At 39.3% G+C, this 144179-nt stretch overlaps 1 protein-coding gene and 1 long non-coding RNA gene across 2 annotated transcripts; both read left to right on the forward strand.

Annotated features, from left to right (window-relative positions):
* The first annotated feature begins 32062 nt into the window (after positions 1-32062).
* LOC308056988 (tetraspanin-3-like) lies at positions 32063-33842 on the forward strand. The gene has a single exon (XM_080373007.1). It carries the CDS (start codon positions 33007-33009, stop codon positions 33838-33840), a length of 834 nt encoding a protein of 277 aa, XP_080229133.1. The 5' UTR covers positions 32063-33006; the 3' UTR covers positions 33841-33842.
* Positions 33843-57135: 23293 nt separating this feature from the next.
* LOC308056989 lies at positions 57136-113499 on the forward strand. The gene is made up of 2 exons (XR_013925061.1): positions 57136-57274; positions 58561-113499. It is a non-coding gene; the product is annotated as an uncharacterized lncRNA (long non-coding RNA).
* The last annotated feature ends 30680 nt before the right edge of the window (positions 113500-144179 follow it).

Below are 144179 nucleotides of genomic sequence, written 5' to 3' on the forward strand. Positions count from 1 at the left end.
CCAGGAGACTTCTCCCATGCAGGAAGAAACTACTTGTCATGGCTGATAGATTAGATGTATTTCTTGGTTAGTTATTAAAGTTGCTGGCACTTATTTTGCCTCATCTGCATTTTCAGCATCTAACTCCTGACAAAAATTTATGTTGTTCCTGAATTTCTCATTAAATACAATGTTTGAAAAGAGCACCAGAAGATGTATGTACATCTAGTCAGAAATATTATGATGTGAAAATACTAAAAGTTGTCTGGAAAGAGAAGTAATCTTTTAGGAAGTCAACCCTAGCAGTAATATTAACAATTCTAGCAGTAATAATAATAGTGGAAAGTAGTAATACTAGTGATAACAATATGAACAGCCATGATGACAAGTATTGTTTTGCCTAGGACAGCAAACAGTCATACAGGAGTCTTCATTTTGGTTCTCACTCTGTCAGGTGATCTACAGGATCTTCAGCTTAGGGCTGAAGACTGAGCTGATTGTAGCTAACAAGGATTTTGCCATTGGCTTAGGTGAAGGCAGAGATTACCTCTTGATCTTTTTAGGCAAAATTTTCCAATGCATTTACGTGCTGTACGCTGAGACCCTATTTCAAAGCTGGGGTAGAAACTCAGATCCCCTTCACAGCTTGAAAAGATGTCAGAGTTCCTATGTTACTTCTGCCTGTTGGCTTAGGTTATGGATTATTTAGGGTAAAAATAAAATAAAGTAGTAATTGTTAATTGTGAGGGGTTTTTCAGTCTTTGTCCATGAGATATATGTGAATGCACGTTTTTCTTCCAGTACTTACCAGAATTTTCATCTGTACTTTGCAGCCATCTGTAAGACTGCTGTGATGAGAGCTACGCTTTGTGCTCTCAGAAGTGTTTAAGGCAACTGCTTCCCTAAAGCGTGAAAGAACTGGAAATAACATGGTAGCAACTAATGTGTTAAAGAGTTGCACAGTTTCTAGTATCTTCAGCGTGGTTTTTTCATAGGGCCCCAGGCACTAAGATGGGTATAATTTCATCCTTGCCTTACTTCAGCATAAGCTAATTAGGAAGCTCATTATTTATTTGGCACAAATTTAGCATAACAAATCAATTTAACAGGGCACAAGAGACAAAATAATTTAAAATGAAAGTCAGAACCAAGATGAAATGGCAAGATGGAATCTTTTAATTTCTAATAATGTGCTAACATCCTAGTGGCTCGGTGGGCCTCGGTGGCATTTCCAGTGCAGACGGGTCAGCACAAACCTCCCAGGGAAGGGCACAGTTTGCTGATTAATGTCTTGTGTTTTCTCTTCCAGGCACCACGTGACACCACCTCCCCTCCAGTCTCTCCCATGCAATACCACTGTACAAGGTCCACTACTGTAAACCAGATAATCTGAAAGACAAAATGTCTCTGAAACGTGACAAAACTGTATCAAATAGCTAGAAGTTATAGCTAATGAAGATTTTGGAGTGTGTTACTGGCATTCTAGTGATCCCTTATTCAAACTGGGTTGGAAATATATTTGTTGGGCTGATATGGAACCCTGGTAATCCAGAAAACATCTCTAGGATTAGTTTTCCCATGATCATGAACATTTTAGTTTAAAGATTACCCTGGTAATCCAGAAAACATCTCTAGGATTAGTTTTCCCATGATCATGAACATTTTAGTTTAAAGTTAACAAGGTTGTGATGGTATCTTGCTTTTCATTTTGTATTGCTTTACATAATTAAAAAAATAATTAACAAGATTAGAGTAGGGCAAATTGCTCAGCTAAAGTAAATATTTTTAAAGTCAACATAATTATATTAATTTCTACTGGAGGAAATTGGGCTCCCTGCTTATTTTTAAGTTTCACATAGCTTCTGTCCACCATGGACCTAACTGTTGTCACGTGGTTTGTGAGATCTGGGGGCAGAGGTATCAAGCGTTTTCCAGCCAGTGTGGAAACTGGAGGGCCTTCCTGTCTGTTCATACATTCATAAACATTTACAGTTTCCAGCAAGGCCCTGCTCACTTGTCCAACTGCTTAGATTTGTATTAGAAAAGAGACACTGAGACTTCTTACAATGATGCACTTGAGGGACATGACAAATGTTTGGTCTGTGCTGAAATCCTACGCAATTACAAATAATTTCCTTGCAGCTGGCTGAACAGCTGAAGACTGTTATGTTCTGTGGAGATAAAATTGTCTGTTGCTTTTTACTCCCATGTCCCTGATCATGTCCCAGTACTGATCCCTGGGCCAGACCCAGAGCTCGTGCAAAAGCAGAGCAGAAGATCTACATGAACTTACACCATGGTCACAGTGACAAATCTCAAAACTCTGGGGAGTGGTCAAACAGTAAAAAGGAACATTGCAGATCCTTACTACTCGGTGCTGTAGTGTGGTGATGGTCTTTTTGCACTCCATAGATGGAGACATATCCATTCCTGAGGATTTCATGTGTTTAGGCCAGCGAGGTATTGTGCAGAGACATGCTCGCCTTTCTCACTGGAAAACTCTGATCTTAAGAGTTGGAGGTTCATAATTTCTAAAGCTGCCCATTACCTTTATCTTGTATGTGTGAAGAAATTAATGAAACTGATAGAAATTCTTTGGCATGCATGGCAGTTTGTATTTCACCAGTGTCAGAAATGTGCAGAGAAGCCATATTCTTGCTCAAATACGGGAGATGCTTGCTTTCAAGTCAGTAAGAATATACAAATACAGGTGAGTACAGGATGAGTCTCAGCTGGGATCTTGAGTATTCAGGTGCTTATGTAGCAGGGTTTGAAGCAGATGCCTTTCTCCATTTAGGAGTGTGGAGAGTGAGAAAGATTTTCAAGCAGTCTTTGAAAATGCAATAACCTGGTCCTGACCACTTTCTCCACAGTTTGAGCAGCTTCTTGTCTGTTCTCATGGTATGAGGAACTAGAAAGACATTGTATACTTACTGTCTTCCTGAAGGAGGAAAGAAAGAAGCATTTTGTGACTTATCTGTATTGGAGTGTTGATTTCTAAGGACTGTTTTTACAAACTTGTAGTTTTTTTATACTTTGGTGTTCCAGATTGGAAAGAAATGACCAAGATAGGTAAGAAAAAGCATGATAAAAAGGAAAAATGCAAATATTTTATCCCATTACTCTTTCCTCTGAAAATTACTGTATGTGTTTTGTAACAGTACACATTTCTAGCTGGAGAGTACTTACACTGATTTATAAAAGGGTACTTAAAGAGTAAAAGACATTTCCAGATACAAAAGTGAGCTGTAAATGACAGAGCAGTTTCACCTTCATCTCTCCATTAGCTTTCATGTTTGTGCATTTGAAGAGAAAAGGAGGATCTGGAGACTGCTGTCCTTGTTGCACGCAGTTGAAAGGCTTGTAATTTCTCACTGTGACAGTTGCTGATCTATCCAGGAAATAGAAAGATAAGAATTGATATTGGGTGACCAAGGAGCCACTTCAACAGTTGAGGTGGGAAATGGTCATGATTCTAGGTGAGTTTTGGTTAAAGAATAACATTTGGATATCATTAAAGCCTGTAGATGGAAGATTTAAATAACCTGCAGTGGGTTATGAATTACAGGATCTGGACCCAACTTTCAGATCATTTTCTCTGTGTGTGTGTGCCTGTAGCACTGCAAGGAAAGGGATATGACTTGCGTTCTGCACTGAACCCCTTGTTATCTCTGTTCTATGTGGTATCAGCTTCTGTTGCCAGATTACACAGTGGTTTGTTGAATATTATGAATTATTTTGAAGAAGGAAAGGGTCTTACTACATCAGACGAAATCCAAAGCCATGCCAGAGTTAATGCTGTCCAACCTGTCTAAACCTGGAAAAATTTAGAGAGAAGCTGTATCTATACCAAGGTACCCATTTGAAACAATTTCACCTTGTTCATCAAGGCCACATAAGAAAGCATAATCCCTACTCTGCTCAATAACAGAGTATTTTCAAGCTCATACACTGGTATCAACCAAGGATCTTTCCATTACTCCAAAAGCTGATGGTTAATGACTGATCACTTTTGATCCCGATGCTCTACCAGCAGTCATTGTCCCCGTTCACTGAAATACCTCATTTTGAATGGGGAACTGCTAAACAGTTCGAAAAGATGCTTTTTTGGATCAGAGGTGCATATTTTGGAGAAAGAGAGAAAGAAAGGGAGAGATAACATGTCACTTTTCACAAATGAGGAAACTGACAAGCACAGCAGCGAGTAATAGCCACAGACAGAGCACTGCAGAGAAACCGCATGGCTGGTCTGTGAAATAAGGTTCCCTCTGCATTACTTGTTTCCTAGGACTGCTAGCTCATGTGGCTCCTCAGCCCAAGGCTGTTTTTTACCACAGTGTTGTACCATTTTGAGAGGCCTGGGAGCCATGTGCTGATAGCAGGAGCAGATCCAGGCACACACCCAGCACTTGTGGGCATTCGATCAGCTTTCTTGCTTAAAAATAACTCTTTTTTTGTGTCATTGCACTGAATCCTACCTATAAGCTTACAGGTTTCTTTCTGAGATATATTTAGGCACAGTGGCTAGATAGTCAAGACTTCAGTGCAGCTACATGCATGAAATTTGTCTGGAAGGGTCCAAATTATTCCTGTTTGATAATAAGTGAGAGAAAGAAGCCAAAAATGATGTTCCTTCAGGATTCATCCACCAAAAATATACATGCATTCAAAGAAGCAAGTAACCTTTTGATGTATGAAGACCCACTTCAGAGACTTACATCAGAAACAAACACCATTGATCTAGATAATGAAAGGCCACACAGAAATATAAACCTCCGAAAGTATTTTTTATTTTTCTGCTGATTGAATTTGAGGCAAATTTGTGAGTGGCTTTTGTGGGCTGACACTTTTTCCCTAAAAATCTTTACTAGAAGCTAAGCTCTTAAGCATCAGTAAACTTTAGGAAATTCTCAGGTTCCCATTTAAGATATGTGTGACTTTGTCTGAACTGCCAAATCAGTATCTTATTTAAGCTACTTAGGACTTCAAACTGCTAAATCAGCACCTAGGTAAGGGCACACAAGAACTGTAGCTGAAATAACATGAACTGACACACTTCCATATACTCCTTGGGGCAGAGAAACAGACTGATCAAAGTGTTAAATGTTTCAGCTCCCTTCTAGTAGAAATTCCTGGCAAACCACGATATCAGACTTCTGTGCAGATGTTCATTGGATAAACAAACACAGAGCTACACTCCCAATCCTGTCTTTAGCAAACTGGCTGGAATAGTGGCCCTCCTGCAATATAAGGCCATCACTCTTAATTACACAGATGCCTTGGTATTCTTTCCTTTTCTAAACTCACTAGGATGCTGCCAGACTATCCAAGTAACTATTTATGCTGACAAATGAGGCAGTGGATCCACCATTAAAAAGCTACCAGCAATTATGATGTTTATTGTCGGAAGTGCTTTGAGTATCATCGTGCTAATAATATTGAGCTGAGACAACTATCCATGAACAAAATGTCACTGTAATTTTAGGTTCACTGAGTGCTTTAAGTGCTTAAACACACAATCGAAACCTTCCAGTAAGATTTGTTCTTCCTTTGGCTCCCCAAGGAAAAGAGGACACAATGCAGTAGTCCTGTATGCGTTACAGTGCTTGGCAGGTATGAAATTTGTGTCCACCAGATGTCTGCTGCATGTAGGCATAAAACAAGACACATTTTGGCCATCCATAAATAAATTTCTAAAGTCTGTTATTCTCTTGAAAGACAATGAATGCGTCCAAACTGATCTCTTGTCTAGCTGTCATTACTCCCAATTTTGATGTCTTGATTTTTCTTCCCCCGTCTTAAAATTCTCTATTAACCTAGGCACAATTTAAGAAAATTTTGACAGTACTGAATATTGGCATGAATCTTCTAGACTCAGCAATACTTGACCAATTGTTTCACCAGGAGCTGCTACTCCCTGTGGGCAGGAAGGAAGCCTGTCTTTGCATTCCCTTTAACTGTATACCATGCTTCACCAAATTCATGATCCAGACCGAAGTTTAACTGTCTTTGTGGTAAGGTAAGAAAAGGTAATATAAAGGTACATATATAAGGTACATAGATAAAAGTATATATATGAGGTAACATATAGGTAATGATATAAGGTAATATAATCACTAATAAATAAAGCTCTCTCATTTAACGATTTTTTTTTTGGGTCACTATAATCTTTATTTGCATGGCAAAACAACAGACCACATAAAGATTCCCTGAAATGTTGTGCATTTTTATCTGCACTGTACAGACAGGGATACAAATCTTAGCAATGGTAGCACTTGTGTACATCTAGAGCACATCTAAAGCATTTGTGCTTCTAGAAAGAAAACGCATTTTTTCATTGAAAAATCCTCTAAACTTGCAGTAACCTCACCAAAATATCCCCAAGTAATAACCTGCAAAACATTTCCTCCAAAACAAAAAAAGAAAACCCAAACAAACAAACAAAAGAAGCCTTCAGTCGGGTGACACCACTATTAATGAAGAGTCACAAAGCTGAATTTTTCTGGGATATGTCCTATGACTTGTTTACACAGGGTGGTGTACAGTACTGTCTCCATAGCACAGTGATGGTCACTGTAGCAGAAATGGGAATAAGAGATAATCTGCAATACCGCCAAAGAAAAAAAGTGTGTATTTTCTTCCTTCTTGCCTTGCCTTGTTTTTCTAAACAGCGTCAATGAAGTGGAAAACAATCTTTCTTGCAAACTTCTGTTGACTTTCAGACAACCAAGTTTCTACCCCTGTCTGATGTCAGGGGACCATGAGGGAATTCAGCATCTTGAGTTCATGAAGCTTAATGTTCTGTTATGCAAAAGGGGTGGGGCACATCTCACAACTCAATGAGCCCTTGACGGGGTGTAGCCCAAAATTTAGACATCAATACCTTACACTTCTTCTGTTTGAAATCCTAAGGTTTTCCCCCCAGAACTTAAATTGTTTCTGGGAATCTCTTGGTGTGGTGAAGTCTTGTCAGTGTCAAAACCTCAAGTGGTATCTCTGTTGGGATACCCACCTAAGTATTCCTCTAACCATCTTGACTGATAAAAAGTTAAGAAAACAACCACCCAAACCTCAAGCATTGTAAAAATGAATGGAAATAGTTATTAGGAGAAAAGGGAGCAGAGGGGAAAGTGTTAAGTGTGGGTTTGAAGGACTGTAACAAAGTTGAGTTGAGTAGGGAAGGTCCCTGGGAGCATGGCAGGGGTCATGGAGAGGTGGTAGTGCCTCAGTGGCCCTGGTGAATCGCTGCAAAGCTCTCCTCCCAGTGGTTGAAATGATAGCTGTGGATTAGTTATATGAGAATAGTTACCTACCTCTGTTTATGTGGGTGCTTATATACTTAGGTATCTTGTTAGAAAAAGTGGGTTTGGTTTTAAAACACTTAACCTTAAAAGGAATGAATAGATTATGCAGGTGGGAATGGTGAAACACTTACTAGAAGGAAATAGGAAAGGGTGAATTTATGTGGGTTTTTTTGTGTTTTTTTGTTTTGTTTTGTTTTGTTTTGTTTTGTTTTTAATGTATTGATAGGTCAAATACATGAGTGTTCTTTAACTTTTGGTCCTGGCTTATGTTTCCCTATAAGGTACCACAATATTTTAAGTTTTATAAAATTCTACTGGAGAGCAGAGGACAGCGGGGTATAAACCATACTATTTTTTGTTTGTTTTTGTTCGTTTTTTCCTTCTTTTCTTCTGTGAAGCAATCTTTTGGAATACTCCTGTCAAACCTGCAGAAAGACTCTGTAATTTATGTGACTGGGGGTGAATATTATTAAGTGTAAGTCTTTAAGAATAGAACAAATAGGAAACAGGCTGGGTAAAGGGAAGAAAGAAAATGGGAATGTTCAAAAAGTAAGTGGTTATGCTGTAGGAAACAAATCGGGGTTCAGGCACTTCCCTGTGGAAAAAGCGTCTCTCCAGTTCACAGAGCAATGGGTAGTATATTATAGATGTTCTCAGATTATTGTAGGTGTTATGAAGTGAAACCGAAGGATGGATGTCCCTTATTATTGGGTTTATTGTTGGAGGCTGCGAAAATATTTTGTGTTGATTGTGCCGAACATCAGACAGATCCGTGGTGGGAATCAGAAAACCATGCATTAAGCAAGGGCCATAAGACTGGCCTCGTCATTAGAAAAGCAAAGTCACTTAGCAGCACAGAAAGAAATTTCAGAGAAGCAGCATGACACAGAAAAAGGTGATGACTAGAAAGGAAAAGGACATAAGAACAATGGAAGGTATTTAAAGGTAGAATCCAGTAGAAATTCAAAGGACCAGTGGCAGACCCTAAAGGGGTGAGACAGTAGCAAATATGACGCAAAGATGAAACTCCTGAATAAGATAATCATTATACAACAATTGAATCTATCTGCTCTATCTGCAGGAAGAAATGAAATGTTAGATTGGGCGCCATTGGAGAATGTTGACTTTTTCAATGATATGTATGAATGAGAGAAAAGACAAGCTGGGGGTGGGGTGGGGAGCTTGGATGGCTACCCCAGGGGAAAGGCAGGGCTGAAAAACTGCCTTTGGCACTCAGAAAAAGAAACATCCCCAGGGAATGTGAAACAAATCACTGCAAGTCTCTGGCATTTTAAAAAGAGCACAAATGGGGAGTAGAGTGTTGTGCTGAGCAACTAGAGAGCCAGTCAGTGGTCTCTGAAAGTGCAGCTGGGCTTGACCCTCAGTGCTCTGCCCAAAAGGCAAGAGCAGCAACCATCCTTCAAGCCATGCAGTGTGGTGATGGCCACAGCAGACAAGGGTTTTCTCCCTGGGGCTCTTATTTGGGTTGACCGAGAGCTGGGTAAATTTCCTTCACTACTGGACAAGGTTCAGGCTTGTCTCCCTCCAGATTTTTCTCTCATGCCCAAGTTTGATGAGAGAGAGGACATGCAGGACTGAGATAGCTCTGTCTTCCAGCTTGTTCAAACTATTCAGTCATGTTTGAAATAACCAGTGGTTCACTGAATCAGAACAAAAATGTGTGACTTTTTCTTTGTGTTGGAAGTGTTCATCTGAAGGCAATCATAGCCATTTTTATCATCAAGAACTGGGTGTTGTGTGATGGGAGCCTATCATGCTACATCTTTTCCCTCCCCATATACAATGACATGTTCAGTGAAATCAGTGCTGAACCAGTGAAACTGAAAGGGCTTTATGGAAAAGCCTGTGTTCCCTAGGAACAAGATCCAGGACTAGAAGTTAGAACTTCTGACAACTTTTACCAGCTTCAGATTTAGAAAATATTAACAGCCATTTTGTAATAAGTGCTACCACGTCAGGGCGAGAAATCTCTGGTGGTCTGAAATCTCACAGAAACCTCTGCACAGTACTTCTTTGCCTTGCCTCTCATTGTGTGACTGTCTGTCTGGAAGTCTGACAACTTCTCTACAGTGTGCTCAGACCAGCCATCTTCGCACATGGAACGTGATACTTCTTGGAAGAGTTAGACTCACTGAATGGATGCACTTCAGCTGTGATGCACCTGCAAAGCATATCTGTTATGCTCCAGAAGCATCCTATACTTCATGCTCACTGGGTATTTGTACATGTGGGAAACCTTGGGCAAGAGCAGAACTTAATTACACTGTTAGTGTTACAATGGTGAAGCGCCCCAATAAAAAAAAAAAAATTGACATGTAACCTTCTTGCTAGCGCTGTCTGTGTAAGTTCTCCAAATAAAACCAGACATCCAGGACTTTCTGCTTGCTGCAGATCAATCTATGTATGTTTTTCTGCTCTTACTGGCTTGGTTATCTCTGTCAGAGTACAATTTCCTAATCTAGATTTTCACTGAGTTGGTATAAATGCAACATTTTATAATTACCTCCATCCAAAATCTTAGAAAACAAATATATATCGGCATTTCCTGTTGGTTAGCTGATTTTTAAAGAAGCTTTTAAGGGGGAAATCTGTGAGGAAAGTTGCCTTGACAAGAAGGCCTTTGATTGAGGCTGATTCTTAGAAGAAATTTCATTTAGCTAAATATGGGAATTCAGATTGAACCCTGCCCCCCCCCTCCCCTAACTGGAGGTGATAATGCAACTTTCCCCTTAGTCTAGTTATTTCTCTTGAGAAAATCTGTGAACGATAACTCAGACTCTTGACTTGAGGGAGTGAATGAGTACGTAAATGAACTAAGCTCTTTGGTACCATGCAGCCATGTTCGGTAAGTTTCATCATGTTTTCATGGCAGGAGGGTATTGAATTCAACTGCCACAACCCATCAGAACATTTCTTTTGCCTTTTGTTATCCTAAACTCCAGAGATCACATCAGAATAGTTCACATTTTCTGCAAACTAATCGTATCTCCTTCAGCTGCCATTGGTCTCAAAGCAGAAACACACCCTGCACACACCACCACCTACCCACCACCTTCCCCCCCTGCCTGTTTTCCGTCCCTCTCCCCAACCCCAAATTGATGCATTTCCCTCCTGGTGACTCTGTTTTGATTCCACTGAAACCAATGAGGGCCCAGTGAAGGCCAGGCTGGTATAAAAATTGGATAAATTGATTTTATTCTCTTTATGATGGTGAGCGTTACAGCACTCAGAAGAATAAGAACCTTTTCCATAATGTCTACAACCTGGAACCTTCTCAAAAGCTGCTGGTTGAAAACAAAATCAGCAAGGATTGTAACAGAGCTATCCTTCTGCTTTTTCTGATGCTGACTCCATCTTTGTCTGGTTTATATAACGCCAGAAGGTTTAGTAATCAACAGTCAGAGGGATGGTCATGACGATTAGCAGGTTTTAACAACTTCCTCAAAGACACTACCTACCCTGCAGAAGCTTATGGGCAAATTCTGAAACAAAGTAGACTTGGAGAAAGTCAACCAATTTTTTATAGCTCTTCATGTGTTTCTTGTTTCCTTCTGGTTTACTTGTTCAAATTTTACTTTTGATCCAACCGCTGCTTTGCCATACAATGAATCACAGGCTGGGATGCCAGTTAATTGTCTCACTGCCCATGGGCTCTGGATTCAGGCGACAATGCTGTCTTTGTGACCTCACTTTCATTTCCTCATTGGCCTTCTGAAACTCCTTTCATTTTTTTATTTCACACTTTTAAAGTCTTTCCTTCATGGGCTTTTGTGAGCTTTTGTATATGGTATACAGAGGTACAAATTGAGTCCAACTGTGCAAGCCCCAGCAACAGAAGGAGTGGAAATAATGGTAAAGAATCAAGTTTTCTAGATATATGGCAATTGTGGAAATGGAGCTCAAAAATGGTAGTGCCAGAATGCTCCTAAGCACTGATGAATAGAGAAACTGTAGTGACATGGGTACTGGAATCACATGGGAGCAGCTGTTTTTCTTCTCTGTGAGTTCATGTGATGCTGTACCTTATCACAAATACTTTTTTTTCAGGCTAGGTCAGAGACCTCACTCTTGCATGTGAAACACAGCATTCTTGTTTGCCAATGTGTGGCCAAAGAGGAGCCTTGGAACTGTGGCTTTGTCTGTAGTCACATGTTTTTCACCTGAGAAACAAGGATAATTGCTGGACTGAATTATTTAGAACCAATTTTTAGGTAATAGGCAATCTTTGGGGTCCCTGCTGTGTTAGATTCTATATACACATTGTCGCATGCTGGTCTGAGACTGGAGCGTGGTTCTGTTTATATTATCAGGAACGGAATTAAGACTCAAGATGGATTCAAGAGCCAAGGAACTTTATTTGCCCAACAATAAATCTGCAAATGCAAAGAGAAAGAATGTGAGAGATAAAGTGAGAAAGGAAGGAAAGAAAGGAGGAAAAAAGGAAAGAGTTCAGAGCAATAGCTACCACCTCGGAGCTGTGGCGTCCCGACAGTCTGATTCGCTTCCAAGTCCAGTGGGGGAATGTTCTGTCCGATGTTAGCTGGTTCCATTTTTTATAGAGCTGTTACAAGCTGTTCTGCTCAACCACACCTTCCACCCGACAATGGTGTATGTGCCCAACATTCCTCAGGGGCCTCCAGGCACCCTGATCCCCCTGACCCCAGGTCTGGGCACATGCACAGGGGTTTGGTTGAGTTTTGCAGGATCAGCCTCCCCCGTTGCTCCATGACGTCAGTCGGTCTCCTCCTTTAACAAGGTAGAGATAAACCTCTTCTGTGGCAGCGGTGTTATCTTCCTGCCTTAACAATGTATTCACTGTGGTGATGGCATGAGTTTAGCAATGTTGAGACAACACATCTGCTGTTGGTGGTGGGTCTCACCAGTGCAGTTTTTCACACGCATGTAGCAGGAAGTGATCACAGGTTCCAAACGCATAATAATCTAAGCACAGGAGACCACTGAAGAGATCCTTCTTTTTAATAACAGAGTTCCAATAACAGAAACAGAGTTGAAGTATCTTGCCTGAGTACTTGACACTCTAGGGATAAACTCATCTACCTCACATGCAGGAACCTTATCAACACATAAACCACACAAAAAGGGTTTTCCCCTCTGCGAAGAAGTCTAGGGAAGAGAATTACAGCATTACTATCTTTGCCTGGTTTGGAGGAGGAGGAAGTCTCCTGATAAAGTAATTACAAATCCATAAAAATAATACAGCATTATTCTTGTTCATTCTTATGTAATGAATATTCAACAATGTTAGTTGGGTTAAAACCCCCAAAACTGTAGACCTCTCACTTATCAATACACAGCTGGCTTGAAAACTAGTGAGAGCAGATTTGTAATGACCTGGTCTTTGATCTGTTCAGATTAACACCTCTCTGTTAATGGTGTGGGTTTATTTGCATGAATAATAACATCTAGAAATGTTATTTGTAAATTAGCATATAAACACTTCTATTTTTTATTTCAGTTATTTTTCATACACTGAAGATGGCAAAGTAATGGATGTAAAAAATTCTCAGGGTCCATTCTCATAAATAATGAGACCTTCAGGTGTAGTTAAAGAACATAATGATACTAGAGTATCACTGGGAAAGAAATGCTGAGTTCAAAACACTAACTCAGGACTGCAGTGATTTCTTGATATATTAATGGGACATAATTAACCAGCAACTCAGTGAACTATACATTCAGGATCAATACCAGAAATGCAACAGATAAACTACAATAATAAACACCTATAAAACATTAGGAAACACCTAAGAACTTGTAAAGGAAACACCTATGAACTTGTAAAGACTCTTCTGTAGTAAATCCCGGGAGGGTCTAATCCTACCCAGGCACATGCATGCATGCACAGATGCACACATACCCTGTCTCTGCACAGGCCCTGGGTGTCACAGACCTCTCCTACATAGTCGTGTGGGTCCCCTGAGGTGCTCACCAAGGCTGGGCTGTGGGAGCACCTCTACCTTGCGTGTATGCAAGTTTGGTCTAGAGCTTCAATGTAGACCTCCAGGAATACTTTATGAAGGGATCGACTCCAGGTACATAGCATTACAATAACAGTTCAGGTGCCCCCACTCCCATTGTATGCGATACTGAGCACATGAGATGGTTTTTAAAAACTAGAGGCTGTTTTTAAAAACTGGACCATTGCAACTCTTCTACTTGTGGATGGCCTCTTCCTATGTTTCTGCACTATGTATTGTACAGTGGGGGCAGCTCAGATTAGATCTTCAAAGCTGTGCAGTTTGGTACCAGTATCAGTGAGGTTGGGAAGTCTCTGATTACATTCCCTGTCCCCTTTCTGTGCAAAGATGTGTCCCTCATTGCAAAATTTGTGCTGAGATTACCTAATTTCGATGCTCCCTTCAGGTTTTGCAACCCATGAATCCTTGCTCTATGCTTTTATTGAGCTTTACAAGAACGAAAAATAGAAACACAGACAAACAAACAAAAAGGAGTTTGGTTTTCTCATTTTTTCTCATTGCTTTTTCATTTCAAGAGTGGAATAGCTTCATCAAGGAATTACTGGAGTGTAATTACCCTAATTTCTCTTTGTCATTTAGGAAATCAGAATGTCTGTGTGATTGGAGTGAAGAATGAGTCTGTAACCTACCTGAATTAGTAACAAGTGAGATCTCTTCAATCTCTTTGCATACTCTTCTTTCCATGGTGTCCAGTCTTCTACCTATATCATTTCTCCACCTGCTTTGATTAGCTGCCAAGAAGATCCTAAATGTTGACTCAGCTGTCAGGCTAGCAACTTTAAGTCGGTGCTTGAGGCTGTCTTTTAACATACTGTGCAAGTAACTTAAGTGGCTATATCATATTTCTTAGGCATCCTTCTACATTGTTAATGTGAACTGAATCTTGATTTGTGGAGTACACTTCTAGCGCACTACTTGCTTCAATTGTGAAGAAGTATTTCTTGGTTTAATGTGAAATTTCATTATACAATATATAAGGTTAATCTGCACAGTGAATTCACACACTGAAACCCTTTTTGTGAAAGGGTAAAAGGATCTTAAGAAGATCAAACTAGAAAACAAATTGGTAGAAAAACAGCCCACTTCACAGAATATTGGTTTTTCTCCAGAAGAAATTTTTGAAAACAAATGCACTGTTTCTGGAAAGGAGTGAGAGCGTATTTTTATATTAAAACTGCATTATTATTATATAAGTACACTTTGGTATCGAGTTAAAAGGAGATGCAGTACATCTGCTTTTGTCCTGTCTGAGAATCATTATTCTGTTTTGCAAGGTGACATAAGTAACAAATGATCTACAAACAATAACACATTAATTTGAAAATGCATATTCTGACAGATGCTCCCAGCAGAAGGCAAATGAATGGCTCCACCATTCATGGTACACGCTTTATTCATAATTTGAAGCTGACAACAGTGAGCACTGTGCTGAGCACCCCTCCCTCAGGTTTTCTTCAGAGAGAAAATCTCAGTTTTCTTTTGATATAAAGTACAAATTTCACTAAAGCTTTCAACTGAAAGATTTCAGACAGTTAAAGAGAGAAAATATTATGATTTGACAGAATTGAAAAATACTCAAACAAACCAATGTATTCTAAGTATCAATCACATTACATTACAGAATCATAGTTCATAGAATCATGGAATCCTAGAATTATTTAGGTTGGAAAAGACCTTTGAGACCATCAAGTCCAACCATTAACTGCCAAGTCCATCACTAAACCATGTCCCTAAGCATAGCATCTATGCATTTCTTAAACACCTCCAGGGATGGTGATTCCACTACCTCCCCAGGCAGCCTGTTCTGATGCTTGGCCACACAATCAGTGAAGAAATTATTCTCGATATCAAATCTAAACCTTCTGTGGTGTAACTTAAAGCTGTTTCTTCTTGTTGTGTCACGTTATTGGGCAGAGGACACCGACTCCCACCTGCCTACAGCCTCCTCTCAGGTAGTTGTATAGATCCGTGAGGTCCTCCTGAGTCTGCTTTTCTCCAGAACCAGCCCCAGCCCCCTCAGCGGCTCCCCACAAGACCTGTGCCCCAGCCCCTTCCCCAGCCCCGCTGCCCGTCTCTGGACACGCTGCAGCCCCTCTACGTCCCTCTTGCAGAGAGGGGCCCAGACCTGAACACAGGGTTCGAGGGGCGGCCTCAGCAGTGCCCAGTGCAGGGGGACGGTCACTGCCCTGGTCCTGCTGGCCACCCTGCTGGGGACACCAGCCAGGGTGCTGCTGGCCGCCTGGGCCCCCTGGGCACACTGCTGGCTCCTGCCCAGCCGGCCGTCACCCAGCACCCCCAGGCCCTTTCCCACCAGGCCCTTTCCAGCCGCTCTGCCCCAGCCTGTAGCGCTGCGTGGGGCTGGTGTGACCCAAGGGCAGGACCCGGCACTGAGCCCTGCTGACCCTCACACCACTGGCCTGGGCCCATCGCTCCAGCCTGCCCAGGTCCCTCTGCAGAGCCTCCTGCCCTCAGGCAGGTCAACACCCCTGTCCAACTTGGTGTCATCTGCAAACTGACTGAAGGGGGCACTTGATCCCCTCATCCAGGTTGTCAATAAAGATATTAAACAGGGCTGGCCCCAATACTGAGCCCTGGGGAACACCACCTGTGATCGGCTGCCATGTGGATGTAACTCCCTTCACCACCACTCTTTGGGCTTGGCTGTCCAGCCAGCTTTTTACCCACTGTGGAGTACACCCATCCAAGCCCTTAGCAGACAATCTCTTCAGGAGAATGCTGTGGGAGATGGTGTCAAAGGCTTTACTAAAGTCTAGGCAGACAACACCTACAGTCTTTCCCTTATCCATTAGGTGAGTCATCTTTTCATAGAAGGAGATCAGGTTTGTCAGGCAGGACCTGCCTTCCATAATCCCATGTTGGCTGGGCCTGATCTCCTGATTGTCCTGCATGTGCTGCATGATGGCACTCAGGGTGATCTGCTCCATAACGTTCCCTGGCACCGAGGTCAGGCTGATGTGTGTAGTTTCCTGGATCCTCCTTCCTGCCCTTTTTGCAGATGGGCATCACACTGGCTAACCTCCTGTCTTCTGTGACCTTCCCAGTTAGCCAGGACTGTTGACAAATGATGGAGAGTGGCTTGGCGAGCTCCTCCCCCAGCTCCCTCAGTACCCTCGGGTGGATCCCCATCGGTCCCATAGACTTTTGTGTATCTAAGTGGAGCAGCAGGTCACTAACAATTTACTCCTGAGCTGTGGGGACTTCATGCTGCTCCTCCTCATCCCTGTCTTCCAGCTCAGGGGGCTGAGTACCCTGAGGGTAACTGGTCTTGCTATTCAAGCCTGAGGCAAGGAAAGCATCAAGTACCTCAGCCTTTTCCTCATCCTTTGTGTCAACATTCCCCGCCACATCCAATAAACGATGCAGATTATCCTTGGCCCTCCATTTGTTTCTAATGTATTTATAAAAACATTTTTTGTTATCTTTTACTGCATTGGCCAGTCTGAGCTCAAGCTGGGCTTTCACCTCTCTAATCTTCTCCCTGTACAACCTTGTGACTTTCTTATAGTCCTCCAGAGCTTCCTTACAGTCCTCCAGAGTTGCCTGTTCCTTCTTCCAAAGGTCATAAATAATCCTTTCCCCTCCCCCCGCCCTGAGTCCCAGCCAAAGCTCTCTGTTCAGCCAGGTCAGCCTTCTCCCACACTGCCTCGTCTGTCAGCACAGGGGGACAGACTGATCCTGCACCTTTAAAGACTTCCTTCTTGAGGAATGTCCAGTCTTCCTGGACCCCTTGGCTCTTCAGAACTACCTCCCAAGGGACTCTGTCAAACAGGCTATTAAACAAGCCAAAGTCAGCTCTCCAGGTGTCCAAGGCAGTGGTTCTGCTCACCCATCTCTTATCTGAGAACTGAAAACTCTCAACATCTCATGATTGCTATGCCCAAGACACCCTTGCAACTATCACATCACCCACGAGTCCTTCTTTGTTCACACAGAACAGGTTCAGTGGGGTGCCAAGTCTAGTTGGCTCCCTGACCATCTGTGCCAGTAAGTTGTCTTCCACATACCCCAGGAACCTCCTAGATTGTTTCATCTTCACTGTGTAGTGTTTCCAGCAGACACTAGGCACATTGAAGTCCCCCATGAGAACAAGAGATAGCAATTGTGAGACTCTCCCAGCTGCTTGTAGAATGTTCCATCTGCCTCTTCATCCTGGTTGGGTGGTCTATAACAGACTCCCACCAGGGTATCCGCCTTGTTGGCCCTTACCCTGATTCCTACCCATGAACACTCAACCCTACTGTCACCATCATTCAGCTCTAGGCAGTCAACACACTCCCTGACATACAGGGGTATCCCACCACCTCTCCTTCCTTTACTTATGACTAAGGAAGTCTGCTTAAGGTCTTTGTTCATACCACTTTTGTTATTCTGTAAGTAGAAGAAGCTGTTTGCATTGAAGATTGTAGATGGTATCAGAGAACTTTGTTCTGTGGCTTGTCACATATAAAGAGACCTAGAAATGTGTAGATAACTTTCAAGTCATCTGTAAAACTATAGAGTTTTAATATATTCCCCAAGTAATCTGAGGCACATTTCACAATTTAAGCAAAAATCTCCAAAAGATTTGTGAAGGCACAAAAGCACTTTAGGACATCACAGCTAAATTTGAGATTGTAACAAATATGACATCAATTTTTTCATTGCTGCATAGCATTTATACAGTTTGCTGAGGTCTCGTGACCACAGTTTAATTTTGGAGGCAGCAGATGATATTTTGAGGAGGATATTAAATTTTTTCTAAGACTCAAAATAATACTTTCCTTTACAGAAATTATGACAATATTTTGAATAGAAATGCAAAAAACATATTAGTAACAATTTATTCTGCATTGTTTGTTTACAAAATGCACCAGCATGTGTCTTCGGTGTAATGAGATGTTCTGGTGTGGCATGGTGTCAGAAACCAGTCTGACAGAAGTAGGGAAAAAGGAGTTAAGTGCTCTTTTTCTTTACAAAACTCCTCCAGCAATGACAACTGACTCAGCTGCAGATTCATTCTCTCAGCTGTGTACACCACTCTGCTTAGCTTGCGGTAAGCATCCGTGGCCTTGCTTACATAAAGATCCAGTCCTTAATATTTTCTTGAAGAGGTAATGAATGAGTAAAAGGTGTTGTAAATAAAGCTGGTCAATTTATTATATGCTGTGGTTGAAGTATTTTTCCAAGTCCACTTGTAAATGCTGCAGCTTCAGAGGTCTCTGCTGCAGCTACTGGGCAAATATATGTCCCTTAATTAATATTTGCATGCTGTATCTCAGGCTGCCTGTGAGGACTGAGCAATAGGAAGAAAACAAAGTTATGTCTGATCAGACTTAATGGCTAGTACAGCCTAACTACGTGGCAGATTCATCATAGAAAGAATTATTCTGCTTTATGTTATGTGGAATTGCCATCAATTTATACATATTTATAATAACTCTGAGAATAACAGCACAACATATCTGGCCTGTAACAGTCTGTGTCTTCAGACCACAGACAAATTCCATAAGTTACCCAGTTTTGTTATGTGGCTCCTTTTATTTTATTTGTTCTGAACTTAGAGAGACAATGTATTGATGCTGGTCAGTACATTGTCGTTAGAGGGGATTTTGTACAATACATAACTTATTATTTCTAGGGAAGTCTCTGTGCAAAGGCTGCAGGACTGTATAAGTATTTATTAAAAATAAATACATTCATTACAAATGAAGGGTGGCTGTGGGTGAAAGATGGAGACATGAAGCCAGGAATGATCTCAGATACACCAGCTGGGTCTGTCTCAGTTTCTCCCTTTACAAGATAAAGTTGGAGACACCTCTTCGCTTTCCAGTGGGAATTTAACTTCACTTACATAATTAAATAAGCTAAGCTTGCTACGTCTGGGGTTGGAAGCACTGGTGGTTTCATTTTGTCCCGTACTGGGGCCAGCACCCAGATAGATGGATAGTCTGAGGGGGATGCAGAGCTGGGGCTATTGCTCCAAGGGCTATGCTCTGGTGCCCTAACTGACCAGCCTGTCAAAAATGCAGGAGGCTGGTAAGAGGCAGTGAAAACAAAGTACTGTTTCTCAAACAACTTAAGGAACAGGACTTAGAAGCAGTCACTGAGCACAGATGTACAGAAGAGGAGAATTAAATAGTTCCCAGTTTTACCACTGTGATTTCTGTTTGCGTCTCTGAAATATCCCTGCTGGTCTCAGTGACATACCTAATATTTCATGACCTAGTATCCTTGTGCTTTCTCAATATGCTTCTCATTAAAGACTCTAACCTGAGAGGTAAAAATACTGTCAGGTTTATATGTATTTGACCACGGTCATTAAAATGGTTTCTTTACTCAAAGTGACCTGTATTTATAACTTGCTCAAACCCTAGCGCCAACTTTCATGAGATTTTCTGTTTTTTAAGCCCTTCATCATGGATTTAATTTTGAGAGATGATCTTTACAGTGAAAGAATACTGGCTGATTCTTTTCATGGACAAGTGTGGTGAGAGGTGTGTGACTGGCTCAGTTCTCCCAGAGGGAACTGGAGGGTGTCTGTGGGATATGTGGGCAGGGTAAAAGTGGTCGTAGTAATTCAGAAGATTTAGTGTTAGACCCTTGCAGTAAAATTTACTTCTTGCTTGCAGGGTACCAATGTGTTCCTACAGAAGTTATGGCTAATGATGATGCTTGCAAAGCTCCTTCTCACTGTACAGTTAGAAGAATGAAGTATGTACTCTACAGAAAATAACACTTCTTCCATCTGCCTTCAAAACCCAGGTTGCGGCTGGTGAAGGCAATGCAGTGTTCCCAGTGACAATGAATTGAGCGTCCCAAAAAACTGCATAGCAAGCATATAAAAGAGTGTGAGAACAAGGATATTTGGCTCTGCATTGCCTTTCATCTTATATGTATGGGTGGCTTTTCTAAAAATAAAAAGGCCATTGGGAGTTGTGATACACAGAAAGACACAAACAAAATCAGGTAAAAACACAATGGTGTATCTTAAAGAAAATCTAGTTCATAAAATATTAAACTACCAGATACTCTTGCAAGTGATTAACTAAGTGTAAATTGGGATAAGGTCTCTTCTGAAAGTGGCTTGTTCTTGTGACAGTACTTAGCCACAAATATTCAACAACTACATGTTTCTTTTATTATTGGTGCAGCCATTTCCCAGACAAATGCCTACAATTTTACAAAGAGCTACCTATGGATGAAGAGGACAGGACTCAGCCTAAATCCTGCACAAAATCACAAGTTTCTTGGTGTGAGGCCTGGCATGCAAAGAATATAAACTCCTTGAAAAAAACCCTCTGGTTATTCTATTTTGTTACATAGCTTGTGTCACAGAAGAACTAAAATCCCATGTGGCTGTGACTTGGCTCTGCCTCTCTGCAGCCAATACCCTGGTTATCCCAACCAAAAACTTACTGGTGAGGACAGGAGAGCCATTGTTACTCCCATACTTGACCAGGACCGTGATGTTCACCTGAGAAGTCAAGTGAGCTAAAACCTCATTGATCATAGTGTCATGCACTTTGAGGAGATATACCTGGTGGGAAAATACACAGTCTAAAAGGCACAAAAAATAAAGTTCAGAAGGGGAATATTGCCAAAGGTGGTGGTAAGTGATCATCATTCCTTTGGATGCTTGCCCTAATCTATGTGGCATAATCAACAAAATGACCTAGTTCTTATGATTAGTATTTATGAAAGTCTAAGAGCAGCTCACATGGCAGCAAGGGGTCTTGCTTGTAGTTTACCATTCCTAAAGTTTTGTGCTTGCACTCAAGTTTTGCGGATAATCTTCCCGTAACACGTGCTTGCATTTCTTCAGTATCCATTCTCTTGTTTGGGCTATGAGCTCCATCCCACTTTCCTGTTTCATATTACCCTGCAAAGACATTACAAGGAGTGAGATACTTGACTCTTATCCACAACTTCTTGATCAGCAAATCACTTTGCGCCAGTACTTCACTGTAATTATTACCTAAAGAGTTAGGTACATGTTTAAAAAAAGATCTTCAACTTAAAACCAGTCACGGTTTAAAAGTATCTGGTTTATTATGTGGCAGGTTCTGATGATTTACTACATATTTAAGAGGTCAGAATAACAAAATCTTTCTCTTCTTCTCTTTCTCTCACTTTGGTAACAGTATGCTGGGAGTAGACTATGTGATATCATTTCCTATTCCTCTATATGCAGTTTTTCCTTTTCCTATCACCCCTGAAAAATTTCAAAAAATTTTAGAAAAATTGAATGCAAATTTAGGAATACTGCTAAGGCTGTATACTCCAGGTTACCTATTGTTACTTGAACTACATATTGTTATTTTTGTTGTCTTACTGATATTATATTGTTTTTAGTATGTGCTTAGTGATCTACAAATAACGGAAATTAGAACCCCCATGCCCAAAAGGTGATTTTTAGTCAAACAGCATGCAATAAGCTAAAGTACTGGCCAGAATGACTTTTAATTTATATATTTTTTAAATGGTTAAATTTAATATTAATAGTTCCTTTAATTTAAACCACCCATTTTACAAAGCAAACCTTACTAAAGATGTCAATATTTGCAGCTATTGAAATTCAAGTAGAATCCAGTCTAAGCAGGCTGCATAGTATATTAGTTTACTCTTTCATTTGAGAAAGAGTGAAAATCGAATACAAAAGCGAGCACCTATCTCCACTTGTTAATCTTTTTGCAAAAACATTATGTACTACATGAATAATAAGTTCTTACATCCTTCTTGATAAACTAATGGTTTAACATTGTTCAGGCTTTTAGCCTCTTTCACGCTTTTTCCAGCTCTATCAGCATGGGTCATTTAGTAGTTTATATGTAAAATGGCAATACATATATACTAAAAGCAGATAGTTTAAATTTTTCTGACGTGAGGTGATTTGAATAAACTTGTGCAGGTTAGGTCTTATTTTTATCTCATAGGATTTTATACCATTCCATCTCCAGCAATTAAATGGTATTTCTGGATACTTCACTTTCTTTATAACTGAGCTCAGAACCATCTCTTTTGTGTTATGTAGAAGGGCTCTGGAAAGGTCTTTCCCCTTTCCTTCAGGCTTGATGATGGAGTCATGCAGTCGGCTGCATTGATAAATGTTTTTTTGAGGGTTTTCCCTTTCTTACATAGAAGACCACTGGGAAGATACCTGCTTTTATACTGGTTCACATGGCAGGGTTACTGGGCATGACTCATTAATGTGAGTAACAGCTAGTTCTTTCGTGCAGATAGTCTGCAGGGAAGGTTTATGGATTTGCTTGTACATGTCTGTTTAAGATACATGTTTCTGTCTACAGAGACATCAGAGAGCATTCAAAGCTTTCAGGTGTATTTCCCTTGAAAACAAGGGCAATCCAGCCAAGTGCTGGAACCAGCCTCTTGATTTTTAAAGTGTGTAGGAGGTTTTGCAGAAGTTGAGGCAGGATGAGATAGGTGTCAGAAGAAGGAAACATGCATGGAAATCTTCTTTTTCCTCTTAAAATTATGGAGATTTTTTTTTTTCCCAGTAACAGTTTACTCTCTGTTCTGATTTTTGGAAAGTCTGCTTTCATTTTGGTTCAGGAAAAAAAATTAATCAAGATACCTTGAAATTCTCCAGGGAGACACTGTTGCAGAAAACTGTTCAAGTCCTTTAAAAATGTTTTTCTGAATTATATCATGACACATAAACCACTTTAAAATATACCCTTGAAACCAAGGCTATTCCTAAATGAAAGTCTGCCAGTAAAGTAAGCTCAAAATAAACTTTTTAGATATCTCTGGAGTTTTCCCAAAATGTTTAAAAAATTCTGGCAAAAAAAGAGATATGATAAAGCATTTTGATCTTTTTTTCTGAAATCTGAAAATTCCAGGTTTTCATTTCTAGTCCTAGTTTAAAATCATGAATATATTTACTTTTTAGGCTAGGAAAATTCTTTACATTCATTATGTTTATTGACTAATGGTTTTCAAATTTTATTTTTCTTATGGAAGTTCTTCTATGAGGCTAAGGATCTTATCACAGACACTTTTCTGCCAACTCTGAAGTCTCTGGTAGGATTCCAGTTTACTTTGACTTTTCACCTGCATCTTTTTCTGCAATCTGCCATCCCAGAAGCACTTGTCAGTATGAGGACATGACTGAAAAAAAGAGTAATTCTGCTTTAATGAGCTTGTTTTGGCTGCTTGGTTATCTCTGTGTCATCAGGTGCTAGTTCATGTTTCTCTCTTGGTGCAGCCTTTTTCATTTATCAAAGCTCATTTTATTGCCTTCTGTTCTTGCTGCTTTCATCACTATGGCAGCTGAATGTTTTGTTCAATTGAGTTCTGCTCTTTACTGTTACCTGCAAATTTGTCCAGAGGAGCACTGTGAAACAAAGGCATGGATCACAATATTGGAGATCTACATGTTTGTAAGAACAGTAACTCCTTATAAACAATCTATTAGCCACTGGCAAACACTTCAGAATTCCTTCATTAAAGAATATTGAAACCCAATGCCTTTAAACCCACAATTGCTACTGTTGTGGAGGCAGACGTGCAAAATTGAAAATATTTTTAATTAAACAGAATGCACTGTTGCCTGGGAAGTTGTATAAGTATTTATTACAAATAAAGCAGGTTAGTTGGCTGAGGAAACCAATGCAAACATAAAAAGTGTGTGAATATAGTAGGATTTACATTTATTTCAGGGATTATAAATGTAAAGAAACGCTGTGACTTTCAGCAGTGTTTGTTACCATGCCAGTCAGGGCGATTGCTGCTGTCATCATTCTACTGTGATTTTTCAGTATTTTTAAGGCTTATCAGAAGCATTTGTCAAACTGGCACTTTTTGATAAAGACAAGTTGAGCAATGCTACCTTTTCATGTTAAAATGAATGGGGCTGCCACTTTGCAAACCCCTTGCGAACAGCCAGAGCAGAGAAAACCTTGACTATTTGAATGGGAGGAAGCTTTTTCCTATTAGGGCTGCAGTAGACACGAAGGACTTCAGTTCCCATTTCCCTTGCAGTATATCCTATCTTTCTCCTGGCATTTTGCACAGCCTTTGTCTGTGCACCAGGAAAGGGAAGATGCTGAGAGCACAGTCTGTGCCAAAGCAGATCTAGGAAGGTCTGTGGTCTGAGCTGTTGCCCCTTCCCTCATCCGCATTGCAGAAAAATTTTTGGCTACAAAACCTGCTTGTCAGTCAGCTCCACTCTCTTTGAATCCTGTGTTTTCTGAAAAATGGAGCTCTTATCAGGTGTCTGCAATAGCTGTCTTAGGTATTCCACTCAGTGACAGACCTGTAAATATAAATTTGCTTCTAAAGTGAAAGTAGTGCTGGAGAAATATGTCAGCACGACACATGGAGAAACTTAAGCTGCCTTGGTCACCTCCACTGTTGGTATAGCCCTGATAGGTCGGACAGGGTGTTTGTTTGCTCCAGATGTCCTGTCTCCCTCCACACCTGTGGAGACTGCTGTTAAATGGGGAGTGACTTCCTGACCATTTGCATTTGTGTGTGGGGAGTCCCACCAGGCTTCCAGTGACATAAGATTGCAGCAGCGGCCACCTCATTTTGAACACCCTGGCCCATGCATTCTGGATTTCAGACCAGAGCAGACACCTGTGGAAGGTTCCCTGCCTCAAATTTCACATTAATGCTAAAATTAGCCCAATGGGAATACACAAGAAAGATTTTTTGCTTAACTATTTTGCCTAATTTTCTATTCTACTTGACAAAATATCCAAAATGGCTCTTCAGTTCCCCCAGAGTAAGGGATTTCTAATTCTATTCTTCTTATGCCCCTACCTCTCCAAGATTTCTCTAATGTCCTATCCCTGAATGAATATTGAGGGAAGAGAAATTTGTACGAGCAGTTGCAAGGTTACCCCCCAATCAGCATGAAATATTGGCACTCGTCCTTGTCTGATTCCCATGGGCAGTGCATCACACCGAGTTCAGTGAGTGGGTGGTGGTGGGCAATGGGAGGTTAGATGAAACCTAATTGCTTTTTTGTGGATAAACATTCATGGTAACCCTGGTAGCCCCAAATAATCTGCCATTTTGTTCTCTGCAAAAGCAAGACCACAGTTAATTGCGAGATTATAGAGCTGTTTTCTGTTCAGTCCTGAGTGGTTGTTCTCACAGTGCAGATCAGGAACAGCAGGGTTTTTTTTTTTTTTTTTTTTTTTTTTTTTTTTTTTTTTACAGAGAGCCCCCAAACAAAGTTTGGAAGTAGATTAATGAAGAAAATACCAGGTAATGCTTTTTCTCTTTTGAATATACTTGGTAGGATTTATCCTGATTCAGCAACTGTGCTCTTCATCACTGCCTGCTTCACTGTAGCGACATTTAATGGAATTTGTGTAGACCTACTCACTTTGATCTCCAAATCCTTTTCTCCCTGCTGATCCTCAGCTCCATGTTGAGTCTCCAATTTTTATCTGACTGCTGAAAATGAGGATAATCATGTGCCTCAGTATACATGAACATGGAATCCTCATGCTGGAGCTGGCATTCACTCAGGACCATAATCTGTACCAAGCAAAAGCTGCCCGAAACTGCGCTGTGGGCAAGAAACCGGCATCCTCTGTCATCTGCTTCTTACAGTCTCTCCTGGGCTTTCTCATGTTTTGTGTCCTCCAGAGCCCAGTTCTACTGAGAGGTGCTGAAGAAGGCATTTAGGGTACAATAACCACACCTGTCAAGGTGCTGTGGGAGAAAGCAAAATGCTTCTAGAGTGCTAGGATATTCTCAGTAACCCTAGCTGAATTCAACATTATGGGAAACTAACTGAGGTTTTTTTCGAAAAGGCCTCTGATGCCCAGCACCTGGGCTTGAAAACAGGGATTTGATGAGTACGTTAAACTCTGAAATAAAAGAAAGTAACTCCTACCAAGGGAAAGCCAAGTTGTTCTACTTGTCATTGGGTCTGGAAGTTAGCAGAGACACCTTTCCTGGTAGTGGAATACATTCATGTTTTCTCCCATAAATGGGTTGTTACGTTCCATGTTCAAATAAATTTTCAGTTGTTTACTTTTGTTTTACATTTAGATGCTTCTGTGTGTTTAAACCTAATAGACCTTTTCCATGTCAGCCACAGTTTATATTTAGAAACAAAATACCTCTTGAAGGCAATTTTTTGGTGGAGAGATTGTAAATAGAAATAGAGCACAGAAATAAATTGCAAATATCTTTGGGTTTTATTTTCTTTTTTTCCCCTTCTAAAAAAAATGCATTTCATCTGAATGGAAATGCATAACAATCCTGTTAAAATTGATTCCAATTCTTTGAAATGTGCTGTAAGACTAATTCTGACAAGGTTGACATTTTATATGCTCCTATCATGACTTAGAAAAGATAATAAAAATAAATTCTCTACTGTAGTGACTAGAAAACCTGGTATGCGATTAACATTACGTTTGATATAGATATAGTTAGTACTATTGCAGGAAAATGTTATTGAATACCCCTTGTACTTCCACTTGGCTAAATTTTCAGCTGCCTTGTAGGCTGACAGCATTCTTTGCTATTATCTTTCTTGGTGGAAAAGCTGAACTTTTAATAATTTGTCAGATCAACCCAAAATGAATGTTTTCATTGATTTTTTCCCCCTGCCCATGAGCTAAAAAAGGAATTAGTTATTCACCAGAAGAGCCTACACCCTGCCAGCCTTCATCTTTGCTGATGAGTTCATGAAGCACAAGCTGTACAAATCTCATTCTTTCAGGTGAGCTCCCGTTACACGCCTGGAGAGGTCTGGCAAGATGCTGACACCAAGGTAATCCAAGGCTCTCATCTGAAAGGAAGTGCAGAATCTGTCTCTGGGCAGACCAAACATTTCAGAAGTCCCATGCACATTATTGCTGCTACAATGCTTGGGGTTTGTGTGGTGCTTTCAGTGCTTGGGGTTTTGTGTTGTTGGTTTCTTTTTGTATTTTCTTTCTTCTAAATTACTGTGGAAGTGAAGCTTTAATGAAGACTTTTTTGAATGTGACGTGCTGGATATCTCCCCTTCAGCTTAGTTTTGAGCACCTAATTAGAGGAAATCATAACACTCAGAACAAATACATCTCTGCTGAAGTGGCCTTAAGAACAAACTGATGATGAACCTTGATTTGTGTTGTAAGATCAACAATGAGATCCAAGTTTCCATACTGTGACAAATCCTGATGACATCAGGCTGAAGTTTTTAGAGCTCAAAGAGCATTAAAAGGCCTATGTCCTTAGAAACAGAGTAACTGAAGGTAGCATTTGCAAAAGCATCTCAGTAGTTTAGGACTCTGAGATTGACTAATTTGAAGATTTATCATAAAATTAATTTGAAAGGTTTGTACCAGCTGTTCTATACATATTTTTTAGTATCAATATGAAACAAAGATTTCCAGATTTTTATTCACAAATGGCTGCTTTGTGGCTGTGCAACTAGATTCATTTACATTGTTGAACAAAAGGGTCACAATTAGAAAGTTTATGCATGTCACCTACAGCGTTGTCACGGCCTGTCTGAGATTTCACAGGCAACACTGTGGCGGATGCTGGCTCAGTGGGGGTCCAGCACAGTTTTGCATGAAAGCCTTCTCTTGAGGAAAAAGCTTGCTACAAGGAGGTCTCCATCTCATAATGAAAGCATTTTTATAACTTCAGAAAGTGACCAGAAATCTTGCATACGATTTGAAACACAAATGAGAACACTGGATTCACATGAAAAATGTTCTAGCTAGTAATGGTTGAAAACAATGAAAAAAAAGTCACAAAATATTTTAAAGGTCAAGGTGAACTGAATTGCAGTGTTCTGCCCTTCCTTTTTTGAAATTTTTATAAAGTACTTTTTCCTCCAACCTGTTTTTATTACCAACTACAGTAAAATGAAAGCTATCAAAACCCCTGAATTTTATTTTTCATTTTAATTTCTCTTTTCTTTTGCTATTCTGTATCTTTTAAAATCTTCTCTAACTTCTGAAATTCCGAAGTGATGGAAATACAGAAAGTGGGGTGGGTTTTTTTTTTGTTTGTTTGGGTATTTTTTCTTTTTTTTTTTTTCTTTTTTTCTTTCTTTGATTGCTTCTATTCATCCTAGTCCCAAGATATTTTATAACAATTCCAGACCGGCAAACAAAAACAGGAGAGGAAAAATAAAACTTCACAAAAAATCAATCAAGCAAAAAATATCTTAGTCTTTTTCTGGTGTTTATTTCACAAAAGGAAAAAAAGAGGCAAATACCCCAAATGACCATAATTTTGACATTTGATTTTTAATATTTTCAAAACCAGTAAAACCCTGGAATGTTAAAAGCAAAACTAAATAAAAGCCCTGAAAGCATTTGATGTAGTTCTTCTATTACATAAAAGGCCACTTTTAGTCAGGCAAACAGAGCCAGGGATAAACACCTGATTGGCTTTAGTTGAAACACCTGCACAATGGTCAATCAGTTCTTGTGGAGAGTACATTTTCTCCATGAATAGGAGGTGGTAATCATACCTCCTCTGCTTGAATCAAGCTTTCAATGAGAGGTATTAGTCTTGTGCAAGGCAGCAGCATCTGACCTTGGTTACTAAGGCAACTGGTTGTGCATGGCAGCAACGGTAGGATTTTGGGTCCAAGCAGGCATGTTCATCCTTTATGCATATGGGTTGTCAGAGTGATCTTGTAATATGACATGTCTCATAAGATAATGTTTTTATTCCTAAAGAGCCAATGGACTTAGCAGCTTTCAGATTTTTTAAAAATGGCTTTCTGCTTGGCACCCAGTCTTTCTGCTGTGTGGAGTTTTGGCTACCCACCATAGCTTGAATGATCTGATTGAGAAGAATCAAACTTTGTGGTTTTTTTCCACCAAATATTACTATTTATTTGCTGTCGCTTTACATGCAGCCAGGGCTTTTCTTGGAAACCAGAAAAATGGTGTGTGAAGTCTCTTCAGCTTGAGAAAGATATACTGCCAGGGCCAGCAAACAGTGCCAGGATCAATGAAGGGAGAAGTGACACCAACAATACCCATTTACCACTTTTTCTGGGTCTGCCAGCCCTACTGGATCACATGCCAGCTTCCATCCACTGAAGGGGTCAGGAGGGTGGGTGGGGTTGGGGGAAGGTTAATATAAAAGCTGGGGTCGGTGAAGTTATAAAAACCTTTGTAATTTAGTAAGCTATTAAACTGATATCCTATGCTATGGATGTGCTTTAATCTAACAAATAATATTCTAAACTCTCAAGTCAAACCTCTTCCCGAGTGCTTTAACATTACCTACAAGGTCCGGCTACAGTAGTTTCATGTGTGCATGTGCTACAGGGGAAATGCCAGCTGTTCTGAGGTGGCTTTAGGGCTTTTCTGTGTCACTGTGACAGTGAATACAGTGGCTGAGGGTCTGGCTTTGAGGTCTTGTCTCATTTTATATGAGGTTTACATTAAAGTTAGAAAACAGGTTCCTATAACTGTGCCCTGATCCCATGGTCACCTCTTGGTTTCTTCTTGTTCACACAAGTCTGGATGGACTAGCTGGCCATCTTGATTGGAATTGTTTTCCATTACAGTGAGAGCTTAGATGTGCTCTGTGGTCTGTGTGTCAGCCTGTGTAATTTAAAATGAGTCTAGTCATCTGCCTATGTTGCATTTGCACAATCACAATGTTGACTTAATGGCTTTCCAGTCCCACTCGTGGACCCACATGGAATGAACCTTTTTGACTTTCCTGGTGCATCAGAGCCATTCAACATCCATCATGGATTGATAGAACAATGAATGCAAGAAATACACAGTTGGCATTTTATTAACTTGAAGGATTATACTTTCAGCAACATTCCAGAAAGCAGTTTATCTAAGATATATCATCTGTTACACCCACATTTGAATTTCAATACTCATCAGTTTGTAAGCAGAAACAACTCCAGAGAAAGCAGGGTCGGCATTTATCAAGTTATGCTGTTTACCACTGGAAAGAAAACAGAAGAGTACTCCTATTCTGCCTTACCTATACTCCCATTGTCACGCTACAGTCTCTTGATGGATACTTACTGCTTTTTTCAGGCTTTTGGCTGCACATGCAGGTAAAATTACTTAACACAAGTGCAGTGCTATTGAGGGTGCCAGTTAGGTTTTTTGGGTACTTCAGGGAGCAGTTCTATGTTGTTCTTGTCCTTCTTTGTCTTGTCAGTCATATGAGACAGCAAAGATTTTGAGCTGAAGCTCTCTTTTCCTGAGTACGTATGCATTGCCTTGCACAAGGGAGGTGAGGGGTTTTAGACAGTCCTGCCAATATTGATCTCCACCGCAGCAATTTTCTCTTGCATTGTGCTGCGTTTGCTCCATCCCCCCAGATGGCACTGAGCACTGAGAGCTCCCTCTTTGGGAATGGGCTCCCAGTCAGCGTTTGGTGTTGATGCTTCTGATTGCCACAACAGATAGGCAGGCTTCTTCTGTCTGTTCTTCTGTCTGTTTGTACTGTCGTGAAGGTCCTGACTTCAGGAGGAGGCTGTGTGTGGATGGCTACCTGCTCCCACGGGCTGGCTGGTGGTTCTCTGTGCTGGTCTAAGCCAGCACTAATGTACCAGTGGAAGGGTTAGAACCTGTGGTGGCACAAATCCCTCCACTTAAAAAAGCTGTTTCACTCCCCTCCCTGTCCCACAACTGTATGAAGGCAAGAGAAAAAACCTCTCTCAGATTTATATAAATGGGAAGTTACTGTATTTGGGGAATACTTGAAAAGATAAGAGCCTCTAGGCTTCAATAACCGTTGAAATTCTCTCCTCTGTATTCAGGGAGGTGATGGTGGTTAGCCTGGCTGAAATGAACATAACGTGCAGTAAAATTCTCCTGTAGGCAGTTTGAGCTTTTCTAATGTATTTCAGCGGCTGCAGAAGAAATGAAAAGTAAATAGTGTTGTAACTAATTTCTTAATATCTCATTAAGCTTTATAAGCATGGGGAAAGGCAGAAAGGAAAAGAGGCAGGTTCATGTGTTTTTTTCACAAAGCTTGCAAACAAGCAATAAGCAGCCATTACTCCTTAGAGTATTTTCTGATATGTTTCCTCAAGCTTTTCTGATATGTTTCTTCTGCATTGTGGAAACATTAAATCAGGGTAGTTTTCCTGTGTGTACAGATGTGAGGGGAAATCCTTTCTGCTCCTCCCGTTCTCCTCTCCCTGATGCAGAAGATAGAAGTCAGAGAAAAAAGCATTCAGGAGAATAAGTGAATGGCAGCAAAAACAACACAGCTGGGGGGCTTGGGGGTAGCAGCAAGCTGAACAGGAGAGAGGGCAGACACAGACTTCGGAGAACAGTTGCAGGAAAATACAAATCCTAGAACAGCCTTGAAACAAGCATTTGGTTAAGATTTAACAAGTTAATCACTGCATGTTAATTACTGTTAATGGCAAGATTAAAAATAATAAAAGCAATTTGTCTCATTCCAAAATAATTAGCCTTAATGACATGTTTGTACACACATAGAAAGACATTTTGATGGGAATCAGCCCAACATCTGTGTATGCATAACATATACAACCACAATAGGTCGCTGTAAAACATCTGACAGATGTGGGATCATTGGCTTTGCTGAGACTTTTCCAGGGTTCCAGGGATCTGAGCACCAAATTACTCTGATTTTCTGCAGGTGCTCATGTTTCTGAAAATGAGGAACATTTATCTGTATTCTCCCTTATGTATGCCTGTTGTTTTAGCCCTGCTCTGCATCTTGAGAAACAGAAGAGATGTTATGGGAATTAATCAAGATGATCAGGGAATCACTGTTGGCTTGGGATTTGCCTTCCTGGCACCTATTTGCCTTCCTGGCACCTGTGGCAAGTTTTATGCAGGTTGCTCATACTGCTTGGCTCTTCTGTATCACATGTTTGAGTAATAATGCTCTTTTGCTGGCTGATAAGTGGTGTTAATTCCCTTTGGGACTGTTGTGAAGTCATTTAGCTGGTGTGTAATTCAGTTTCTTTACACTCAAGGAGAAGTTAATACTGATCTTACTGTTCGCAGTCGGTCATTACAGCACTCAGACAAATCACTGGTAATGCAAACTGAGGGGTACAAATGTGAAATGGTAGGTTTTTCTCACCCATGTGTCTTGAGTAATTGTAGCTATCTACACAAAAAATCTTGCTGAGTAAAAAAAGGCAAAATATTATTAACATCATTATGTCCCATATAAAAACTAATGAGTGGTAAACATACTGGGAAGGATAATGAGTCTAGGTGAGTTACCTATGGAGATCCCTGATTGAATAGCCTGAATAGCCCCTGCTTAACTATTCCTTTGTTAATGACTCTAATTTGTGCATTTGTTGCCTCCTTGGCCACTGCTTTGGGATCAGTGGTTGGATTACCTCTTTCCCTTGGGCAGTCTAAGTGATCTGATCTAGCACCACTGGCTACCACCTTGACTATTTCTCTATACTTAGCTCTTTAAAACATGAATGTAGTAAAGCAAGGAGTGCGGCCTTTCTCCAGCTGTCCTCCTTCAAATGCAAATGTCTCAAATGCAAACAAAGTAGATGATCTCTTGATGGCAAGCTTGGCATATACCCTCCTGGTTCCTGCATGTTACACTGAACAAGCAGCAGCTGATGCAGGGCACAGTCTTTATGCTGACAGTTTCATCAGTGCTGCTCCCTTGCTAATTGTTTTGGGGTGTAGATGTCATCTTCTGCACCTGGATAAGTGGGGCGGAGGTCTCTTAAATGCTGGTGGTGAGGGTTTGGGCTGCTAGGACTGAGCAGAATGAGGAGAATCAGGACTGTGGTGGTATTTGTGTTGTCATTGTTATCTCTGTGGTGCTATGAGGACTCCAGGCTCAGGCCTAGGCCTGTTGCTCAATTTCTGCTGAGGGTCCTAGGCTTCATCTTCTGGGGGGCTGCTGTGGCTATGGCCTGTGCTGGAGTTTTTGTGATCCTGATTTACAAGAACTGCAGATATTTATTTCAGGAGTCTTTCTTGCTTCTCCCTGGTTGGCTGGCTGTTGCAGCTGCACTTATCTTGGTACCTACTGGAGTTCTGGCTGTCTCTATTTCTGTTAAGATCTCCCGCTGTCAGCAAGGGATTCTCATGTACTTGCTGGTGATCCTTTTTTGGTTAGAATTGTCTTTGGTAGTTCTGACACAGATGTACTCTGTTCAGATGGCCTCTGAGCTGAAAAGCACTATGGGTTATCTTGTTTATCACTACAATGGGACTCACTCACAGGGTCCTGGCAGCATGGCTGTGGATATGGTACAGAGGGAGCTACAGTGTTGTGGGATCCAAAACTGCACAGACTGGCTAAAGACAGCAGCTGCCTCTGTGCATCTTTCAGGTGTGAAATCTGGTGTCACTGAAAGCTGTTGTAAGGAGAAATATTCTCACTGCATGGGTGACTTAAACCATCTGGAGCAGCTGTTTCAGGAAGGCTGTTTAAAGAAGTTGGAAGGCCAGCTGCATTTTGTGATGCTCCGCATGTTTTGGTGCTGTACTGTGCTAAGCGTCTTGGGCATGTTGGCTGGTGTCAGCAATGGCATCCTCATGAGGCATCAGCTTCTCTACGACCTCCAAATTCTGGACTCTGCTACCTTCTCATAGGACTGCAGACACCACAGCATCGCTGAGCCTGTTGCATGTTTTCTCGGTTCTATATTACTCTGCACTTGTACTAGAAGAAAAATGCTTTATTTAAAAAAAATATATATTTGCACATAAATGAAACTAATCTATCACTGCTGTATTTTTATTTTTAATAATTTACTGTATTAGATTTATTATATTAAATTGCTATATATATTTTCCCTAATTCTTGTTCAATAGGCATCCTGTGTCTGACAAACTCTGGAAGTCACAACATGTGCAAATATGCAGCTGTACGTGAGTGTGAGGGAAGCAGTAGGTAGAGATATGTCTTGCTCTGGGGACCGTGTTGTGATGTCATGACCTGAACTTTTGGTATAAATCTTAACTGTACTAGAATCTTGAAAAGTAATTAGAAAGCAGATTCCTCCACCTTCAAAGTTGTATTTAATGCTTTGGTATTTCTAAGATAAGCCCTTTGGATAAAGTTTAACTTTTTTTTTTCTTTTTCTTCTGTAAACAGTGGTTTAAACTTCAACTTATTCTTCAGTGAAAATATGTCACTTTTTGAAGTGGCATGAGGGTGCAATCTAAATGGAGAAGATACATTTAAGAGCAGCAGAGTAACTAATGAGATGACACATAGCAGGAGCTATAGTTATCTTGGGAGTTGCACAGGAACAATTGCCAAATTAAAGAGGAAGAAGAAGGTCTGTCTGTATTTACTCATTTATTTCTTATCAAAGCAAGGAATGAGTCAATTGTCCTTTCCTGAAAAGTTATGTGGGGTCATACACGTGCCTGAACGCGTGCAATACACTGCTTTTTCTTAAGGTACGTATGCCCTACTCTTGTAAGTTCTTACTCATTTTCTGTGGAGCTCACCCTAGTCTGCATCTGCTGAAAGGCACTAAGTTGGTATATGGGCTATCCATACTCTTAGTGCTGTTGGTGTTTAGGGAGGTGCTGGTAAAGGCTCTGCTCTACCTGTGTTGGACTGCATAGTGTTGGGTTGTGCATGCTTGTATGTATGTGTATTTGGGAAATGCTCTCAGCCTTGTTACTGACCTCTGAATGGGAACTGCAGCTGCTGCATCCTTTGGTAAGCATAAGTAGGGAATATCCAAAGCCTACAAGTGTACCATGTTAGGCTTTACCAGACTGGGAGCAAGGAAACTGCCTGAGTCACAAAAAACACTGGACTGGGCAGCTCCCTTAGCACTTAAAGTATGTCAGCTAAATCATTATTTTTTTACATTTTCTACCAAATGTCAGGTACGTCACGACAAACTGCAGACCCCAAATAATCAGATTTTCATGGGGAGAAGAAGAAAAAAAAAAAAAGGACATTTAGCTCTTGCAGGCTTAATAACTATGTGGACACCAAACATGAAATATACTGCAGGGCTGTTTCATTAAAAAAAAAAACCAACAACCAAACAAACACCCAAAAAACCCCAACAAACTTTGATTTAGATAAAGGAAAAGAATTAATTCATTAGGAATGAGTATTTATTAAAAAAAAAGAGAAACTAATGTTCCAAAACAAAGAATGGAAAATAGATGTGTCTTTGAGTAATATAATAGAAAAAAATATTTCTTCCAGCTTGCTTGACAATGGGATTCATGTGGCAGTGCATAAAATTCATCTAGTTAAACACCAGAACTGGGTCTTTGGGTTTGTGGCACTGGCTCATAAATGCTTTGCAATGCAAAGTTATTGTTATGACATTACAAAGATGCAGTGAAACTCAAGTGACAGCAAGGGGCCCAAGTGAAAAATGAGTTGTTGAAGAAAGAAAGGTGGAAGAAGGAAGTGGTGGTAGTGCCTTTTTACTACCTGCATTTCTTAAAGCAGACATTTTTCTTCTCAGATCAGTTCTTACCCTTTACAACTTCCTTCACAGGTTCTGAGCCAGAATCTTTTAGAAAAGGGGAATGCCCATATTATTCATTGTTAAGTGGAAAGAAGAAATTTCAAGGTGGTCAAAAAGAAGAATGATTAATGTGGTTGTCCGTATCTACTCTACAGTCTGCTAAAAGTCCATATCTCTCTTACTGTACTAAGAAAATTATAGGATAAATATGAAATAAAAAAAAATACCCCGGGAGTTAACTGTAAGAAACGACTTCTAGTAATTATATTTTCCCCCTGCATACTAGATGTACCTCTGGAAGATCGTATCTTGAACTTAACAAAAACAAAGGGGAGAGTGTGAGGATGCAAGAGACAGACCTACTACCCATAGAAATGGTTGTTAAAGAGTTGCTAGACAAAACAATAGATTTGTTACCCCTCTCTGCTTGTGCTGACTTGGACAGTTTGATTCTGAATAGTTGCTTCTGGACAGGAGTAACTTATTTTGAAACAAAATTGGTGTTATTTTTAAGCAACTTCATTGTATTTCTTTGTTATATATAAATCCTTGGGTACTATTGCAATCTACGCATTGCATGTTTCATTCTGAAAGGATCTTCAGATGTTTTTCATAATCTGTAAAAAATGTGCCTATACAGCTGCTCAAACAGAGGATTTACAGTTAACATTTTTGAAGTCTGTGTTGCTTTGGGTTTGAAGGGGAGAAACTGATGGCTGGTACAAATCTGGAAATATATTCTGTGATTATTCTTTTATGGAGTACACTGAAACCCATGTATTCTATGTGTGAATTGGTGATTTCAGTGATGTCTTTCTTCTAAGATGACAACAGTCAGAAAGGCAAAATTAATGCTGAAAGTAGAAGTCATTATTAAAGAAAGGGCTCCAATGATCTCTTTCCTGTATGCCTCTCTTGATCTGAACTAGCAAACTTGGCAGAGAGCGTTGGATGTAGCTTTACAACATGGCCATTTTGAAATTGGTTTGTGCTTTCTAACTCCTTCACCTTTCCAGATGGCGAGCATGTTGAAATCACACTGTCTTTTTCTGTGCTCACTGGTCTTTCTGTCTGTTGTCTTCTGTCTTCCTTTCTCTGTCTCTTGTTGCTAGAAGTAGTTGTCTTTTTTTAAAAAAATTCTTTCTGCTCCTCCTTTTTCCTTTGTCTTCTCCCCTCTTCCCCCCTCGCCCTTGTGAATGATGGCTTGTTTCAACTCTGAATGAGAACATAATCCACATTCTGCATTATGATTTGTCCTCCATCAAGTCTATTGTCTTTTAAGTTTAAAATTAAATTGGTTTACAAATACAGAGTAGAAAGATCTGGGCTTTGCTAGAAGGTGGTGGAAGACTGAGTTCTTGCCTGCCTCCTGTATATATTGTTAAATACCTTAAAGTTGCTCTTCAATTGAAATTATGGCTTTTATAATCTGGTAGGGTTTTTTTTTTGCCTATACAGTGAAGCAGGAGGTTGTAGAGTGATGCTGTGTGTGTTTTTGTAGAAAAGTTCAGCTTGCAGGGCTGGGCAAGGTTCTTTCCTAGAGGGTGGGATTACATTGGGTAATAAGGCAGCTGAGAAATGAGATCCAACTCTTAAATCTTACATTCCCATCCTAGAAGATGACAAGAAAAGCAGCCTATTTTGTGATCTAAGAAGACAGAGCATGAGCTGGACTACTTATTCAATTATGTCAAATGATCAGCATTAATTTATTAAATGATGTAAAGGGAAATTAAATTTTAGCAAGTAAGTTATTGTATTATATAAGGCAATTTAAAAAAAATGGATAATGTGATCACTGTTCATTTATTACATTAAGTTCAGAATATTGGATATTGGTGCTATTATTAAATTAATGGATATGCTTATAATGATGAACTAGTTAAAATACGGTTTGCAAGTGAAGCCACTCCTTCTTATATTTCTTTTCCAGTATTGGCTATTGGTACAATGCTGCTATTACCTTTCAAAGTGAAAGATGAGATTTCAGTATAATTTTTCAGCTTTTTTGTTCTTCTAGGTAAAATCTTGTGAACATTACTTGTAAACATCACTGCAGGGAGCAAACAACCAGCAATTAAACAGCTTGGCAGATGGGGAGGGAAGGGGAGGAAATGAGTACTAAAATTGCAAGTTTATAGGAAACAGACTAATATATTTGAAAAAAAACCAAACACTAACATACCTTTCCACAAGACTAGATTTTCTATTTTGCAGACAGATGGGATGAAACAGTCACATTTGATCGCTACTTTGAGACTGTCTTGGGATGGAAGAAGAAAAAGACAAAAAAAATAGGATCTTCTTGTCCACACACAGGTTGAAATTGCATACTGCTCTGTTGACCTGTTTTCTCATGATTGTGTTGGACTAAGAAAAAAAAATATCTTCATATCTCTTTGGATTTTCCCTGGTGCTACTGAACCATTCATGTTGTGGAATTGGGTCGGGGGTAATGAAAAATACTAGATATAGGATCCATTATTAAATCATGTTATTTCCTCACAGTACTTAGGGAGACAATATTTCTCCAAGGACTCAAAAAACAAATTTCTTGTTGAAATTCAGGTGCTTTTGTTGCCAGAACTTTTTTATGTCTTAAAGAATGTGTTCTTACTCAGTGGGCCAGGTACAAAATTCTTAGGAGTCTATAGAGATTTCTAATTAATCTAATTGTGGAGCTGAAGCCTAAAAAAATCACGTGTGAGATGCTGATTATTTGCAGAGCTGTGTGGGAGAAAACAACACTTCAAACTGTATGTAAGAGTTACTGTGCAAGTGGCACAAAATGTTATGCATATAGAAAAGGTAACAGATTTAAGCATGTTTGGAAGAGTTATTTGAAGTAATTGGAGTATATCCCTCAGCTGACAGAAGAAGAAACTGATTTTGGAGTTTTCTGTTTTGCTTTGTGGTTGGTTCTGTGGGGTTTTTTTGTGTTTTTTTTTCTTTTTTTTTTTTTTTTCTCTCTGTATGTGTGTGTTCCCCTCCCGCCCTGCCCAGGATTTTGATGAAGGAGTAAGCTGGCATGTCTGTGTGAGAGACAGTGCCTCTGTCATATCACTTAAAGAAGAGATTATTTTTCTTTCCAGGGCAGTTTGATTCAGATGAAAAACAATTCAAGGGTTTGCTAGAGATGGAGAGACCTTGCAAAGACAAAATAAGAAATTGAAATGTATTATGGGAGAACCAGTGACTGTTGGGCTCGAACTGAGGAGAAAATGGTGAGAAAAATGTGAAGTGTAATAGTGAGAATACAATCATGACAAATATGCAAAGTAAAAAAAAAATCTGGAAAAGAGGAGAAATATTTTTATCTGTGTCTCAGTAATTATGGTCTTATAGTACTGTTAATAATTCAAGGTTAAAAAAACCCACCAAAATGAAATTTTGAGAATGTAGAATGCTTTCTTTAACCTACTGCCATAGCAACTGCTGAAATATCTAGCCATGGGCTGCTTTTCTGATTTAGCATGGTTTGAGTTTATTATATTCCCTAGAAAATTTTATTTTAAGGCTTTAAAATGATGATTTTCAACATTCCTGTAAGAAAAAAATATGTACATAATCTTTTATATATGGCAAGCTGTATTTTTCTTATCTTGTAGTTTGCAAAATGGATCTGCATGAGGCAGATAATTTGTAAATTGAAGTGTAAAGTGTTTGTAAGCACCTTGTTTAGTTTTGTATTAGGCCAGAGAAATAAAAAAATAGAACAATGTATGCTACACAGGAACAACTATTGAAAAGAAATCTAGGTTTGTATAGTGTATATGAACACTGACAATGAAATATCATGCCTATTAAAGAAATATATTTTAATGGTTGCAATAGTTTTCATGCAAATTTATAGCCATTATTATCTTCTGGCCTAACTAGAGGATCAGAACAGACTTGAGATTGATGACCCTAAATTAATACTATGCAGTCATTTCTATAAATTAATTTCATATAGCATATTTGCAGTGCCTTGTATAAACAGGGGAAAGCCAGGATAATAAAAGCACCACCACTTTCTCTGCTAATAAAGTCTTCAGTGGCAGCACATTCTTCTCAGTGAAGGACTCTGTTATCAGCCTTAGCAAAGGGAAGGAAAAAAAAGAAAAAGGGAGAAGAAAAAGCCTGGAGGACTACTCCAGTGGCAGTGGAAAAGCTTTTAAGATGGGAGTGGATCAAAACAATTCTCATGCTCAGCCCACCTGTCTATCGAGGGCCAGGGCAGCCCAGACCTTGCTGACACTGCTGCTTCTGCCCAGTTTCTCACTTTGCAGCATGTGACGGTGGCTGGCACGTGTCCTCTGTGGATGCTGTGTGGGTATGACAGCCTCTGGTACAAGCAATGCCCCTTCCTTGCCAGTGGCACGTAGTTCTGACTCCTCAGGGCTTTCTGTCCTTGCCTGTGTTAAAAGCTCTTGTGGTTACTGTTTAGATGAAAATTACAGGTTTAGGCAGCCGAGAGGTCTGCTTGGGTGTGCAATAGCTTTAAAATGATCAGGAGCTGTGCAGCTGGGTTTCGGTGGAAGTGAAACCAGACTCATGAATAAGAATAAATTCTTTAAAACTTTTCTGACTTGGCAAGACCAGGCAGCTTTGTGTTTTACCTAGGTGTCTCAAATACCTGGAGAAAACATCTATGGGGAAAATACTCTCAGGCTGATAAAAGACAATGCTGAAAAACTGGTGTGCTTTCATACTGTACCCATTTGGCACTATGTGACTCTGTCCTTTAATCATATTATTAACACAAAATTGGTTTTAACTCTGAGTCCAGATATCAGGGCTCAGCGTCTTGCTGTGCTTGCTGGCAGTGCTGTGTGTCCCTTCAGACCAGCTGCTAGCTTCAGTAAGCAGTTGCATAAACACGACTCCTGATGCCATGTGATATATGACTAGCTGATTAGACAGCAGCAAAGCAAAGGCCGCTGTTCAGTTTTGCTATGTACTTTACTTACTGGGATGAGAAGACAGGGATTTTGTATGTCTCTTCATAAAAGCAGACTTTTCATCGTGCATTAGGCAAAACTCCAGAGAAACAACCTTTCCCCACCCTTAATTAATCCAGAGAGTGAACATGAGGATGACTAGACAGATGGGACATAATTTGAGTATGGAAAAATTGTCATCATCCCTCTTTAATTAGTGTTATAGGATGGCTCTCTTCAGATATAAGTAGATGTGACAAAGATGTGTTTCACATATTCAAGAGGGTAATTAAACTGCCACATGCTCAAACCAATATACATACAGATCTGATTAAAAGGCTGATTCTCCGAAAACAATGATGGATGAGGTTTTAATGCATAGGGGTATTAGAAAAACAGTGCAAAGGGATTACTGTGAAATGAATTGTTTCAGTTCTTGGCTATAAAGGGAAAAAAAAAAAAAAAGAAGGGAAATTCATTAAAGTTAAGAGGGAAAAAGTATAAGAAGTAACTGAGGAAACAGGAGGACGAATCCATGTTATATAGTTTATAGTAATGCTTTAATTACAGAGGAGAGCAGGCAGACTGTACCAGTCAATAAACCAAAACATATCTCTCCGAATAGTTATGTAGTATGCACTGTGCAGACTGCTTTTTCACCTCCAGACCATATGGCTACTCCTTGACATAAGGCAGTAAGTTAGGAGTCTGTATTTCTGGAGATGAGTTTTAACTTTTGCACAGAGACAGGGCCAAGAGAAAGTCTTCAGTTGCTCTAATGGGGGAGAAAATTGGTTTGGACCTTTATTTCTGCCTTGCTGTTAACTGGGTTTTGACCTAGCAGGAATAGCTTGTTTCACCACTCAAAAAAAAAAAAAAAAAGTTTTCTAATGTATGCAGCAAAGTTTTTGCCGACTGAAGTTTCGATTTAGAAAAGGCTGTCTCCCTCTGGTGAGCTCCATGTGGACTCTTGGAGACACTGCAAGAGTACTTGCACAGGGGAAGGAGCCTGCAAGACTTCCCAAGGTGGTCGTGTGTCCAACAGATACTTCATTGCCCATCCGCAGGTCTATCAGCTCATGTAAGCTCCTCTCTGGGGGAAGCTCCCCTCATGAGACAAACCCTGAACTTGTTATGGTGTTTGGTCTCCACATACTGTTGCTGTCTTTGCAGAATGGCTGTTGTGACTCAAAATCACAGAAAAACTCCCTAACTGCGCTAAAGTAACATTGAAATGGCATGTTACTACAACACTAAAAAGGCCTTGTGATGAGCTTGTTAGGCAAGAGAATTAAGGGAAAGAAGACTTTAAATATACTTGTGGTTTCCTGTCAAAATATTGCATAAATCTATTTACTTCCATATAAATGCAAGTAAAGGCAAAAGACAAGACAGAAAAGAAAGACAAAAGAAAAGTGTGTTCAAATGCCAGTTCTGTTGCTTAAGGGAAAACTGGCATGCCAAGTTTGGTCCCAGTCATATTGTTCTTCCTGACCACCGTATCTGCTAAAAGAGACACCTCTGCTTGTGCTTATTTTATTTGGGAAATGATTCTGCTGTTGCTTTCATCTGTGAGACATAAGAGGAGGCAAAGCAAGTGGTAAAGTTTTTGCACTTCCAAAGATGCTTCCTCAATCAGCTTCAAATCTCAGTTTTTCTCTTATTGTGAGTCTTGTTTCATCATGCCGTATCACTTGGTAGTTTCATTTTTTTAAAGTGAATACTATTCACTAGCAGATACTTACCTGTCTTACTGACAGATACCTACCTTTACGGTTGGCCTTTGTACGTGCACAGCTAATGGGCGACTTTGACAGTGCAGAATGACCACATGTTTTTTCTTCATAACCTTATATTTTGCTGGAAGATTGCACCAATTTCCAGATTTATTTATTTTAGGTTTTTTTTCCCCTCCAAATTAGATATATAGTTGCATTCTGGTGTCACAAGTGGCCTGGCACTTAACGTATCTGAATCAAACAGAAATCAGTACCCATTAAAGTTGGAGCTAGGGTTAAATAACTAAAGTAATATAGAAGATCCTTGAAACCTGCTTCAAATAGATATGTCAACTCTAGATACTCAGCCAGAAAGATTGCCCTTTTATTTATTTCCTGCCACTTTCATTGTGATTTATTCTTCTCTATATAAATAATCCCTGTACCGTACCTGGGGAGCCATTTCATTTTTAGGAGATAGAAATCATTCATTTCCTGCCAATGGAAGCTCATAAAACAATGTATTGACAATTACAACCAGCTGAGCTGGTGATTATGAGATTAATTAATGTTGTGAGTGACAGTATTTAGCAGCTTCAGGTTTCCAGCTCTGCTACAGTGGGCATTTTCTGTGGGCAGAAGGCATCTGTGCAAAGAGCACTGCAATGACTGTTGGACACGGGGTCAGGTCTGTGGTAAGGACTCACAGCTCTCCTCCAAATGGACAGGAGCATGATGGGTTTAGCTCTGGGATTTGCAGCTGATGGCTTCATGACAGCTGACATTTTGTGAAAATGGCTTTAGTACAGTTTCGGTCAAATGCCATCTTTGAAAAGGAATCTTTGGGTTTTATATGCAGGTAGGAAGCTATTTTCACTTCTGTTCACAGTAGGTTATTCAGGATATCCCACAGGCAGTGGTGACAGTTTGATATTCTCTGCAGTTATGAGAAACTAATGTCACGACAGCTGTCATAAGAAACTAATCTGCAGAAGAGTTAGGCAGTCTCTCAGATATTTTGGACCACGTGCTAGTCAGCAATGACACTAGAAATTTGACTAAAGGAATTAGAAGAAAAGCCAGTGAAGTCACCAAAGCACCTGAGCGATTGTCTGTAAGCTACTGAGGAATCTTTCTGAAGAGTTAATCTTTCTGATACTTTTCTGAAGAGATAAACTTTCTGAGTTAGATATGGCTAAAATACTTGAACCCTAACAGTCATGAACACATGAACAAATATTTTTTCTTTAAATGCTTTAAGCTAGTTCAGATCATTTTAACTGAAAAAGATTAGGAATCAGTCTCCAGAGTGGTTTAGCTGACAGATCTGTGTAGGATGTGGCAAGACTAGGCAGACAAACTACAGCCTGAGTCAACTCAGCTTTGACCTCAACACAGGCAGATTTGCCAGAGGAGAAAAAACCTACTGTGACTGTGACAGCTGTCCCAGTCCCTAACTTTCTGGTGATCCTCGAGGCAATTTCACTAAGCAGGATGAACACTGTTCTAAAAACCAAGGGAGAGAAAATCTGAGTTACAGATTTCTTATTTCTTAGCAAGATAACAAGTCACTGGAGATGTATTTTCTCCATTCCCCACCAGATCTTTCCTTTTGCAGCATCTGTCCAGGCAGCAGCTGATGGTGGTCAAGCCTGGGGTGAGCCCATGGACAGCTTGTGTTGGATTGCTGTGGAAGCGGGACTGAATGCAGTGATGTTGTGGCACTGTGTCAGCTCAAAGTGAAATGTCTGAGATGCTCTTTAAAGTGCGCATGCTGCTGTTAAATAGAAATATCTGCAGGAGTTATAGGAGTATCTGCAAGGCAGGGGAGCTGACCAAAGAAATGGGAAGCGTGGATCCCCAAACTATTCCACCTGATGAGCTCACTGGCAGCGAGGCAACGTTACACCAGCGTTGTCAGATGCTCAGTGCATCATTTGGCTACATGGGCCCAGATCAGATTGCAATAGAGTCCTTGCTTTTGTACCTGTATCACTGCCCTGGGAATGCATAATTTCCCACAGTTGCAGTTTGAGATAATTATGTACAGAAAGCATCACACAATGTCCCAGTGAAATCCCAGGACACTCCATGTTTCTAGGTCACCTCTAAGAAAATTAGGTTGTCATGTCAGCATACAGTGATTGCTGAATTATATAACACTGAGTAGAAAGGAACTTTTAAAGGAAACTGAAATCCAGAATACTTTGTCAAAAGTATGTGCCTTGGATTGTATTTTGCTTCTGTTGATACCCGACTGTAAAGTGAATATTGTTGTATTTAACCTTCCTGATGGCTGAAAACTCCATTATGCATGATCTTAAAGCAACTTTTAAAATGACCTAAATGTCACTTTTTACCAGTTCTTTTCCTTAATCTATATAATTGTCAGCTAAAGCATTATGAGCTATTTAATTTCTGTATTACATTTTGCTAAGGCTGGCATTTGATTTATCAAAGACTAATTATGATGGGATTTTTCTGGGGAACTAAAACATGTGATCTGTGGCATGGATAGCAGAGAGCTGGTTTTGCAAGCATGAGATGTTGCAGATGGAGCCAGAAGCTCTGCCTTGGTTGCTGTTCTTATATTGACTCAAATAGATTAGCATCAAGCATCCAACATTTTAAATAGGCACTGCAAGAGATAGGAAATAGTCTTCATGCTAAGGAAATGCAAATTAACAGTGAAGGGGAGGAGAAAGATCCACCTCCCGCTCCCCTGTTTCCCCTTTTGAAGTACACTTTAAGAATGTAGTTGAGATGCCTACACAAATACTTTGCTGGTAGTAATGTTTTAGGGGATAGCCAAACTTGCTTTAATTTCTGGAGTGTTTGGATGCTGTAAAAAACTGAGAAAATCTTCGGCCATCATACTGACAGGCTGTTTGCATATGCACTCGACCTAAGGTCGCATGCTAAACTGCATTGAAGTGATTCAAATATACTGGGAGGAAACTGCCAGAGTTCAGCCACTGTGACCAGTCCGTACCAGATGTTCTGCTCTTCAGTGCTGCAGAGTTATTTGTCAGATAATAATTCGCACACTCCTTGAGAATTCATGCAACTGCAGGTCGTTTGTTTGTTTGTGTGTTTTTTTTTCAAATATGCTTTCTTTACAGTTGAAACACCTTCAAAACTGAAATCTAGCCTGTTAAAAAAAAAAAAAAAAAAAAGTGTTTTCAGGTATTACAATAAGCCTTAGTTTCCTCAATGACTTGTTTGGTTTTTTTCCTGTGCGTTTGCAATCAGTTTGTTCCATCTCTCAAAATATATTTTCCCATTCCCACTGATAGCTGAAAATTTCATACAAGCTGTAGAAGAATGACAGCCAAGTCCCAGTTATTCAAATGATCTCTTGGCATGAGTAATTCAACCCTTTCAAGTCTCGTTGTAATTTCTGAGTGTATGCTGGGTTGCATAAACATGATTCAGACTGTAGCACGGGGACCTATGGAGCTGTGGCACAGTGTGGTAACGTTGCACATATAAGAGCAAATTTGACCCCGTCCTGCCAAATGGATGGGTGAGAGGGAGCAAAATGGATTTCCTCATGTTGCTATGAGCTTGAATACTGCCATAATTGGAGATAGTGCACAGGCAGTAGTGAATTTTTTGTTTAATTTCTCCTTCTGAAAGGTCCTTTGCCTTAAGGATTTTTTCCCCTGATACTTCTCCTATTTTAACAACTTCAGTTTCTGTCCTTCAAAGCTAAAGTTCATTTTTCTGTACAAATATTGTATAAACCAGAAATAGACTTATTTAGCACAAAGCTGTGTTCCCAAGTTATGGCAGAATGGTTTTTAAGGAAACGGAGGGAAGAAATTTTCCTTTTTAATGTCTAAACTTATTCCAGAACATCTCAGTAAAGTGGGTTACAAATCTTTTCCTTCCTACCTCAGGCTGTGTTTATCCAGGATTACACATCATTCCAAACTGAAATAAAATACATTTGTTCTGTGAAAACCCACTCTTCCAGTTTCACCCTTTTACAGTCAGCAAATTAAATAGCAATAATTTGCCTCCTTTTATTTCTAGTGGATACCCTTCTCCTCTGAAATAGCTTGTTTCTTTGAACAAGTCTCTTATGCTAATGGAGAAACACTAATAAAAAAATCTTCACTCATCTGGAAGAACCATGCTGGAAACATTGCAGAAGAGAGAATTAAAATGAGGCAGATTTTAGTTATGACTGAACTGCTCTCTGTTGGGTGGAAGCATACACGTATTAAGTGCTGCTTGCTCTGAAATGTTTCTGATTTAACGTTGGCAAGGCTGGAGAGAGGGAATGGTTTGGCAGGTACAGGAGGTAAAGGAGATGGACCAGACGCTATGGCAGCTATGCATTGCTCTGCTCTTTCCTCTGTGCCACCCACCATGTCTTCACAGCTGTCTGTATGGGCTGCTAAGGATGAAAAAGGAGGCTGACATTATAGCTGCCAGCAGGATGCCCACAAATAATAACAAATGATACTGCATTTGCAGGTAGGAGGTGAAAAGTAATATGCTCAGATGTCTTATCTGAAGCCATGAAGCAGAATATCTTGTTGTCATATTCATAATCTCCTTTGTGAAAAAGAGCAATTCCAAGAAATAGAAGTATTTAGCTGCATTCTAGCCTTTTACAAAGCACTTTGTGTAAGTCTCTCTTCGAATTAAATATGAATAGAGGAATTTAAGTTGAATAGTACTTGTCACTGATTTACAAGTGCCGAAGTCTTTTTGAGCTGATTAATGATTATTTCATTTTTGGTCAGTTGAAGGAAGCCTGTTAATAAAAGATGTTGTCATGAACTGTAAACAGTTCAGTACAAGTGGGAGTATTTATTCCCTTAAGAATTACTTCCCTCCTCTGATAAATTGAGAGCAATAATGCTGCATACAGACTCAGCCAATATATCTATGTACTCTGCTCAAGCAGTTTACAAGCTGCCTAAATTCTGGTGGTCCTGGGACAGGACATATGAGCTACAGTACTCAGCTGCAGAGAGGCAGAGTGGTAGGGGGAAAAGTGCCATGAGACAAAATTCTTTTTTTTTTTTTTTCCAGTTTATAATCTGGCTTGCATACCTTTCCCCCCTGAAAGGGAGAACAATATTGTAAGGATGCCTTAACTCTTGACTATATCACTGAATCTTAGTGCTGCTCAATTCCATGGAAACCAGAACTGTCATAGCAGCAGCAAACAGCAGAGAGCTTCAGGACAATCCAGTGTACACTATACAACACACAGCTTTTTACTGGTTTGTTGATCTTAACACCAAAATGTTTTACAGAAAATAAGAGCTTAGAACATACAGACATTAGGAAGTCAGAAATACTCTAATAATCTAATTTAAATGATTAATGCTAAATCCCTTGTTTTACAACTTAAGTTTATAGAAACAGGAGAGGAGCTCCTTTCAAGAACTAGTCAGTGGTGCGGCAGGGTTAATGCAATGCAGACGGCATCACTGTCCAAATGTGTGTTGCAAAGGTCATGGTTATCATGTCTGTGCAGCCCCTTGGTTGCTTTCACTGTTATGGGATGCACAGACTAATTTAAGACAGTGCAGAGCAAAGATTGCTTTAGCTGAATGGCAGCTATAGATTTTCAAATCATGAAGGCAGGATACTGAGTAGTCTGGGATAGAGCTACCAGTGATCAGACTGGCTACTGCTATGAGCCATCATCTTTGGGGGACATTAAGGAGGGACATCCTCCAATTCTGCCAAGGGCACCTATGGGACAATGGTGAGATGTGTTTATTAGTTTGTAGGTGTATCACAGCATTTTAAAAGTGGCTAGGATTGCTGGTATTGGTCCTGGAATACGACTATATACAACAGCTGCTGCTGGCTAGTTGGATGTGGTTAATAAATAGCTGTTTCAATCCTATTTTAACTGTTTTAACATAGTTTAAACTTTGTGAACTGAGCAATTTTTCCCTGTAAGAATATGTGTGTGTGTGTGTGTGTGTGTGTATGTACATATGTACAATTTAGATGTTATTCGTTGTTTACATTAGTGTCCTGGTTTCACCTGGGTTAATTTTCTTCTTAGTAGCCAGTACAGTGCTGTGTTCTGGCTCTGATGTGAGAACAATGCTGACAGCACACTGATGGTTTCAGTTGTTGCTGGGTGATGTTTATACTAAGTCAAGGACTTTTCAGTTCCTTGGGCCCTGCCAGCGAGAGGGCTGGGGGGGCACGGGAAATGGGGAGGGGACACAGCCAGGGCAGGTGACCCAAACTAGCCAAAGGGATATTCCATACCATGTGACGCCATGCTGAGTATATAAGCTGGGGGAAGAAGAAGGAAGGGGGGGACATCCAGCACTGTGGCATTTGGCTTCCCAAGTAACCGTTACACGTGACGGAGCCCGGCTTCCCTGGGGATGGCCGAACACCTGCCTGCCCATGGGGAGTGGTGAATGGATTCCTTGCTCTGCTTTGCTTGGGTGTGCAGCTTTACCTATTAAATTGTTCTTACCTCAGCTCTTGAGTTTTACATTCCTTTCGGATTGTCCTCCCCATCCCTCTGGGTGAGAGGCAGTGAGCGAGTGGCTGCATGGTGCTGGGTTGCTGGTCGGGGTTAAACCATGACAACTAGCTAATCATATAAGGTCCATAGTAATTTCCTGACTTTGCAAGCCTAGTACCACTTTAAAATTGCTGTTTCTAAAGGACTCATCTGTATTCTTCTGCCTGTTTCTTCAAACATGAACCATGTGTTTGACCTTTTAATACCTGGATGCCTGGAACTAAACATGTAAAACTCTGACAATAATAATAGTAATGTTTAGAGAGAAAATTTATTTATTCAGCATCTTACGATTTTTATGTGTAAAACACTGTATTCTGCTAGCCTTCATAGACGCCTTCTCATCTTAGGAACTTAGCTAGTTCATCCTGCTGATTTGGAAAGGCTAACTCCATGTCGGGAGAGAAGACATTGAAATGTCTGCATCTTGGTCCTAAGTCTGGTCCCTTGTGTTACTGGTTCTGCAGCCAAAGGAGATCCAGCTGCTGTTGAACACTGCCTGTGCTGATGTGGATGTAGGGCCATCATATTGCATGAGGATTCCATGATGAGAGCAATGTGAGTTCATCTGGACTGACAGTGTACAAACCTCTACTGCAAGTGTGATGCAATTTAAACTTTTCTCTGAGAAACACCCAATTTCTGTACCTACTGCTTTGAGAGATGGGTGCTTGCCATGTGGGAGAAAAGACAGACCAATAAATACTTTGCAGCCAAATGCAGCCATAAGCAACACAGAATGCAACAGATTGTTTCAAATTTGATGTGGTTCTTTTCAATTCACCTAATATTGGTAAGATGTCACTTGATAAATGGAAGCTGTCTGTCTCTTTCTTTTGCCTGGAAAAGGAGGCAATAATCCCATTTGTTATTTTCTGGTTTGTTTACTGCAGATAGTTATTTAAGCAACAGGAAAGAGCAGAAACAATGACTTTCCTTGACTTGTAGAGTTACACAGCATTGGTTTTTCGTGGCCTTTGGCAAAGTTTAAGTAATCAGTGGAAAAGATTTAAATGCTCAAATGCTAGCTACGCTTGTGTGCAGCCGACCTGGATGTGACTGTGAAAAGCTTATGGTGCATTTAACCGCAACATTGCTTCACTTGCCTGCTTCTTTTGTTTGTTGGAATGGCTAGATGAAGGGAGTGCCTAGATTTGATTGTGTATGAACGAAATTACCGAAAGCTTCACAGCAAATGCATGGGGAATTTTTTTAGAATCTCATGAAACCCAGAAAATCTGAATGTATACTCCTCATTAGTCAAAAGAGAAACTTAGAAATCTTGGTACAAAGCTTGTTTATCTTGCAGCCCACATTAAAAAGGTTCCAGCATATGTGTCTGTGGCATACTGTTTGTAAGACATTTAGTGGCCCCTCTCAGCCTTTGTTCACAGTAGAAGTAAGTTTATAGCATCACATATTTTCCTCCCAGGCTAACAGCTTTTGTCTTGATGAGCTTGAAATACTTTGATGTACCATATAAGTCTTTGCTGACTTTATGTACACGGACTTGCACATAGATTACTATCCTGGTGTTTCTCCTGAATGCAATATAGACTTCTACCATAGGCTGACATGAGAAGTAAATAGCGGGACCCTCCCATCTGCAACTTGGCTCTCCAGACAATCATTTAGAGCAGTTCAGCTGTAATAGGGAACTGTTTTGATCACGGACTGTTTTATGCCTTCTGTGGTCTGAAACAAAGGATGCCTCTTGCAGAGCAGCAGGCAACAGAACCAGCTCTGGACACTCTTCCTCCTGGTCTTTACCCATCCCAGCGGAATTTAATGAGTCTTTTTATTGCATTCTGTCTTTGCCTGGTCATACTCCAATACTCAGTTTATAACTCCAAAATACCTATTTGTCTGAACCATACTACAGAGAGTTACTCTTTCTAATGTGGTGGCTATGAAAATACATGACAGTGTTAGTGACCTTGCAGTGCAACTGAAATATAAGCGATTCAATTAACTTTGAAACTCACTAGCTTAAGCCATCAGCTGAAGTGGTCCCAAGCTAGTGGTCTCAAGCTTGTGACTTTCTGATTATGCTTTGGTGTCCAATGAATTTTGCATTCTTGTTACAGCTCCTGCATTTCACTTCACCAAAATGCCATCACAGTGGGAACAGTCTCTGAGGCAAGACAGAGCTGAGACTTTGCTTTCCTCTGATTTGTTTCCCATATCTCAACTGCTGTTACTTTCCTTGTGCTTTTCGGATTGGGGGCCAACACACATGCTCAGTGAATGTTTGGCTGACTAACCCTTTTGAAGTATTTGCCACAAGGTCAAGGAACATGTGGAGGCTTGCCTCTCTATGTCTTTATATGGTGGTCTCTGGACCTTTCTGGTCAAGGGATAACAAGTTGCCCATTAGAAGACTCAGAAAAGCTGAAGTTCCTAGCAGCAAAACTAAGCAAATCCTTTTTATAGTCTTCAAAACTCTAATTAAAAAAAAACAACCCCAAAACAAAACAAAAAAGAAAATGTTTTCCCCAAATGTTTTTCCAAGTGAGTGCCTCACACTTTGATTTAGTGACTTCCTGAAGGATTTTAGATGTCTAGACTGCAAAACTTAGTTAGGATCTTTGAATTTTTTTAACTCTTTCTCCACCCCAAAAGCTACTACTTGTACTTTTGGACTATTACTCACATGCATAAAGTACCTATTGTGGGCTTGTCAGAAACATGTTTCCTTACTGACAGTTACCACAGTGATTTTTCCACTTTTTGATTACATCTTTGCTTGCTGGGGCATGAGATATAAAATTAATGTCCAAATCATCTGTCAGTTTACTGAATCCCACTTCTGTCCATGTGTGACACTCATGCATAAATACACTGAAATATACCAATGGACCCATCATTGCTTATCACACTGCCCATTTAATTGATTGTTTTGAAGAGAAGAGTTTCTCTGTTGGGGAGTTGGCTCAGCTTGGTAAATGTAAATTGGAAATGAACCTGAGAAATTACACCACCTCTACAAGACTTAAAGAGTAAATGTTCTTACCTTCATTCATGAAAGGAATCATGCAATTAGTGATGGGTACTTGCTAATTAAATAAACATTAAATGCTGCATTATATGACTTCATCAGTTTTATCTGGCCATCAGTGGGGGTGGGGAGGGAAAACAATTTAATGCTGATCAGAATTAGAACATTTGCATCATTGGTGATCATAAATATAGTTGACTGAATTATTCATTGCAGACTATTCATGAGGGAGCTAGGTCCTTTTTCTGTGCTCTTAGTGTTTCACAAGAAGTCCACATGAGCAGTGTCTGTTGAGCCCCATTAACTTCATGAGGGAAGGGCATTAATTTCTGCAAATGTGTTTTACTATTGCTATGTATTTGCCAACTAGCAGAGGTTATTTTATGGGCAATTCACAAACCGTTTACTTCAACGGTGTCCCATTTAGCATTCAATGGGTGTACTTGGTCAGCTTAAATGGATGAGATTAGCACTTTTTTGACGGAAATAAATTAGATTCAAAACTTGTAAAACAAGTTAGGTTTTATTCTAAGACTGAGGACTGGCAAAGATATTAATCATGTTGTAAAATACATCTCAAGGCCAATAGCTGTTCTATCAGCAATGTTTGTTCCTGTCCTGGAATGTTTGAACTCATATATACAGCACTGAGAAACTGGAAATGAAAGCCAATAAGCAAAAGTGAGATTTGTCATGTTTTGACAGTTTTACTTTTGTAGGCCTAGCTGAAAGCAGCCCTTCTGCAGATGAGATACAATTTCAGTCAGTTAGTATAGTGAATGGAGCTGATCAAATTACTTTTTATGGAACAATGTTTTTATCAAAAGTGCATACTTTTTTTATAAAGAGGTAGTTTTGATTTTTTCTTCTTTCACATTAAGAAAAATAAAAGTGCTGGCTATGACTGGACTGTTTCAACTTTTAAACCTGCATATCTTCCCACTAACTCTTCCTCTTTTTGTATCTCCCTCATTTTACAATTTTGCCTCCGTATGACCGGTAATGAAATAATCTTCTATCTCCCACCCGTTTTTTCCCTGTCTTTTGTTGATTTATGGGCAACTCTTCATTTTACAATTTTCTGGTGACAGTTCACATGAAAAGAGGGAGGGGAAACGGGTGCTACTCATGCACTTCTATAGACAGTTGTCCACAGGAACATCTGCTGAATCAGGGCAACAGTCTGTCTCCAGGAAAAGGGAGAAAACAGCCGGTTTCTGTTGTCTGTTCTCTTGGCACCTTGTGCCCACAATTGTTGCATTAAGGATGCTACGGAACATATCTCTCGCTGGCTTTTTTTGAGATATCCATTGATGGGACTTGTTTAGGAAACTGTTCAACCCCCTTTTTGAACCTGCAAATACTGACTCCTTCTACAAAGATCTTGTGGCATTGTGTTCTGAAATTTTGCAGTCTTCTGCAGAAAGTAACATTTTTGTGTTATAAAAAATTAAAACCTTTTTTTTTGGTTGTTTTTTTTTTTTTTTTTGTTTTGTTTTTTTTTTAAATCTCTGTGTGTGTGTGGCGACAGGGGAATATGGTCATCACAGTTCCTCAATTTGTTCTCACCTTTCCATTTTGGAAACATTATTCACATCCCTGTCAGCCTTCTCTCTGAAACACATGATATCAGCCTCTTCAGGTGCTCATTATAAGGCAGCTGCACCTTTATCTTGACAGTATCTAAGCAAAATACTCAAGATGTGGGTATACCAAAGAAAACCAGCAAAATTATATCCTCTGTCTTCTTCTCAGTACTTGATTTCTTGAAGTCCAATAATTTTTTCACTTTTTTGGGGCTTCCACTGCACATTGGACCTAGAAATGTGAAAACCTTCTAAAAATAACTTCAAAATCTCTTCTGGGATGTGGTGTCATATCCTGGGGGTACATTGTTCCTCTTGCAAACTTTTTTCTTGTTTGTTGGTTTACAAAAATAACATCTGCCTTTTATTTTGTGAAAAAATTAATGGCTTTAATTCTCTCAATAAAGGAGTGGGTTATCTACTATTTCTTGTGATACTGCACCTTCATAAAATATCCAATAAAGCTATTGAATAGCTAGTTTAAAATAAGAAAAGGAATGTTATTTTACCTCATACCACCCCTGCAAATTTGACTTCTAGTGGTTGTTGGAAAGGTCCAAAGAAAAGAGGCTGGAAGATAGATGCGCTGGTAGGTATTAAACATGATAGGCCAGTTGTAAAGTTCAGCTCAGAAAGCTGTGGGTCTCTGTTATCTAAAATCTGAGATGTTATCTTAGGCTAAGTAGCTGCCCATTTATTCTTGTTATATTTTTCTCCAGGCAAGTGATGCTGCTGTTCTCACATATATAAATTTATATACCATATCATCTGCACAGAGCTAAAGTGACTACTGAGATGCTGACTGTAAATATTTTGGCCAATTGTAATTAAAATCATGAAAGTAGAGAGACAAAAAAAGTCATTGAGTGCCTACAATATTAAAGTCAGTAGTTACTGGAATTAGCACAGTTGCTATAAGCATAGCTTTTGACTAGGTTTTTGTCTTCCTACTTAAAGTAGCATTTTATTTAACCTAGCCTGACATAGGGGAGTTACTAATGTACCCTGCACAAAATAATTCCATGTGCATGCCAGAACAGCGATATTTAGCACACTGGAAGGTTCATGCACAGCTATTTATTTGTCATTACATTTAAATGACTAAACTCTTAGGATGACTTATTCATTAAAGGATCATAGTTACCTTTCTTTTGGTTTGGAAGGATCTGCTGAGAAACAACGGAAAGTGGGCTGAATTTTAGTTCTATCATTCTGCTGAGCGTATTTATTTTTTTTTCCCCACCAATATCTCTTGACTATATGCATCACCGATCCCCTTTTTGTGTGAAAGGAAGCCATACAACTCAGGTGGGAGAAGCTCAGTTTAAACAGAGATATCTAAATGCACAGCTTCAAAGAAGGAACCCAGAGGACTTTTTTCGTCTGGAACTGTAACTGAGAATGTAATGTTTTGGGAGCGAAGCTGTTCACTTAGGTGATGTTTATTTGCTTCAAAACATTTGGTGGACAGAATAGAAGAAACAGTTCTGGAAGAGCATGTAATTTCTCTGTATTTGCAAATGGTTCATTAACCATTATCTAGAAATGTTATCAACTGAGAAGAGATTGGCAGTTCATTAATTTGAAACAGTAATAATTTAGCAAAACTCATTGTTTTCCGAAGTGCACAGTGGACTGTTGATTAATTGTGTTTCTATGGTAACATTTTGCATTAGCAAGGACAAAAGCATAGGAATTGGTAAGAATAATATAAAGCCATTTCATAATTAGACATCTGGTTTTGCATATCCTGAGAAAAAGACAAAAGTAAACTAAATTTCTTAACTATACAGATGCTAAGAGTCTGATATTGTAGTCAGTAGTGTGAACAGATGTTAAATAGTCTTGGCTTTCATGATCAGGCATCAGAAACACTATTTTTCTGTTTGCTCCTGCAAAGATAATAGATTATTTCCCTCTGCTCTCTACAACAGCATATGGCAGTTCTGGAAATATGGTCCCACCATGGTTAATATGTTGCTGATTCATAGATGTTCTAATAAGCACCTGCTGAATTTATTCCTCCCTCAGCGAACTGAGGATAAGCTTAAAGTGCTATACAAGAACAGGGGTGGAGAAGCACCACAGCCGTGGGTGTTTGATGGTTGCTGCCTCCTGGGGGAGGGGCAGTCAGGAGCAGTTTGTGACTACATTGACATTTGAGTGGCTGTGTGTGGGAGGCGAAGGGCATGGTAGGAAGTATTTTGCTAATAATGAGCTTCTCTGCTTTTGTATGTGTCTGTATTTTCACTGTCTCTACATCTGGGCAGATCTGGTACTGTTGTCACCTGGGAAAGGGGCAACGTACAGCAGAAATTATCAGAGTTTGCTTTGGGTGGTGATGGAGGGCAGCAAGGATTTAATTGTAGTGCAGCAAGGATTTCTGTAAAATGAGGTGTCTTATTATACAGGAAGCATGGATATGAGAAAGCTGAGTACAGCAAAGAACGACAGATGGGAGAAGAAGACAAAAAGACCTGTGGGAGACCCAGGAGAGCAGACTTCCTGATGGTGGTGATGATGACTTATTAGATGTCTGAATTATCCAGCTACAAAACAGAAATCTTCCAGTATATTGGAGAAGGCAATACATATTTGTGCAATGGAAAGATTGGTGGACACTGGCCTTAGTTCAGTGCTGCAGGAGCTACTCCACTACAAATAGCAGTATGATAACATAAATCTCATTTGGACTTAAATTCAAAATCTCTCATGTATAGTACTACCACATTTTTTAGGGGTTCTGTTACAGGTTCTCCTACTGCACTAAATGGGCCTAGTTTTTAAACCTCCTGAGTGCTTTTAGAATGCTTGAGCATCACCAGGCTTCCCACTCTTCCCTTAAGCATTACCATCTTTCAGTCAATAAACGGATCTTATTATGTATGTGATATGCTCCATTAATATTTTTCCCTGTTGAAAGGGGGATCAAGCTCTACTCATGAAATATTAACTCAAAGTTGAAATCCAAGTGACTTTCCAACATTGTGCATGTTTGTCTTCTTCATCCAATTGTTTTTTAATGATGTCTCAGAAAGTCTGCAAGACTCACTACTTAAGGAAACTTTATATGTCATTTCTTGTCAAAGTTAAATGAGATTCTAATCTGCAGAGATATTTTCATGAGCTGGGATTGTTATTTGTCTTTTATTATTATTATTGACTTGACAGAAAGCTGTCTTTGCAGGAAGCTGAAAACCTAAAATATAATGATGTGTATGTGGTGGGGCATTTTTGAATCCTTCATTTAAGATGTCATAATAATGCCTGAACCAAAATCCAGCCAAGTGTATATACTGAGGTCATGTCTTCCAGAACTGAGAGGATGCTATGTGAAATATATTTCAGAAGGCAATGAGAATTAATTGTTTAATTAATGTAGATGTTTTTGAAAACTTGAATCATGGCCAATCTGCATCATTAGGTCTTTAATTCCTTTGGTCCTGTAGAGTTGGTCTTTATTACTGAGTGGAGTCTATGGTATTGAATTAAGAAAATGCCATTGGAAAGCAAAGAATTCTACACTTGCTACCACTTCAACAGAACTGAATGAAGGCATTTTAATTCCAATATATGCTACAGATAGTAGCTTCTTTGATTGTTTACACTTTAACTTGCCAAAACTGTTGGTGGACAGCCTTGTTTTCCTGGTTGATCTTTTCTGAACAAAACCAGAAAATTTTCAGGAGTCTTGCTCTTGACTTTTCTAATTTAGTCCTCAGACTAGTCTGAAATCTAACCATAACTAGCCACTTTATGCAAGTCCAGGCCAGTACTCCCCAGAGTCACCTGGAATTTCTTCACTGACATCAGAGGAACAGGGCTGAGGTGAGTGTAGTCTCACAAAAAGATTTGGGGATGGGTGTTTTTTCTCACCTTTGCCCTCCTTTCTCACTCCCTACAATGTAACTCCACTTGAGAACCTGTCCTTTGCAAGCTAATTGATGCAATTCTTTCGTTTCTTTCCCCAAAGTATTTTTATCTATACAAAGATCTTGGAAGTAACTAATTTAGAAATGCATAACTAAAAAAAGCCTGATATTTAGCTAATTCAGAGGTTGCTTTGATATTTGCTTGTTTATATAACTCACTAAAACATGTCTACTAAAGGCCTAGCAACTTTAGCAGATTTTATTTATGGTCTACTGGATCTATGCAATTACTTCTGATGTGTTCAGTAAGTGGAGCTCCTATTGTTTCCTGGAGATAGGCATATCCCAGATCATCTTTCCTTTTTACTATTGTTATTCTTCCAACAGGCATCCCTTGCTACTCTAACACATCATGTGCCATAATGTAGAACTGGCAGAGTCTGTGCTTTCAAGCAAAAGAATATCTACAGTAAGAAAGGCAGATGGGAGATACTGTATTATTTGCTCCATAATGATCAATCAGCTTGGAGTATGCTTAAGCAACACTTTTGCTTAGCTGGGCTAAGCAGAAAATTATATGAGTGTATTACATAAATAAGAAGCTGTTCCTTAATGGCACAGAGGAAATACCAGTTTTAATGACCTTAGAAAGAATTATTGTATTAATAAAAATTTTGTGTCAGATTATTTTTATGTGTAACCTCATTAGGGGTAAATTTATTGCTTTTGTGGGGAGGGGCGTAGAGTCTGGGACAAAACAGAATAGAATTAGGAGTTCAATAGTTGAAATATGTCATATATAAATATTTGTAGTCGACGTGGTAATTGTTCCTGATTTATTCTGGTTTTGTTTTTTGTTTGTCTTCTAGAATTGCTCCTGCTATCAGAAATGTGTCCCATTTGTTGGACAGTCTGCAATGTTTTTCTCAATTAGGCTTACAATGAAGTTGTGCAGCTGTTGTTGCTGAAGTATATCTCAAAAGCAAACCTGCTAGAAACTGAAAATACAAATTTTTTACTTAGTGGGTAATGTTAAAATGTGTTGGTAAAATAGAAACAAAACAAGGAAATGTTAGTATTTTAGTTTCAGTTTAAGGAGTTTAAGAAGTGTACACTCTCTGGAGGTCACAGTTATCTTTCAAAAGGCAGATTATGCTTGTTTATCTCAATCATTACAAATACAGGTGAACTTTGCTAAAACAGTCCTGAAATAAGAATATTCTTTTCCTCTTCTATCCGCAGATTTTTACCAAAATTTGCAAGTCTATGGAAGGATCAGGGTAACTCTGGAACTTCCCTTACACTTTGCTCAGAAGACTCAATACTGAAAATGGACTGCTGGGTTAATTGAACTTCTGGCCAGACGTATCTCATGATAGTTTTTTTTGTTTGTCTGTTTGTGGGATTTTTTGGTTTGGTGTGGTTTTTGTTTTCCTCACATAACCTGTTGTTGCAGTTTGAGCTGACTGTTCAGCTGCCTACTCCAAATGGTAAAAGATTGTTTTCTCATCCCTTTATTCCAACAGGAATTGTAACACCATTACCATTTCCCATACCATATTTCTCATTTCCAGACAAAACAAAGCTGATTCTTTAACTTTTCCTCACAGTTCAAGTCTCTTGTCATCATTTCTTTTCTACATTCTCTCCATCTTCTAAGCTCAGGGTCAACACCTCATCCAGTGTTTTGCCACTGTTGTGTATGGGAGAATGTTTATGTCCCAAGCTTTCCAGATAATACTGCTAATAATAACATCTTGACTAAGAACTGATTCTCATGCAGCAACACCATTAACTTAAAAAAGTTTGCATGCTGGTATAAACTGGAATGGCTTCTTTCACAGCATTATTGTTGCCAATAATTTCCCCAATCATTGTATATTTGGAATCTCCTTCTTTCATTTGGTACTTTCTGCTGGCTATATAAGCATTTTTTGTGTGTTTTCTGCATCAGCTCTGAAACTCATCAAGCTTCCCAAACTTACACATTATTTTAAAGCATTGCATCACTCAAATCACAAACAAAAAGACTGAGTATGTCTAGGGGATGGATGGGATGACCCATGGGAAGCCACTTACATATCCTTTCAGTGTGGTAGCAAACTATTGATAAACATGCTTAGAGGGTTGAATTGGTTATGAAACTATTTCCAGTTTCACAGTTCCCCCTGATGAAGTTAAGAATTTGATCTTATTCATGGGCCTGACCAACATGAAATCAGTCCACCATGGTTTAACAGCTGCCTCTTTTCCATATATTTCTATTAGCTTGTTCTCAATTAACTACACTGTTCTCAATAAATTTGGATATTCTTATACTAAGATAATTAATTGATGTGTTTTTTTACTTAATTGGATTTTGCTCAATAACCTTTGCTTGTGCTTCTATCTCTGTGTTAAAATCAATTGTGTAATTAGTTGCATTTTCAAAACTCTAGTCACAAGGCATTTATTGCTTCAGATTTTTCTCTTTCAGTGTTTATTTGCTCTCCTTCTCCCCAGTCAATAAGCCTATACTCTCCTTTTACTCTTTCCTGATTCTGTAAATGCAGTATTATATTTTTATTCTTATGCTTAATGTCTTTGGCCAGTTGTAATTTATGTTGTGCCTCAATCCATATGGTTTATATTCATACACGCCTGCACTATTCTTTTGTCTTCCCATTCGTTTTTTTTTTTTCCCCCCAGAGTTAGGTGTCCTCTAAAATTTGGTCATAGTTGTGTCTTGCCATTTCCTGCCTTTTTCACTACTTTGAGAGAGACTTTCTTGTCATGCTTTCTTACAGTATCCTTTATAAACTGCCAGCTTTCCTGAATGCTGTTGTCTTTTACATTATCTACTCAAGATGCAGCATCTATCCATAAGGCTACTTTGTCCTGAATGGAGTTATTTTTCTGAGGACAAAATATAAAAATATTAAGGACATTTATAATAGGGCATGAGCCTAACTTGTATATTAGAAGAGTTCATTAAATATTCTTCATGTAAAAGCACAGTTTGTGACTCTTAGAACAAGCTGGTTGCATCTCTAAATGCATGTCATTTTCAATGACATAGAAGTAAGACAAGCTCTTCACTGCTCAATTAAAGTCCTTGAAGTGCAGTTAAAGTATCCACTAATTAGAAATAGTCAGAAGAAAAGACTTGTTAATCAGGATGACAAGCTTGGTTTGCACAATTTTTGGTAAAGTGAAACTTACTATTGTCTATGATTCAGTGATTTAGTCCCATGTAACCACAGACTGCCACTACATGAAATACGCCTAAGTGATCATACACAGCAGGTGATGCTAACTGTAATTATAAGAACACTATTCCGATCATTTTACACATTTCATTTATCAGTGTAACATGATAAAGTCACTGATTAAGATATCACATAACTGTTGCTAATATCCTTTGTGTCCAGTGACACAGACATATATGCTTCATTCATATTAGGGTTTGGATAGCAGTTTTAATTTAAAGGAAATAAAGAATTCACACCTTTAACAGCAAGATCTAATATTCCTTTAGATATTGCAGCTGGGCTTCCTTTGAAGACAGATGAGGACTAAAGACTTACAGAGCTATCAAAACAAGTACCATGACCTACATATACATGCTGCAGTCCCCTGCTTGTCTAAGCACGATCCTGTACAAAACACTGAACATGCAAAAACTTGCATGTTTCAATGGAGGTAGCTGATCTTCAAGCACCTTTCCACCGTGAAGGCTGGCTGCAGACACACAAGTCTTCAATTGCCTTCCCATCAGTTTTTAAGTCGTTGTGTCAGGAATCTAAGTTAAAGGCTCTCCTTTTGAAAAACTGCTTACAAGTATGTATTAAGTCTTTTAGCCACTTAAAAAAGCTGTCAGAGAGCAACTGCTGTGCTACTTTTGAGCCATTTGTTTAAGAATGGGCAAAGCCTGCAGCTGTGCCTGTTTTTCTGGTGCCTGGCTAGTTCTGTATTCTCCAGATTGTGAAATGACATAAGGTAAGGGCTGACTTGACTCCTTAATTTCTAAATCTCTTAAAAGGAACCTTTTTTCTTTATTTTAGTTTTGTCCAGATTGTTTCTGCCCTTGCATTTTTCTGTTTTCTCTCTAAAGGTCATATTTTTGCCCTTTTCAATACAGTGTTGTGATTATTCTACACCTTTTTATTTTCTCTTTTTAACCTTCAGTTGGTTTTGATATATTGCTTTCCAGAAAACCTGTTTCTTGACTTGTTTGACTGTGGATAAAGATGTTTTTTTCTTCTTTCTGGTACAATGGTGGCTTCCTTCCACTTGCATATTCATGAACCTGGGAATCAAATTACTTATAAAAACAGAAGACAAAGCCGCTTTCCATGCAACTCAGATGAACCAGAGTTTACACTTGTGCATGGAGCAGGTCAACATGTAGTGAATGCATCTGCTGCGCTATATGCATCGACTCTAACCAGAAAAGAGGACAGTGGTGTGAACAACATATTCTTTTAATTCTCAGATCATTGTGTGTTACAGCGTTTGTGTTTAAATGGTGTAACTAAAGAGTGGAAGAGGGAAAAACTTGACTGTTGAGTGTGCTGCTGAAGTTCACTCATTTTGTAGCTAAAGGCCACTTGAAAATTTTAATGTTCTTAGCTTTGCTGGAAAACTTCATCTTTTTGTCATTGTTCTATTTTTTTTTTTTTTTTTCAGCAGGAAATTTATTTTATGTTAGCTAAGATTATATGTGTAATGTAGTGTGTGAGCCAACAGTCTTACTTGGTTTTTTTTGGTTAATAACCATAGTTTCCCGAGGGGCAGACCCATGAGAAGAGGTGAGAGGAGGAAGCCTGAGATGGCACTGGGATGAGTGGGAGCTGTTCCTTGTGGCTGGGCTGACAGGGGGATTCACTGGGGCAGTGGTGGTACAAGCAAGTGGTGGGGGAGAGATGCAATGAGGTAGGAGAGTAGGGAGTAACACCACATGCTGGGAAGAGGCTCTGTGCTATCAGGGAACCCACAGGGGCCCACAACACCAGGGCCACACGTGCCATGTGAAGCAGTGGTGCGAGTCCCCAGCCAGAGACCTTTCTGGAGACACAGCCATGGCAATGCCAAATACCTTCTAAGCTGTGTCTTAGCACCAGCAGTTCAGAAAATGAATGAATTGTAGAGGAGCTATCAGAGCTGTAAGGCTAAGTGTATGTGCTACGGAATTAACAGTTAGTCTTCACTTTGACTGCTGTAAACTGTGTGGAGGTTCACATGTAATGAAAACCCCAATGTTTTAATATACTTTACTGGTCAAACTAAGGGAAAAATTCTGTCTCACAAAGAGAATGAGCTTGAGAACAGTCATGTCAAAATCAAATCCCTGTTGCATGCTATAGAGATGAAATGTTCCCTGCTGAAATGCTTGGCAGTGTTCTTGAAGCAGGAACTAAAGAATATTATTTGCAAAAATGAGAAGTCAGAAGATTAATCTGAATATCTTGGAGCATTCTTTCCTACCAACCAGATTTGACTTGTGTGTATCTCACATAAGTGAGATCATAGATCCTCGATCTGTGTTACAGTACTACTTCTCTCTTGTACCTTCCTAGAAGTGCAAGGGTACCAGGCACTGAAGTGTAACATCTGCAAAGAAGTCCGTTGTTCCTCAAATTCTGGATTATGTGTTTTATGTATTTTAAATGTCCAATCTGTTCAGTATAAATATTTTTGTATTTTGTTCTAAAATGTGTTTTCTTGCCAAACACATGTTTAGATGCAATAGGAAGTAAGTGCAGAACTGTGGAAAGACAGTTCACTATCATTATGCTTTATCAGCACTTCAAATGACAGTTACTATACTTGTACTAAATGTACAGTACCTGTACAGTGGAAGTACAGTTGTGCTTCTGAGCAGTTCTCTGTCATTCAGGAGAGAGTATGTGTTTATCGATGGCAGGTAATGGACACAGCAGACACACATTTGCAAAGGAAAAGGCAACAGTGAAAAATCAGGTCTGAGAAATGCAGAAATGACAGAGGTTCCTCTGAAATAAGAACACAATACAGGTGCAGTCCTTTCCGCATTTAACTACTTTGTACTTGGTAACACACTGAATTCTTTGCTCTTCCAATGGAGGGAGCTTCTAGAGACATCTTAGAATGACTAGGCTCATAAGTGGCCTTTATATTACAAAAAAAAATTTAAAAATAATAAAAAAATTAATGCCTCTGCTGCAAGAAGTGAGTTGGTCCTTGATTCTGAAATTCTGTTTAGCTATGTATCAATTTGCTTGTGCTGTTCTGGTTTGACTGCTTTCAGGAAGATTAAGAAGGCTCACAACTAAAATTTGGAGCAGAGCATTAGCAAGCTGAACAAACAAAGGTACATTTTTTCAAGGAGACCAAAGGATGTATTAGAAAGCTGCAAATGACAACTTTATGGTATACAGAAGGAATATAATTATCCCAGTGTCTTTCTGTAAATGTGATGACATCATCTCAAACAGGACAACTTCAACAGTAACAGCTGAAATCCAGATTTCGTTATTAGAGCTTCTAGCCCGCAGAGATTACGATGCATGAACAGTTGCTGGTTTATGACTCTAGAAATGTCTCAAGCCTCTTTGTAAATGTTCTTGACAGAAGTTTGATGATATGAGTCCAAGAGAGATGTTTGACTAGCCCCAAAATCATGGAAAGCAGAGAACATACTACTTGTCCTACAAACTTGAGAACGGTTCCAAATCTTCAGTTTTTCCATGATTTATTCTTTAACTGTGAAGTTGCTGTGATGCTTCAGGTGGTAACTGAGTCTTTGTAGTGTCACTTTGTGCTGTTTATTAACTGTCTTGCTTCAAAACTCCAGAGATCTGTGAGGTCATGTGATTTTGGGGTCACTCAGCCCAGAGGCCCACAGAAAGTTAAGGAACCAAGATATCTATACCTGGGTGACAGCAGGTTGCACTTTCCAGCTTTCCTGGCTTATATACTAGTAAATCAGTTCATCAGTCAGAAAGTCCCAAGAACTTTCTTATTTTGTTGATTTCCAAAGCCTTTGTGAATGCCACCACACTTGCTAGCTGTGGAACTATCGCCATTAGATTGTACTCCTTCAGTACAAATGTCTAAAAATATTCAGTCTCAGGATGCTGGAAGGCACTTCTGTCAAGCCCTTTCATATACTTATTGTGCACCAGTAAGAAAGTATCCTCATGTTTAGTGTACAGCATAAATACTGCCTATATTCATGGCTTCTATTGCATGTAAAATAACTTGAATGTTGGTTTAAGTGCTTCATACTCATATAGTCGCAGAAAAAGTGAGTAAAAATGTGAAAGCTCAGAGGAGGCTGTTAACTGCTGAACCAAATAACATAGAGTAGAGACTAGTATGAACTTTGTGTGGGTAAGCTGTATAGCACCTATAAGCATCAGTGCATTGCCATTTTACATCCCAACTATTTTTATGACAGAAAAAGAGAACATTCCTGAAAAGCGTAACAGAAGAAGCTCTGGAAGCTGTGCAAAGCCATATAAGCTTCCCTTCACACTCTGCCCTTCTTTTTTAACAGGTTTTAAAATGTTACGAACAGGTCAATTAAAATTTGAGCAAAGATTCTTTCAATTCAGGGTGCTTTTATCGTCACAATAGAACTTTCGAGGGTGATAAGGTTCAATTTTAATTGCACTAGTCAGAAAAAGCCAAAGAAAATACAGGTACTTTTTCTTTTTATGGGTGCAAACTGAAATTAGAATTTACACATGCAGATTTGTAATGAACTATGTCACTCTTTCATACTTCCTCTTTTTTCTTTTTCCTTTCTTCTTTATACTCACGTTGAAAGGGCACCCTTAATTAAGTAAAAACTGTATTCAAGCCTGTATCTAAAAATCAGCTTCTCCTTCAAGCTCTTACAGTAATTTACACTTGGGAAGACAAGTGGGTAGACACAGCAAAAACATTTTTTTCCCCACTGTATTTGTATGCATCAGAATGAGGCCCAGTTCCCCTCTCCATCCCCTTCCTACCCCAAACCAGCTCTGTAAATGCAGTATAACTAGTGAATTCAGCTGAGGTTAACAATCTGCTAATTCAAACAGGAACAGGTCTCTCACTTCTCCATTTCTTATACAGAATGTAAACAAATACTAACAGGAGTAGGAATGATCATTCACATAGACTGTGTAATTTTAGTTTATACTTTAGCACTGCAGATTGAACACAGAAACAAAATCAATCTGATTTTATAATAGGAGAAAAATTTGTACTTATTTGCTTGCTTTTTTTTTTTTTTTTTTATGATGACAGATCCTTTAGCTTAAGGGGAAACTCTTACTGTACTAGAAAATGAGCAGCCCTTGGCAGCAAAAAATGATGGCTTTTTAGCCTGGCTGCCTGGCAAAGAGGATTAACTCACTGCGCACATTGGCTGATACTCAAGGGTTTGGGTGAATTAAAAGTTCTTTGAAATAAATAGTTTCTGTGAACCCCTACGTTTTTGCATTCCCACACTCTGGGGTGGACCTTTTGATGGGCAGCTGAGACTGAAAACCATCAGAAATTTAGACAAAGATTTAATAAATAAACTGATACCTGAATGAATGCTGGTGAGTAAGAAACTTCCAAAAAGTACCTCTGGTTGATCAGTGAACTTTCACCACGGTTTCCTAATGGACTGTAGGAATAAATTTTTCACTGATTTAGAGGGGAAAAAAAGTGAAGCATACTGGTAGGAAAAAAACAAAACAACCTGAATTAGTAATTAGAACACTATTCTACCAAGCAGAAGTGTTGATCAGAAAATGTTTCCAACAGCTCCCATCTAATCTTAAAAATAATTGAGAGATTCTCAGTATAAACACACTGGCAATACAAAAATATACTAGGGAAAATATTTTACAATATAAATAACTCTTAAAGGGAAAGATTTGCTAGGTGTTCTTGATAAAGAGGTGGTGGAATTAACTTCCTTACTGAATATTACATTTAACATCCAACAGTTTTTAGCAAACTACTTACAAAATTGGGGGATACTTTTGTGCCTTGTAACTCTGGAAGAGATTTTCTGCTGCAAAGTCTACTTGCTTTTTGAACCTATCTAGTTTTGGTGCCAATGCTAACTGGTGGTGTAGAGTTTCATAGTTTGATTCTAGTGGCAGAAAGACAAGTATTTCTTCTCTATTTGTGCACAGATTTTTGTTTAAGCTCCTTGATGATTCTCACCATTTTTCCTGTATTTTCCAGATATTAATTCTTCTTCTTCCAGATGCACCTTTTGATGCATAGTCTGGTTGTATAGTCTTGTTCAGAGATTCCAGGACAGTGAAACACACATTACCAATAGCATCACTCTTATGAACTTGAATACTGACTGTTTCAAAGAACTTATGATGTGCTCACACATTTCCAGTACAATGTATTTATCCCCCTCTCCCCCCCCTCGTTGTTGGATGGGTTTAAGGTAAAAGCATTAAAAAAAAAATGGTCCTGGTTTTATCACAGTGCAGTTTGTTTCTGTGTAAGACTCTTTTTTGACTGCAAAGCAAAAATTAAACTAATAAAAAATAATTTTTAAATTGAAAAAGACTGTAGTCGGGTTCTAGGCAAGGAGGCATTATCAGAAGAGGAAATTAAGAAACATTAGAAGAGGTGGAAGGCGAACAGGGAACCACAGCTTTCCTCATGTAAGACTCATAAATCTTTCATTGCATTTCAAAAATGTTAAGGGTACCTGCAAAAGATGTAGGAGAAAATTAAATGTCATTCTTCCAAAAATTTGGAGACTTGTTAAGTTCAGCAGATCTTTGTTAAATGCTATAAATATTTTAATTTCTCTTCTATTAAAAGACATGACAATATTACTACTAAAATAGCATGCTCAGAAACTTACTTGGGTCCATCTTATCAGTTAATAGTTATCTACAGTGATAATTCACAGTACTGTCACACTTCTAAAGTAAGAATATTTCTTCTTCAACAAACAGAACTAATAGATCAGTGTTGTCATATTTCCTAATAGATGTATTATGTATATTATAAATAGATATATAATTTCCCTAAGAAATGGGAGATGCAGTGAAACAATTTTTACAAAAATGGGCACAATGACCTGTAATTAAATTTTCTCCCTTCGGTAATGCGTTTTGTCTCAAGTCTTCTCAATGAATTGGAAGACTGTTACATGATTTTTATTTATAGAAATTATTCTGTGTTGCCAAAATCACAGTAAACAATTTATTGCCTCCAAAGTGAGATGTATATACTAGAATAACATGTGTTTACATAGTACATCATTAAAAATTTATGGTGAATACTTGAACTGATTGTGAAGTGAACAGCCTATTATATATAACTTACCTAGCTGAAGTATTTGCAAATATCTAACTACATTGCAAATCTAACACATTCCTAGCTAGCAGAGTTTGCATGCAATTATCTATGAATCAAATACTGTATCCAATTTAATCCTTATGCAATTTCTGTGTTTTAACATGGAAAGCAGAAGCATCTTAGAATCAATTTCTCTGCAGAGTAGAAAACCATTTTCAGTAACACAGGTTAACAAGTAAGACTGTAGTGGTAGGAAAGACACATCAATGTACAGGCAGCAGAACCCAAGATATAACATATTTGGTCAGATTTGGCAATAGATTTGTACTTCTTGTATCCTTGTCTTTGGATGGATCCATTGACTTGGAACAATTGACCTTGCAGAGACATTTGTACAAAGATAAATAGGATACGCAGGTTACAGAACAGCACAACTTTGCTAGAAATACTGCTTTGGAAGACTATAAAGAAAAAAAGCATTAAAATTAAGGTTATTAATTAATCTCAAATTAGAATTAAGAAATCCTTCATTAATGCCATTGTATGTTGTTCTTTGATTTACCTCAACTTTCCCAAAATCTGGGTTTCATGTGCTCTTCTAAGGATGCAAATTATGTTATTGCAAGTGATTTGTGTTAAACATGTCTGAGAATTCCCTCCTTCCAATGTGGGTTTATATTCATATTTCTTTAAACATGTGTTGTGAAAGTCTGCCTTTTTTGTCACTCAAAAATTTAAGGGATTGCTTAAAATAGATCACCTCTTTGAACAGGGCATTCAATACACATGTTTTTATTGCATGTCCATTACAATATTTCTATTCCTTCTCTTTGCTGCTATCCATTCTGAGTAGGTTTGAATATGTAATCTGTGTAATTTAGGTATATGGATTTTTTATTAATTTCTTTTCTTTATTGACACATATCTTTCTATAGACAGAAAAAAAAAAAAGCCAAAGGCTGGGATAGAAATATAAAATTCAGGATTTTTTTTCAGGAAAGCTTCAAGAGTGTAAGTCTGAATGGTGCTACCATATTGGATAGTTTGGCTGTCTGCTCATTGTATTGTTTTTCTTTATATTTACAGCCTCATTCGCTTATGAATTTTCTTTTTTTTTACAGTCATAATGCATAGTTACCAGTGAGATTTATTCAGACTCTATGTTATTTCCATTTAATAATATTTCATTAAACTTTATTTGTGTGTCATTAAACTTGCACCCCCTCCGTTCCTGCATTGTAGTTATCTTGTCATCATAAATCCTCTATTAATAGGATTTTATTTCTGAACTAACAATAAAAAGTAATAGAAAAAATGAAAATTTTGTAACAAATGATTGTAAAGTGCAGAAATTGAGCCAGTGGGCTGGAAAAATGAGATAAGTACTTTTCTTCACTTACAGAGCAATACATTAACAATTTATGAGCTATCACTTCAAATAATCTAATTGGATTGGTGGAATCTGGACAATAAGTCTGAAATACTGTCTCAGCAGGGAAATCTTCTATGTTGTTTTTTTTTATTCTAACCATGTTTCAAACTCTGTCATAGCACTGGAGAAGGGGAGATGAGTTGGATAGAATTAGTCTGAATTACTTTTTAGATTTCAGGCTTTTAAAATGGATTACTTACCTTACATACAAAAATTATAGCTTCTTCTAGAAAGTTTCTAATCCATAACAGACTGCACTGATTTATCATGATTATTTGATGTATTTCTTGAAAAAAAAGTTTTTTTTTCTTTCAGACGTTTCCCAGAAAAGATTTAAAACAGCTATGTCACCATTTTCTATTCTTAATATAAAAAAAGAAATAGAAAATTCACAGAAAATAACCAGAATCTTATATATACTTATTTTTCCTAGAAAAGTATCAGATAAAATGGGGACAGTATGGTGATGTTTCATAATCACCAGTGTTTCATCATGCTGCTGCTGTTTCTTTTCAGCTGACCAGTCATTCTAGCAGGGAAAGTGTTTTTCTGTCTAAGGACTTTCTAAAACTGAAGCTGGGTTTCCTTCTGGCAGATAAGCTTGAAATAAATACTATATATATATATATATATATATACACAAACAATATAATTTCTTGAGCTTTGAAGACAGATCACTGAGCAAAAACATGTCAGGTTACAGAGGAGACTTAGATATGTAGTTGAGGGGTTTTTTTTGGTTTTTTTTTTTAATTTTTTTTTTCATCCATTCTGTAATATAACAGAAGAATTGCAAAATTTTGTATATGTATACATTTCCAAAATGCATATGCAGACAAACAAACAAAGAGAACAGGAGAAACATGAAATAGTAACAGACCATTTGAAATTTAGCTTAAATTTTATTTAGCTGTACTTGCAAATTCTCACTGTAACACTACACAAGGTCCAAGCATGCTCCTCAAATAAATTTGGGGAACACTAATCTAGAAAGCAAGCTAATAGTCTCCCAGTCTTTAAAAAAGCTTTTACCAGAACTGGTGTCCAATGTTCTTCTGTCATTTTGGTAAAAGTACTGATTTACAAATAAACATGAAAAGATCCCGCACTCTTAAATGCACTTTCTTTTCAAGCAGTTACGCTGATACTTTCCTTTAGATTAACCTTGGTTAAAAAAAGTCACAGTTATTTAATGAAAATGTATTTCTGGGAGAAATATTTTGGGGAGACCAGTGGAGAGATCTTTCTCTTCGGAAGCTGGCAAGTCTCATTAGGATATCATCACCTTCCAGTACGTGGAAAAGACTGGACAACAAAGGTCAGTCTGCAGCAGCAATTGCTACCTTGTGCATCTGTGAAACAGCATGACCTCATCCACAGAGCCCAGCTGTAATTTTTCATTGCATTTCTAAGATATTCTCCTCCCAAATTCCTAATGTTACTAACATTTTTCTCCTGGTCTTGAATGTACATGGGCTGAACTATTGGCATCTGAAGGAGGAAACTCACATTTCTAATGTGACTGAGTAAAAGAGCAAAGTTGTTGAGGTGCCATGTAACGAGTATGGTATGACAAGTGTTGCCGAATGTCGTCGACTGTGGAAACACCAAACGAAGTGAGCAGCTGGGTAGATGGGCAAAGGTCAAATGCTGATACAGCCTTGGGTAACATCTTAACAAATATCTTTCTTCTATTGCCTTTTGCTTTGAGGTTTCAGGAACACCTTGAAGTTTTGTCATCTTTTCTGTTATGCATGTTAATGGATTTAATCATGAGCCACATAATTACTCTGTAGTAAAATGATGAACTGTTTGAGTGAGCAATGCCTACATTTTCTGAGGTGAAAGGAGGAGGACCTCAAAACACTGCGAGTGCCAGAGCATCCAGGTTAGTGGTGTTAACTTGTATGACTTTAATTTACTTGAAGCTGTGCTTTATGCTGTCACTGACCAGTTAGGAACCTGATGTAGAAATGTAATATATAGATACTGAATGTATTTAATTACCTTTGGGTAGTCACATAAACTAATATCTATTAATATATGACACAGGAGGAAACTCATGGCCCATATGTTTTTAAATTCCAGCTGAGCCTTAGTCTTGGGCTGGACTCAGTGACAAACAGACTTTATTGCATCTTGCTTCACAAGGACACATTTTAGCCATAACTTTGTTATTTTATGGGTAATGAGTAGCAAAATCACCTTTGGCAATTCTGAGAAAGGCTCACATTTGACACCGTATTCTGAAGCACTTCATACACTTACTAATTCCTTTGGATATCTCCTGGCCTCCTACTGTTAAGTCAAATTGCTTTTGTGAAGGCCTTTTACACTGTGTTTGAATCAGTGATGATGATAGGTTGTAAAAATTAAGGAGAAAATAATCAGAGAATAAAAAAGGTGGTCTTACAACTACTTCTCACTTGCATGTTTGCCTCCATTGGCTCTTGGCCCATCACTTTCACATGTGGGCAGGCATCAGATGAAGTTTGTAGGAGGCAAATTCAAAACAAAGAGAAGGAGATGGCTCTTCAGGCCAGAAGTGGCAGAACTGTGAATATCTTGCCATGGGATCTCCTGGGCTTTTATGGGTCGAGAGGGAGACAGGACAGTTTCACGTATGAAAACTCTGTGGAGGAGTTCTACTATATACACAAAAATTGCATGTAGCTCAGGAAATGTCTCAACCAAAACTTTATTTTGAAGGTTGGATAGCATAGGTGAAGTTCTCCCTGTGTTTGAAGGGCATTGAAGGCCACTGAAGGGATCAGAGATGATCCCTGAGACTGGAGACAGTTTGGTTGCACCCTGAGCAGAAATTTGTTTATGTGGTCTTCTATTAACTGTGTTTTCTATGACTCTGATCCACTCCATGGATCTTAGAGGGTCATTAGCAAAACAGCATACTCCCGAAGGATGCATACTCATTAGAAATTTTCTTGTTCTGATTTTGCAATGGATTTGTTGGGTAGTTTCAGGCGATTAGTATGTGTCTTTGTTTTCATGTGTTGCTCTGAGTATACATACTTTGATCTCTTTCCATAATTAAGGAAATTAAGTAGGAATGTGATCTGGGAAAATGGGGAGTTTGCTGGTGATGGACTGGGGTTGCTGATGAGCATTTATTTCTCAGCCTAGAAGCCAGCTGTGTTCATCTTGTAAGTGCTGTTGACAAAAGGCTGTAGGAGAGGTAAGAACCATCAAAGTGGTACTGGGATAGTTTCAGCTCAGCTCTTTCCTCAATTTCTGTATCACGTGGCTGCCACACCGCTTCCTTCTCCCTTCAAAAATGCAAATTATTTCCCCTTACCAACAAAACAAAACAGAACAAAACAAAACAAAACAAAACAAAACAAAAATCCACACATTGTATTTTCCTTTTGTTTATTTGTGCAAAAAGTCAGGGCATTAAAGATGAACTTGAGTAGACTACAAGAATGGGCTTATCAGGGCTTGTGGATATATTTGTTGTCTTGGAGAAGTTATATATTTTATAAGTTGCTATATGTTTCATGGAAGGTAGTTAATGCATGACCTTAAATTTTGGCAAATACTGTGGCTGTGTGAGGTTCCACACAAGTGCGACATGGACAGTAGTGCATTAAATGAATTACACTACACAATATCCTATTATAACCTATTTTACTGTAACTGTTATCTCTTTAAGTGTTAGTGCCTGTTTCCACCTGGCTGTATCAGGCAGTGAGAAAGGATGTGGTAATCAAAAAAGTCCAAACAAGAAGTTCAGAACAACACAAACTGGAAGAAGATGCTAGCAACTCCCTTTGCAGATGTAAATATAAAACTCTGGAGCTTCTGAAACTTCCTTTGGTCTCTGAGATGAAAACTGTAGCATCAAAACTGTAAAAGCTGAGGCAGTATGGCTGTAGAATACTACTAATAAAAAGAGTTTAAAAAGAAAGGACTTGATACCTATAGTGGAAAACAAGAAACCTGTATTCGAATTCAGACTCCAGTCAGCAGCTACAAACATGGAGAAATGGAAATGCACCTTACTGATGCTGTCAGACCATCATGAACAATGAACCCAGGGATTTCAAAGGACATGAAGCAGCTTAAACAATGAATTTCCCATTTTAAATGCAAAATAAATTCCTTCTGTACAAGTAGCACCAAGGAATGAAACTAAATTGATGTGAGAAATTGGAATTGAGATTTGCCATTCTACATGTGTTGATATGATGCTTTAGGTAATAAAGTGTCCCAGCCTGCCATTATTTCAGCATTTTGTTTCTGTCAGAAGTGGTGCAAAACAAAGTAATAGGTATCAAGGAGAAGAAAAAAGTGCATGTTTCTTGTGCTTGATCATTTTTTCACTTTATTTGAAGATTTCCCCCTTTTCAAACAGGTAATGGTAGCTTTATACAAACAGGATAGCTTTGTGAGTAGCAGGGTGTGCATAAAACAATAAACTGCACAATAATGCTTCTGTGGCTTTGATGGTCAAAACAATTGTAATGTTGTCTGCTTTTAGCTGTAGGCAGTTCATCACTTTGCAATAGCCATAGGAGGCCATGTGTTTGAGACTTTCTCAGTAATAGGACAAAAAGTCTGACCGGGGGATAAAAAAGAGGGTTTTATTATACACTACGCCTTTGTGTGGCTTCTTAGGTAGCAACCTGAGCTACCTTTTTGTTGCTGTTTAAAAGATACCCTCCAGAGCAAGTTTTCAATGCAGTTGGGACCTTTCAGCAAAACTTTGCTTATTACTTTTAATTCACCATGTATATGGTGTCATAATTTTGCTTAGGTGTCAAAACAGGAAATTAGACAGGCAGCTGTTGAAAACCAATGTTGAGACCAGGCTTTCTGAGGCATATTATTTAGGTTATAAGCACAGGATATTCTGTAAAGATCAATTTTCTTCCTATAGCTGGTGGTGGACATAATGGATGAACATCTACATCATTATCTTCTTCCCAGTAATGCCAGCATCTGTACTTCCATTTCTACTCTGGACATTAAATATAGAGCTCATAGTGAGGGTGGCTATCAGACCAACATGCCTACAGAACTTGGATGTATTTCTACACCTTTAAGCCATCTAGGGACTGCTCTAAACTCTGCTGCACCTCAAAATGCAGGGGTGTGACTGTATTAGGCAAAAAAATCTGACACAACAGATTACATGGATGCCTTCAGGATCTAAACTTTAGAAACCTGCATTTGTCTCTATTTCATCATACCCAGTAGCAACCTTAAAAATCATCTGAGGTCCAACAGACCCATTGCACTGTCTCAGCATGGAGCTGTAGTAGTGTGAGGTTTGAGAGGGAATTTTGCCCACCTGCTTAACTGATAACTGACAGAAGAAATTTTCCATGCACTAGGGAACACAAAATACTCCAAGTCAGAACATGAGTTTGCATCTTCTTTTAAGAGGAGGGCTGTTTATATCCTTATGTAAGATTTCTGCTTTTATGCAGCTAAAAGGGGGCATTCCTGCAGATTGCAATAATAGATCCATGTGCTAATACGTATTCATATGAATTTACATTCATGATTCAATAACAGGCTGTGCATTGCCTTTCTGGAGGGATGAATAGCACTATGGAGACAATGTGCCTGGCCACCTGCAACAATCATCTGACACTAAATGAAGACTCAGTATAGTCATGCAACTAAAATAATTCCTTTTAAAATTATTATTATTTATTGTTGTTGAGAGTGGATTGGGGTGGGTTGGAAAAACATTACCAATGCAGATCCTGGGTGTTCAATAGCTATTCTATAAACACATTACCTCCTGTGTAATTTACATCTTTAACACTGCAGCCAAATTAATTCTTATACCTTGGGAGCCTTTCAGTACTGCATGAGTGTTGATAAAATATCAACCTCATCATAAGAGTAAACAGAAGTATGAATATATGACACCTTGAAATTTATCACCCTGAGAGAAAAGTGCAGAAGTTGTCCTAATAACATCATATATTGTGAGAGTCCTTTAACAAAACATAATGTGATGATGCTGGAGCATAGAAATTACATGACATAGGAGGGAAGTTTTAGAGAGCGCCAGCTTTCTACACTTAATAAGAGTAATATTCCAGAGTGAATGAAACTTTAGCTGGGTGGGTTTCTGGAAAAGCTGCTGAAAGTTTGAAAGTGAAGCAGTGTTCCTCTTCCCTTTCACCCTAGGGCCATAGTTCAGTGAGAATCAGATCTGTGATTCCTGTTTCAAGCGCAAGAGAAGAAACTGTCTCAATAAGGCATTATCATCCGACTGGATTTTGTCAGCTGTACAGTTTAAAGAGTTTAACTTTTTTTTTTTTCCTTTTTTCCCCCAATGTAAGCACTCATGTGTTCCAAATGTTAAAAGCTGTTATTTTTGTAACATTTGGAAATTGACAGTTTATTTTGGCTGGCAATTTCACATGCTTAGATGAGAATATTTTCTTGCAGTTGTAACTCAATATAAAAGTGGCTCATGGAACTGCTCAGCTAGCTCATTACCACAGTACTCTGCCAGTATTTTTATTAGTTGAATAGAAATAGCGACAGGACAGGAGGTAATGGCTATAAACTGAAAGAGGATAGAATTAGATTAAGTATTAGGAAGAAATTCTTTACTGTGGGGGTGATGAGGCACTGGCACAGGTTGGCCAGAGCAGCTGTGGATGCCCCATCCCTGGAAGCATTCAAGGCTAGGTTGGATGGAGCTTTGAACAACCTGGTCTCATGGAAATTTTTCCTGCCCATGGCAGAGGGGTTGGAATTAGATGATCTGTAATGTCCCTTCCAACCCAAACCATTCAATGATTCTATTAAATATACCTGCAGACCATTAACTGGCAACTTCTGTTACTGTGGAGCTGTATCTGTGGGGAATTTTAGATCTGTAGTGGTGCCTGTCCCAGCAGAAGACATGTATTGATTCATAAAAATTGTGATCCCTCTTCTGATCCCCACCTGTGTTCAACGGTGGGTTTGCATTCACTCCAGCAACCACCCATGTGCACCACCGGGGGGCATGGTGGCCTTTTTTGCCTTTGGAGTTGGTCAGGATACCCTGTCTTCGTTCCTTTTCAGTTAGGCACAGGTACTTTTTCAGCTTGGTTTACTCTTGTGACACTCCCAACATCTTCTGGGTTGTATGATCTGACCCAGATATGAGGGATATGAGGGTGAGGAAAGGGGGGAGAACTGCTTCAAATGCGCAGACTATGAAAACTCTTCAGGCTTTCACCACAAAACTGCAGTTTAAGCTTGTGCAAAAAAAGCCATGGCATGCAGCTTTTTTTCCTGTTTTATTTGGTGCAGTAAAGACATGCTTTCGTGCTGCTTGCTCCAGTGGATACTTTTTTCCTTCTCTCTTCAATTTCTGGGGCTGTGAACGAGGAACCAAGTATCTGGTCTGCCGCCTGCCGCGTCCAGCAGAGTGTGCCAATCCTCACAGTGTTTATGAGTACAGTGAAGGAGTCTTGTTAGCTCTCTAGCGTCTATCCCTGGAGAAGATGTTTCAGTAATCTAACATTAAATTAAATCTTGAATTCCAGCTACTACATAACCAAAGTTAATTTGGGAAAATAATTTAATTACAGTGCTGGGTTACACATGAGCAATAGGTAATGCATTATGAATATTATATAAATTCTATCTACAGAAAAACCCTGAACTGTTTAATTGTAAAATTTATTTACCAAATATTTGAAGTAGATGTAGTTAAAAAGGAAAAGAGTCAAGACAACAAAATGATTTAATTAAACAGAAAGAACAAGGACAATGAGGCAGTAGCTAGTTCCAAGGCAAAGCAAATCGGAAAATTAGCCATGCCACCATAAACCTTTGGCATTTTCATTTAACTGAAATGGAAAAGGACTTCAATATACAGAAAATAAAGGTGAAAATTAAGGATCTCTTGTCTAAGTCCAGTGCTTCAGGGTGAACAGGAAGAGTTCAATATACTGGAGGGCAGTGGAGGACTGCTATTGCCAAATAACAAGCAAATACTGGCATCCATGGAGAACACAAACCATGCTACCCTCTAAAGTAAGTGTCCTAACAGATATGTGCTATAAAAGCCCTACAATGAAGTGCTGTGTTTTAATATTCCTGAACAAACGGTTGTTTTTTTTCAGCTGTATTCACTCCCTGCACCCCCCCCCTTTCCTTTTTTTTCCTTTTCATTTTTCAACAGTCACTTTTACTGCTATTTCCTCCTTTAGATTTGTGTTTTTATCTTGATGTGTGCTGTCTGCCATCATTAAAGATTGCTAAGGGTGAAGGCATGAGGTCTGCACAGTACTAAGTAGTTTAAACGTGGCTTTTTATGATGCTGAGTGTCTCCAGATGTGGTTTTACAGCACTTGAGTTCAACTAACATAACCAGACAGGATGTCTGGGGGTGATATCATGGTATCAAAATGGAAGGAACAAAATTTTCAGGGTAGAACCCCGGACTTGGAAACAGCATCACCAAGCAGACCAACTGAAAGACCCAAAACTGACAGTTTTGTTCTGTTTTGTGCTTTTATTTTTTATTATTTTGTGGTGTGGAGAATTAGCATGGGCATGTGGGACTACTTTTACAAGAAACATTTATTGAATTCAGCTGCTTGAGGCAGTAAGAGGCCACCATCCATCAGCACCTGGGTTTTTTTTCAGTATTGTGTTTCTGGGAGTTTTTTTTATAAAGACACAGAAAACATGCTATATTTATATGAATCAGATGCACCACAATGTTACACTGTCATAAACATAATGATCATCATAAAGTCATGCTGATAATTTCAGTGGTGATAATTTTGGCAAACAACTAGCTATCTTGTCATAGTGGAGTTAATAGCATCATTATTAGTTTTCACCTGCACTGTACTCAACGATAGGTCTTTGTATTTCATTTTTTTGGTTAAACATAATTCTTTGAAACATGGAAATGTAAGTACAAGAGCCTAAATAAAACTGAGTAATAATTTCTACTATATCAGATAATTTTACATAAAAATACGGTTTCAATGGAAACTGTGGACAACTTTTCTGGAAGCGTTTGTGTGACTGGATTCTAAGAACAACTTGAAAATATGCCTTAGGAGTCTGTTTCTTGAAAAATCAATTCAAATTAAGCTGTTAATAATTTATGACCATTTAATATCCATCTATCTATCTAATCTATCTAATCTATCTAATCTAATCTATCTATCTACCTACCTACCTAAAAGCCTTGGGAAGATAAGATTGCTGGAGATGAAAGATTCCCAGCTGTAATCAACTGCTGTGTATCTCTAACAACCTGCTTCGAATGTAGAGGCAGATAAGTCAGAGAGAAGGATGAGGTAGCAGGTGCTGTAATACCATTTTGTCTTGGTTATTTCTGAATGTATATTAAAGCCAAATAATTTTTATCCATTTGGTTGGGATTATCTATCTAATTTGTCTACGAGAAATGACATTAGAAATGTGTTAATAGCTTCTAAATGCTTAATCTGTAAACATTTGCACAAACAATTGTGTAGTGTTGTTATACCAGATGGGACAAAGCTTCTTCTTGTGTTTGTGTTGACACTATGCTTCTGAACAATGACATTACATTCAATAACAGCACGTGGAATGAAACATTGGCTTTTAAACGAGGTTTGTCAAGAATATGACATTACATCCATGGCCTTGATTGGAACATTGAATTAAAATGAATCTTGTTTTTTAAATAGGTAACGGAAGTCCTTGATGTCCTTAGAAGGGAAAAAAAGAGGATTCTGTTTAGCTGAGTAAGCAGTTCCTTCTCATGAAACATGAACTTGAGTGAAATGTTTCACACTGTAAAAAGACAAAAGGTCACCTGGCTGAAGTGTGTTCTTGAGCAAAACTATTCATGGTGGAAGAGAAAGGTTTATTGCACTGACTGCTGCAAAAAAAGGCACTGAAATAATCTCCCACAAGTTGTCATAATTACATTTGCTTTGCTGCCCTTTGGTCATTCTTTAAGTTGTCTTTATGGCTTTACATTTCCCATTGACTTCAGAAACCATAGTTTCACTATGACTTTTGTCATGTGAGATTCTTAAGCAGATTGTAAATTTGGGGTCTGAACCCAGGATCCAGTTTCTAAAACTATCCAATCTAAAAATTAAAACTCAGTATCAGAAAGTCAGTAGCAGATTCATTACTTCAGTGAAGTGAACATTTTTGCCTGAGACAAAAAAATGCAGTTAACATTATATTCAACTTTGGCCTACAGAATTTTTTAATTTTTTTTAAATTGTTGATAGTGATACTTGCATCCTTTTATTCACTCTTGCTCCTGTTTTCCTCAGGTAGAAACAAAGCTTAAAAACACTGTTGGAAAAAAGTACCTATGAACTTTTATACAAGCATATCTTATTTCTCAACTACTGTCTCTTGAAAGGGCATGAAAAGATACCAGGTTTTGCTCTTGTAACATTGTTAGTTTGGATCAAGGTGAGATGCCTTTTCTCCATATCTTTCTCCATGGATAAGGTGGGAATTAATAGTATTTTGGCAGTTATGTAAGGTAAAATGTAAAAGTAAAGACTGTTTTCAATAGACACTGTCACCAACATAAACTTAGAAAGACCTTTAAGAGACTGCTCTAAGTACTTTTGCTCCTATGTTAAGCTGCTTCCTTGATGAATTAACAGCTGCATGCCTTTCCTTTTCTGAGATGTTCATACTGGTAGTTCCTTTTTTCCCACTGAGAAGGGGAAATCTCCATGGAGAGGTAAGACAAACAATTTTTAGACCAAGTTCAGAATCATGTGTTCTATTTTGGTAGTTTAGAAAAAAAAAAACAAACCACACCCCATGTTTTGTGTTACCTGCAAGTCTGAAAGGGAAGGCATTGGTTTCAATCAATCTATAGCGGAGCACAAGGCGATTTACTTGTCTTTTTACATGTAAGCCATTCCCTTGACAACAAGTCTTTATGAAGCTTGACTTGAAAGCTGCAGACCTTACCAGGGGTGTCCCCAAGCATCTGAGAATTTTAAGAGTGAGCTTTTCTCTGAACTTTCTGTGTGAGAGACCACAGTCTTACCATGGAACAGAGTTCAATGCTGTTTGCAGTGGTGCTGACCACCTGGTCCAAAACCAGCACAGATGGTAGTCAGCCTGTTGACCAGTGGGTTTGGGAGCTGACCTGGGGGTGTTGTGCCACAGCCCTGGGGATGCAATTCAGGAACACCCAAGAACCCAGACGTGGGCAATGGTATACTGGTTGTAGGTGCAGGGGTGCCTAAATGAGTTTTCAAAAGTATGTCAGATTTTAATGAAGACTGCTTCCACACAAAGGTATTTATGAAAGTGCTGCCTATTACAAAGAAAAGGCCAGTGTGCCTGTCTGTCTCAGGAATCTAGCTCGATTAGTTCTTACATACAATGAATAATATCTTGTAATGCAATTGGACACAAGTAATTAAAAAGGAGGAACTGAGTAATAGCATGTGCTGGAATAATTCACAGAAACATAAGGAGATCTGTGCCTAGGAAAATCTTCTGTAGGCCTAATTTGATTATTTGAGTTATGAGAAGAAGCAACATAATAATTAAAGCAGGGATGACTCTGTAAATCTATTACGCTATCTAAGCCAGAAGCTGAATGCTAATCAGTTTTCAGAAATTAACAAACTCTTTCCTGCATTGCAGGCTACCCACCTGATAATCTTAGTCTCTTATGTGGCATGCTGGTTTGCATAATTACTGTTAATGAAGGAGTCCCTAGTGTGATGGGTTGCTTTATGAATGGTTCTGTCTAGATAATATAAAACTTTCTGGAAAATGAATTTGGCTGATGACCTGCCTCAAAGACAGATGACAGATGCATGTTAATCTGATTCCTGTCTAAGAAGGCAGAGTAAAAAAACCAAAATTGTCACTATCGCTTGAATTAGCTTTTCAGATGAAATCAAGTCCCATGGCAGAGCTCTTTGCCCAAGAGTGTTGAGTCAAAGTTTTGTTGCTGTTCGAATATAAACATGCGATTTTTGTTTTATGGATTGGAAATAAGGAGAAGCAGGAGCTTTCCCAAGTCTCTCTAGGAAAACCTCTCTGCTTTGGTCAGTATCTCCGTGCTGTGACATATCTGTTTTTGGGGACTGGGAGACAGACACCTGAGATACTCAGTGTGGCTGGGTAGGCTTCATTTATTCAAAACAGTCAATATGAACTAGTCAAAGCAAATGTTTCTACTTCCTGAGAATAATTTCTTCAGATATTTTGTGAAGCTCCTCAAAAAGTAAATATTGTCTATTTAAAAAAAAGAGGCACAATGAAACAGCAGTTTTCTTCCCTAGTCACAAGAAGGCTTCACTGATTCCAAGTGTTCTGAAGATGAAGGCATCCCTCTTAAGAATCCCTGCTTAACAGTGTATTGAACACTGGCTGCTGTAGTATAGGAAATATTTTGCCACTATGTAGGCAGCTGCTTGAGTGGGAAGAGACAGCTTTCTACATTACCTCCTAAATTGAAGCAGTTCAGCATGGGAGGGTTGCAGTAACAAAGGTAGCTGTCAGTATTGAACTCTAGCCATGACAGTCAAAGCTCTGAGTTTGGAAGAAATGTTACCAAAGGCAGTAAAAGAAATGTAGGTGGTTAAAAATTATTCCTCACAGTCACTGTCCGGCTGGTAGTTCATTAACTGACTTTTTAAATGTCAATCAGTCCCACAGTCTAACACAACTACAAGCAGGATTCCAGCTTTTATTATTGGCCTTAATTACAGAAATAAGTGACTCTGTCTAGGGGATGCAGGAAGCATTTAAGGATATAAATGCTCCAGTTATTTCCAACCAATCTGTTTTAACGGCTTTCCAGGGCTAGAAAGAAGTAGGCATGTCTTTTGTCACTAGTGATTGTCACTGAGTGTTGGCACCAGGCAGGAGCAAGAAAAGAGAGAAAATATACTACAGGATGGAAGTGATAGATACGTAAAATCTTCCTCCTGTGGCAGCCCTTCCTCTACCCTTTTTCAAGGCACTTGAATGAAACTGTAATACCTTTTGTATTCTGGGCAGTAATCAGACACTGAGCAGGATATGTTCTTCAGGCAGTAAAATTTGTAATCTCTTTGCCTGAGCATGTACTTTGTGAGACTTCTATATTTGGGTCTATACAGATGTCATGACAGGAGAAAGATCGGGGGGAATTGCATCTGTGCTGGAAGGGATGGGAGTTTGTCCTCTGTCATAGAACTTCTACTTTGTGCTTTGATTTCCTTGTTTGAAATGCAGTGGAAATTATGTTTGAATGGTATGTTCTGGTGTTAACCCAAATATTCTGTAGTTTGGATAGCAAAATATGTCACAAGCTAGGTTCAAAACTAGTATCTTGCTCTACAGGGCCCAGAAAAATGTACCTTGATTATTGCATCAATATTTTTAAAACATTTGGTCTAGGTTTTGTGGAGAATGCCACCAGTTTCTCTCACTAGTACTAGAAAGTACTTGGGGTACATTACCCTTGCACAAGTCTAATCTGAGGTAAATACAGCAGTAGGCTTTTGAAGGGAAAGCCCCATATTGTGGTTTAACCCCACTGACAACTAAGTACCACGCAGCTTGCTCACTCCCTTCCCCCTGCAGTGAGATGGGGAAGAGAATCAGGAAAAACTCATGGGCTAAGGCAAGAACAATTGAATAATTGAAATGAAGTAAAATAACAACAGTAACAACAACAACAACAATGTACTGAATAGGGGAATAAAAACAAGAAGAAAAAAGCAAGTGATGCACAACACATTTGCTCACCACCTGCTGACCAATGCCCAGCCAGTCTCCTAGCAACAATAGGCTGGCCCCAACCATCCCCCCCCATCCCCCCAGTTTAAATATACTCAGTGTGACATTCTATGGTATGGAATATCCCTTTGGCCAGTTTGGCTCAGCTGTCCTGGCTCTGCTCCCTCACAACTTCTTATACCCCTCCAGCCCTCTTTCTGGCAGGGCCTGAGAAACAGAAAAGTCCTTGATGTAGTATAGAATTGATCAGCAACAACTAAAACATCAGTGTGTTGTCAACATTATTCTCATACTAAATCCAAAACACAATATTGTACCAGCTTCTGAAAAGATAATTAACTCTATCCCAGCCAAAACAGCCCCACTATTTGTTGCTGGGTTTGTATCTGACAACTTTATGTGATCTTAACTAACTTATTCTTGTGTCTGATTCCACAGGTATACAACACTAGTTAGGCAGATACGAACTCAGCGTATCTTTTTCACACTTAAGTCTCCCTGTGACCTTTGGCCTCAGTTGTGGGGAGAATGAGTGCATGCATTTGAGGTAAGTATTGCATCAGAGAAATGAGTTGGGAAATTATGAGTTTAAAAAGTCCACCAGAAAGAAACTAAATAATTTAACTATCAGCTTAATCATGCAATGCTGTGAGTTCATAACAGGTGAAGCAATTTTGATGTGATATGGCAAATGCCTGTGCTACAATCAAATATACGCAGGAAACATAATGAAATGTTTGTTGCATAGACACAAAATGAAAACAGAAAACAAATATAAACCCCAGAGTTAAGGAGATTTGTGAAACCAAGACTGTTTCTTTTTAGAGGAGAGAATGGTTTTGTCTAGCAAAGTGGCCTTCTTTCAGCTGGGGTAGAGTTAATTTTCTTCCCAGTAGCTGTGTGCTTTGGATTTGGTATGAGAATAATGTTGATAACACATTGATGGTTTTAGTTGTTGCTAATAAATTTTGTACTAATTAAAAGACTTTTCAGTTTCTTAGGCTCAGGGAGAGGGCTGGAGGGGCATAAGAAGTCTGGGAGGGAGCAGAGCCAGGACATCTGATCCAAACTAGCTAAAGGGATATTCCATACCATACAAAGTCATGCTCAGTATCTAAACCGGAGGGAGTTGGCTGGGAGGGGGGACATCACTTCTCAGGGACTGGTTGGGCATCGGCCAGCAGATGGTGAGCAACTTTATTGTGCAGCACTTGGGGTTTTTTCTTGAGTTTTATTTCTCCTCCTTTTTTTGTTATCTTCCTTTTCATCACAAATTCTTATTCTCATATAATTTTTTCACTTTATTTCAAATACTGAACTGTTCTTATCTCAGCCCACAGGTTTTACTTTTCCCGATCCTTCTCCCCTTCCCACCTGGTGAGGGGTGGGTGGGAAGGGAGTGGACAAGCGGCTGTGTGGTACTCAGTTGCTGGCTGGGGTTAAACCACAACATGAAGTCATCTGTTATGACAGGATTCTTAATTCCAACTTTTCCAATGTCCATGACTATGAAGAAGTGAGTAGGTTCCTCCCTGTGGGAATTATTGTGTACACTTATTTTCAAGTGCAAAGGAATCCAATTAAGGTGTTGGATGCTTCTTTTATTATCTTTGTATAGATAATAATAGCAGATTATGTAACAGAAAGGGTAAAATCACAAATCCAATGTAACAGAATAGATAATACAAATGGTAAATCTCTGCAACAAAATATCTTCATATTTGATAATTGGATATGATCATACGATCTTACCTCTGGCTAAGTAAAATTTAATATTGTTTATTGGCTACTTATTCACCCCAGCTGTTTCTTTTTAATATTTGCCTATTGGAAGTCCCAGATGATATCACTTTTTCTCATTATCACATAGAATCATAGAATTGTTTTGGTTGGAAAAGACCTTTAAGATCATTGAGTCCAAATGTTAACCTAACACTGTCAAGTCCATCACTAAACCATGTCTCTAAGTGCCACATCTACAAGTCACCAAGTTCTAGCTGGGCTTTGGCCATTCTACTTTTCTCTCTGCATAACTTTGTGACATCCTTGTAGTCCTCCAGAGTTTTCTGTCCCTTCTTCCAAAGGTCATAAACTCTGCTTTTTCCCCGCCCCGAGTCCCAGCCAAAGCTCTCTGTTCAGCCAGGCCAGCCTTCTCCCACACTGCCTCGTCTGTCAGCACAGGGGGACAGACTGATCCTGCACCTTTAAAGACTTCCTTCTTGAGGAATGTCCAGTCTTCCTGGACCCCTTGGCTCTTCAGAACTATCTCCCAAGGGACTCTGTCAACCAGGCTCTTAAGTGGGATGAAGTCAGCTCTCCAGAAGTCCAAGGTAGCAGTTCTGCTGACCCACCTCTTTTCTTCTCTGAGAATTGAAAACTCTCAACATCTCATGATCTCTATGCCCAAGACATCCTCTGACCACCACATCACCCACCAGCCCTTCCTGGCTGTGCCAGTAAGTTGTCTTTCACACACTCCAGAAACCTCGCAGATCATTTCCTCTCCACTGTGTTGCATTTGCAGCAGACACTAGGCACATTGAAGTCCCCCATGAGAACAAGAGATAGCAATTGTGAGACTTCTCCCAGCTGCTTGTAGAATGTTCCATTTGCCTCTTCATCTTGGTTGGATGGTCTATAACAGACTCCCACCAGGGTATCTGCCTTGTTGGCCCTTACCCTGATTCCTACCCATGAACATTCGACCCTACTGTCACCATCATTCAGCTCTAGGCAGTCAAAACACTCCCTGACATACAAGGTTACCCCACCGCCTCTCCTTCCTTGCCTGTCCCTTCCAAAGAGTTTATAGCCATCCGTTGCAACACTGCAGCCATGCAAGTTATCCCACCATGTTTCCATGACGGTGACTATGTCATACTCTTCCTGCTGCATGATGGTTTCTGGCCTCTTCTGTTTGTTGCCTGTGCTGCACGCATTGGTGTAGATGCACTTCAGCTGGGCTATCGATTGCACCACCTTTTTTTTGGGAGAAACCCTAATTCCTATGTGACCATTCTTAGGTACTTTGTAGTTTCTAACACACCAATAACCTTTGCATCTATGCTGCTTTGTGGATCTCCATCTCCTACCTCCACTGCTATGGCAGACCAAAGGGCCTTGCTAGCACACCCTAACTCAAATATTGGCATGCTGCTGCCAGGCTTATCCTTAGTGAGCTTGGTTTTATCCCTTTCCCCCTTCAAATCTAGTTTAAAGGTATTTCAACAAGCCCTGCTAACTTCTATGCAAAGACCTTTTTCCCCTTTGAGACAAGTGTACCCCATCTGTTGCCAGCAGGCCTGGTGTATAAACTGAGCTATCATCAAAAACCCCAAAGTTCTTCTAGTGGCACCATGCTCAGAGCCAGGTATTGATCTGCTGGAAAAAAATATGGAACACTTCACGAATTTGCATGTCATGTTACTTTTCATATTTATGTCAGGATACGTCTTGTATTTATTATCGAAAATAGTATATGTAAGCCTTCTAAAAGATTTGTTTTTAATGGTTAATCTACAAAAGATGTATTTTAATGTTGTAGATGATCAGCTGGTACATTGTAGTAAATCACACTTGATGTACTTTTTTGTATTCCTTATTAAAGTAGAAATGAGAGACATAGGGTGAAAAAATCAAAAGTATAATTCAGAAAAAAGATCATTCTTCCTTCTTTCATAATTTCTTGCATATTATAAAGACCTTTTTTGCTTGGATATTTCTTTGAATTAAAAACGCCATGCTTGTATTTTCCAACACTAGTTTCTGCTTCTGTAACTCTAGTGCTAGATAGCTAAGAATAAACTTGACAGCCTACAGACACTTTGAAGAAACTTTTTGCGTGTTGCTTGAATGGTTTCAATGAGATGGAAAAAAGGGGCGGGAGAAGAAAGCTCCCTTCGATGCTTCTCTACAAATTCAGTGGAAACTCCTGTTGTTTCTGAGTATTTCACAGATATTGAACAGCATGCTAAAAACATAGGGGGCCTCTCCTGAATCCCATTGCTTTTGGCTTCAACAGTGACAATTGAGTCTCTTTTTTGTGTGTGTGTATATTAGAGCAATAAAAAGTAAAAGGTTGTGGAAGCATCTGCTGTGGTTGACTGTTTTTGTCAGAAATATTCACTGTGGTTGCTTGTTGTCTTTTGCTGTATTTCTATTACTGTCTTCTGACCTTTAAAGATCTTCTGAATGCTGTTAAATAATATGGGAGCTAGCTGATAAACAAATGACAGACAGAGCAATCCTACCCTGTGGTGTGCAAGTCATTGCCACTCTCTAACCTGGCCTAGTTCAAATAGCTGGTTTTTGCTTGCTTAATACCAGTCATGTGAGATGGGAAACAAATCTTCTGGAAGACTCTTTAACAAAGCCCAAAACAACTTGTTTTCATTGTCCTTAGCTCTCTGAAATGCTGTCTCCCCTCTAATTTAACAGTCAACCTGCTGGTACAGTAGTTCTAGAACTGTTGAGTATTTATGAAATAAACGTGGAGGTGTGGAATATCTAACCTGGTAAATGACGTGTAAGTCACAAGTAACATGGAGCTTAATGGATCTCATTAAATACAAGAGATAGTTGAATAGGTGCTAGCTGAAGGCTATCTGCAAACTCAGTAAGTTATAGTGCTATTACTTTAGTTGTGTTATTGTTTTGCCCTTTATGTAAATCTTCAAACTGATACACTGTATTAATTTTTTGCATTTGTTAATAGATGCTCACACTTTCTATCATTAAAGATTTGTCATGTAGGTCTGCTAGGTTAGGGGAGGTGTGACTGGCCCCACTTCTCCCCATCTCCCCATCCTATCCTCTTGCTTGGGATGTGAGTGAATATTTGGAGATGAATTGTGCTTCTCCAGGATATGATCTTTTCCCATTCATCTACAAAATTAGCATATAAACCTAAGAAACAAATTACTTATCAAGCTGAGCTGTTTTTATGAAGCTGCTAAAAACTCTGAATAGGGTTGGCTGCAGGTCCACTCTTTTGTTTGCTCTTTGAGTGCTCAGAATGAACCTAATTATGTGTTATCCTTCATGTGCAAAGGGCAGTACTCTCTGATGCACAGATTCTTCATTTTGTCATTTCATTCTTTCTGTTCTTGCCTCAAGTGACTGACCATAGCCTATATCTGACTGTATTTTCTGAGTCATTGCTACACTAACGTTCCAAGGTACGGCTGGTGAAGGCAATTATTTGAAGTATTGTATTCTTATAGGAAATCTATGCCAGTTTAGAACGAGTGAGATGCAGGCAACCCATAATGATGCACATCAGGTTTTGACATGCTTATTCAGCACATGGTACAAGTAGAATTGTTAGAAAGGTAAATAGATTCACTCTACACCTACTAAACTCTTACCAGTGTCTCAGTCATTGATAGTTTGGGTTTACTTTTATTTCTCCATTTGCCACATACCAAGAGACCCCGCATTGCTTCTGTTTTGTTCAATAAAATGACTTCTACCTCTGAAATATTTGAGTGCCTTAACAACAGTTTTCCTCCTCTTCTTTTTCTCCTTCCACCCCTCAGGAGAGATAGACATGAGTTAGTTCAAGCCAGGTCACAATCTGGTGTGCTTAACTTATGCACAGGAGTGGATTTCTCTTGAATTTCTGAAATAGTTTTTGAAGTTTGGATGGTTTCAGTGGCAGTAAGTAAATGGAAAAGGGAGAACAAAACCACTCTGTGTTTTTTTTTTTTACATTCTTGAAATGAATATGTTCTTATTCCACAAGACGAGACAAAATGAACTTGAAATCTATATCTTTTCCTATATATGCCTAATTTCAGACAGTATGTGCTTCAAATTAGGATAGGGAAAATGGGTAAGAGGGAGAAGATTATGGGGAGGGGATGGACATAGCAAATTTCAACATGAGTTACTCTCACATTTTTTTCCATAGGTAAGTGGGAAGTCTGGGGACTTGATGACTTCTACAAAATCATGGCAAGCTCTTCAGAGAGCCTTGTCACAGCTCAGACCTGCAAGGGCTGCTATTGCAAGGCCTTTCTCTTCCTTCTTGCTGCCTGGCTGATTTTTCCTCTCTTTGTTCCTGCTACAGCCCTATTGTAGAAACGCAGACTGATAACCCTTTGCAGCAGATCTGCAGAGGAGCGCTGCACTGACATCAGAGAAGTGCCAGCTGAAGGCCAGGTAGGCAGAAAGGGACAGCCATCCAAAAATGTTTTTCTGATCTAGAGAAGTGGCTGAATTTTCCAAGCTTTATCTCTCAGCCTTTCCTGTCCCTGGAGGCCTGACAAGTAGTTCTGACCAGGCCCTCCTTCCTCTGCACTCAATACACTCCTGCTTCGAAAATCTTGCTGAAAAGGAAAAACTTGCTCATAATAAAATGCTTGGGAAAATGATTGCTGTTAAACACCTCGGAGGGAGCGATTCACTCTGCCACCATACATAATAACATCACCTGCTGTACTGCTTCTGAAATCCTTGAGCTATTTTTACTGCATAGAGGGAGAAATAAAAGGTAATATAAAGCATAGCAAACACTGATTAGTAAATTGATGTCTCAGCACCACTAAGACTAGATCAATATCTGAGTCCATGGGTAAGGTGGTTTCTTTATGAGCACGTAAAAAAAAGAAGAGAAAACATAGTGCAAAAAGTGTCAGAATGGGTGGGGTGAAAGATAGTACTTCAGCTGCTTTGTGCCAGACTCATATGAAATTAACCAGCGTAGTGCATAGTTTCCACCAGGGATACTGAAGAATTACTGCTGATACTGAGTCTTTTTTTTTTTTTTTTTTTTTTTTAATCACTCTTTCCTACCCTGCCATCGGAATTGTTTAGTTGAGAGGAGGGATTTGATTTTACTAATAGATGCAGACTTAATGTTCACAGCAGCCTCCAACCTGATATACAGGTGCTCTCAATTTAGCAGGTTATAAATTTCTGTCTTTCCTCTATTTCAGATACTGTGCTATCAGCATTTTTGTCTGGTTTTGTTTTATTTTACATAATGCCTTTTAAGAGAGGTAGCTAAGGTTCAGAGAGATACAATGCAGCACCATAGGATGGCCTGAAGTACATTGCATAAACCTTCACCTTTCTTCCAACGGCATTCTTGCCTAACAACAGAACAGTGTGCTTGAAGATTTCACAAATGAAATGAGAAAAGAAAAATGCAGAGGGTAGTACCATTGTTCGTTGATGTTAGTTCAAAGTGGGGCTACTGGCAATGGGTCAGTCAGTGTCGACTTACCCCTTTCCCTCAGAGCAGCCCTCTTCCCCTTTGTTCTAAGAAGGACTGAATGTGTTAGCAGTCTCATTGTGGCCCAACCAGAAATAAATAACCAATTTCCTTGACTGCAAACCTGAGGTGCTTTTGACTAATGCTATGACTTTTCAGCTGAGAGGGTGAAGTCTTGTGAAGGATGGGAAGTTGTGACTGCTGCAGTTGGTTGCCATGCCTAGAAAACCCTTTGCTTGGCTACAATTGTTCTGTGCTGGGCTCCAGAAAAAGAGGGCAAACAGACAATTGCTACATTGTTTGATGGCACAACCTTTTCATAGCATGCCTCCTGAACACAACTATACTGCAATATGCAGAGCACATTGCTCTATGATACGCTGGATTTAGATGCCAGCAACAGGGAATGCAACATGAGAGAAAATTTCAACCAAGTAAAGAAACTTAATATTACCAACAAAGCAGAGAACTCCCCAGACACAAATCAAGCTTGATAGCACAAGCTTTTATACGAAAAAAATTTCAGAGGCCTTTTTTAATAGATGATTACCTCATGTGTTAGGATTACAAGGGCTTAAAAAGTTTTGTTATAAATCTTGTATTGTAGATGTAGCAGTCCAACCATGTGAATTACTTCAAATCAATGGCTACGGTTGCATCTCTCTTCCCCAACTACTACATTTTCTTGTTGGATGTAGAAGTTAGAAAGGCAATACCTTGTGCAAGTTAAAGTTGCATGAATTTGTTTACCTCATCAGTTTGAAGTTCATAGAAGAAGTAATTAGCATGAATAAATTATGAAATATAATTCAAAGAACTTATAAGAACGACTATTGACCTTTTGAAGAATAAAGGATGCTGAAGCCCTTGTGCTATGAAAAATGTGAAGACCAATAATAAGAGTTGAAAAGTGAAAATAATCAGTCTGCTAGGATTAGGAAAATTGCTTTTCCCTTCAAAGGCTGTTCATGTCTAGCGCAAAAATTTTACATTGGAAGAAACAGCTGTTTATTTAAAATCACAGCTTGTCAATAGTAATGGCTAAAGCTCTCAACCCAGTAAATCAGAAGATTTCACTTGTACCAAGGAAATCTGGTAGAAGAGAAGCTACGGTGTTAATTACCAACAGACAGGTAGAGGTGCATGTGTATAATCAGTGGAAATGTATATCTCTATCATGGTTAGTGAACAGTTAAACTCTTAGTCCTGAATTTGTCCTTGTGCATATTAGAAATGGGTTCATTCTGGAGTAATTAAAAGAAACCCACAAAGAATCCAAGTTTTATGACAAGGGCTTGCTGCTTTTTTTCTCCCCCCGTCCCCCCCCGTCCCCCCCCGTCCCCCCTTGTGTCTCCCTCAGAAGGCAAATCTCCCCATTGTTGGCTTCAAATGATTGAATTTATCTTGCCAAATACTGGATAGCTGCACATAGTCCTCTACAGCACAGGTGATAGCTGTACTATGTGTCTTTCTGATAAGACATGACACATGCAGTGATAATTCATCACATGCTAAATAAATATGTGAAATAGACAAGATGCATCACACTGTAGAACTGTCCAGTTCTCTCTGTTACGTGTAAAGGAAGACAAATCAGGCAGATGTACATGTCAGTATTGTAAATACCTAAAGCTAGGGTAGATGTAACGCCTTTGGACTGTTTGTTACAGGCTCATATTGACTGTACAACTCCTTTCTGCATTTTATTCATTCACTCAGATGGATTATCCTAATTTTAACTTCCTGAGTTAGTAGTTCTATTTCCCATGCTCATTGGTTGCTCTACCATAAGTCTTCCACTCTTCACCAGTCTTGGCAAGTGCTTCTTTTTGTCTTGTCCATTCCTGCAGTGATAGAGTAAACATTTGCATTGTTAGTTATTACTTAGCTCCTGTTCTTCATATTGTTTTTCATGGTAACCTCACCTAGTTTCTGAGTGCTTGCATTATTTAGAATACAGTTTCTGAGAATGATAAGAAGAAAAAAGAACTTTACACTAAAGGCAGGTGGATATTAGAGTCAGAGAAACAACGGTGATGATACCTCATTTTCAATTACTCTTGTTCTGATTGTTCCAATTGCACTACCTGTCTTACAAGAGTTCTGTCATTTTTTGAAACTTCCTTAAGGTAAAACATCTTTTCTAATCTGTAGTGACTTACTGTAAGGGGCAAAGAAAAGCAGCTTTTGGAATAAAGCACAAGGATTTTGGCAGATGGGGCAAGATCTGTAGTATTTAAGCTGTAAGTATGATACAATAATGGAATTCAAGTTTGACCAATAGTTATAGCTATGGTGTAGCTGTGTATGATACCACGGCTCTGCCTGTGTCCCTGCCCCATGCAGGTAGTCCTCATTTCCTTCTCTCTGTGTAGTTCACACATAGGGCTGGTTCAAGATAATGGACCAAGAAGAGGTAAAGGCATTATTCATGGCCACCTTCACAGAAGAGCAACTGATCAATTGGTAAAGAAGCTTGTGGGGAAGACACCAAGCAGCCCTGGATCCCCACCCTCGGGAGTCCCACTGTGCTCAGGCAGCCTGTTAGGCACTTTTCATATGCTGAGATTCATTAATTAGAGGTCTTGATGGTGATATCTGGGGCAGTCTACATCAAGGATGTCCCCAGACTGTTCCTGCTGTGGAAGAAGGTTATGAACAAGCCATAAGCAGATTTTAAATACTCAGTAGAAACTCTCTCTGCCTATGTAGAAAGGGTCCCATAAGACAGCCTTCTCTATGCCATTGGAGATAATTAATAGAGAAAAATCATGTGTATGCTGGAGCAGTTGCATAGGACCATAGGTGAGCTGGATCATAATTGACTAGAACTACAGTTTGACACATCTTATTTAATTCTGCTAAAGATACTGCCACAAGTATGCTTGTAATGGACTCTCCTGTCAACATCTGGACAGTGAACAGTCCATGCATTTGAGAGATTCAGTTTACCATGTACATATTACCCTATAAATATCTGTATCCTCAGGAAAGTCAGTGTGAAACATTATCCCGTAAGAAACTGATAAAGCTCTTTCCATTTTCCCATTTAAGATAATTTGAATAGGTGGCAAAATGGTGACCTCCACAGAGGAAGAATGATCCAGATGTTAAGGTGTTAGCACAGAAGTCAGTGTCATTCTTTGCTTTATCGCATTTATCTTTGTGACCTTGAGCAAACTCTTCTGTATCTTGGATAATGGGGGCTGGATAAGTACCATCAATAGAGAAGTACCTCTGCAGGGAGAAGATTAATAGTACTTGAGGACTCCTTAATCTCTTAGACAAAAGCAAAATGAAGTCTAGTGGCTGGAAGAAGTTCAAAGTAGGAATAAAAGGTGAAATTATTTAGAGGTTTTTGGACTGTCTCAAATGGTACACATGATTAACCAACCAAAAATGTTTGTATGGATTGTATCTTTTTCATTTTTTAAGAAAAAGTTAAGGAATATAGTCTATTCTTATAACAAGTCAAACTACCACTTACTTCAGTATTTTAGTGAAAGACTTCTTTTAAGGCTGGATTTTTCTCAAGCCCATGTTTTAGCCAGTGGAAATTTCCAGCGACTTTGAGAATAGTTTTGTTAAGAATCCATCTAAAATAACACAATGAAGTAAATTTTGCTGAAAGTAGCAAAAGACCATTTAAACCCACTTTTGTACTTACATATTCCAGTGCAACAGATCTGGTTAGGCCTAAGTATTACCTAAACACACCCACCTTCCCACTGGCACTCCGTGAAAGCATTATTTCAGATCTACTCTTAGTAAAAAATTAATTTTCAAAAGTTAGGAAGGTGAACTTCTAAGAATGAATCTTGATAAGACATAAGAGTGTGCATCTTTGTTTGTAAAAGATACAGCATAAGATGTTAATCTTACTTAATTTAAATAAAAGACCACAAATTCCTTGTTTATTCCAGCATAAACAACGTCATTCAAAACTGCCTTAGAATGTAAGGTATAGGATTATTGTTATAGGAAGGTGGATTGGGGCATTTGACAAACTAAATGGTCTGGCTCATGTAATTGCAGACAAAATAACTGTACTGCAAGTATTTAGCATTATTAATAAATGCAGGACATTCTGTTCATTCTAATTTTCATACATCAACTTATAGGAAGAATATAGACAAAGGTGGAATGTGGAAAATGCATATTGTGCTGAGGCTTACCAGTTAGCTTGATACACAAAAAGGAGAAAAGAGTGAGTTTTGCATGTTAAATATTTTCAATACAAGGCTTAGAATTTTTCAGGAAATTAATACAGACTTTGGTTAGTGAGTAGCATGCATAAAATTCTTCTGACACCCAGAAGATGTTGGCCTATGGTTGCTAACTCAAACAGAAAAATATGCCAGTAAGCAATCACATTCTGGAATTATACATGCAAACCATTGAAAGGTATACATATGCATGAGGAAATGGGAGGCTATCTAAGGCCACTGTAGTGTCAGGTGCAAGGGAGGGAGACAAGAGTGTAGTAGGGAGAGGGCTGGCAAGGAAGAACTAAGCACACAAATAGTCAATGTAACTTTGCAGCTTATTAATTTAGTTCAAATTTCTGGTCATGGAAGCTTATGAGAACTTAATAGTGGGATACATTTCCTTAGTTTGAAGTTTGCTCAATGAGACAGAAATTTTTGTAAGTCAAAAGGATTTTCTACATTATCTCTGGCATTTTGATGCTCTGGGGCTTCCTTTTTGATGGCCCCAAGCATTTGAGTTACTGTGGTACAGTGCTGATGTATGGAGGACCAAGTTCTCAGAGGCTGGGTTTAAATTCTGTGGAGATACAGAAGAAAGGACTGACAGACTGTAAACTGATATATTCTGCAGCAAACTGGCTTTGCTGAGAAGGCTTCAGTCCAAGTACTATAATGAGTTTTGGGGGGCTGGATCTTCATTTATGCTAAATCAACTTCCATCGTTCCAGCAGGCTAAAGGAGCCTTGAAGGAAGTACAAATGTAGTTTATGCCCAATGTAAAATCTTGGAGTCTACAGGAGCTTTTTAAAATGGTATCTGTGTAACTGGAGAATTTGACCCTTTGTATATAACTGCTAGTTTAATCTGTGGAGTTGTGCTTTAACTGGTGACAAAACCAAAACAATCTACACTTTCTGTCTATAAGTGTTCATAAGTAATGAAAGAGTACAATTTAAGAGTGCCTGGCATTGACTATTCTTCACAAAAATAATAATAACAAAAATAATAAATTAATATAAAAATAATGCTTTCATTGTGCCATATGCAAAAACAAACAAAAGAGATCCTGGGGTGTGGGACTTACAAAAATGGCCTTATTTACACCATCTTCCTTACTGTTCTTGTGCTTTCTGTAATATGAATGCTAGAAACTGCAGGGGGACAGTTGTCATGTTTAAGCTGGACAGATTTATTTGTGGTTTCCTTACTCTGTGAAAACATATTATCTACATAAAACTCTCTTCTGAAAAGTAGATATTTCAAAGCAGCTTCTTTGCTGGATGATTTAAATGGTCTTTTGCTACTTTCAGTGAAATTGACTTCATTATGTCATGACCATAGGTAGCTTTCTGTGAACTGGCAAAACTGAGAAACAGGGGCAGAGATGGAGCGGGTGCCCCAGCCCCCCACCTCCTAGACCGGGAAATGTTAAGGCCCTGAGGAGTGGTAGCTCTGGCTCAGTGTTGGCAGGGCCAGGAGTGAAGTTGGCCAAACCCCCACATGTACAAATGCAGCCCCCAAGGGACACAGGAGACCAGGAGCACAGTGACCAGAGCAGGCAAACAGGGCCTGGCACATCAGCCAGAGCGTTGTATGGCCACTGGTGCAGGAAGGGCGCCATCCCCCTGACAGCTGAAGAGGCAAATCCCACTATCGGTCATCATCATCCTTCAGAAGAAACCTTGCCATGGTTTCCACTTGGCCAAAAACTAGCACCTTAAGGTGTGTGGTGACCCAGACGGAGCTTCCATGTAAGCAAGAAGCTGCCCAGGTCACGGGCCGCAGGGATTGCCTGAGCCTGTCACTGCTGCTGGAGGGTGGCTGAGATAACACCCCTGTGAGGTGTGGCCGGGTGGATGACCTGCTCAGCCTGGTGGCAGAACTGAAAGGGAAAGTAGGAAGGTTAAGGACTATGAGGGTGAGTGAGAGGGAGATAGACTGGTGTAGCCACTGTCTACCATCGCTGAGACAAATCCACCAAATGGACACATCACAAGGAGCAGAGGCTCCCCTAACTACTCACCAGCAGGCAGGTGGAGAAGTGCTGAGTGATGGGAAGAATGGAAACAGGTCCCTGCTCAGAGCAGCAGGTGAATTGCCCCCCGAGCTACTGCACCTTCCTGGGTACCCCTATACAATATGCATGCAGCTCTGGAGCCTAAAGACCAGAATAATTATGATATGGATGAAAGCCTGTCCAGGTTGGAGGAGTTGCCTAAGAAGAGTCAGTCAACATCACACAGTGTGATCATCTCTGCTAGGAAGAAAAGCTAGGTGGATGTTATTGATGACTTCACTCTGATTGAAATGGAGGACCCAACATGCCGACCAGACCCAATCCATAGAGGAGCCTGCTGCCTCCCTGGGGTCTGGGTAAGGGGTGCTACTAGAAAACTCCCTTGTCTGCTACAGCACTCTGATTGATAACAATTACTGGTCTTTCAGGTGGGCAATGATGAAGTCCAAATGACAGGAAGTCTGGGGGCAACCAAGAGAGACCTCAGGGCCTTGGAACAACTAGTTGAGGGATCAGAAGCACAAGTAGTGTTTTCTTCTCCTATCCTGCCAATTGCAGGGAATGATGGTGCAAGTAATTGAAAAATCACACATATCAATACCTGGCTCTAGGCCTGGTGTCAATGGCTAAATGTCAGTTTTTTTGATCATGGGTCAGTTTACATGGCAGCAGGCCTGCTGGCAACAGGTGGGTTCACCTGTCTCAAAGAGGGATAAATATCCTAGGTCAGGAGTTAGCAGGGCTCATCAAGAGAGCTTTAAATGAGAATCAAAGAGGGAAGAGATTAAAATGAGCCTGGGGGCATCACGCCAGGGTTGAAGGCAAGATCGATAGCACAGCTGAAGTCCATCTGTAACAATACCCACAGCACAGGCAACAAACAGAAGAGGCCAGAAACCATCATGCAGCAGGAAGAGTATGACATAGTCACCGTCATGGAAACATGGTGGGATAACTTGCATGGCTGCAGTGTTGCAACGGATGGCTATAAACTCTTTGGAAGGGACAGGCAAGGAAGGAGAGGCGGTGGGGTAACCTTGTATGTCAGGGAGTGTTTTGACTGCCTAGAGCTGAATGATGGTGACAGTAGGGTCGAATGTTCATGGGTAGGAATCAGGGTAAGGGCCAACAAGGCAGATACCCTGGTGGGAGTCTGTTATAGACCATCCAACCAAGATGAAGAGGCAAATGGAACATTCTACAAGCAGCTGGGAGAAGTCTCACAATTGCTATCTCTTGTTCTCATGGGGGACTTCAATGTGCCTAGTGTCTGCTGCAAATGCAACACAGTGGAGAGGAAATGATCTGCGAGGTTTCTGGAGTGTGTGAAAGACAACTTACTGGCACAGCCAGGAAGGGCTGGTGGGTGATGTGGTGGTCAGAGGATGTCTTGGGCATAGAGATCATGAGATGTTGAGAGTTTTCAATTCTCAGAGAAGAAAAGAGGTGGGTCAGCAGAACTGCTACCTTGGACTTCTGGAGAGCTGACTTCATCCCACTTAAGAGCCTGGTTGACAGAGTCCCTTGGGAGATAGTTCTGAAGGGCCAAGGGGTCCAGGAAGACTGGACATTCCTCAAGAAGGAAGTCTTTAAAGGTGCAGGATCAGTCTGTCCCCCTGTGCTGACAGACGAGGCAGTGTGGGAGAAGGCTGACCTGGCTGAACAGAGAGCTTTGGCTGGGACTTGGGGCGGGGGGAGGGGAAAGGATTATTTATGACCTTTGGAAGAAGGAACAGGCAACTCTGGAGGACTGTAAGGAAACTGGAGGACTATAAGAAAGTCACAAGGTTATACAGGGAGAAGATTAGAGGTGAAAGCCCAGCTTGAGCTCAGGCTGGCCACTTCCATAAAAGACAAAAAAATGTTTTTATGAATACATTAGAAACAAATGGAGGGCCACGGATAATCTGCATCATTTATTGGATGTGGCGGGGAATGTTGACACAAAGGATGAGGAAAAGGCTGAGGTACTTGATGCTTTCCTTGCCTCAGGCTTGAATAGCAAGACCAGTTACCCTCAGGGTACTCAGCCCCCTGAGCTGGAAGACAGGGATGAGGAGGAGCAGCATGAAGTCCCCACAGCTCAGGAGTAAATTGTTAGTGACCTGCTGCTCCACTTAGATACACAAAAGTCTATGGGACCGATGGGGATCCACCCGAGGGTACTGAGGGAGCTGGGGGAGGAGCTCGCCAAGCCACTCTCCATCATTTGTCAACAGTCCTGGCTAACTGGGAAGGTCACAGAAGACAGGAGGTTAGCCAGTGTGATGCCCATCTGCAAAAAGGGCAGGAAGGAGGATCCAGGAAACTACACACATCAGCCTGACCTCGGTGCCAGGGAACGTTATGGAGCAGATCACCCTGAGTGCCATCATGCAGCACATGCAGGACAATCAGGAGATCAGGCCCAGCCAACATGGGATTATGGAAGGCAGGTCCTGCCTGACAAACCTGATCTCCTTCTATGAAAAGATGACTCACCTAATGGATAAGGGAAAGACTGTAGGTGTTGTCTGCCTAGACTTTAGTAAAGCCTTTGACACCATCTCCCACAGCATTCTCCTGAAGAGATTGTCTGCTAAGGGCTTGGATGGGTGTACTCCACAGTGGGTAAAAAGCTGGCTGGACAGCCAAGCCCAAAGAGTGGTGGTGAAGGGAGTTACATCCACATGGCAGCCGATCACAGGTGGTGTTCCCCAGGGCTCAGTATTGGGGCCAGCCCTGTTTAATATCTTTATTGACAACCTGGATGAGGGGATCAAGTGCCCCCTTCAGTCAGTTTGCAGATGACACCAAGTTGGACAGGGGTGTTGACCTGCCTGAGGGCAGGAGGCTCTGCAGAGGGACCTGGGCAGGCTGGAGCGATGGGCCCAGGCCAGTGGTGTGAGGGTCAGCAGGGCTCAGTGCCGGGTCCTGCCCTTGGGTCACACCAGCCCCACGCAGCGCTACAGGCTGGGGCAGAGCGGCTGGAAAGGGCCTGGTGGGAAAGGGCCTGGGGGTGCTGGGTGACGGCCGGCTGGGCAGGAGCCAGCAGTGTGCCCAGGGGGCCCAGGCGGCCAGCAGCACCCTGGCTGGTGTCCCCAGCAGGGTGGCCAGCAGGACCAGGGCAGTGACCGTCCCCCTGCACTGGGCACTGCTGAGGCCGCCCCTCGAACCCTGTGTTCAGGTCTGGGCCCCTCTCTGCAAGAGGGACGTAGAGGGGCTGCAGCGTGTCCAGAGACGGGCAGCGGGGCTGGGGAAGGGGCTGGGGCACAGGTCTTGTGGGGAGCCGCTGAGGGGGCTGGGGCCATTTAGTCTGGAGGAGACTTGGGCGACCTTATTGTTCTCTACAGCTGCCTGAAAGGAGGCTGTGGTGGGCTGGGTGTCAGTCTTTTTTCCCAGATAACTAGTGACAGGACAAGAGGAAAAAGCCACAGAAGGTTTACATTTGATATCAGGAATATTTTTTTCACTGTAAAGTGTGGTGAAGCACTAGAACAGGCTGCCCAGGGAGGTGCTAGAATCACCATCCCTGGGGGTCTTTAAAAAAATGCATAGGTGCTGTGCTTAGGGACATAGTTCAGTGATGGACTTGGCAGTTAATGGTTGGACTTGATGATGTCAAAGGTCTTTTCCATCCTAAATGATTCTATGATTCTACGATCTGTGATACATAATTGCAATTTCACAAGTGTTTTGTGCCTGTCCCAGCTTTCTTTGCCCAGCCCCCTCAACAGTGGATTCTTTTTGGACAACTTGGGCAGCAACTAAGAAGAGAGATAAATATTTTTTGTTTTTCCTCTTCACTGAAGTCTCTGAGATCTATGACTATGCCACACTTCTGCGTTGAGTCTGAGACCTCTCAGTCAGTGGCTTTGAAAGCTGTTAATGTTGCAGGGCTGGTAGAGAGCACAGCAGAGACTTGGACTTTGTGAGTCTGACTCACTTGATCCTGCAGCAGTTTTTGTACTGTAGTAGCCTTTGAAACAATAATGTCCATGCTTTTGAGCCAATTTCCAGCTTTGTGCTTCTTTGTATTTAACTGCCTATGCAGATTACTGGGAGTTTTCTTTGTGAAAGAAGTCACTCAAGGATTATCCACCTTTCTGGAATGTTTCTGGTTTTGCTTAATTTTTTTTTTTTTTTTTGATAACTCTGTGTGAGAAAAAGGACTGTGAAAAGCTCTGGGCAGTAAGAAAACACTTGGTGCTTTTTTTGTGCTGCTTTCCCCCTTTTTCTGATAACTGCTGAGTACATAAAGCATATTCCGTCTCTATGCAGTTAAGCTGGCTATTTTCTTTTATTGAGCTGCATATTTTTGTTGAAGACATTGAAATGAGTTTCACAAAGCTATTGCAGAGTACTAGAAAACTTTCTGTGAACCAAGGTAATAAATACTGTGCTGTATTTGTCACTGAAGAACTGAGTTATTATCATTCCAGTCAAGTCATTTAAAGTGGTGTGCTGATTTTCCTCCTGTAAAACTAGATTAATATTTCCATTGTCTGAGATGGTTAGAACCTGAGTAATTAGTCTCAAGAATTCTCTCTTATGCATTTGTACAACTGCTACCATAATCAATCTTAGTTTAAATTGCTCCAAGTTATAACAATATTCAGTATAAATTAGAATGTATTTCACATAACATATTGAAAAGTGCATTTGTAAGCCTTTAGTACCAAAGCAGTACATTTTTTACTAGGATTTAGAGCTGTGCAGAGATTTACATATTCCATTCTTAACAAAAATATGTATTTTGGTAAAATAATTTTCAATAAATAGCTTTCAATTAACTTTTCATTGAAGTTTATGCAACTTGAAACAGAATATTTTATCTTTTTTTTTAATTCCACAACAAATAAAACATTATTTCAGTGTTAAAAAAAAAGCCCTCATGTTAGAGGAACCCAAAAATATCATAAAAAAGGTGTCAATTAGAAATTCTCCAAAGCAATATTATAAATTCAGCATGAGTTTTTCAAATGTTTCAACTAGTTTGCATCCCTAATTTTCAGACAGGAAGATTTTATTCAAACCTTTCACTCTCATCTGACTAAATGATTGAAACAGAAATTTAACATTCAGTCGAATGGTAGCATTGTAGAATTTAAAAGAGTAACAGACTTTCCCCCTTTAAGATAGAATTACAAGGAACACATTGTATGCCATAGATTTGCAAAATGCTAAGGAAAAAATCCGCTTCTACAACCAGGCTTTGACAGTAGTCAGGAATCAGCACACTAACACCACTACTGAAGATTCTAGTCTGAAGTAAAGCAAGACACATGATTTTATTATATTACAGAGTTTAGCAGCATTGCCGTGGCACTGTAGGCTGGTGGAAATTCTGACCATGGTCTTACCAGGATCAGAGGTGCTTCTCAGATTATTGGTCTTTACCACAGATGACTTTCTCTGGAGGTGCCTGGTAATTGGTTCCCTTTTTCTCTCTGAGTGCATGCATGTTTGTAGAGATATCTATTCTTCACCTTATGTGAAGCTGCTAAAAGATTAGGGTAGTTACCTAGTGGTAGCCCCTCATGAAATACTACTTTCAGCTAGAGTCTGCCTCAAACAACCGAAGAAGTCTGTTTTTGAGACTTCAAATTCTAGCATAAAGAGTGATTCCATTCTAGTTTCCCTAAGAATAGTAATAGCCCACCTTTCTGTTTTCAGCTGGAGTTAAGACAAACACGTAGTAAACTCTCCCTGTCTCCCCAAAATCTCAGACCCTAGGTGCAGCAGGTACAAGTATCAGGAAGAAAAATAATTTGAATGGGTAAAAAATGCAGTTCTTTTTCCAGACACTTGAACAATCTCACAAAGATTGACTTCAGCTTCTTAAAACGCATTGTTGCAGACTTGGCAAGCTGCATCTTATTTTTGTGTCTCATTCACTCTTCAAAGCATGCTTTATAGTGTTTGCTATTCTATGATGAGCTGTTACATGCAGGTCTGTGGTGCTAAATCCTATAAACATTGCTTGATGGATTACAGTTTGTAAACAATTTTCCCCCCAAAATTCCATTTGGCTTGACTAGAGATAAGACATCAGTGTGTTGGAATATATTTCCTCCTGAGATGTATTGCTATTTAATTAAATCTTTTTCATTTCTTTCACATGTGAAATATGAGCTCCCTTGTATTAAAAAGGGGAGAGAAAGCATCTTCCTGTAATTACAGGGCATAAACCCTGACAGAGAAAAGACATAGACCTTTCAGTATATCACTTTTCCTTTCCTGCTTAACTGGGGTTTTTTTGCAGGTTTTTGTTCTGTCTGGCTGAAAGCTACCAAACTTCATGGACAATTTTTTTCTACTTCCACAGTGTCCAAGTAACATCTGTCTTCCAGAAGCAGGTTTAAATGATTCAGGAGGCATGTCATGTCAAGGAAGTTCAAACAGGTAAAACATCCAAGCAAATTCAAGGCAAGCGTACAGGAGTTGAGATTACTGATGGGAAAAGATAGTCAACACATGTACAATAAAGCCTAAGTATCAGTCTTGCTGCACAAATGAAGGTCAAGTTCATAACATTTTACGGAAAATCTATTGTGTGCTGACAGTTGGGAACCAAGTGTGTGCTTTCGATGGCTTTGAGCCCAGATGTAGGCTGTTATAATATCAAAGACATCCTTGTATGCTAGTTTGAACACCCCTTTATTGAATTTCATCTTACTCAGCCTCCAAGACTTTACTCTTAAGAGGAATGGAGGGACTTTCAGAACTCAGTGGCCTTGTTTCAATCTAATTTGGGTGGAAATGTCCACGTGTGATGCTCTTGAAGTAGCTGCTGACAAAACATGCATGTGGTTAGGAAGACTGGGAGAACAGAGCATTAGTGAGGAAAGAGAGAGATGTTCCACTTAAATAAGAAATTGAACATAATATCCTTTGCATTACACTGTTTTATAACTTTTTGGATTAATAGAAAAGCTTACCTCTGAAGTAAATTTTTTTTCAATGGGAATAAAAACCTGCAGATATTTTTTTCCTGCTTTCTGAAGTCTGTTTATAATAGGAAATCTAAATTCTTGAAATACAAATTTAAATTGTAAATAACAAGTTGTGATTTTGCAGAATTTTTTGACAATTCAGTTTTCTGCAATTTCACATAAGCTTACAGTGACCTGGAGCAGGACTATGTAGGAATGTTTTCTGAATTGTTGTCTAGACCGAAATAACTCCAAACTTACTTGTGCTTCAAGAAAGGTATATCTGGCCAGGTGTATATGTGCATTATTTTAAGGTATGAATCCATTTAAGTGCCTCTTACCATGATTATTTCTCTTAGTGGCCTTTACTTTAGCTTCTTATGGATTGTTTTATCCTCCTTGGAGCTGACTGAAGGACAGATTTACCAGAGATCTAGGACCTGAGAGTTATGAGCCTCACTGTCATAAATGATCATGTTTCCAGGGTCACAAGGGATCTGATAAATACTATGGGTCTGAACTAGGAAAGTGTTAAAGGAAGTAGCAGCTTTCAGGACTAAGAGGCTGTGATCTGTGGTGAAGATCTCTGCCAGTCATCCTCACAGGGCTGGGTTGGATTACTTTACTGGTAGTTCCTGAACCATCCTACAACCCTGTGGATGCCCTTTCCCAGCATGCATGGTTGCATCTTACTGCATGCCGCCATCATGAAACGTCCTAGGCTGTTATGTACATACACTTTAACTGTAAACTGTAAACTCCTGTAAGCCCATAATGTTATTTTTCTTCATATGTGTTGTTGCAGTGCTTTGAGATCCTCCTTGAAATATGGATTCCCACTGTGCTTCCTGCTGGCTGTTCTTATGTTGTAAACAGGACAGACAAGTAAATGGGGAAAAAACTGTGTACAGAAGGAAAGTTTTGATTTAGAGAGATTCATTCACCTGTCCAAGGCACAAACCAATCTCTAATACTACTTACAGCTTGAGATCTTCTCTTACTTGTGGTGGACTAGTCCCGAATCCTACAGGAGCAGTTGACTTCAGTCCCAGCCAGCTAAAGATGGATTTATTTTCTGCCAATACATCAGCAACTTCCCAGTGCTACAAATATAGAATAAATATGTAAGTGTGTATCTATATATGCAGCTATAGTACAGACATGTTTAGTGCTTACAGGTAACATTTAAAGAACCAAAATATTCCTGGTCATAGGATAGAAAGTTTCTCATAATCTAAGCCTTGGATCATGCCTGACTTGGTATTTTGACAACCATTTCTAAGTGCTGAGAAACTTTGTAAAATCAGTGGATTTTTTTTTCTGCCAGTCTGCTGCCAAGACCTTGGATTGCTGATCCTTTCTGACCTGTTCTTTAAGATCTTTTCCTTTTGTCCTGTCATTCTCTGACATTCATAAAAGTGAAGCTCTATGTCTAAACCAGTGTTTATACATAAAAAAGGAATCATGGCCTGTCAAGAAAATGACATTCTCTTCCTTATCACATTCTATATATAAAAGGTTTTTTCCCAGCCCTATTTCACATATTAATTTTTTTTACTATATTAATATTTTGCACTTAGTGGTTTTCAACTGAAGATCATAAAGCAGTTTGGAAGCGTATAGAAATTCATATTATGTGTTATGTAACATCGGAGACAAATGGACTGGAAAAAATTTAAGCCAAAGGCAGGGGCAAATTGCCAAGGATTTTGTTCAGTAGCAGAATGGACTTGATAGAAAGGGATTTGGAAATGCACCAGCTATTTTTGACAGAAGAATTTGGGCTGCTGGTTTGAAGCATCCAGATCTGAGTGATGAACGTGTGATCTTGGCACTTCCCTTCCTGCCCTCTTCCTCAAGTCACTTGTGCACTGTCACCCCTGAAGACAAGAAACTGATGCTTTCTGACCTTTTCCATCTCCCCTGTAATTCCTGGCTTGTTGATACGAGGCAGGAAGATCAAGCGCCTGTCCTGCAGTTTGGATGAAAGTGGCAGTCAATATAAACTGATTCTAGCAGAGCCAAGTATTTATTTCACTCTCTTTTGTGAATTAAAAACAAAAGTAGTATTTTATTTCCTCCCCTTCTCTTGCCATTTAACAGCTAAGGCTTTAACTATGCATCAACAATAGTTTTGAGAGACTGTTGATGCTGTTTATAGTGATTAGTTACCAAGCAAGCACAAGAGCTATGTTGGTATTGAGCTACCATGCATTGTGTGCAAAAGATGGTTTAATGCCATACAAAGATGTACTTTCCTATAGAAAAGTGGACCCTGCAAGGGAAAATGATTATGCACCACAGGTGGCTGACTGATGAATTTTCAGATTTATTCATGGATCTTATACTCTGAAGCAGAGGTCATGACAGTCTCCCAACTGCACAGGTGAAAATAATCGTGAATCATCTTGGTCTACTATATATCCCTTGCTGGTGACAGACTGTATACACATCTAGGGCCCTTGAGATCTCATCCAGGCTTTTGTCCCACTGATTTTAATGCAGTGCAGATGATGACCTTGAAAGAAATTAAAGGACAAAATATATTTTAAAATTATGCCTCTATAAATACCTACACAAATATATAAATAAGATTTTTTAATATCAGCATGTCTTCTGTGCATTTTTCCAGCTTTCATGGGGTTCTGGTGAATAATACTGTACAAATACAAGGCTGTTGTTCTCTTACAGGTGTTAAAAGGATGTTAATGTTTTCCCTTGCTAAATTTTTTTTAGTGTCTTAATTACAGTAAATTAGAATAATTAGGATGAAATTATATGAACCTACAATTCTCTATGGCCTTTATGCTACCTTTTAGAATGATAACAAATTTTAATGTAAATCATCAATATATTCTTACCACCTTTTAGTCTTTATAGCCAACTTTCCATTTTATAATTTTGCACTAGATAGAATTCTGTGCATTCAGTATTAAGAACAATATCATAAAATATTTCAGCTGGGCAAAGAATGTTAATTAAGTTTTCGGTAAACCATATTGCAGATAAAATTTAGCAGTGGGCAATCTCCTAATAATGGCTATCTATGTTAACATAAAATGAAATAGTTTTTTGTGAAACCTATCACACTTGAATAGCTTATTACTCACAAAATAATAAAACAAAATAAAATAATAAAAAAAAATGGAGCGTGCTCAAAATATAATGACCGTGACTGTACAAAGGAGCCACACGCTACAAGAGTTGTAATAGGAACTGGTCACATTCCTCTTCAGTTTAGGATTTTTTTAATTCCTTTTTAAATTAAAAGCATATCTACTCCTTCACATTATTTGCAACAGTTCTTCTCCAGTTTCATCACTGGATCAGTATTGTAGCTGTATGCCCTCCAGCACTGTGCAACATGACTAACAATTTATCACCTGAGATTAATTTCCTCTCTTATCCTTTCCTGAAGGACAGTAATTTTGTTTATAGTACTGTTATATTTTTAAGGTTTCCTCCCTCACAGTCTTTATTAGCACACATATTTTTTCTGCACATTCATGTCACACGAGTTATGTCATTAATGTGCATTTTGCTACTGGAATGGAGTGTGGAAAGTCATGCAGCATTTCTGCTGCTATTTATAGAAGATGTTGAGAGAAATAGTTTACCTGTTGGCATGGTCTTTTATTCCTGACTTACAGGGAAATGTTTCCTAGTGAAATGTCTCCCAGTGTCATACTATAGTCATTCTTATGCCCAAGAGGGAAATGACTAATGTGAAAAATACGGAAGGGGACTCTAATAGCCCCTTATAAAGGATTAAGGGAAAAGAAAGAAACCAAGGAAAATGTTTCTTTCCCCAGGGCCGCCCTGAAGGCAATCTACTTCAAGGCCAGTCCATGAAAACACAGAAATGTGTCTATGCCAGGGGAACCTCAAAGGAGCCTCCACAGCTTTAGACACAGTGAAGATAAATAATGGCAGGAAGACAATATCCAAATTCTTGTATGCTGGCCATTAGATTATGGTCACTTAAGGAGTTGAGTCCAAATCAAAACAGCTTATGAACAAACCCCATAATTTACTTAAAGCCTTGTAAGAAGATATTGTAAAAAAGAGATAATATACTAAAATTTAGATAATGTACTCCAATATACTAAAATATACTAAAATTTAGATAAGATACTAAAATATACTAAAAATTTTCCTTTCCACATGTTCTCATGAACACAACAGCAAGAAGATACCCAAACCTAACCTATGGTAGTGTGTATAAATTTAGTTATGTGAAATGTATTAACCTCTGGAATCCATTTCCAAAGGTTTTGCTGCCAACTAAATCTCAGGTGGATTCCAAAAACAGACAATCACGTGATGATGAAAGTATCCATGATAAAATAATAAAAAAAAGGGGAATATATCAACTATTTTGAGAATAAACCTGTCAGTATTTGGCTGGATTTAGCAACAAAAAGCCATTTGAACTGCTGCTATTTTATACTGAGTATGGCTCAAACCTTTCAGACATCTGTTATTTGCACTGCTGTAGAAAAAACATAGATGAATGGATCACCAATTTATTTCCATATAGCTGCTGATGTGTTTCATTATTTTATGTGCATGTGAAAAAATACTAAATTTGAGCTAGACAATGAGTGAAACCAGTGTTTTAGTTCTGTATTATGGATGATTTTGAACTCGTTTCTTTGGATTAATGATAAACTCAGTTGACATAAAATTTTAGTGGAAAGTTCAAGAACTTCATGTGCAATTTAGCTGCAAAGTAGAAAGAGAGCAGTGGATACACAGAGTTAAAAATATTTTTTCATCTGCATGTTGCATGGATATGGAAAGTGTCTCTTTTTACTATGTGAAATACTGCTGTAAATGGACTCAAAGAAAAGAAGAAATACAATTCAGTTGGAAGGTGGAGGATGAAGGTTAACTATGGAGCTGGTTTCTGAGCTGATGCCCGGAAGAATATGGGCTCTAACACTGCATATGCAGGACCATGAGAAATGTTGCAAGCCCTGAAGAGTATGGGAATGAGGATTTGTAGATTAGGTTTATGTTTTTGAACAGCTGCTGGGCACACTTAAACTTCAGATGGTAAATGCTATCATGGCAGAACATCCAAGAAAGAAGAATGGAAAAGGTTGGTCTACTTTAAATTTAATCAGTGGCTACTTAAGCCAGGATTCTGATACATTTGCATTAATTACTCTCAGGGCTCTTGTCAGTCAGGAGCTAATAAGGGGATGTAGAGCTGTCTTGTCCTCAAATGAGAAATCTCAGTATGGCAGTTCAAATCAACTTCGGGGCCCTCTAAAGAGCATATGGATACTTTATGTAGTATAGCAGATGGTAATTATGATTGGCATCACTCTTGCCCTTTAAATGGCATCAAAACAACGACTGCTCTCCTTATTCCCTGCTCATTCGCAGAACATCTGTTCCAATAAAATATGTTGTTGCTTCAGTTACAGTAGCTACTTTTAATGTTATAGACTACCTTCTATTAGTCAAATGGTGTTACGACCCTTAAAGGTCTTATAGACATATAACCACAATCCATATAATGATTATTCACATTTTAAATAAGCTTAATCTGACTATGTACTTTCACCCTCAGCCTTCAGTTCTCACTACCTGAAGATGCATCGAAGCATAGGAAGGCTGTAAATGAGCTTGTGTTCCTTCCTTACTTATTGTCTTTCCATTTTAATGTGCGACATGTGAGTCCAAAGAAGGCACTGAATCCTAAGACTCTTACAATAAAGTAGGTTTGGGCTTAGGTTGCGATGACATTGAAAGATAAGATGAGCTAAAAAACCTGAAAGAGAATACGAGAGACATGGGTATGGGCGATGCAGTGTTCCGCCACTGCATACATACTTGGTTAACCACAAGTCTTGAGGAGATGAGCTGTACACACTTTTGCTCGCTCATGTGAGTTTAGTAGTACACCACCATGATATTAGGACTGAGTATAGACTGTCATTAACTATTGTATAAACAGCACTACTAAAGGAGGTTTCCTAGAATCGGTAGGTTTGGGACATGAATGCTGATATTAAACATTATTGTCTGTACCTTTCAGCTAATACAATGTGATATAGCTAGATATAGATATGGAGTCTATATCTTTTCCAGCAGCTAAACTTTTATCATATTTTTAATGCATCTAATCCTTGATGTGCACTCATATCAACTTTCTTCAGATAATTTTAATTCTATGGTATTTTGCTTAAGTCTTAATTTTTTATATTTTTTTTTAAGTTAGTTGGGAATATATATTATTAAAAGCCTGGCCAGGTATGAAAAGATACAGTAGACCAACACCCTCCTAGACACAGTGGTTTGCCAGTGTAGGGTTTATTTTGCCTGAAAGTGGAGATCTCAGTGAGGCAGGACCTTCCATTTTGAAAGCCACTCTACAGTCCTTCCTGCCTCAGTGTTTAGGCTGGGCACTAAAGCCTGGCCTGGATTTGGTAATGGCTGCCTGGGACTCACCAGGATGAGAGAGGTGTAATGCACGAAGGCATGCAAAGCTTGTGCAACAAAACCTCCATGTGCACAGACACATGCTTCTGCCCAGAATAACTATCTGGTGAGTGCATGTGACATGGTAAAAGGAGGCTGTTATCCATGTTGTTTCCTGACACTTTATTTTTGTCTCTCTTTACTTCTAAAGCTGCCCTATGCACCCTGCGGTGTACACAATGATCAATGTTGTGAGTAATTCCATATCACCAGAAACATAGGTGTTTCTGGCCAATTGTGTCTTACAATCTGTTTTGATCCTTAGCCAATCCTGTTTTGAGATACCCTGTGCAGTGTTAGTAAACCCTGAGTAGGTCTGTAAGTACTGATGCCTGCTTGGCTATAAGAATTGCTTGAGCTATGCTCTTTCCTGAGCTTGTCATTTTGTCCTCTGATGGATGGGAAAGAAGAGGAGAGTTTAAAAATGAATTCTATTTTGCCGCAGAGAACAATATGCAACGAAGGGACATTATCAGTTCTGATTTGTGTGCTGGCTGCCTGGAGTGTGATTGATTGCTAGCAAATCAAGGTATCATCCCTCTACTTGGGCAGATTCAGTGTCTAAGAAATATCCAGATTAAAGCACCCCCCACCCCCAGCTTCTCCATCCCCCATAGCCTCGTGCATAAGTGCTTATGATTAAGGGATAAAGTGTAAGCAGATTCAGCAATCAAACTGTGGAATAAGAAATGCAAAGATATGCCATGCCTAAAAAGGAGCAGCAGCATTTGTAAATATTTCCCAGCCTTGTTTCCACAGTGAGAGCACATTCTGTTCCCTCCCTGTTTTACTTTCTGGCCAGAAAGACGTCTGTAGAGAACAGTCAGCGGGATGAAGAATAACCAGTTTCTTTTTAATCAAATAATGGAATCTGCTTGCAGCAACAGATAAGCGGCCATTTTCCACAGCAGTATCTTTCAGCTGTTCCACCGAATATGTTGATTTCTATTCTTTCAGGAACATAAGAGGAACAAGAGCTAAAATAAGGAATGGGATGTGCCCAGCCTCTCACTGGGAAGTGAGTTTTGTGGGTTAAAGGAGAAGAGGAGTGTAACCATTAGATAAAAAAATGGCCATCTGTCTCCTCTCAAATAGCACTCCCCCCCGCCCTGATACTCAAGGTGCCAGAAATTAATTTAAATTTGAAATTAATTAAAATTCATGTGATCAGATATGGTATGGACTAACCACATAGTGCATAGGCAGCTGTGTGTTCTTGAAATATTCATGGTTTATTAAAAAAAAAAAGGTTAGATTTTTCTCCTAAAATAATTAGACTTATGTGATCAGCCAGCATACATGCTCACAAAAGAATGTGTATATATATATATATATATATATATATTTGCTTCTGACTGATAATGTTTGAAATTCATTGGTCAGTTCTAAATAAATTAGAAAGAAGGGCTGAGGAAGCAGAATTATTCATTTCCCAAAACATACTGTGACAATGAAGGGTTGGAATAGACAAGGGGCTTAGTTAACACGAAGGCAAGATGATAAAGTAGTTTCTAGCTTTTTTTTTTAACATGTACAAAAAAGTATGCAAAAAAAGAAAGCATTTTGACTATGAATTTGGCTTTTGGTGTTTGCATGTTATTGGATAACAAAGTGCTGTTTTCAAAATTAAATTAGAATATTATTCTCAAATGTATTTCAATATTTAAACAGGTTTTACAGTCTATAGACTCTTGCCACTGGGGAGACTTTAGTCCACTGTTGCTTTTGAATTTACTCAGTGGGGCAGATGTGCTTTATGATATGTCATTAATGTTTGTTTCTAAGTTTCCAGGCCTGGGAGCCAGCTGGAAACTATTGTCTTCTTCCCCCCTTGTACACTTGAGTTTCCTTTTTCAAGACAGCCTGGCAGGCAGGGAATGATGGTCCTTGGCCAGGTCACATTCTGGTACAGAAAAAGGATGTACCTTGGTTTTGGCTCAGAGTCCTGAGCCGCACCACTTCAAGCAGCGTATTCCTGTCCTTTTGTGTAAGTGTGACCACTGAAATACAAACTGCCAAAAGCTGGAACTGGTCGTGCAAAAATGGTGCATATGCTCCTAAAATCTTTAGACAAATTTTTAAGCCCTAAGTCTGAGGTAAATCTGAGCCAGAGCTCTCTGCTTGAGTGCAGGTATTTGGCTGCTTTCTGACCCTGGACTCTATTAAAGGCAATGGATCATACATAAGCTATTAATTTTCTACCTCATGAAACATCTTCTCCAAAGCCATTCTGAAATTTCAAAGCATCTGTTAACTCTTTGCAGTCTTAAATCTTTGTATGTATTAGGTAGAGAAACTTAATATTTATAGTCATTTTTTAGCTCTATCTTTTTACTAAGTTTCATCCTTCACAAATCACTCTCCATTTTGAATATTTTAATTTATAAAAATACTATTATTATTATTTGAATGGTTACAGCAGAACTATTCAGGTGTTTGTTTTTTTTTAATGAGCTAATTAATTTCAGGTAAAGATTTTTTTCCCCATTAAACTAGTGTACGTATTTTTGATCAGCTGTGGGTAATTGAGATATTTAATAAATTCACATTTAATAAATCATCTCTCTGCAATTTTACACCAGCTTCAGGTCCCAGAAATGTAGGAACTGTGAAATCAGACAGTGGTCTCTAGGTAGACTAAACCTTGTGTCACCCTGGCTAAGAAGGACCCAGGTGAAAGCATGAGAGGTCAGAACTTATCTTTTTGTGTAAGGGCACTTGCTTTGCAGCAGTGTTCAGGAGGCATTCCTGGGATGTGAGAGCCTGGTGTGTCAGACCATAATGTTACAAAACCAGGCAGTGCCTGCTCCACAGAGTCTGAAACCTGAGCTAAAGCCTTTTGAGGCAAAGAGCAGAATGGCATAATGTAAAGGGCTGCCCCCTTCTCCTGGTGCTTGGGTGAATCAAGGACTTGAACACTGGGAGAAAAAGAAGAGTCACTTCCATGGAAAAAAAAAAGCTTCCTACTGTCACACTGTGGATAAAAATGCTCAGAAATGGAGGAGGCAAATCTTTATATTTAGCAGAAACATGAGTATTCTGGGAGCTTGAACGAGTCAGTGAAAGCAGGATTGTAGCACACTGTCCTGGTTGCAGCTGGGATAAAGTTGATTTTCTTCTCAGTAGTTGGTACAATGGTGCGTTTTGGATTTGGTATGGAAATAACATTGGTAGTAAGAAGTAAAACACCAGTGTGTTCAGTAACACTCTAAATCAAGGACTTACCTAGTTTCCTACACTCTGACAGTGAACAGGTGCAGAAGAAGCTGGGAGGGAGCAGAGCCAGCACAGCTGACCCCAACTGACCAAAGAAATATTCCATACTATATGATGTCATGCTCAGCCTATAAAGCCAGGGGAAGAAGAAGGAAGGGGGTGTTTTTGGAGCGATGACATTTTGTCTTCTCAAGTAAGCGTTATGTGTGATGGAGCCCAGCTTCCCTGGGGATGGCTGAACACCTGCCTGCCCATGGGGAGTGGTGAATGAATTCCTTGTTTTGCTTTGCCTGTGCATGTGGCTTTCGCTTTACCAATTAGAGTGTCTTTAACTCAACCCACAAGTTTTCTCACTTTTACCCTTCCAATTCTGCCCCCCATCCCACTGTGGGAGAAGCAAGCAAGTGGCTGTGACGTACTTCGCTGCTAACTGGGGTTAAACCATGACACACAGAAAAGGGTTATTTGGAAGCAAAAAGGGAGGAGGAAGGCAGTACCTCCTTCATTATACAGTTTGTTTTCCCACCTCCCTTGCAGTCTGCAGCAGTATGGGGAGACGCATAGGCCAAGAAATCCCCACTTTGAGCCCCAAAGCATTCCAACTATTTCTTACTGCAAGGATGGAAGCTGCCAGGGAGGATATTCTCTTGCTTACCTTGAAACAAAAAAATAGTACTCTAACAAAAAAAACCCAACAAACAAAACACCAAAACAAAATCCACAAAAAGAATTCTCTCAACCAAAAAGCTAAAACTTAGACTTGCAATAACATTAACCCAAATCTGACAGATTAAACACAGCAGTTGCAGTGAATGTGAGAGGTGGGATGAAGTAGTTTGGCTGAAGTGGAGTACTCAGTTTGGAAGACAGATGTTTAAACATGATGATGATTAAATCCTCACTTGTCCCTGGTACATCTCCAGGTGTAGACAAGGTGTAAGCTGTGACTGCAGGCAGTGCAGGATTGCTAGAGGTATGTCACAGAGAAATACCCACATAAGCAACAAGAAAGCAGAAGGCATGAAGCTTGGAAAGGGCTTGTCAACCCTATCCCTCACTGTGTTCTCTGTTTCATGAACACCAAGTTTTGTTTTTATAAGGAAATCTTACTTTCTGTCACATAATATTTTTTGTTTGTATACAGCAGATGCCAGGCACAATGAGAGTGCTGGTCCCTGTCAGACTGTGCAGTAGGACCTCCCCATAGGACTGTGTCTCTCACAGGCAGCTCTCCCTCTGTCTCCCCACCTCATGCGCTTTCTCAGGTCTGAGTTAAAAAAAGAGGGCTCTGGTTCCCTAGACTACTGGAATTTTCACCAGGAGAAGAGAAAGAAGAAAGTAGACCCTGAAATATGGGCAGCTCAGCCTTCTGCTGAACATGAACTGGAAAGCCCCTGACAAACACTTGTCAGTGTTCATTTCCAGGTTCTTAATTTGACAATTCTGTCTTTAAGCAAGCTCTGTTTCAATGTTTCTCATTAGAAAATACATCTTTCTTGTGAACAACAGCTACCTTTCTTCATTTTCCATGTTGACAAACTCTGAAGTGAACTGGGATTTCAGGTCTGCTGCACCTTTCTGGCAAGGCCCAGTCTGTGTCAGGCTGCTCTGTCATGTTCACTGGTGACTTCTTCTCAGAGCTAAGTGAGTGTCTAGAATGAGATTCTGCCCATAAAACTACATTTTGCAAAGGAACTGGGAAGATGAGAGGAGGAGAAAGTGCCTCTCACCAATCTTCTGGCAAGATATTAACTCCCAGTATACTTACACCCCACAGTTTATTTTGAAGGAGATCAATAACAGTACATAGAATTGGAAAGCAGTTTTTCTTTGAGAATGTTTTATTCTGTGTGGTTTTGCCTGGGAAAAAGTAAAATGTGAGGTTGGAAGCACCATTTCCACTCACGCTCCCAGATCACCACCTTTTCGAGAAGCATTTTACAGTTGTCTGGCTGTACTCTGTGGAGATACCTAGAAAGTATAGAGTTACTTAACAACAAATCATGGTGTGTGAGGAAAGCCTGTACAAGATAAATCCTTCTGTAGTACCTCATCAAGATGCACTCGTGGTTCACTAAGTCATACATAGTCATACAGTTTTTAGTTTCTTATTTCTTTAATTTTTCATCTTTACTACAGGGATCTCCATGAAGAAATGTGGATTGTTCATTATCATTTTCTACCCATTTAGGTGGGTCTGCTTCCTGTGTTGATAAGGGAAAGATCATTTTGTCTGCTTAAAGCACTCAAATAACATTTCCCTGATTTTGAGTTCTTGTAACTTTTGCCACCTTAGGTAAAACTGACGGTATGCTGTAGTTCCATAATATTAGGCTGGTTTTATTTCAAAATTTTCTTGCCTGTTGATGTTTTAAGTCAGACCCTAATGCTTTAAGTGTAACTGTGTGTCGCAGTCTACACTTCTCTGAGCACTGGTACTAATACTGTAATAGCATGTGTAAATACATTTATGTTGTTGTATAATAATTTATCTTATACTGGCTGTAACTGATTTTTTTTATGCTTAAAAAAATAGAGCTAGAAGAAGCATAGAGTAACACGAATACAAACCTCACAAAGTTCTAAATCTAGACCTGTAATAATTTTTGTCATATTACTTGCTTGGGCATTAATTATGCCCAGAGTGTTCTTTCTTCAGAATTATAAGTCCCTGTACTGATTTACAGCTTCTATAGGTGGTTAATCTTTGATTCCTAATTGCATCTTGGCCATATATATTTCAAAAGTAACTGCTTTCTCCCCAGATCCCACAGATGTTTCAGAATTGTCACTGTAAAGTCAGCAGTTGACAAAATTTCACTGTAAATCTTTCAATTGTATTTTAGATATTTTCTGCATTCCCAGAATGAATTATGTTATCCTGAGACCTCAAGTGCAATGAATCTGATCAGCATTCTATCAAATAACTAAAATGTTATATTATTGGCTAACTAGAAATCGCCGAAAATATTCTACTAGAAGCACACCTCACTCCATTTGGTTTTACCCCTCATAACCTTATAATTCTGGTGGTGATAAGATTACAATTTTTATACCAGATGTATTACAAATATATGAATAATAAAATATACTAGTTTTCAATACTTGACCTAATTTCTTTTGAGATGAGTTTAAAGCATTAAAAAAAATTTAACTTTATTTCAGCATGCAAATACGAGGTTTTGTCTCCTTATCTTAACCCTGTGGAAATATGCATTGCTTCCTGTTTGTCTTTCAAGGCAGACTTTGCTCTCCAAATTTTGTATTAATGGTTCTACATACATCCTAATGAATGAGCTTTTTTATCACCATACTATCTGACTCCACCAATATTAATCGATTTATCCGTTATTTATGGATTAAGACCTGCGAAGGCTGAAAGCAAATACTAAAATCCCCTCTCTCCACTGTCTCCCCTAATGACAAAAAGCCCCAGTGATGACTAAGAGATCAGATGATGAAGCTGTGAGTCTTTATTTCTGTAGAAAGCATGAGAGACTCAAAGCTGAGTTGTACTGTCCCTACTGCTACGGTAGGTGACAAGAGAGACTGGTGGGCAGAACAGAAGGGACAGGAAATTAGGGCACACATGAAATCAGGAAAAACAGATCAGTGCAATAAGAACATATTCAGTGGAAAAGGAGCAAGCTTAATTTTTGGTTTTAAGCTTGGCAATTCTGTTTTTCAGTACTTTCTCCTGAAAAGAGTTAGCTGGAAGGGCAGAACTCACAAACAGATCTGCACATTCCCATCCCAAACAGACTTTTCCCCAGCTTTACACTGGAAGAATATCTAAACCTTCCACTATTTTGTTTTGTTTTGTTTTTTAATTTTCTTTTCTAAATCTTCGATGATGCTTTAACAAGGAAATTCAAAGACTAAGACCCTAGAGTGCTCTCCTTCAGCAAAGGACATGCAGGTGTTGTTCTGTTCTATTGGATTGTGATGTGTCTCATGTAGCAAGCAAAAGGCTCGCTCTCACAGATTCCATCCTCACAGATGTTTAATCAAAATTTCATATTTCTAGGAAAAAATTACTTGAAAAAAAACTGTGCTTTTTATCTGTATTTTCTAAGAAAAGTTTGCCAGACATTTCCAGAACAGCTATACTGAAGAGGATCTAAAAGTTTAAGTACTTGAATATCATACAGTCCATGACTTCACTTCTTTCCCAGCCTAAATGATATGGATCTACTAGACTGGATACACTAGGCTGTTTTTTCTGTATACTAGCATGTCAACACTTCTGCTACACTATCTGGTCTTTCAGGAACTGAGATCTTGTTTTATGCTGTACCTGTGAATTCAATCATGTTTTGATCACTGTGATAGGAACACAAATGCTTGTCTTCAAACTTATTTACTATCAACTGCTTTTGTAACTTCTTTATTATTTTTAAATTATCTTTTGCAATATGTACCCTAAAGCTCATAGAAGATACTGGGAATTTTTTCATGACTGAGAAGCAGTTCTAAAACTAGGGTTTTGGAAATATTAAAACAGTGCAGTTTAAGTGGTTTTTTTTTCTGACACTGGAGTATACTATCAGTGCAATCATTATTTTTGGCGCAACCATAAAAATGCAATGTTCATAAGTAAAGTGTAACTGTTAATGATGCCATGGTTGTTTTGCTTGGGCTAGTAGTAACCTGATAGATTTGTCTTTAATCAGCTTAGACTCTCACTGAAGTTTTGTTGAAGAAAACTAACAAGTATGCAAGGAACTGTATCCTTGTTATTGTACAGACTTTATGCAGAAACAAAGGAATATATGTGTGTGTGTCTATGTGTGTGTGTATTTTTACCAAAAAGTATTTACTGGGCTAGCCTTTACTAAATCCCAGGGCCTTTCCTCAGACTTTTAGAGATTAGATTTCTTCTTGGCATGTGAGCAAAAGCAGGTATTAACAATTCATGACACCTACCTTTATTTTTCTCTACAGCTCCTCTATTCATACTTTACATGCAGAAAGTATATATTGTCTGAAAAGAAAAGCCAACATTAGAAGGAACTATAATGTCATTCTATACAATTGTTCTTTTTCAAAATGGTGCTATTTAAGGTGTTATTACACCTGGTGATTTTGGTGTTTTGTCTTTGTGTTATCTGAGTTTACTTCCTTCTCATGTCAGTTGCATTGTGTCATGATGGGTATAGAAAATATTTTAATAAGAATTATATTTTGTAGGCAGGTTTGGGGGTGAATGAACAGTGTTGGATTTTTGTTCATTGTAAAGTCAGTTCTCTTGAATTATTGACTGGCCAAGTATTCCAGCTCTACTGGGAAGTGGAGCAGGTGTTGAGGTGCAACGTGAGAAGTTACATCCCCATCTGTCCGAAGTTCACCGTGGTGCCCTGAGTTCTTCGCATCCACTCCTTGTTTTCACAGTGGGGACCAGTAAATGAATCAAACTCATATTGTATGTAAGAACATAAGACAGTTGAAAAATATGCTGTAGATCCATAGATGTTATGGTCTCAGGTAGCTTCTCCTAAGTCAAAGGAAAAATAGCTATTCCTGTGAAAAAAACCACCTTGATGCTATGCATCTCCTTTTCTTCTGTCTTGTGTGTTTTCTTATGACTCTGGCAAAAAACCTCCTAAGATTTAATATTCTAAATTTATTGCTTTTCAGAATTTTTTTTTGGTGGCAAGTCTGAGAAAAACTCAGCAAATTCTCTTTCACTTGAGTGCTTGCAAAAGAGCTATTCTTACTTTTAGTTATACTAAAGACACGGGTCAGGCTCCTCCTGCTCCTTATCTAGAAGCTCTTGCAGTATCTAGAAACAGAGAATCATTTACGTTGGAAAAGACCTTTAAGATCAAGTCCAACCATTAAGCCAGGACTGCCAAGCCCATCACTAAACCATGTCCCTAAGCATCACATCTACATGTCTTCTAAATACCTCCAGAGATGGTGACTCAACTCTGCAATAAATCCTTGAAATACGTGTTTTTCATGCATTGACTTTGTACCGGTTTTTCTTTTCGTATCTTAACTCCATTAGGCCAGAAGCTCCATATTTATTTTTTTTAATCTCTGGCTTTGAGTAAGATTAAGTCTTGGGATATCTACAAGTAGATTTTGCTTCCACAGTGCATAAAAGAAGGTAAATCTTTATGCAAATGCTTTCTTGTACTTCCTCTATGGAACTGTTGCTCCAGGGAACAAACTTTCTGTTTGCTCAGCCGTTCTGTGATGCTGTGATTCAGAACGGGCAAGGGGAAAAAAAAAGTGCAGGTTAGGCTGGGTTAGGTTTCAGAACCTGTACAGTCCCTGGGTGACAAAAGAAGTCTTTGTCAAGCACATACGTGTTTAAGAAGGGCAGACCACTGAAATTACTGGGATAATGTTAAAGGTCTTTGTAAATTAATTCACTGAAAATACGCTTCCCCACCCCCCACCCCCCCCCCACCCCCCACTTTGAACCTAGTCTTCACCACAATTTTTATTTTGGGAGCATACAGGTTTTTAGGAAGTACTTTTGGAAATGACAGAGTGCAATGCATACTTGCATGCAGTAGCATTCCTGAAAGAGGTTCCTGTCGTAACAGTGGCATGTCAAGTCTGCTTCTTGGCTGCTCTGTCTCACATTGGACTTAGTTACTGTATGCAACTGAATAAAGACCTAAGAGGAACTCTGATGCAACTCATTCCTTCCCTATCAAATACTCCTATATTCAGCATATTTTTATTTTCATAAATATAAACACTGGTGTTTATATATGTATATATAAAATATATACACTGGAAGAAAACCTAATCCACCATCTCCAGCTGTAGTAATGATAATGTAGAAGCTAGTAATGATTACCATAAGCCTGGTTTGTCTTCCTCAGTTCTTATTGTGTGAAATATCTTTGTACTTCTACCTACAGAGATAATATATCAAAATCCTTATGATAATTCTTCCAAAACAGAGTAGGTCTGCTGTTGTTAAAGAAAATCGAGATTTATTACTTTCAGAAGGAATTGGTAGTCATAATTTCTTTTGCCATCTTTTCTTTCTGGAAACCAAACCCAGTTTTTGTAGACAACAAACATGGCTACTGCTGGCTAGCCAGAGAAGTTTTATGGCTGTGCTGTGTCCACTTCTGAGTGAAAGCTTCATACTGCCCGTTTCTTTCGTCAGCAGTGCACTACACAACTCCTCACCTGAGACTAGTTTACAGTGGTTGTTTTGGTGGTGGAAATGATTGCTTATCCAGTTATGAAACAATCATCCCAGGCTATATCCAAAGAGGAAACGCACTTTCAAGAATAAAAAAGAAGTCCTTGTTTCAGACCAGCAGGAAATAAAGGTAACAGGAATAGCAGGAAAGATGAGGACTGGAAAGAGACAGGTGGGAGAGGGAGAACTGAACGATTGACTGTTTGGCTTTGTGGTGCTTCCTGCAGTTCCCTGGCTTCTTAGTTCTGTTTATGTTAGTGCTGTTGTGTTGCCTGCTCACTTTTGTTTTGGAAGGGTTTATTTTCTCCAGTGGTTTATCTTGTGCAAGCAACCCACCTGTGGGCCAAACTGAGAAACAAGGAAGGGAAGAGAAGGTACAGGCAGCAGAGGGGAAAGTAAAAGGGTGCGACTGCCAGCACCAGCCTGGGTCAATATAAACTGTGACAGCATTTCATGCAGTGAGACAAGAGCAGGAGAACACAGCCCTGCAAAAGTTCTGTGTTACTGAGTTGTTTGTTAAGGTCTGATTTTCCATGAATGCAATTGATCTAACTCCCAGTTCCTGAACTCCAGAAAAAAATTTCTCTATTGCACTGCAGATATGGCATATAGCAATAAAGAAACAACAAAGGCCAAGATGGTCACACTTACCTCCTCTCGATACTGGTTACACACCCATGGACTGCAGCTGGGTTGCAAGCGGTCACCGTTTGACATAGAGTCAGGAGAAATTAACACAGTCTCAGTAGCCCTGGCAGACTATGAGTGAAGAAATACTGGAGCTGATGGTAATCCTTTTTTTCAGTCTTAGTGACACATTATACTCCTCTAGGAAGAATGTCTGGATCTGGGAAAGGTCATTGCCAGGGGAAGGAGACCATGCCTACTTGAGGAAACAAATTGAGCCTCTCCAGACAAGGGGAATTTCTGGGGGTCACAGGCTGTGGTGGACAAGAAAAGGGTTAGAGGCAGACCATGGTGGTCTTGACCAGGAAAGGTAGAGTCTCCCCAGGTAGCAAAGCAAAGTGGGCATTGTGATCCAGCTCAAACCTGAAATAAATCTAGTGAGGAAGCAAGGACCTGCTCACAAGGACAATGCTGGCAAAGAGTTGTGTGTCAACCCTTTCTATTTCTGCTGTCTGACCTAACCATTCTGGCTTACAAGGTGAATTTTCCTAAACCATATTTTAACAAAATCTGGCTTACTGAACTGAAAAGCCTTTTGTGCTTTCGGGGAAGCAGGCTGTAGGAAGAAGTTTAGCTAGATCAGTCTCAAAGCCCTGGCTGACCTGGCATCCTAGCATGATCCCAATTGATAGACAAGAACTAGGAACTCAGAGTTTTTACCAACAGTTTACTGTATGTTGCAATGCACCTTCAGGTCTAATTTTGCCAGTGATTCAGACCAAAGACTTGCTAAAGCATGTATGGGCTCCCACGCATATCCTTTGTATCCTTTCCATAGGAACCAACAGCACACAGCACCGAAGCATTTCCACCTCACATCTGGGACACAGATGAGGCATGTTTCTGGATTTGGGCTCTGGGAAACACTCCTGCATCCCCTTGTTTAGGTACTGACAGTGCCATCAGAAACATCTTCAGCTTGAACATGCATACTGGGATGGGAATACAGTGTACTTTGCAGTACAAGCGCAAAGGCTTTTCTCTGGCATGGCAAGAAAAAACACTTCTGCACTTCTGCATTATTTCTGATTTTGGGGAGGAGGGGACACAACTAATTTCTGCAAGAAAAAAATATGTGGGGTATCTTACTTTTATAGCAAAATTAACAAACACACATCCCAGAATTTTGCCAGAGATTAGATGGGTGAGGTCATTTCCTAGGAGAAAAGGAGAAATCTGGTGCATTAACATGTGTAACACATAACGCATGTTTCCAAGCTGAATGCTTTCCTCTAACACTAAAAAAAGAGGTTGTACAAGAAAAGGAATAATTTTAATTATACTGTGTTGCTCTGTCCACCAAGAAGTTATCTAGAATTTAAAGAAAAACTGTGCCAGGGTGTGTGGGTTTTTTTTGGGTTTTTTTTGTTTTTTTTTTTTTTTAAATCTTTTTCTTCTATATGGTTATCAAATAACTTTAATAACCTTTTAAAGTGTAATTCAGGGAGCATATAAGCATAAGGCAGTTTCAAACTGCAAAACTCAATCTGAGCAAACCAGACCATGAAATAATACAGTGTTATTTACTGATGCTTTAGGAAAACGAGCACTTTAAAATCTTATTTTAAAAATGAAGACTGCATGCTTGTGAAGAATAAATTCAGAAGGGACAACCCCCCCCTCCACAGCCCAACCAAATAAAGCAAAGTTTGACCATCCCAATTTTAGACTAAAGGAAGCCTATAAAGAATAATAATTCATTGGTGCCTATAAAGATTAATAATTCATTGGTGAGCTACTGATCCAGGGTAAAATTGAGATACCTAGTGGAAGAAAGACTGATTTTGTGGCTTTTGAGGGAAAAGAGAAAAATCCTGTCACATGAGAAAAGTGCAGTGAGAAATATCTTCATGGTCTGGAGAGCTGAGCTTTGCTTGGAGAAGATGGCAAGGTAGGTCGTGAGGTAGACGCATAGTTGTGCCCATGCTAATTTTCAGTCACATTTGTGCTGAAAAAATTTTTTTTTACTTGATTACAGTGACAGAAATATACTGAGAAGATTGTTGCTTCTTTTAAAGGCTGAGTGGTTGCTGCTGCAGCTGATGAAACCCATACTTTTGTGTATGTGTGTGTAGCAGAGGTCGCATGGGCCACGCAGCCCCACAGCAGCCAAGGTCCTATGGAGGACCTGTTGTAGCCCACAGCAGAAGTGTGAAAACCAAGTTGCTCTTCTGTCCTGGTATGTAAACTGTTGGTGTGTGTGGTGGGAAACTTTTCACACTTAATAGGAGCTAGTCAGGGGAATCAAGGCTAAAGTAAAGTAATTGTTCAATAATTATACAAGGTAAAGAAAATTTGCTTGGTCTGTGATGGAGAATAGTGGGGGAACTCTGGACACAAAGCCACTCATAGTGAAGTAATCCTGTCAATAAGGTCAACATTGGCTGGGAAATGGTACTAGAAATAACAGATTTGGGTAGTATAGCAAAACTGGGAGAAATAAGGAAAATGCAAATAGGAATACACTGTTAGGAGGAGCTCAGGGGGAAAGCAAGGGTGCAAGGATGGCAAAGATGTGAGTCTGAACTCAGAAAGAATAGGGAATAAGTTTGAAAATTGTGTGTGTGTGTGTGTAAATATTAGAAGAGTAGATCTTTAACTGGCAGGAGTGTGGATGCAAACAGCCAGCAGGGATGCTGACTTGCATGCCTCAGCTCATCAGGATGCCAGAGGGACCTCCGGCTCTGTGGACATGCTATTCAGACTTGGTGTAGAGGGAAATAGATTTGCACTTCTGTACTTGCAAAAGTGTAATTCAGTAGTGCACAGGTATGTGATTCATTTAGACTTAAGAGCTGTAATTAACAGCTTTACAGTAAATTGTAATAGTCTGCATTATTAAACAATTATTGTTATTGCTGAGATCATTTATTCTTTTGCTGGTTTACCAATTTCCTCCTAATTTGCTCATTAATCAATAAACATCTTAATCAGTTGGCATCAGTCACTCCACAGCCTCTGATTTAGCTGTGAGAGTGTGATGCCTAGGCTGCAAAGGAGTGTTGGAAAGGATGTTGCCCCTGGGGCTAAATGTGTATCACTTTTGGCCAGGGGCCCTCAAACTGTTTAACCAGGGGCCGGCGCGGATGCAGTGGCAGGCAGCCATCTGCGGCTGCTTGGTTTCCCCCGCCCCAACCCCCAGTGGGGGGGAAGGCGGGGGGGTTCTGTAAATACCAGGGGCCGGATTGAGGACCCTGGGGGGGTGTATCAGGCCCATGGGCCATAGTTTGAGGACCCCTGCTCTAGGGGATCAGATGTGTCTCACAGAGCAGTCTGATGAAGTCCACCTTCACGACGGTACCTCCAACTTGGCTTCCACAGTCAGGGACAAGCATAATCTAGTGCCTGGGAAAGTAAGACCAAGCCTTCATCTCACTGTTTAAGACTTGTGCTGCTCTTAAAATGAAGATGTATTTTTGCCACGAGCGAACTTCAGCTAATGATGCATTTGAGAATGAACGTTAGCTGTCATGCAAAGCAACACACAAACAAAACCCCAGTCACTTCTTGTTCCTCAGGCAACATTTTGCAGCATTTCATTCAGGATCAGATGCTACGTTATTCTGGGACTCTTGTATCAACTGATGTAGTGATGATTGCCCTATGGACTTTCATAATAGTGGCTAGAGAGGGAAACTCATTTGGTGGGATGTGAAGTGGCTCTGCTGAATTTACCTGGCTTTCACTCATTTGTGTTAGTCAGGGGGTGACCTTCTCTGTTTTTACACACTTTCTTACACTCCTTACAGTCTCCGTTATGCTCCTTCTGAGTTAAAATTATTCCACAGATACAAAACTCGTGTTAGTGTGTTAACTGCTTCAGTTAGGCTTTTTCTGCTTTTAAGGACTTTCTTTTTTTTTTTTTTTTAACAAATGAGAATTACTTTTAAATACATTTAAAGACTTTAAAATACTTTTAAAGACTTAAAGTTTTTGATTTATAAAGAGAACAAAGGATGGGACAATGACAGGGAAGAGAGGTTTGGGAGAATTATTTGAGAAAGAAGTAGACCTGCATTTGATACAGGTTGGCTGCCTATAATTTCCTTTCTGCTAGATGTTCTTAAGTTTACAGTGTTAAGACCCCTAACTGGCTGCATTGAGAATCTTCTTTTAATATTACTTACACTGAAATTAATAAATAAATGTATATACAATGCTAATGTGAATGCATGGTTTTGCCTTACTTTTGGGTGCTTTTAATGTTTTGTGTGCAGTTAGAAAGAAAACACCTCTGGCCAAAAAAAAAATAAAAAAAAAAAATAAAAGCATACTGTTAGCAGCAATAGTCTCAGGTAAGCCCATGTGAACTTGTACTTATGTTCTGCTTTAGACTCTGCTGTTTGGATTTTGCACATCCCTTTTAAATCCATAAAGGACAAGAAAAGAGATGTGAGGTGTGTGCTGTTGGCTAATAACCTGGAGCCATTTCAGATCAGATGGCAAACTGATAACCACAGCTACCGGGTTGTTTCTACAGAGACCAAAATGAGAAGCAGAACTGGTAAATGTTCTGGTTTGAATGATGAATCTTTTGATGTGGTATGTCAACATGAGGTTTTGTCTCCTTTCTTTTTCCTCCAAATGTTTTTTCATGTGCAGTCTTTAACTTTTGATCTCAACATACTGTTTAGTGTGGGTTTACATGTATGTCTGGTACCACTTTGTACCTGAACCCCCCAAAATAGAGAAATGATCCTTGCTAGGCAGCTTAATTTAAAATTTGTTTTATATGCAGAAACAAGGTTAGTCCAGCTTTAAAGTTATGTAGTTGAATTTGATCTTACAGGACAGCTCATCACAGAACAAAAGGATGTTTTAGACACCTTGGTTTATTATAGAGGGTATAAAAACCTTCATGCCATTCAGCCAAATCTCATTGCAAAGTTTTACAGACAAATTTTGTGTGAAACCTCTAACGAAGTTCATGGCACACTGACAGAAGTATCTCTCTGGGAGAGGACTAAATGAAGGTAGTGGCAGACAGAGAATTTAGACCTTGTGTTTACACACATCTTTAATGGGGGAGGGAGTGGAAAGAACTGACTTGAAAGTCACAACCATTAAAGAGCCAACAATAAAATGAGTGGGACAAAAATTGGAGTGTGAATATGTGTGCATATAGGTGTGTACTAATTCAAGGTGTGTTGTGGCAGTTAATTAGAGAATTAGTGACATCATTTGCTAACTATAGACAGCTAATAACCAGTGGCTGGTGGAGAAAGATCACAATTGGATTGTATGCCCAGTATAAAGACATCAAGAATCTCATCAGAAGTGTTATCACAAAGCTCTGTAAACTTTTGGAAGTCTTTTCCATATTTTGCATCAAAAATAACAGTTTTTGTAAAGTAGAAGAAAAAAATTGCTCACAAATTTACAATATTTATAAAAAGTACTCAGTTGTCATTATCCTTCAATAATTTGTCTGTTTTTCACTCATCTGTAAAGATAATAACAGCCTGGACTCTGTAACAAGAACTGCTCTTAATGAATGATATTATTTTCATACAGTGCATTTAGTCTTTTCTACAATTTTTAAAATTCTTAATGCAATTTTTGGCAACAAAAGGAGATAGTTATTATATGGGACCTCACAGAGTTATTAGCTTCTACTAGAATGAGTATCATGTATAAACAGTGTACAGATTTTCTTTGTATGTCTGTGTAATTGCTAGATCATATACGAAACCTTTTGTTCAACACAGCACAAACAAGCAACATCTTTGCTCTTCAGTCCAAATGACTGTACAGAAGGCAGTAAACTCTGCCTTCAAGAACTGGATTTGCAGCTCTTGCTTCTTACTTTTTCTTAGTTAAAATACACATGCCATAAAATTCAGAGCTTGGCCTGTCTACTTACAATCAATAAAATACATCAACCTCTGCATGATTTAACTCTAATCTTCTATCACCCTTAGGCAGCTTCTCTGTTTGTAGCTCTTTTTAATATGTAAAAGAGCATAACTGATTTCTTTCCATGAATCTGAGTGTCTGAAAAAACCCAGTACCTTCAGTAAGCTCGCTTTATCTTTGGATGAATTCATTTTAGGATGGCCTCACTGCATGACAGTATTTGGAGTAAAAAGCTCAAACTACCCCAGAATGGAATCTGAGAGGCAGATGTTGGAGGGTTGATTGGGATAGCAGCAGAACTGCATCAATCATCAGACCAAACCTAAGGCTGCTAATTTAACATAAATAAGATTAATATACTGCTTCATATCCCCAGGATGGATAGTCTCACCTTTTCTCTCATTTTTCATCTATCTTTGTAATCCTTTAGAGTTTTGTTTCCTGCCCCCCCCCCCCCCCCCCCTTCATTATTGGTATAAGCAATAACACACACTTTTCCAACCTTTAATTCATGAGAGGCTAACTTTCACCTCTCTCTGGGGGTTTCAGGTATCTTACACAGCTCTTGAGGCGTCCTGCTGAGCAAACAATCACTACAGCACATCAGGAGCAGATTCAGCCCTCTGCTGCTCTCAAGAAAACTGCTGAAATGTACTGATCACTCCTTCCTCATTTCTCTCATTGTGTGCTCAGATCTAGAGAGTCCTTTATATTCATGTTTTGAAATCCCTGCACAGGAGCCACTGGACCAGTTCTGAAATCATCAAAGCTTTGCTACTTTGGGCTAGTTAGCATTCTGTCCATAGTTACACGAAGGTGAAGAAGAATGTTTCAATGACTTTTGAGCTGAATAATACTAGTTAGTTGGGAAGACTTGTGTGATCCAGATTGGATTTGGGGTGGGGGAATTTTGAAGTACTTGGCTGGGGAAACAAGTGCAGAAAAGCAGAGAGGGAGCTCCTCTGGATTGTAAAGGTCAGAAGTATTAAGTCCCAGGTCTGCCAAGTTCAGCTATGAGCTTTAAGATTGAATCTTTCTTAACACAGCATAGCGCCTGGATTTCCCCTCTCTTTCCTCTCACTGAATTAATATGGATTTACTGCTACAGAATGGATCGATCCCCAGATCTACTGTTCTATGACTAAGGCATTTAGGATGGGCAGTGACCTCAAATTCCCACATTAGCCGTGATGACCATAACTACCCCATGGAGCACTGTCTGCTGAGGCCCTTGTCCTCGTCTTTTGAGACAGCAAAGTATCTTTATAAATATTAAATTAACAGTCATTTATCAGGTAAGAATGAGTTAACTTTAGCTTTCACAGTAATCAAACTATACTATGTGACTTACAGCCAGCTCCCCCAAAATCCTACTGATTTCAATGTGGGAAAGATTGGTAAAGTGGGATTTGTTTTAGAGTACTAACTAGATAGCTGAAATCAGTTAAGCAACCTGCATAGCTTACACCTGCTGTCTTTAATCAATACCCTACCGAGCTGTTTGTTCCATCCTATGATAGCTGTTTGAATTTATCTTTCTGTGTAAAAGCCTGATTTCTCTACTGATTTAAAAAGACCCAGTCTGACTATATCAAGCTAATTCATAACTCCTGGAAATTTCCAGCGTGATGCACTTGTGATGCACTTCAGTCCAGCTCATAAAAAAAGCAGCAATTCTTAAACTGGCTTCTACAGGATAAAGCTTTACTGGCCATCTTAACAGCCCACTACATCCTGGACCAGATGTAGTTCAGGAAATCCAGGGAGGCTGGTATACCTCAGGGTTATCACCTGGGTGTGATGACAGACCTATGCCCCTAGAAAGTTACTGGCATGAGAAGGGTTGCTGTTCATGTCTTTGTCTCCTAACCACTATCAAAAGAATATATGTTACTCTTTTTTATTTTTTTTATTTCTTTTTTATTCTAATATATTACTCCAGTCAGTTCCCATCATACAGTAGCAGAGAAGTTGAAACTGCATTGGACAATACGGGGTTCAAGGACAAGAGCAGGAAAATAAAGGGAAACGACCCCAACCTTCAAAATGAGCATTGACTGTTGCTTTTGTTAACAGAGCTGGCTGGATACTCAGGGACAACTCGTTGATAGGAATATTTGTTACCCAGCCCAAAGCTGTTATCAAGCATGACTTGGCCTGGCAAACCTTTCCTCCAGCAGATGGCATTCGTAGCTCATTTCTCCCCGATACGCTGCAAAAATCACGCTGAGGATGCCTGCGCGTGGTCAAAGCTCTCCTGGTTCTGTACAGTGAGCACGACTGCCCATTTCAGCTATACACTAAAAATGATAATCCAAGCATCAGTTTCTTATAAAATAATAAAGGAAAAAAGGACTATAAATGGCAGCTGTTTTGAAAAGTTTGGGCTTTTTGCCTTAAAAGAAAAGCCTTGGGCTGCTATCACTTTTATTTTTTCTCTATTGTCATGACTGCTAAGTGGATTTTCAGGAAAATAAAAACAGGTCATGAAACTGACGTGTGTGTGTGTGTGTGCACACTATTATAAAATAAGGTACTTTGCCTTTTTTTTTCTTTTTTTTTTTTCCCTAAGCTAGGGATCCCCTGCTGAATCTTACTTTATGTAACACATAAAGTCCCAGGAAAATTCACTGCCTTTGAAAAGATGGGATATTAATCGCAAGATTCAATAGTAATATAAAAGTCAGAGATCAGGGTGCATTTGTTCTTTTTGTCCAGATAGATAATGACAAAGTCCATTCTGAGCTTCCACCAAGGCCTAATGTGTTGTATTCCTTTCAATAGGACACTGATAGGATTGCACATATTAATTAAGGTTTTGCAATAGGCAAAATGAATATTACTACTTCTGTGGAACTTTGTTTTTCTATTCCAAATTGAAAACAAAGGACCAATCAGTGGTTACAAATTGTGGCATATATGGAACTGTGTATTAAATCATTATTCTAAAATATTTTGTGCCATTTGTTCCTATTACCTTCTAATGAATATTAATTCAGCCTCCCAGTTTTGTGAGGAAAAGAAACACTTATCATAGACATAATTCATGCACGCACAGAGGCAAAAGCTCAGAACCCTGTCAGATTCAAATTACAAACACCAGAAAGGATAATTTAACCAGAATAGCTACTGCATCAGGTGAATACAGAACAAGGGAAAAATTATCCTGAGTTTTAATCCATATTTAAAGATATGAGTATACCTTATTTAAAGATATGAGCGTACATAAAGTATGTTGTTAATTACATATGTTCATATCTATGGTCTCTCAAAGTGCTTTAGTGCTTTTGAATACTCAGCAAAAGAATTTCCAAGGTATGCTTTCATGAAGGAGTAATGATGTTAGGGAAAGATGTGCAGTGGTATTGCAGAGCATGGCACGTTGGTGAAAGTAATAGCTGATTAAGGCAACTACTAATGTAATATAGGGACTTGCCATTGTCCAACACTGTTTCAAATCTATCCCTCTCTGATACTGGCTGGGAACTATTGGCAGCTGCTGGCCATTTATGTGGTCTCTGTGAATTGTGTTGGCCTTAATTAAGTTTTTGATGCAGATGTCAGGGTTGCAGAGAAGAGCAAAACAACTGGCAGTGGCCAGCAATTTCCTGGCAGAAGCCTCAGAGAAAGGGGAAGACTTTAGGAGTTAGAAGCTAGGCTGCGAGTCTTATGCTTGAAGGAGCTGGATGCAGTTCCTTTGTGTATCGTGTTTTCTTCAGGTGACTGGGGAAAAGTGATTTTACATTTCTTTGCTTCAGTTCCTGACTTACAGCTTGCCTGTATTAATGCTTCTATGCTTGAAAAAGATTCACTGATGTTTTTTTTCTGGTCCAAGCCACTGTAATACCCATTGTGAGTACCTCATCGTGTCTAGATGGGAGAGTTTTCCCAGGTCAGGGGGAAACTACTCGTGTGGTTATTATACTTAAAAAAAGAAGAGAGGACCGACCTTGGTTTCCAAGTACTTTCTACAGCATCAGTTTGGCAAACTCAAAACAGGTGCCTATGTTCTGGAAAAGATGGGATCAGGTTATTTTACATCATTTTTTATTTACCATTTTCCCTTAATAACGTGTATGATTAGATGGATATATAAAATGTTTGGAGACTGGATGGAAATTTTCAGTGATTTAGTTCTGGCCCAGAAGTCATCAATGGCTTCCAGTGAAATAATTCACCTGCCTTTTTCTATCTTTCTCTGTCTTACAATAATGTACAAAGTGTTGTAGCTGGCTGTTAGTGGAATTACACACAGTAGTTTTCTCTGTGTTGCAATCTGTACTCATCTTTAAGGCTCACCCTAATCATAACAGCCCCTGGTAGAAGTTGTCAGATGTCAGAGTCATTTAACTGCTGAATCTTCAGAGTTTTGCCGTTAACTTTAATTTACATAATATCCAACCTGGTGGCTTCATGTGATTTTTTTTTTTCTTTCTTTTTACTTTGGTGGCAAACTGGATGTAAACTAGGCTACCAAAATCAAATGACTTAAGAAACCCAGGAGCAATGCCTCATTTGTACCCTTCCCGACACTGTTTCTGAGCTGTTTGAGAAAAGTTTTTGCAGCTGATTTAGTGTGCTTGCTACCCAAGTTGGAAAGAAAGACATTCTAAGCCTGGTGAAAGACTTTCAGAAAGAAGTCAGAGAGATGCTTCTCTTTACATGGCTTTGTTATGTGGTACAAATTACAGTTTTAAATTTCCTGCACTTATTTTCTATTTGTGTTGTATATAGAATATATTTGATTCTTATGATAATAAAAATAATTAAGTTCGGGAATTTTCTGTCTTTGTGGTATTTAATATTCCAAAAAGGTGATTTGAGGAAGGCTGTCAAATGCTGTTTGGAGGTCATTATTCCTGAGGATGGGGAGACAGAGCCGTCTTCCGCAGTTCTGTATTCTTCAGGGTGAATAACTAGACTGTCTGTGATCTTTATATACCTAGCCTTTTCCTCTCTCAACTTTGCATCTACCTTTTTCTCTTTTTCATACAGTTTTGCTTTGCAGAAAACTTTTCCCCTGAAAGAGAGAACCACCTTTGCAGTTGCTGCAGTAATTACAAAGCTCTTGCTGGAATATTCTGATAATAATTTGAAGCTGGTACTAGCTGGGAGGGCTTTCTTTTCCTTTACTTCTCTGAACAGGTGTTTCAGGGTGAATAAAATCATAAACTGCTTTTTGCAATGTCTGTTGTTCATGTATTACTTTTTACTGCTTTTCTGTTTTCAGGAGTTATTTGCAGTCTGTACTACTAATTTCTTTTCTGGATTTATGTTATCATTAAGTTAATTAGAGTGACTGTCCCTTACTTCCTCAGGATCTGAGGATACTGAGTGGTGTTTGTTGAGGTCTTCTCCAAAATACTCTGCCTTATCTAATTTTTTTTTTTTTTTTTACAGGGTGAGGTTTGAGGTTTTTTGGTTGTACCCATTGGCAAGTGTTTTTACTTCACTGCGTTTGAATGGCCCATTTCTTCTTTTGCAATTTCCAGCTGGAATTTCACTCTTTCCACAGTACTGTGCCTTCCTATCATAGCAGTGCTCACTTCAATTTCTGTTTCCAGTGTAACTCCATTTATCTCTTCTTCTATTGACTCCTTGAAGTTGTTGCTTGCTTACACTTCTCTTGTGTCTGATACTTGCCCTGTCTCAGCACAGGGATTCATCCTGTTGCCACTTTTGATTCTCAGTAAGGTATCTTGGCTTATCCAGTTCTTGCTCTGTCTCCCTTGCTGTTCAGCTGTGACTGCTGAGTCACACTGGCTCTCCATTTTCTTCAGTTGCACTGTGTTTTACATTTCCCTGCTCTGATGGGAATCATCAAATCTTGAACAGATCTTGAAACTGTTCTTCTATTAAAAGGAGAAATTTCTGTGTAATCTGCTGTGAACAGTGAATTTTGTGTTGCTTTTTTTTTTCTTAATTATTTTTTCATTTACATTTTAAATTCATTTTAGCTGCTCAGTGTTTCCTGGCATTTTGCACATATGACCAGACTGGGGAAATAGTACAAGTGTTGCTCATATGACCACACTTTTTGGTAACTGTTAAATTCTATGGTACTTAATTTTTTAATGAGAGGAAGAAGTACTTTCAGCTCTACAGTTTGGGTATAAAGGACAAATTAATATCTCTCTAATTTCTGCAATTAATGATTCCTAACCATCATCACCTATTATGCCTTTAGTTGTAATACTGGGTATTAGCACAAGACTTAAGAAGTTGTATTTTGGAGGGCTACCACTCCTATGCCAAAGGTGATTACAGTTTGGATGTAAAACAGCATAGTACATGTAATGTTTACAGCCTCATTTGAAATCTTGTGTTTATGTTATAGATTTATAGGTTTGCATTTGATGAATGATTTTTTTCCATAGCCCATCATAATGAGAGCTCCTGCAATGTATGCCGTTTGTCTCTGTGGGACAAGGTTAATACAGTGTTTCCTCTCTTGCATCTGACCCCAGCCTACCAGCTTGGATTTCAGGTCACTGGTTGCCCATCTGCTCACCGTGAATCTAGTTGCTGATCTCAGAAACCACCTTTTCACAATCAGCAATTATCAGGGTACAGATTACTTTCCCAGCCATTGCAAATGTTTTCTGGGTCCTGAGTTTTGGAGCTGTCCTCTGCAAGGAGTAGTTGAGGATGACTTGCTTCCTTTTGCAAGAAAAAAATCAATGGCACAGGGTGCAAGGCCAGGGAGCCTTGTGCTCCCTGTTTGCCATCTCCAGCCTCGGTACTTGGCTGCAGGGACATGCTTTGCCCAGGCCAGGCTGCCTGCTCTTCTGATGGTCCTGCCCCTTTGGCTTGCACATACCAGGGTCAGATCGAACACTCTCCTTGCTTGATATTTTAATGAGCTGCCACATTTCTTCACTAATAACTGCTTACATGCATTTGACAACTACATTTTCAAAGGACTAGAAAACTGGACTCAAAGAACATCTGTACTTTTAAGGATTTCTTTTTCTAGGGAAAGGCAAAGCTGGGAAAAAATCTTGAAGTAGAGTTGATGTTTCATTGCAGACTTCTGAGAAGGTGCAACAAGATTTGAAATGAAAATGGTTTTGTGATGGTAACTCAAAAAAGCTTGTTACAAACACAATAATCCTGTAAATAGGTTGCCTAGGCATTTAGAGACATTTAGAATAGCATATTACCTTTTTTGTTTTTTTAATTTGTTATGACCTTTTTGTAATACCTTCTTTAGTCTGATTCATACCATACAGAAAAAAAAAAAGAATGTTGAATATCCTTGTTTTCCCTGTCATGTAATTCTTACCCTTTTTCTAAACTAAAACTAGTCAAACCAATTGTAGTCAGTGATGTACAGATAGATTTTCCTCTATATCAATACAGCTTTGCTGTGAACTATGCCATTATAATAATCTGATTTTTTTATTCACTCTTTTCTTTTTTGGAAATGCTTAGAATCTGATTAAATAATATTAATATCATTAATAATAATAAATCTAAGACAGATTAATTAACCAAGAGTTGTGCATTAGCCATAGCATTTATTGTATTTGACATTTAGAAAGGAAAATGGAGATTAACAATTATTAGTTGAATTATTTATGTTGTTATAAATAAATAAATCAATAAAATACCTCTTTATTGAAACAGTGCAAGAGAGAAGAATTGCAGAAGCAAAATGGGTCTATCATAGCATTTTGAGTGCTAATAACCAGCTTCAGCGTATCACAGCTGTGGAATGTCTGGCTGTTTTACCATATCTGAGCTTTGGAAACTCACCAAATAATTTAACAATGTATTGAACATCTGTAACTTTTAATTGCTAGCTAACTGCTGTTTGCACAACCATTTTAATTATTAGTGTATATGGGGACAAAGAATTGTAAGACACATGTGTAAGCCACAGCTTTCCCTGCAGATACATCTAACTGAAACCTTCTGTTCTGGGAAAACGTAAATCTCCTGTGGTTACTTTCATGGCAAATGTGCTACTGTGAATGATGTCCTAGAAATGTCTTCTTAAAATGTAACTGACAAATCTAGATAGAAGGAGTTGAGAATAATATGGGAGACTGACCTGCAAGCACAACTGTTTTTGCAAATAATTGTGATACAGTCTAAGGCCTAAGCCTTGAGAAGACAATGCTTACCCTGTGGTCTTCTCCATGGGCTATGAGCAGAGTCATTCACAGGTGCTAATAGACAACATTTTCAGTCTGCATTAAGCATTCCTCTTAAGTGGGTAAGCAACATATCCATACTAGTGTTGATTTCCTCCTTTGGTGTAGACACCAATGAAACAAAAAATGCTGAGAAGAAAGCAAGAGCTGGGAAAATAGCATCTGCTTAGAAAATCATGAACCTGTGGGTAAGGAGACCACCTGAATGAGTATTGAAGGAGTCAGCTGTTCTTCTTATTATTCAAATGCCAAAAGTGAATTTAAGTGCTCAGATTCCTCTCATGACAAAGCAAGTGAGTATCAAGCTTGTTCTTTTCCTAACATCTAATTTGCTGCTGGTGTCTCATTTCTATTATTTTTTTTTTCCTTTCTCTTCTTTTTAATCTTATTTGCATCTACATTTCTAGTTCTATTTTCTCAGAAATGCACTTTCCCCAGAACCTACTGACATCTGACATCTTCTACAGGAAGTACATTATTTTAAAAGAAAGAAAGAAACAAAAAAATCCAGTTTTATTAATTTTAAAATTGAGATGTTAGGAAATTTTCTGTTGAATTTCCTCTCCAGTCCCAACCTTCTTAAATTTTTCATTGTTCTTTTTCTTCAATCAGTTGAAAAAGAATTTTTTTTTTTTTGTTAGGTTGTTTGTACTTACCTTGAGTAGGTAGCTGGCAATGCACAATGAAATCCATGCTGCTAAGGACAAATGCAACTGAACCACTCATAAAGGGGGTCATGGTAACAGTTAACTAAGCTTTCCTGTCTAATGCCACGTTACTGTTCAGAGGCTGATGCTGGTTTCCTTCCATGGTGTCTTCTTTGTTATACATTCGCCTCTCTTCATCAGACATGATGCATCTGAAGAATACCTTCTTCTGCATAGAGAGGTGTAAGTTTTGTATTAGACCTTAAATTTATCCTTGTTAAATAATGTCCCATAATGTATGTATGAATATTAGAAAACAAACCAGCCATTTTTTCTTTTTTTTTTAATTTCAAAATTTTTGAGATTTTTTTCTGAATGAAATAATTCATTTCAAAAATTATGATATTCTGTATTAAAACATAATATAGTCCTTACCTGGGCTGTTCTTGTTGCCAGCAGGTTTTGCTGCAAATTTACGCAGCAATACCACTACATTTTCAACTTTGTATATCTTGCTAAAGGGGATTGTCAACTCCTGAGAAGCCACAAGAGCTAAATTTAGGGCCCAACAAATTTATCTAAACAGATATACATCAGTGAAAGCACTTGCTGAATGGCTATTCTATTCCCATCGATATTAAAACCACACCGGTCAGAAACCTTTTTCTTCCAAAACTTTTTTTAAAGCTATTTTAGAAATAGAAATATTTCTATCTCTATCGAAAATAAGCTATTTTAAGGGAATATTTTAAACACAAAGCCCCTTGCAATGACAACAGCAAGTCAGGGTTTAAGTGAATTAGTCTGGATTAATGAAATCCAAATAGGTGGGATCCCTATGTTCTATGTTCGTTAAAAATAGAAAAGGGAGATCCAAATCCTGGAACCTAGTTGCTGTATCTGGAGGGGATTTATAGGTGAAACATTCTGAAAAAAAATCTCAGTAAGCAGGTGTAAATTAGGTAAGAGCCTCAAGCAAGGTACAGCTGTGTTTCCCCCTGCTGCTAGATTATTTTGTGTTTATCTCTCTGTTACTCTCTCTTTCCTTCAGTCTTGCATGCTACAAAACCAAGCAAGTTTTAGATATTGCAGTGTCACACCAGCTAATAGTATTTATTGCCATTATTTTTTTGTTTCTATAAAAACTATCTCAAAACATATACAAGAAAATGAGACTTTCAGAGAAACAGCTAAGATTAAGCTTTCATTGCTTGCCTAAATGGTTTACACAGAAGCTAAGAGCACCTGATTGCTGCTTGGCAACTTTGAAAATACAGCAGTTAATTAGATACTTTTGCACATGCTTAGAGAACTAAATTTAGACAGTCATTTATTAAAGACATTTGCTCATACTCTTTCCAGTTGAGCTTTCTGCATTTATGGATGATAAACTACTAATGTGTGATGGTCTTTATTGTGGCTGTTTTTCAACCTTTTGTTCAGATAGGAAAAGCTGGTTCAAAACAATGGTTTTAGCTACTTACTGAAGCCTGACAGAACCCGTAAAGATAAATACTAAGCTGTTTCTTTTGTGAAGGCACATTTCTTTTCCTTTTTAATTGTGGTAACATTTAAATATCTCAGAGTTTCTGCAGAACCTTGGAAATACAATGGTAGATGAAATGAAACACAGTATAAGAAGTTGAAAAAGTGGTTTCGACAATTTTGTGATTCTTGTATCCTGGGATAAACCCATATACCCCTATATCCATAACAAAGTTATTCTAGTTCGATAGTCTGTCTGCTAATGACTGGAACTAAATATTTTATAGGAAGTTTATGAAATTATAATGTGTAGGCACTCTTGGAATCACCACCCACTTTAAAAATCCCTTGCTAGTATTTTTGTTTAATGGTAGTATGATCCGTGTTTCTTCTGAACTTTCTTTGGAGTAATGCAAGAAAGGGTCAGATTCTTTCTGAAGGTAATTCCCCATCCTATCTTCAAAATTATTTTTTAATTTCATGGTATATCAGTCTGTCTTCATATGCACAGTTAGAGGAAGTCTGTCTAGAAGAAATGTAGGTTGTTTTCTCCTGAATGCTCAAGGTTGCTACACAAATTCATAGTGGCTGCAGGGTTGGCAGGTAAAGTCACAACAGATTTGTGTAACAAGGGGAAGAGACTTTTGTGCAGTGGCTGTGCTTCAGAATTGCTGTGGTAGTCTATTAAAGTTATGTAAAGCTATTGTAGCAGGAAAAAGAAATTTTTACCAATCAAGGTCTTAATTGAGTTACAAAGCTAAAATCATATCAACAGCAATACTTTTTTTCACTGTGACCCTGGATGTTGCTGCTTATCCCTAACAGAATTTTCTAAAGCATATGTTTTACGTTAAGCTTCACAGAATTTTCTTTCATGTTTATCTCTTTTTGCATTGACATCCGAGTTTCTGTTATCTGCTACCACTATTCCTGCCCTTTCTCCCCCCTCTCTCCTTAACAAAGGGAACCAGCTTGCCATTTAGAGATTATGACACTGTCTTGGAGACATGAATTTAAAACATTTTTCCAAGTGCTTCTACTTGTCTGAATCAGACTGCATTTAAACTATTTTTTTTAACCATAACTTCCCACACACTGAAAATCTCTTCTTGACTTCCAGCTACCTGGCCTTACTGCCAGTGAGCGGCACAGTGTTTATATCAGACCTCAGACCAGTGACGAGTTTTGAAATTGCTTCAGATTTGCACCTATTACAGTTGGCCATTGGTACCTTGCAAACGTAATGTTCGTTATCCAATACACATTGACTAATAATTGTGTGGGTTTTGATTGGGATACTCTGGTGAGCAATTTTGCCTTTTGGATATGGTGTTTGTGGAAGAGGACTGTGGCACTATGAAGTCTGGTGCCTCTGTTAGTTTTTTTCTCTTTATGTTTCCAACATTTACAGTGTGACATAGGAACAAGGTGTTAAGACCTTTCAGTGAGTAATTGTGAAAATCATATTGCTAAGAGAAATTACTTCTTTCTTACAAAGAAATGGGAAATTGGAGTTGTTTCCACCTGGAGTGGATGCAAGTTTGCCATTCGCTCACAGGGTGCAGAACCAGGCCATGGGATGCAGCAACAACATAAAATGTTTTAAAAATTAAGACATGATGCGGCTGTTGTGGTTCAACAGATTGCAGTCCATGATCAGTTCGAAGGTTCCTGGATGTCTGGGGTTTCCTGTTAGAGCTCGTTGTGTGATTGGTGTGACCCACTTACTCCGTGTAGCATCAGCTGCACAATGCATAGAGGAAACCCTCCTTCTGAATATCCAGCCCAGCACTGGCAACTAGGGGCACCAGGAGGAGTTGCGTTTCAGTACCAGTCCTTTCCAAAGCAGCTCAAACCCCTTCATAAGCTGCCAATATCTCTTTTTCAGTTGGAACACAGTGAGTGTCTCATCCTTTGTATCCCCAGCTCCAAAAGCCTAAGGGTGGACCCTGAGTCTCCCCTGGTGCTTCCTGCCAGAGGCTCTAGGTAGGGCCATTCTCCCCAAATGCAGTGTAGAGCACATTCTTTATATCCTGCCCTTTATAGGCTGGCCCAAGGGCTACTGCTTGAACTGTCCCCTGTTTAATTTGTTCAAAGGCTTGCCATCACTCAGAGGCTCATCTGAGATCATTCTTCTTCCAGGTCACTTGATAGAGAGGGCTTATAATCAGACTGTAGTTTGGAATGTGCGTTCTCCAAAACCCAGCAAACCCTAAGAAAGCTTCTATTTCTTTCTTACTAGTTGGTGGAGACATGCTCTTACTCTGTTGATCACATCCACTGGGATCTCATGACATCCATCTTGCCATTTTATTCCCCCAAACTGGGTCTCCTGTGCAGGTCCCTTGACCTTTGTTTTATGGCAAAACTGACTTTCAGAGAGATTTGAACTATTTTCTTCCCTTTCTCATAAACTTCTGCTGTATTGCCCCATACAGTGGTGTTGCCAATGTATTGCAGATGTTCTGGAGCTCCACCCTGCTCCAGTGCAGCCTGGATCAGTCCATGGCAGGTGGTAGGGCTGTGTTTCCGCCCCTGGGGTGGTCGATTCCAGGTGTATTGGATGCCCCTCCAAGTGAAGGCAAGTTGTGGCCTGTACTTTGCTGCCAAAGGGGTTGAGAAAAATGCATTAGTGATACCAGTGGTGGCATGCCACCTGGCTGCCTTTGATTCCAGTTCATATTAAAGCTATGGCATGTCTGGTATGGCAGCACTCAACAGCAACATGACTTCGTTCAGGCACAATAGTCCAGTTAGCCTCCATTCCCCATTAGACTTTCACACTGGCCATATGGGGTTATTAGAGGGTGAGCAGGTCCTGCTGGTCTCTCCTTGGCTCTCTAGTTGATGAATCAGTTTACGGATGGGAGTCAGGGAGTCTCAGCTGGTGTGGTGTTGTCACTGGTGCATCATTATGGTAGCAATTGGCACCTGGTGTTCTTTGACCTTCAGCAACGCCACAACAGAAGGGTCGGCTCTCTGCTTCAGCTGCAGTGCCTGTCACCAGGGCTGGAGCAGCTGCAGTGCCTGTGGCTTTGCCATCAGATCCAGAGACCTTCTTCTCCCCCTGAGGGTACTGAATAGCGCTGAGCAGGGCTTGCTAGGCATGGACTAGGCCCAGCACATTGCAGTGATTTGTGCCTCTCTGGAATTGCCAGGGTGGCAGCATACTTTTTCCAAGTATTTTACTAGTTTTTCCAGATTCTTCACTTTTTCAGGGGTGAAGTTCCCAAACACTGGCATGCCCACTCTCCTAGGCACTTGCCCATACCACCCCACACACCCTGCCACTCATGACTATCCAGCCTTGGGGCAGATCTCTGGGTGCTATTCTTAAATAGGTTTTTATCCTTAAATAAGATCTGGAGCATGTTCAGCAACATGCTGGTTCCTAGCAACAGCACCATGGTGGTTTCAGCATCCCAAAGATACTCCAAATTTTCAAAGTTATCAAACACTACTGTAATTAACCTGGGAGGGAAGGGGAAGATGCAGGAGAATGTCTTCTCCATAGGTTGGCTCTCCGAAGAGAAAAGGGAAAAAGTATAGTCGTTAATAGTTCCCATTAGGTGACTCCTGAAGTCCAGAGATGATGGCAAGCTGAGCACACAGACCAGCATAGTTTCACAGCTGGCAATTCCATCACATCACAAGTCAGTACTACAAAGTACAACAAAACCGATAACCTTAGCCCAGGCCCAAAGGGTGATAAACAGCATGACAGGGAACACAAACTGCAAGTAAGGTGTGACATGACACAACTGAGAGCAGGTGCAACAACTCTGACAACAAATAAACTTTCTGGCCAGTGACTGTTAAACCAATACAATGAATGCTTACAACAGATTTGTTTTAACACAGCCTGGCCATACCTGTTTCTATCTCAACTGCCTGAGCCCTATGCTGGGCACCAGAAACCACTGTCATGGGTTTAACCCCTGTCGACAACTAAGCACCATTCCATGTGCTTCACTTTTGACTTAGATTATAATGACAGCCGGGCGGTGGTAAAAAAATTCCCAAACAAATACAAACTTTCGCCAGAAGTCATCACTAGCACCATGGGTGAATCAGAAATGCAGTGGAAAACAGTGGGCAGAAGTCCAACTTAACAGTCGATTGAAGCTTTGAGAGAGAAGACTACAGAGAAAAATATTTAATAAATCCTTCTCCCTATATCCTGCCTCTCCTTCCTTAGGTATCCCAGGCTATAAATTTGTGGGCCTGTGCTGCAAACTGCATCATGGCGAATATGTTTCCAAAAACAACTCAATTTTTGGAAAGTAATCTCTTGTGGAATCGACTCCTACAATGGATCTCAAATGATCTGTCATATTATACGGTACTTAATATTTTCTGAAAAGGAAAGTGTTTTTCTCACCACCAGTAATTAAACAGAAAATTCTCTTCATGACCTTCATTATGAAGATGATGATTTTTATTGCTGCTGTTTCTAAAACTTCCTTTAGATTTAGAAGGTGAGCTAGGGAAATGCTTTACTACAATAATAGGAGACCATGAATGACTAGAACAAATCCTGTGAAGAGTTTTTAGGCTTTGGACGCATCTTTGGTCTTGCTGCAGAATGCCTTGAAAGTAACAAGTCATCAGCTATTCAGATATTGGATGGTCCTCAGGGATGGATCAATAAAAGAATTTAGATTCCCAATGAAATATACTTAGGTGAATCAAGGAGTATATTGAGACATGGGACAAAGAATAGCAGTGGTGAACGGGACCCCTGGAGGGTATCCAAAAATAGGTCCATGCACAGAAGAATGCTGAGTGCTGTGTCCATTTGAGTTCTGAATACCTCCAGGGATTGAAATCCCCAACCTCTCTGGGCAAGTGAGAGACACTTATGCTAAAAATATTTTTTCTTTATCTGGGCAAGTTGCTCAAGTGTTTGAGAGCTTTCACACGAAAAATATTCTTGTTTATAACTAGTAGGGTGTCCTGTGTCTCAGCCTGTGTCTGTTGCATTTCGTTCTGCTTTCATGCACCTCTGCTCCTTTGTAATGTGCCATCAGGTAGTCGGAAATAGCAATAAGAACTCCCCTTCACCTTTTCTTCCCCAGGCTGAACCAACCTATTTCTCTCAGGTTCTCCTTGTATGTCCGAGGCTTCAGTCCCCAACCATCCTGGTGGCCCTATTCCATACACATTCCCAGAATCAAAAGCAGCAGGAGAGATTCCTGTGTATCAACCACATTATTCTGTGTGCCTTTCCTTATTACTCTCATATTAGACAAAGAATTACCTGAAAACTTTGCATAATCCTTATTTTTTTTTTTTTGTCTCCTGGTTGAAGACATAGGTCAAATACAACTGATTATAGTAGCACAAAGGAAGGTTGTGTTCTTCCTAATTGCCATGCCATACCAAGGAAAAATAAAACGCTGTCCTACCAGGTTGTCTTCAATCATGAAAAAGAAGACAGTTACATAGGATTTGGGTATTATTTAAAAGGAATTGGCTCTGTTTGTATACCTTTACTATTGCAGAGAGAATACAGTCATTTCTACTTTCAGAGCTCTCAGCAACATACCAGGGACCGCATCACTGGTGAAGGGACAGGCTTCTCCTGGGAATTGACCCTGCCAGGGCCCCATGGACCCACATTTCTGCTGTAATGTGTCATCCAAGACTCATTTAAAAAAAATCATTAATATCCTAGGAAAAGCTTATTAGTTATTTTACTCCCCACATTCTTTCTTTGTTCTGTTCATTCTTTATTTACAGAACTGTGTTCCCAAAGACTTATCTTTTTTGTTTGTATGAAAAAGTCTCTGCCTGATTTTTGGGTTTAAGAAAGACCTGTGCATTCAAAACATCCTAAATTTCCATACTTTAGCATGTTTAAACTTCCCAGGTTTCTATATAGTGCTTAAGAAGGTTAATTATTTCTGAAGATATGTAATGGCTAAGTTGAGCTCAAATGTTGTTCATAACTTCAGAGAAAAATATGATTTTTTTCTTTTTTTTTCTTATTTCTTTTTTTTAATAACTATATTTAAAGGTTTATCAGTGTTTCAGGGAAATAGGTTCCTTTGAATCCAGCAAGACTTCCTTAGTCTCATCAGAGTGAATCCTGGCTGAGTTCTGACATCAGTACCCAAGCAAGAAGTTGTAGTATTTCTCAGATCTTAAAAGAAAATTTCAGACTTGAAAATCTCCTTTGTAATCCTGAATGTAGATAGCATGTAAAGCATCTGCTACCTTTGCATTTTGAATGTTGTTCCAGTACCTATTACCTTTGCATTTTGTCATTCCTTTGAGTATTGTGCTTAATTGAAAGAGGTTATTGTATAGACACAAATAAATGTGAGTATGTTCAGCGCATGTAAATTTTTGTCTTGAACAGATGGAGCAACACTCTACCCACATCATGTCACTGACATAAAAAAAAAATTAATTGTTGCAAAAAGTCTTTTATGCTTATGGTATATAAGAAAGCTATTATTACACAGTAACTATAATAAGGTGACACAACTGGGGAGTACCTTCTCTCCATATGGGAGCAGTAGCTGCCACATTATGTAGATTCTAAAATGAGCTTAATGAGACCTCTGCAGAGGATTGTTTGATTTTTAACTCAATTCAATGTAATTTGCAGCAGCACAGGAAAAAAAAAACAAACAACAAACCCTAACAAAACCCTCCACCCTCAAACCCCCTAAATTATCCATCTTCAAAGTTGTTTGAGAATATCAGAACAAGTGACTCAGAAACAGCCATGGCCTATATGTCTAAAAACTGAAGAAAATGTGGTAAGGGAATATAAATGTAGTCATAGTCCTGGTCTTGAAGGAACTAGGAGGCTGAAGGGCAGCACTAAGTGTGCGTTAATCCTCCTGATGTTCTGATATACCCAGGCATTAGATGTGGAATGCAAGCAGGGGAGAAAATCCAGCCACCCTTCCTCAAATGGACTGTTCCTGTAAAGTCAAACTCCTCAGAAAGACAGAAGCTGTAGAGAAAAGTCCCAGAGCCAGGTTAATGTTTTCATCAAAAAATTACGTGCTGCAAAGGTTGGATTCATACTCAAGATCCCCATATATTTTTCCCCACAGTAAGAAAGGATTGGTATCATTTGTTCCAAGGGAAACAAAAGGCAAAATCAGACAAAGAATCTGAAACTGATTCATAAAAGTAAGATGTTTGGGTCTGCTTATGTGGCTTTGGACTCAAAGTAATAGGTATTGTTCATAAAAAGCACCCTAAGCCGACAATCTTCTGTCTTCATTTTTTGTCTCACCTTCTGAAACCAAAGCAATAAAATAATAATCAGTTAAACTGACTCCAGTGAAAAGACTTTGTTGAACAGTTATGTCAAAATAATACAACAGACTAAATAAAATATG

This window comes from Falco punctatus (assembly GCF_963210335.1).
Source record: "Falco punctatus genome assembly, chromosome: Z".
Classification (NCBI taxonomy): Eukaryota; Metazoa; Chordata; class Aves; order Falconiformes; family Falconidae; genus Falco; species Falco punctatus.

Excerpts from the sequence above, each read along its gene's own strand:
- LOC308056988 (XM_080373007.1), top strand. The coding sequence starts at position 33,007 with ATGAGGAGAATCAGGACTGTGGTGGTATTTGTGTTGTCATTGTTATCT.